Source organism: Corvus hawaiiensis, chromosome 2 (assembly GCF_020740725.1).
Source record: "Corvus hawaiiensis isolate bCorHaw1 chromosome 2, bCorHaw1.pri.cur, whole genome shotgun sequence".
NCBI lineage: Eukaryota > Metazoa > Chordata > Aves > Passeriformes > Corvidae > Corvus > Corvus hawaiiensis.
The window spans coordinates 118,336,326-118,440,982 of NC_063214.1; the positions used below are offsets into that span (position 1 = coordinate 118,336,326).

General features: G+C 43.2%; 3 protein-coding genes across 7 annotated transcripts; 1 reads left to right on the forward strand and 2 right to left on the reverse strand.

Moving 5' to 3' along the window:
- Nucleotides 1-2,444: 2,444 nt before the first annotated feature.
- Nucleotides 2,445-43,764, reverse strand: PKNOX1 (PBX/knotted 1 homeobox 1). 5 transcript variants are annotated; one of them, XM_048290302.1, is made up of 13 exons: nt 38,358-42,238; nt 36,601-36,676; nt 32,905-32,986; nt 26,259-26,360; nt 24,058-24,185; nt 22,744-22,915; nt 15,112-15,282; nt 13,662-13,761; nt 12,721-12,818; nt 10,590-10,718; nt 9,520-9,596; nt 7,837-8,009; nt 2,445-6,909 (listed from the first exon to the last, which is right to left on the reverse strand). In XM_048290302.1, exons 4-13 carry the CDS (start codon nt 26,307-26,309, stop codon nt 6,698-6,700), a joined length of 1,311 nt encoding a protein of 436 aa, XP_048146259.1. In that variant the 5' UTR covers nt 26,310-26,360; nt 32,905-32,986; nt 36,601-36,676; nt 38,358-42,238; the 3' UTR covers nt 2,445-6,697. The 5 variants fall into 5 exon arrangements, with proteins under 5 accessions (XP_048146259.1, XP_048146232.1, XP_048146251.1 ...); XM_048290275.1 differs by lacking the exons at nt 36,601-36,676; nt 38,358-42,238 and adding an exon at nt 43,679-43,764; XM_048290294.1 differs by lacking the exon at nt 36,601-36,676.
- Nucleotides 43,765-60,935: 17,171 nt separating this feature from the next.
- On the reverse strand, nt 60,936-69,375 carry NDUFV3 (NADH:ubiquinone oxidoreductase subunit V3). The gene is made up of 4 exons (XM_048290325.1): nt 69,277-69,375; nt 69,111-69,177; nt 64,951-65,907; nt 60,936-61,223 (listed from the first exon to the last, which is right to left on the reverse strand). The coding sequence occupies exons 1-4, from the start codon at nt 69,328-69,330 to the stop codon at nt 61,066-61,068; spliced, it is 1,236 nt and encodes a 411-aa protein (XP_048146282.1). The 5' UTR covers nt 69,331-69,375; the 3' UTR covers nt 60,936-61,065.
- Nucleotides 69,376-69,812: 437 nt separating this feature from the next.
- WDR4 (WD repeat domain 4) lies at nt 69,813-91,966 on the forward strand. The gene is made up of 11 exons (XM_048290338.1): nt 69,813-69,934; nt 71,468-71,530; nt 72,252-72,398; nt 76,923-77,079; nt 77,640-77,752; nt 79,811-79,871; nt 80,893-80,991; nt 85,921-85,985; nt 86,640-86,823; nt 87,719-87,788; nt 90,836-91,966. Exons 1-11 carry the CDS (start codon nt 69,813-69,815, stop codon nt 91,015-91,017), a joined length of 1,263 nt encoding a protein of 420 aa, XP_048146295.1. The 3' UTR covers nt 91,018-91,966.
- The last annotated feature ends 12,691 nt before the right edge of the window (nt 91,967-104,657 follow it).

Sequence of the window (104,657 nt, forward strand, 5' to 3'; positions counted from 1 at the left end):
AGAGCCCGACCCCCCCGGCTGCCCCCTCCTGTCAGGGACTTGTGCAGAGCCACAAGGTCCCCCCTGAGCCTCCTTTGCTCCAGCCTGAGCCCCTTTCCCAGCTCCCTCAGCCGCTCCTGGGGCTCCAGCCCCTTCCCAGCTCCCTTCCCTGCCCTGGACACGCTCCAGCCCCTCCAGGGCTCTCCTGCAGGAGCCAGAACTGGACACAGCTCTCAAGGTGTGGCCTCTCAGTGCCCAGCTCAGAGGGACAATCACTACCCAGTACGATCTGCATATTTCTTCATGACTACTAAAAACCTAACTTGAAAAATTCTTGGATCTTAGGAAAAAATTATCTAAATTAAGTTTTATTGCCACTGTCACATTTAGTATATGCATCAGTTTGTATTTAGGATTCAGGATCAACTTAACAAAAAATGTGCAAGGAATAATTTTCAGGAGTAGGTCCAAGGACCTCAGCTCCTGCCTTGTGCCAGTGGTGACACCAAAGTCCAGCAGAGAAGGTTTTCCCTGATTCCTTCACAAGGCCTGGATCACAGCTCAGTTGCATCAGGAAGGCAAACTAAGCTTCACCTGCAAAGGTCACATCGCTTTCAGATTTTAGGAGGGTATCTAAATGGTGATTTTTTCATTTTGTGTTTTAAATACATGACAGATGTAATCCCACATGCCTCACACACTCTGAACTTGCATGGATTTATATATGGATAAATAAGTAAATACCTAATATGTGTCCCAGCCTTATTGTTAGGGGTTTTTTTGCAGAATCCTCATTTCACACTGTGTGTATAGTTTATTTTTCCTTGTTTTAGCCTTGAGGATATTGCTCTGGATTTTACAAAGAGAGTCATTTAGGAATAGCCCTAAGTTGCAGACTAAAGGACTTTGTAAACTGGTGCTCCACAAAAGCAAACCAGCTCACCAGTTATTTACAACTCATCTTCTGATTCCTGTAATGGCTTCTTGAAGAGAGGATTTATGTCTCAGGGAAATTTGAAACCATCCAACTAAAAATATTCTATATGGGACCTAATTCAGGTGATATAATCATATAATCACAGAATGGTTTGGGTTGGAATGGACCTTAAAGATCATCCAATTCCAACATCCCCTGCCATGGGCAGGGACACCTTCCACCAGCCCAGGTTGCTCCAAGCCCCATCCAACCTGGCCTTGGACTCTTCCACAGATGGAGCATCCATAACCTCTCTGGTCACCCTGTGCCAGGGCCTCACCACTGTCACAGGGAAGAATTTTTTCTAATATCCAGTCTTACCCTACACTCTCTCAGTTTGAAGCCATTCCCAACAAGTTAACTTCCCAACAAGTTAAGCCATGGGATTTGCAGAGAGGAAGTGTTTTCAGTAAGTCACTACCATATATGCTTGGAACCATTACTGGAAGTTTGATGTCCATGCCATTTTAATTAATAATTTTGAAACAACAACAACAAAAACCCCCACCCAAAGTCACAAGCATTATGGACTATTTACCTGCTAATTTTTTCTTTCATCGAAGCTGCTCCTGCCTTACAAAAGTGTAATAAAAATCCCCACACTGGTAAGAACTAGTAAACATTTTTCTTCATTTGCATAAACAAGAAACCCCAAACAAATACAAAGGCCAAGGACTTTCCCTGGCCAAGAACTGGTTAAGTAGTTTAGTACTATGCTTAAGATTTCCTGAAAATGTATTTGTCTTTCAGCCAAACAATACTGTTAAAGCAATGCAAATGCTTTGCTTCCAAAATGTGCTTTTTCTGTTCACAGAGAGCAGCAGTGTAAAATTAAATCATCCATGAAGCATATTCTCATTTTTAATTTTATCCCTTGATAGATCAGTTGCTTCAAAATCCCTTAACAACCAAGGAAAGAAAAGTTACAGGGTTCACATTTTAAAGACTGTCGACTGTACAGACCCAGTGCTGCTAATCCATGGGCACATCGTGGGCCTCTTCCATCACGACCTGAAACACTGGGTTCTATTCACACCAACTGTGAATCTTCATGGGTGTCTACAAGGTTGGAAAGGCCTTTCCCTGCCTTCTCACACCATGCTTTTCTCTGGCAAAACCAACTGTGACCACTCAGCAGGTCCTGAAGAACTAAGTCACAGAAAAGGAATGGATTTTATATTTCCAGGTGACAGGAATGAACAAATCTCCTGATTTGGGCAATCACCGAAAAGCACATCAGTGCCAATTTCACTGCACTTTGCACTGGACCATCAGGTTACTGTAGGACTTGAAAATTAAACAACCCAGAAGGTCTTTGAAGGAGTTTAGCACGCCAAGGGCAGGGGAGGGAGGGAAGGAATCCACGCTGAGTTTGAGTCTGGCACAATGAACCTGCTTTTGGCCTCAGCTCCAGAGTGAAGAGTGAAGTGCGTCCAGCTGATGGTTGGATGGTTTGCACACCACAATTAAACGTGCATGTTCATGGATATGCTGTTTTCAGGAGGTGGTGAGAGTTTGAATTTATTATTAGGAAACCAAAACATTTCACTTAATTGTTTAACATGCGAGATTTTCATGAGGGAACGAAGGTTAGTTACATTTCCAACAGGATTTCAAAACTACATTTTGCCTATTCAACTCTAAGCCAAATGTGAGGCTAAAATGTTGAAGAGACTAATCAAAGGAACAGAAGTCAGAAAGACAATAACAATACAGTACCTAAAAATGGGTAATTCACACATTTTTGACATTTGTGTCTTGCATAGACAAATACTTATTCATTTTTTTTCTCCCAAGACGACTCAGCTTCAGAAAATAAAATGTTAAATCAACTTTAATTACAATTAAATGCATGTGTTCCAATTTTTCAAAACACCAGGGTGTTCTGGATTTTTGTTTGTTTAAGTGCAACTCTCATCCCTTGGAAAGGCTTTGTTTCATCCTGTGGGCTGCCAAGTTCCTAAAGTCAGGAAGGTGAACTGATTCTTCCAGAAACAATTCCATGTATTATTTCACAGATTTCACAGAACACTCTGAGTTGGAAGGGACCCACAAGGAGTCCAACTCTCCAGTGAATGGCCCACAAGGGGATCAAAGCTGTGCCCTCAGTGTCGCTGGCATTGTGCTCTGACCATCTGAGCCAATCTCAAGCCAGGAGCAGGGGTTTGAGCCACGTGTGCTCCTACTCCACTCGAATTTCCATACACCTAAAGCCACTTTGGAAGCACAGGAACTGGGAACTACAATTCCTCACTGTGGGTCTGCCTTCTGGCCAAATTTTGAACATCAAAAAAAAAATTTGTTGTACCCCAGGTCAACATGAAATCCTGCCCTGCCAAGCCCTTCATCCATAGCCAGGTTTCCACTGGAAGAAGACCCAGATATGCAGGCAAGGTAGAGCTGGAGGGCTCCCCAAAAGGTTCCTGACAGAGATCAGGTACCAGAAAAAGGTAAATGCAACCTGATATGGATCCATATGGAGCTACCCTGAGGTCAGCAGGACTCCTCTGTGACACAATATCCAGAAGTAGAAAAGTTTCTGCAGAGCCAGAGTTGATTCTGAGTATTTTCCAACATGATTTTTTCTTTGTAACAGTCATTCAGAAACTTATCTGGATTGTTTTGGAATTGATTTCCTGAATTGCAATGCTTCCAAAGTTTAAAAAAAAAAACAACAGAAAATTGCCTTGCCTGTTCCAGGAATATTGAAAAAATTGGACTGAGAACCCTGTTTTGGGTTAGATTGAAAAAAAAGAAATTAAAAGTTTCAATAATTGTATTTGCAGAAGAATCACATTGATTCAAAAAACAAATTAGTTCTATTGCATATGAATATTACTTTAATTGGGGGCAGGGAGGGAATAATACATGGACTTGAAGTTAGGTCCCCTATAAAGACTTTTTAACTCATGTAAACATGTACCTTTCCTGAATGGTGAAGCTTTGCTGAAAGCAGCAATCTTTCTTACACAAGAAAAAAAAAAAAATGAAGGACTCTACTTGTTTTTTCTTCTTTTAAATCATGAAAAGAACAAGCACTTCCCTGCAGTTCACACCCACTACAGATTTCTCACTAAATTGAAAGAAAAGGTTTGCATTTCATATGTTAAGCAATACTTTTATAATGGTGAAGGCTTTTCAGTATTAGGAATTCACATCCCTATATTTTTTTTTATGTTTCTAATCTGACAGTGAAGCTATTCCATATTCCCCTTTCGTAGTAAACTCTGTCAACTTCAGTCTCCAGGTATTGATAAAGTAGCTGAAGACAAGGTCACAAATGTTTTGAAAGAATAAAACTTCTGCTGCATGTGAGGTGGGGGGAATAATAATTTTTTAAAAAAAAGCTAACTAGAAAATGGCTTCTTTCTGAAAAATAAACTTTCAGAAGTTTGCAAACCCTGAGGCCTGGTTGTCCAATTGAGTTTCCAATAAAACCCCCAAACAAACCAACAAATACAACCTGCTACAGAATGGAAACTGTGGGGGTGATGAAGCACTCTGGGAGTTAAAAACAATTAAAAACAAAAATACAGAATCTGTATTTAAAAACAAAAATACTCAGAAACTCTGAGTTCCAGTAATCCAAGCTATCTTTTGTAGGGGCAGTAGGCTGAATGTTTCCAAAGGAGCAGGATTTGTACATGGCTTGTCTTTTGAAGTGTTTTGGGATCAAACTGGATTTGACAACAGTCTTTGAGAAAGTTATGCTATGTCAAAGCCTTCCTAATTAAACCTTTCATTATTCATTTCCTGTGCTGTTTAACAAACATGGCTCATTAGTGGCAAAGCAGAGAAGTCAGAAGAAAACAAATTCTTTAGAAATCACCAGTCTCATTACAGCACTTGAACTAAGGAAGATGCTCAGCCAGGTGTTTCAGCAGAAACACCTCTTGTGTTGAGTAAAAACCATTAAAAAAAAATATCTACCAGTCACTGAAACTCCTGTTATTCTCCATGTATGGATGGCAATGCCACTGACATTTCTTCCTGAAGTTTTTCTTCCTACCACCTCAACCTTGCCTTGGAAGACAATCTGCCACGACCAGCTTTACATTCCATCATCCTCCTGAAATCAAGGGGACCTAAGCACGTGCCTGAGTGTTCTGAGAAGCAGAAATTAAGTATTCAATTCAATATTTGCATCTGCCAAAGGGCTTTGTTCAAATACAGTGTCTAAAGAGTCTAAAAGCTACCACCTTTCTCCCTGTCATGTTAGAAACACACCCAGACTTGGTCTAAATCAGAGGGAAGTCCTGGCACTGTGACAAATGGACAGGGACAAACGAGGGTGTTGATCATACCATGAGGCTCTCGAGTCTCTTATTCGTACTCAACAACGGGAAATACAAAGTTCCAAAAGCAAGTGTTCATGGATAGACAATCACAGACTTCAAACTTTGGGAAAATAAAAGAAATGAACTGTTACCACAACAAAAAAAACACCCCCAAAACCAAACCAAAACCCAGCTGTTTTAATCACCAGCTCTTCGTTTTTTAAATGACACACAAGGATTTCCTACTCTAACAAAGCCTGCTGTATATTCTGGTAGTAAACTTCAGATCCGAAGAAATTTTATATAAATCCATGTTATATTTTTCTTTTTGTATTAGGGGAAGATATTTCAAATGGAATAAAATAGCAGAATTCATGACTGTATAGTAGGCAACTTTTCATTTTTTTAGAGTCAGTTGTACAAACTATAAATGGTTAAATTTCTCTAATAATTGGAAAAGTTGTGGGTATTTGAACTTACTTACCTGAATACTCATTTAGCAAATATTTTCAGATACAAGTCTAGATACAGAGTTATGCAATTTGAATATTAGTTTACACATAATATAAATCAATGTTTGACAATATCAAAATCCCATCAAACAGTGGGCCCTTCTTATGCTATTATCAAATATAGTATATCACTGTGGGATAGCTGAGAATCATAGAATGCTACTGTAGGCTTGTTTATTAAATTGGGTCAATTTTCAGACCTTCCAAATAGGAATACTAAACATTTATTTTTCCCCTCTGGAAATTCTTTTTTTTTTTTTTTTTTCCTCCTGCTTAATACAGTTGTCATCCCAATTTCTAGTGAATTTATAAAAATATTTTTTTTATCCAATAACCCCAGCAAGGTAAAAATAGGAGTTTTTATAGCAAATGATAAACAGGCTCACGGACTATGAGAGAAACTAAACTTATTTAAACTGCCATACATTCTCTACTGAATCACACATCAACAGTTTCTTTTTATGTGTGTTGCTGTCCACCTCAGACTAGCAGTTTTTAAGGTGCAGAAGCATCTTTCAAATATATGCATCTAACTCAATAATCAAGTTCCACACACTAGTGTCACATGCTTTAAATTTACATCACCTGCCCATCAAAAGCTGTGTTAAATAACAGCACTAATTGAAACTGCATAATTCATCAGAAACTGCAGCACTTCCAATTCAGAGAACAAAGGGGTGCTTACGTGGTTCTTTATATTACTAGATATAATTTTCTGAAATAAGGAAAGGAAAAGAAACAAACAAAAAAACCCCACATTTGAAAGAAGTTGCTGCACCTGCAAAAACACTCTTTAAGCTTACTATGAAATACAAAAAAGTGCACCCTTCTATATCTACATATAAAACATATTAGAAATAAAACTTGTGTAAAATGTTTGCTGTGCAAACTATAAAAAGTCAGTCAGTCAGTCCATTCTTTTTCCTAAGTGTTTTTCTCCACACTCTTGCTTCCTACTGCAGAGAATCGCTGTTATCCAAGACCAGCCCACTGATATTTGTTGTCGAGAGGTCTCCTCCGTCATCCTCACCGCTGTCCACAGACTCATCCTCGCTCTGGCCTGCCATCATCACCTGCTGCACAGCCAGGGTAGCACCATCGGATGACAAGGACTGCAGACTGTCTACATTCATGTTGACTGGAGCTGTGATGGTCACGACAGCACCTGCAGAAGCACAGTCACAGCACTTCAGCGCCTTCCTTGCCTTCTACTTATACGTAACAGAGCTTGTTTCTAATCAACAGGAAGGAAACTTAAGGAACTACATTAAAATAGAAGTTCTATAGGTTGTCAAATACTTAAATATCAGGAAATGCCAGAATTAGGTTGGTCAGGAATCTTAAACTTTGTGTTGTGAATCTTAAATCTGTGTTTACAGCAATTCCCCAATGAAGTCATCACAAGGCCATTTCTGCAAAGCATTCCAGCTTAATTCATTGCAGAAAAATTGGAGTTTTCATAGAGATTCAAGGTGACTTAAATGGATAAAGCTGTTGTCAGATCCAGCAGAGGCTGAGGGAGAAGTTGTTACAAATTGGAAAGAATAAAGCACCAGGCAGCAGGACAGAAAGGATGATCCTGAGATTAAAGCAGTTCTTTATCTTTCTTAAATTAAATCTTTTTGTTTGATCTGACGCTGAGGAAATAACTTCAGTCGAAGTCTTTGGAGGCTCTATGACATTTTTCTGCCTCTCATTGTTTGGTTTGAACCACGTGAGGCAGATGTGGAACTGCAGATGCTCAGCCATGAAGCTGAAGCTGCTCATCCAACAGGACACTCCTGACCTGTGCACACACACTCTGAAAGAATTTAGCTGTACATCACAGTTGTGCACCCTTTGTTCTGTCATTTCGTAACTTTTGAAACAAAAGCAACGGTTTCTCAACATAAATTCCAATACAATGTGCTTCCTTAAACCACAGAAAATTGTTACAGGAAAAGTGACACATTTCTGCTATGTTTCCCCAGATTAAAACCACATTTATACTGAAATATCCAGAAGTTCCCCTCCCCCCAGAGGCATCAAACCCTCCATTTCCCTGTCAGAGAGGAATTAACTTTATTATCCATGTTTAGGCAGCTCTCCTCACCGTCTGACATCGTGAGCTCGTTCGATTGCTGCTGAGCAACTCCTGAGGCAATGGAGTCAGGCCAGAACCTCTGGACTGGTCGGTTCTGGGCTGTTTTCTTCTTTGTTTTTGGAGTTTCAGAACAACTGGAATCCAGCATTGGCTGAAGAATTCGCCTTCTAGCATTGATAAACCTAAATACAATTGAGGGCAAGGTAAACTTAGGACCTTGGGTGCAAATTCCCTCTATCACACACTCACAAAGTATGCAGCAGGGAAAAAAGCCCTAGGAATATAAAATCTATCAGCTGGGGTTCACATTCTTTTTAAAGTGTAGAACCACTCCTAGAACACCAGCATCCTTTGATTTTGGTAAACTAGCTAAGAAAGCACTTCTGTCATTTTGCAGCTAACAGCATTTTTTTCCCCCACCTCAGAAGGAAAAATTCTCCAGACAGCACAACAGCTGTACACTTCAGGGTCTCATTAAAAACTAAGCACCAGAAACCTTGCTGACAGCCCATCTCAGAAAGCTGATACTCCTCTCATTAGGGTTCACCTAAAATCTAGCCCCTGCCCAACCTGGCTTGTTTGGTCTGGTTTCATTTACCCCCTTAAGCTTCTGTATTACTTATTTTACAGGCTCCTTGGCTTTCCAAGGGCTGGCTCCTGATCCAGGAGACAACAGCAAACACATTTTTTCAGATCTGTCCTGATTCCTTTCAGTTCTCTGATTTTCACTTGCTTACTTCAGAGTGCTAATTGCTGCCCTTCCCCTTTCTGCTGGTGAAAATACTTAAACTGAATCAACTTCAACACAGTGAGCTGTGGCAAGGAGCTGGGTCTGAGGATATCACCCCTAAATCTCACAAAACATATCCAGGACCCACCTTTACCTGCAATGGGAGGAAATCAGGTGCAGCTGGTAGGTTCCTAAGCTGAAAAGACAGCAGTCAGAGCACAGAGCTACATGACCACATGTCACACAGGCATAGCCACCCTGTTCCACTTTTGGAACCAGTGTTCTGTCACTATCTTGACTATTTCCCCCCTGGACCCCTCCACAGCCTCACACCCAGAGTCATCTTTGAAATCTGAGGCAGATCCCTGCGGGACTTTGCTGCAGCAATTTTAGGAACCGATGCCACAAGGTGAATAGGACACATGTCAGCACCTTCCCTCCTCTCTTCTGCAGGGCAGGTGTCTTATCTTACACCTCCAGGGAAGATAGGACATGACAAAACATGCTGAACCATGAACTGGTGTAGTTGAGGAACTGCCTCTCCATTCAGACATCACTGCTCAGGAAGGCATCCTTTGATACAAGAGCAGAATCTGTTAACAGTAACTTCTTAAACACCTGCAGCCATCAGGCCACTAAATGCCTTTTTACTTCAATTTCTTTACTTGCAGAAGAGACATGAGAGTACTTCCATCTCTCTCAGCACTAGAACAGAACACAATTCCTTAATGCTGCAATGTTTTCTGGAATCCTTATATAATTTAAATGGCATGAGTATTATTGTACCTTATAAAAATAAAATGCTTGTGTGCCAGGGCATAACTCTTGAATTTCTATACATATTTTGCAACATATGTAGAATATGTAAGTTCAACTCCAGATGTCCAAGTTCTATTCCTCACTATTTCTAAGCTAAGCACGTGGAGACAAGGACAGATATTAAGTAAGGGCTTTGCTCTTACCAATTGTTAACCTGGAGTAGTGTCAGATTTGTTTGTGCTGCAATCTGCTTCTTCTCATCCTCTGTTGGATACGGATGCTAAAGAGGCCAAAAAAGCAAACAAAAAAGGCATAAGCTTGTTTTTCACCTCCTCATCAAAAATCAGAACTGCTTTATTACATCTGATTAAAGATGGTGGATTAAGGCCATCTGACTCATTAAAACACAAACCTTAGAAACCCCACAAACTTTTATAGACAAAAATAATTTAACAAAGAGTGCTTTGCTACACAAAAACTGATTCTATCCTCGAGAGAGTCTATGGCACCATGTGTAATTCAGAAGGAAAAGCTTCTCATGGCTGACAGTCTTTATTAAAGAGCGTGATCCCTGGGCAGCACAGCATGTGAGCAGCTCTGATTAGTTCTGCTGGCCAGGGCAGTGTCATATGAGAGAACTGAGGAGCACTCTGGAGTTAAATAAAGCTGCTCTGAACTGAGCAGATGAGCATGGGAAGTAACACAAGAAGTGCACACGCAATTTCCCTGGATCAGTTCTCTGCTGCAAAACAGTTGTAAAAGGCAAAATAGCAATCAACTAAACATTGTAATAGCTTGAGACCCATTTATCCTTTCAAAGTATTCCTGCAAAGGAAAGACAGCTGAAAGCACAAGCAGATAGTGACATGCTTGGTACACATCAGAAGGATTGGAAAGGAGATAAAGACAGAAAATTTGAAATTTTCCTCTGTCAAAAATACTGCTAAAACATCACAAAATACAGGTGGAATTTCTTTTCCTTGCGCCATGAACCAGGGTGCAGAGAGCGTTAAGTTCCCAACACAGTGAAATGAAGAAAGGCTCCTTGTAACTGTATTTATTGAGACCATGAAGTACAAACATAACATATTTATTAAAATATTAATAAGAGTCAGCTAGCATTAGACTGTGGAACTACTCCAAATGACTCCAGGGAAAACTGAACTGAGATTCCATAACTGACAACAGAATAACTTCACCTTGTTTATGAAGCAAAATCATAAGAGACCACATGAAAGAGCTACATAAAAAACTGACCATGCTCAGTCCTTACCCCTATGTGCTGAAAGAGCCAAGATCTCATCACATTTGTAGCGTGCTTGGGAAGAACTCCTCTCTTATTTTTGGATGAGCCATCATCTTGATGCAAGATGCCTAGATCTTGGTTTAATTGCAACTGGAGCTGCACATGTAATTTGAGAAGAATTAAGGCAGTTAACATAGTAATGGCAGTTCTGTATCAATGAATGAACAACTCATTTATAGAAGGAACAAAGAGAAATTAGGCTCGAATATCTTGAATATACTCACTGTGTGCAAACACAAACAACTATGGAAGCTGTAAAATATTACTGATTTAAGACTTAAATGGAGGACAAAGTAAAATTAATTATTATGCTGGAGTTGCAAACAAACATGCTAAAGGTCCTGCTAAATAAATGCATTAAATTCTCAAAGAGCATTAAGATCTATATAGTAGAACCTATAATTCACTTCACAAAACTCATACTACTTCCTAAATACTCAGATTTCTTTCTCTTTGTTTTTCACTTCCTATGGATTCATCAAATCATTTGCACATTGGTTATCTGAACATTTGGGAATACATTCTTAAATGCTTATATTGAAATAGAAAGAAACATAATATAAATTGCATGTAAGATTCTATTTAAGACAATTGCAACTGAAATAATTTTAAATCAGGTTTTCCAGACAAACTGAAGCAATTTCTTAAGCCAATCAATATGTAGGAAATGAGTTTTAAACAAGGTTTAGGCTATCAAATTACTACAAATATATATTTGGAGCACATTTTAATTTCCAAATTAATGTCTTACATTCTAAATAAACTGCTTGCCTATGGAGGCTTTATAATGAACTTTCAATAGCTTTTCCACAGTATTTTTCCCTACCTCCACAGCATTCTAAAACACTGAAAAAGAAGATATTGAAGAAGAATCTTCTGCAGGTGACCTTTGCATAGGTGGGTTTCGAGACTCCTACTAACATCAAGAGTAGTCACAGATGTACACAGAAGGTCAAGTCCTTTTTTTATTTATAGGCTAGAGGCATTATTTTCCTCTATTTTTTTTTTTCATAAAAGCTAAAAATCCCCATTTTTTTCAAAATCCCTTCAGTCCAGGAGAGTAATTTCACATATTTCTTTCTGAAAGGTGTGTGAGGACATAGCTGTCTGTATTCCAGGGGAGAACATGGGTGAGTACAGATATGCTCCTGCCAATTAAAAGAACACTCTGTGCACACTTTTTTGGTTGGAAGGACAGAATAAGGAAAAAGAGAAGCCAGTGAGTCAGTGATTACCAACAGATTTTATGCTGTGGAGATGGGAGCTCCTCATTCGCATTTTTAATGAAATCCAGATTCCAGGAAGATTTGATTTACCACTTCCAGAGAAAGCTAGCAAGGTTTTCTGTACCAGAAGATGGTCTAGTTTTCATGTTTCTTTAGTTGTTTCTTTGATCTCTTCAGATCCAACTCTTTAGAGCCTCCCTCAAAAGAGTGCTGGTCCTTATATTTTAGGGTATAAGGAACAAAAATTAAAGATCTCCCAAAGTCTTAACTGAGTATTTTGGAAGTTTTATAGAAAAATGTTTCTCAAAATAGATAAACTCTGAAATACATACAGTTTCACAGTACTAGTGGTTGCCTTTGTGATAAAAACCCAAATTTCTCACAACAGCAGTGTGGCACCTTAATGCAATACATTAAATCTATCTATAGATTCTATCTAAATAAATTAAATCTATCTATATAAACATAGTTCAATGATTAGAAGAGTTTTACATTGAAAAAGTGTTCATTTAATTCAGAGGGTTTTTTGGTTTGTGTTGGTGGGGGGATTTTGTTTGTTGGGTTTTTTTGTTTGTTGGGTTTAGGGAGGAGATTTTTTTTAATTTTAGTTTGGGTTTTTTTTTCATTCCATGTCCCTACACTCTTCTGGCACCAGTAAAGGAAGACAATTAACAGGTAGGAACTCTGATGACCTGTTGCGGCAAGGGGGACCTTGTGACATATTATACAGCCTGTAACTCCCACAGCAGTGGCCTCACTAATTTACCGTTAATTACTCGTTCTGCCAGTGTGTCAAACTTAAACCAAAACTCTAAAAGCACTGAGATGTATTTCCACCCAGAACACCATTCTGTGGAGCCCATGAAACAAACCTGCGAGTTCTGGATCCGAATAGTCCCAGGTGACAGTGCCTGTGTCACCACTTGTCCTTGTGGAGTGACCACAGTGACTGGCTGATACACTGTCCCCCCTTGAAGCAAAACAGAAACACAGATTATGGGGAAGAAAAAGCCCTTCAAGTATTATTCTCTTTAAACACACCAGCATCCGAGACTTTTGATATTATGTCAATTATTCTCTTCTAGTCAGCATGCAAGATGTGCTCTTTGCTACACTACAATTTTCTTCCATCCACAAAAAACTGTATGAAATTTGATTTTATTTCCCTGTATTTTAGGCATTCCAAATCTATTTTGAAAGGAAAATGCCATGATTATCAGGCTATAAAGCAGTTCATCACGTTGTTTTAACTGAGTTAGGTCTTCAGCCAACAAGGGTCACAACACCAAAATCACACCTATGTGTGGCCAGTGCTTAGGGCAGGCAGCTGGGTTTGATTTAAAACCTTGCTGAGAAGTAAGATAAAACATTTCAGCTCAAATGTCATTTCCATATAACAAGGACAGCAAGGATGTCACAGACTTGCAGGTGTGGTTCCAAACTCCAGGGAGCATGAGGCAGCCAACAAGTGCAATGGTTTAGGCAATGCATGTTTTTGTCAAATAGAATTACTCTTTTTAAAGGGGAAAAAAAAAAAAAGGAAAACACCACAGTCTGTGGAATGTCTTTTAACAAATGCAGTGTTGCACAGAAAGATCTCTTAATATTACATATGTAACTGCCACTCCCATAGGCATACTTGCTATACACATGAATTAAATAAACATTCATAAACCAGTAAAGCACTTGACTGTATTACAACAACTTTTCAGGTATTAAAACACATTTATAAAAGTATTTGTGTAGTTTTTGTAACAACTATAAAAGAAACCCAGATGAAGAGCAAGGTGCCAGTTGTTTTTGCGTGTCATACCTGCTACTGTTGCCATAGTTACATTTCCCTGCTGCAATGCTGATGCTGGCACCATGATCCCTTGGGGACTGAGTGTGCCTGCAATGGCACTTGGAATTTGCTAGAAAAATAAAACAATTAGTTGCTTACATTTTTAAAACTTTTCTTTTAAATGTAAGGAGATCAAGTATGCTTGTGTATTTTTATAATTTGTATTATGTATTTTTGGCTCTAAAATACATTTGGAGTTTACCTTCAAAGAGAAAGATACCTCATTATCTACATTAACTTCCTCATTATCAGTAACCATTACCTTTGAAAACCCTCACAAGAAGCAACTGTTAGAAAAGATGCAAAACTATCTTGAGAAATTTTAGTTCTAGGTCTATAAAGAATAAGAGAAACAGTTTCCAAAGGCAAGAGGGAAAAAGGACAAATGAAATGACCCTTGATGCTCTTATTACAAGCATCAAAGCTTTAGAATTTTAGTTATTACCTTAATTCCTTCAATTTCAACATAATGCATTAAATATTCAATGTTTTATTCTGCTCAAGATAGCTCTTACTCAACTCTGAACATTTAACTCTTACATATTTCCTTAGTATGTATGAATAATCTGTTTTCATTGCAAATGCAAAATAGGTCCCTCTTTTCTCTACAGAAAACTGTAAGAGATATACAGAAAAACCCTTTTAAAAGCTGTTTTTGCCTGATTTTAGAATCTCCTTTCCACACTTCCAGACACCAAAACCTAAATAAGGAGTCCAGAAAGTGAAGTTTAAAAGTCATTGGGGCTTTTTTTAATACGGAGCATCAGACACATGAGTAATTCAGAGAAGGGCCATGCCCTAAGACTCGGGATCCAGGGGGTACTGGGGTGGCAGGGCTCATTCTGACAGCAAAAACCATTAACTGCTGATAATTAACTGTGGTCCATTTAATACAGAAAATGCAATATTGTAAATTTAATCCGTCAGACTTTGTCTATTTATTCCAGAATATAGGTTGTGTATAAAATGTATCAGTCATCTCAATAGTTTAATGAAGGAGGCAGACTAAGGAGGCCTTAACAAGGAAAATTTTTCTTCTTTGTTTATTCTGTTTCCTAACCTCCTTCCAACAAAATAGCAAATCCAGGCTGTTCTGAATATCTCCTCTTGCTGAACTGAGAGAAAATCATGAAAGGAAGACAGACAATAAAAAAATGACTCTGTGCTCTGGCACATTTCAACAAATTTGTCCATCAGGCAGTGGCACACAGGTGTGCACAAAAAGAACCCCCAGAAAACTAAGAAACAACAAAAAAAAAAACCCAAACAAAAACCCAACTCTTTGTATTATTAGTAACTGATTTGAGAAAATACAGGAAACTGCAGAACCTCTGTTTGCAAACTGGCAGCAATACAAGTGTAGCTATAGGTTCCTAAGGAAATCTAAGCAAAAATCCACTGAACAGTACTTGAAACACACCTGAGATTGCACAGGTGAATAAGGACTTCCAGGCTCTCCACTTAGTAGAGTTTCACTGTTCATTTTTGTCTTCAGGCAGGCAATGTAACGACTACAGAAATCCTTGCAGAGTTCATTAACCTTTTCTAGCTCGAGCAGATGGATACGTAGAACTTGGATTGCTTTAACCATCTGAGGGAGAGAAAAAAAATTAGAACCAAAAAAACTGTTCGTTAAAAAAGAAATATTTAGTGTGAGATTTAAGCAAACACTACTTTCCAGTAACATCCAGATCACCCAATTAAAGCAGAGGTACTAATTGCTAGGTCCTGGAATGTGAAAGGAACACAAGTAAACTGCCACACAGGGAAAACAAAACAGGCAACAAAGTGATCTTTGTCACATGTGACACATCAGGAAGACAGAGCAGTTCAGGTGTCACAGGGCACAGGATGAGCCTGGACGTTCATGTGGTCTTTAACCCCCTCGTACAACTCTGGGTCACAGACCACACAAGACTGGAAGTGATGGAAAGCAATCCCATCCACACAAATTATCTGGAAAGCAGGGATGGGACAGGCTTGGCCAGCAGCAGTTCTCTTGAGATCTATAAATCAGAACTACCAGGTTCAGCTGCATGTTACACCCTGACACAAGGAAACCAGAAAAGTACAGATGAGTTTGACATACAGTGAGAAAGAAGACTCTCCTGTGATTAAGCATAAATTTGTCACACAGATTGTTAGGGAGGATGAAAGCTTTTATTTTTCCATAAAATTAGAATTAAGAGGTCCCAAATTTAGTCACACTGTTCACCAAAGCTTAAAGTAATCAAACAGTTCTTCAGTGCTACAGCTTTTAAGTTCCTCTGTGATTGTATGTGAAAGATGAACAACTCTCAGGTAAAATCTTGTAAGAACTTCCAGGTGAGGAGACTGATTCTGAAATACAAAACATTAAATACAAAGCACTAAACCAAATTTAAAACCCCCCCATGTTTAAATGGAAATCCAAGTACAGGAGATATGTGTGTGAGGAGAATACTTGCCATGCTTCGTGTGAGAAAAACACTGTAAGCCCGGATAACCAATGGCATTACATACTGCATAAAAATAGCTTAGATGATTGTAAGGGTCATGGCAGAACATCAGAAGCTAAAACCAAATCCAGATGGTCTAAAAGCAGTAGGAAATCCAGGACATTCAAATATGTACACAACACACCAGCAAAGTAATTATTTTTTATACAACATGCCACCCCCAACATTTCTGTGCTGTGCTGGATCTCTGAGATAAATATCCTTCAGTTTTATGAAACTGAACAATTGTCATTTTGAAGCATAGTGCAGAGCTTGACTTTACAATTATTTGGAAAAACCTGTCCTATACAAGGGGTTATTTACCTGGGCAGACCATTGAACCCAGTGAACAGAAATGATACCTTCCAAACTAAGCTACCCATTACTTCCAATTCAAGAAGCCAACTGGGAGCTGAAGATGCCTTTGCTGAAGTCACCCAAAGGAGATCAAGGCAGGAAAACTTTTGGGCGTGGTCCCCTCTCCACCACAACACTTTATCTTTCACTGAGACACATCTTTTCCTTGTTTTTTCAGCAGAAGATACTCCAGTTCTAGGACACCCACTCAGTGTAGACTATTGTGTGTTAAAACAAACAAGATGAAAAAAAATTAAGAAATTAAGTGATTAAAAAGAAAAAAAAAAAAGGAAATTGTGCTTCTTCTCAGGGCCAGAAAGGAAAAAAACTCCCATACATCTTTCAAAAAAGAGCTGCAGAAAAACCTGAGCTGTAGATTTGAGGGAGTTGATCCAAATGAATATCTGGTAACTCTTTTGACCTATGACACTGAAAGCCTTTGAAACACTAATAGCAATGACCCAGCACTGAGACACAAACCAGAGATCTAACCCAGCCCAGGTTGCTGTTTAAACAGTGCTTAAGCACCTTTAAACACAGCAAAGTTAAAGCATGCAAATTTAAATAAATTTTAACATTAAACAAAGCTCATCTGTGTTTCAAGAAATTCTGTCTCTGTTTCAGAGACAAAAGAGCTTGAAATAGAAAATTCTTCATGTGTGACAATCAACAAATTGCACATAATATTAGTGAATGCTTTAAACATTCAGTTAAAACTGAGGTAACAAAATATGCTTTTGGACACATAATATTTGACCAGGCTAGAGATTAGTTTATTTTTGCTTAGTCAAAAGAGTTGGGGTTTCTTAAACATTAGCCATATATGTATTATTTATTTATCAGCATGTACTTGGAGGAAAAATGGAAGTCCTTTCTTCAGCTTAGACTCAGTTTAAAATTGATGGTTGGTACTTGAGATGAAAATTGAATTAAAGTCAAAATTAACCACAAACCCAGAGTCAGTAACACTACCCAGGTTTCTGCAGAGCTCCTCTCCATCACACTACTCCTGCAGGAAGCTGTGCTACTGCGGTTAGGAGGAAAGCAAAACTTTGTAAATATGCCATGCCTGTCACCAGGACTTATTGACTCATTTACAGCTACATTAACCGTGGCCATATGGCTGCTGCTCTCTTGCAGCATGGGTGAACCGAACTTAATGTTAGCAGAAGTTCACTTTTTCCTTAAAACTACAAAAATCAAGAACTCCTGATAAAATCACCCATGCTGGACAAAAGTGAGACAAAGAAATGTTTTCAGACAGGCCACAGCAGCAGTAATATTTCATTATTCAGTGCTGCTGCATAGAATATGCCACGGAATAATGTATTTTTATAACCAAATTGATTTAGTCTTTTCAGCTGTCTAAATACACCTGGAGTATAATTTCAGAGAAATGCACAAAGATGAAGTAACCGTGAGATTTGTGTATATTCACAGAATCCTAGAATGGTTTGGGTTGGACAGGACCTTAAAGATCATCCTGTTCCAACCCCTGCCATGGGCAAGGACACCTTCCACTAGTGTTGCAATTGTTTTAAGTAAAGATAATGGTAAACTACTGAGCAGAGAAAGAAAAGTTACTGAAAAACTTCCAGTTCTTGCTATCCAGAGCCTATTCATATATAAGTATGTCTCCAAATTTAAGAAATGGTATCTTTAACCCTAAATATGCTTCAGATTGTGGCTGTGTCCTGCCTTCAGTGCCTCAAGCCCGTGGTGCAAAGGCACAGACACAGCGTGCACTGCCTTGGTCATGATCCCCAGCTCACCTTTGCTGATGTGAAACACAGAGTCACAGTTTTTTATGGATTTCAGACCACACAGCAACTACATATGTGGGCAACATACACGAAAGAATCTCCATATACTGACACATAATCTTCTCATGCAAACAACTCTTTCCATTTTCAAAAAGCCCAATTAAAAGATGTACATTCACAGCTCACCTACCTCCCTGACCCAAATCCTCCTGGGACAACTTAGATTTTCAGGGGAAGAACACAAACTCTGTGTTTGTGCTTCTTTTGCTTTCGTTTGTTTTGCTTTGATAACCTCTCTCCTCTATTTTGAGTCCCCAGCTATGAGACATAGATAGAAAAGGTATAGCTAGACGTTTATGGGACAGTTCTGCAAATTAAACAGCAAAAGCACTATTCAGAAAGGCTTGTTCAGTCAATATTCAAATGACATCAGCTGACTCCACCACTACAATTCTTCCTGACACAACTAAAAATTCAATAGAATTGAGAAGAGGGTACTGAACCAAAAATCCTTACCCCAAATGAAACAAAAAACTCGGGGGTCTTCAAAAAAGGCAGTTTCCTGTTCAACTACAGAAGGCAGAGTATATTTAACAGTCCTTTTTTTGTATTGTGTCTAGACTTGACAAAGCCATAATGTGGGGAAATTTAAAAAATCCACGCATATGTGGGAAAAGTTTACTCTGAACAGAAGCAACACCAGAAGCAGGAACCACCCTGAGGCAATGTGGTATTTCTGCAGCGTCTGGGTTAGCAGTGAGCAACAAAAAAGTGTAAAGCAATGAATGTCTTAAAACATAAAATAATCTGTGAAAGGTCTAAAAAAACTCTCTGCAAGCACTCATGCTGAACAACTTCTCAGACATGGAGGAATCTGTGTATGTCCTATGCACAAAAGGAGACTAATGGAGAACAAAGAGCAGCTGGTGCCTTTTCAATCCAGGATCTGTTTTATCTGTGAAAATGAGGCAGAGATAGCAAAGGGTAAGGGGCAAAGGGTGTGAAGCTCCGACAGATGACACTCCATGTCATGTGGATACAGCTGAGCACACTTCCAGAAAGCATGTGCACTTCAGAACCTCTGGCAGCAATACAGACCACCAAAATCTGGTTATTGACAGCAAACACATGTCTTCTGACACTGATGCTTGATGTAAGGATTAAGGGGAATGTAAAGAACATTCCAAGACGGTATGGAGGAAGTTAGATCTCTAGGAAAGCACATTTCCAATGTAGTAAGAACATGAGCACAACCTTCAGCTTCCACTTCCTTCCCACAGGATTTGAAAACGGGAGCTCTGCAGCACAGAATCACAGGGTCATCCCAGAGCACATGGCACAGGATTGCACCCAGCCTTGGGAAAGACACTGCAGAAGTAAAAGGCCTGGTAACAACTCTCCTGGATTGACCACGACCCTTTGCCCTGCTGCTTCAAGATCACCAACTGATGCTTTTGGAGAGCTTAACTGGGAAGAACAGAACCTCTAGAACAGAATCCCTCCATGCAGATAGTAACAAGGGTTTGAAACCTGGCTTACAAGCCAGGCTTAGCAATATCCTTAAAGTTAAGTTTCAGGTGGATGCTACCTGCATTTCCCAGTGCTGAAATCCTTTTTAATACTAATGCAGGAAGCCACCAATTAATTCAGAATGGGAATTATAATACCAAAGTAACGAGATAATCTAGACCATAGCTTAGTAAGAGCTATACAAATTGGAGCAAGCATCCACTGCTCTTAATGAACTTCCTTTCTGGTCAAACTGATCTAATGCCTGTGACACCCAGATTAACATTCTATGGTTCTCTGGATGAACTCCAAACTCCTCTTGTGGAGTATTCAAGATGTTTCAAGTGAGTGAGTGCACAATGTGGAACATTGCCAGGACTGTAAGTGACTCTACAATCACTATCTATGACCCTTCATAATTTCTGTTATCTAGTTAATTAGCCCACAGGCAGCATGGAATTACATTCTGCTGTTTTGGAGCTGTCAGTTGAAGCTCTGTCACAGAAATTGCAGTCTGGTTGAGTTCTACTTCCCAAAGAGGTAAAAGGAAAAAAAATGAAGCAGCTGACCAATTTCCTTAGTGTAGCAGGCCTGTGACTCTCAGATAGGACTTGAATTTGGCTCTTTGGAAAGTTGTGATGCTCAATTCATCTCAGTTTAGCTCTGGCTCCAAGTTGATCCTACTGAGCGAGCATTTACACCTTATTTGTTTGACTCTGCTCCACCCTCTAGCCCAGTCTAATTATCAGTTTTAACAGCTTCTCCTTTCAGATGAACGGCTGAATTAACATTGGAGTTAAAAAGGGAAGGACAGCAAGAGCAGAAGATGTAACAAAGCTGCACAATAGTGTTTCTCTCTACTAAAGAGAGACTTTTTATCGCTATAAAAAAAAATGTATGTGACAGAAGGCAGAAAAAATTGCCCATCTACAGTCTCCCCTGAGGCAAGCACCAGTATTTCAAGCAGAAAAAGAGACTGAAAGCCATGCTAGCCACTTCACAACCTGACAGAAACTTGTGCTCCCTGCCCCAGACAAAACGAAGAGCCTGTAGGAACTCAGCTGTTCAGAGCTCCCAGCCTCCAGGACAGGCAGAGGACACGCTGCACTCAGGTTTCACTTGGTATCCAGTAGCAGAAAGTCACAGCTAACAATACGGCCACAGGACAGGAGTTCAATGCCAAAGACTTTTGATTTTGCAACGTGGTTCCACTTTAAGCTGCTACTGACCTCAGCAGCCATGGAATCCAGGACATAAACAAATACCTCCTCACCCACCTCAAGCAAAACCAGCCAGGTTTGTGCAGCCCATCGGCAAAGGGAAAGGCCACATAAACCAAGAGACTTTGTCACTAAAACCACAAACAGGTCAACGACAGGAAGGACTATCTGAACACACCAAGCCCAACTACAACCAAAGCAAGCTGGATCTGAGAGAATGTTTATGCATGACCAAAAGCAAGGGAACAGGCCAAGGCAAGCAGGATCTTTGGGAAACCAATCTTTGGAGGCTCACGGAAACCACAGAATAGCTGAGGTTGGAAGGGGGACCTCTGGAGATTGTTTCATCCAACCCTCCTGCTCAGAGCAAGGTCAGCTAGGGCAGGTTCCTCAGGGCCATGTCCAGCTGAGTTTGACTGTGTCCAAGGATGGAGATTCCACAACTCTCTGGGCAGTATTCAGTCACCCTCACAGTAAAAAGCTTTAATGGAACTTCCTGTGTATCAATTTATGCCCATTTCCTATTGCCCTTTTACTGGGCACCACTGGGAAGAGTCAGTCTGTCTTTTTATTCCCCTGTTAGTACTTGGCATTTCCCTTTGCTGAATTCCAGGAGATTCCCATTCTTCTGCTTCTCCAAAAGCAACGAAGTACCTCTGAACAGTGGCAGAGCCACTTGTGGGTCAGCTCCTCCTCCCAGTTCTACAACACCTGCAAACTTGCTGAGGGTTCATTCTGCCCCATCACCCCAGTCACTAATGGAGATGTTAAACAGCTCTGCTTCCACAACCAGTCCCTGGAGAACAGCACTTCTGAGTAGCCCTCAACTGGACTTCATGCTGCTGACCAGAATCCCTTGAGCCCAGGGGTTCACCCAGTTTTCAGTCCATCTCACTGCTCATTTATCCTGTCCATGTCTTACCAGTCTGTCTATGAGAACATTGTAAGAGACATCCAAAGTCAAGATAAAGCACAACCACTGCTCTTTCCTCACCCACTGAGCCACAGCTACTACATTCCAACTACTAGATTTCAGCTGTGCTTCTGAAAGGAAACTGTGATTAGAGAGAGACAGGAAAACAGTGTTTTTGTGTTGAATTCAGAGAGTTACAAATTAAGAAAATAACCTGAGGCTTAGCAAGTCAGCAGACCTGCTTCATGCAGAACAGAACTAACTCTCATTTTTGAGTAAAATATTGAAGGCAAGTATATTCGAAATGGGGATATCAAAGGAAGGACTTTCAAAAAGCCTAAAAGAGTCAATGACATGAAAGAAAAAAATTGTATATGTTAAAGACTTTCTAAGCTCATCTTATAACAACTCTCACCTTAACTAAGTGAACCATGATTTAAATAAAATTGGAAAAAAATTTACATCAATTACATGTTTTCGATAAATATGTTAAACACCCAACACTCTAAAATCAATTTGCAGAGTCAATCTGGCTATGGAAAGGATTTGTTTCTTTTTGTCTCCAATACATTCATGTCAGCCAGCTGAGAATAGGAAACAACTGTGAAGAGCCTGGTGTAAATTTACAGATAAAAGGGAAAAGGGCGTCAGAAGAAATTGAAAAAAATATTTTTAAACATTAATATAAGGAAGAATCTCTCACAGGCAGAAAAATATGAGGAGAAACTATGAGAACCAGTTGAGATCAGAAATTAGGAAGAAGCTGCAAATGTGATGATTGTTTCAGAAATGAAACAAACAGCTAATACTTACCAAATTATCCGTTTCTGGATCTTCACAGAAAAAAGGTTTTCCTTCTTTCTCCTGCTTCCTTACAAAGTTTTCGATATCTACATCAAAGCTGGCAGAAGTTGTGCCTTCTGAGCCTTGTGTAGATTGTTCACATTTTTCAAATAATAGTGCTAACAAGGGAAATAGTGGGTGCCTAGAAAAAAAAAGTTTAAATACATGAATAAGTATTTTCACTTATGTGAAAATTAAGACATCTAGCTCAGAAAAGCTCACAGTTACTCATGGGTGTGACAAGTTCTGGAAGAGACTGCATATAACACCACTGGCTAGAGCAAAATAAGATAGGAGTTTATTTTCATTTTGATTTACCACACTCCAGAGGCAAATACAGCAGTAAAATACATATATATTTAATTAAAGAGAACAATCAAAAGCAAAAAAGCTCTGACTGTTTAATTCACTGTAATTGAGTGGCATTGAGATAGATTAATACAGTGCACTAGAAACGAGATTTAGGACTTACAAACAGGATGAATGCAGATTTAAATGAAGCCTGCTAAAATTCATTTATTCTTTAATGTAAGCCATACTTATACATCATGAAATAACTTTAAAAAATTGAGGAGAGTATTCAGGCTGAGCTCAGAAGGCTCCTGTGAAATCATGCTCTGAGGAGAAGATGATGTAGTTAGCACAAGTCTGTAAATGAATGGATACATCCTCCTGCCTCAGGTTGGGAATTTTTGGTGTTTTGTTTGGCTTCTTCCCTTTTTTTTCCCCCTTTAACCTGAAAACCAGTAATAATTCTGTCTTTATAAAGTAGTTAAAGTGAAAGAACACCCAACCCCATCAAACCAGAGCAAACTGCTTAGCACAGCACTTAACACTGAAAAGTCTCAAATTAGTGTGTTCATACATCAATATTTAATCCATTTTGAGCTAATTACTGGGGAATAGATTGTTATCCCTAAAGAAAAAAGGAGTAAAGATTGACCTAATTACAATAAAAGTAAAAACTTGTATTAAAGATAAAAGCTACAATATGACAAATAGTGACCACAGTTTAAAGTCTAAGTAGCTTGCTAAATTTTGCAGCCACCCTTGGAATACCATTTAAAACTCTGCTGAAATTGAAGAATCCCACCACCTCAGGAGGTTTTTCCTTGGCTGATGACTGACAGTGAAGACTTTTTGATCTCCTCCTTTCCCTACAAACTACAGAGACAGCCAAGAGATTACCTGATTTTAAGCTACTTATTATTTCTTTATTAAAAAAAATAAATCCTCTACCCTATCCTTTACCCTTCAAAACACAGAACATGAGTCCATCACTACCTGTAAATGGCCTGCTTGTCTGCATCCATTGGAGTCTGAGATTCTACAGGGGCAGGACTCACCCCTTCGGCATCAGTTTCAGAGCAGTTGGGATCTTGTTCAGTTTTTAACTCTGTTACCACTTGCATCTGTAGAAAAAAGGGTAAGTTCTAAGTAAATCTGTAGCCCTGACGTAAAATAAGGGTACTGTGTTCTAAGGGAAGAGCAGTGCAAAGGGCTCCTAAATTGCCAGAAGGTTGGTGTGACTTGGCAGTGACTCAAGAAGTTGTAGCAGTAACAAAACCCATCTTTTAATCCCTGACACTTTTTGATGGATAAAGGTCACTTGAAGTTTTAGCATTTGGCTTTAAAATGGGAATGACAGATATTAGCAAATTGTTAAAGCATTTTGTTTCTGCAGTGGCTGTTTTTGGAACAGCCTATAGTACACTGCTCCAAGAAGTTTATGGGAATGTCTGCATAAAAATCCTTTAGGATGAAATCAATGTAAAGAAATTTATCCTCTTAAGTTTTCTTTCTTATTTCTTACTGTGCCTTGTATCAGGATACTGAGGAAAAGGATCTTCTTGGGTTTTCCGCCCATTAAAATGCACATTTTCTTAAAAAGATCTGAAATATTCTGTGTCCCTCAAGTCCTTCAATTATAGAAGCATAATCTCCCATGACCTTTAGCACTCCATTTTACATACTGTAATGACCAAGTATTTTAGGACTATCAAACTACATGAAAACAGCAGTAACTCCTTCTACACATCCATTTACTACACATTTATACCATGGAAAAGCGACACAGAGCCACAGCTTCACCTGACCACCTCCTAAATTGCATTAGGAGGCTGGGTATACCTTTGGGGTGCTTTGAAGGTGCTGAAAGTGGTTTTTCCATCACCTCCAGCTAAACACCTTTTGGACTAAAGGTCTTACAGGAACCCGAACTGTGAAAGTCACAGTTTCCACCCCTCAGCCTAAACTCTGGTTTTCTCCCGTTTGAGCATCTGCACAAAGACATGAAACCACTGCAATCTTTTCTCTTACTTCTCTTTTATCTCAAGTAGAGGACAGATGCTGTTCTAGGTATCTCCAGGCAGCCAGAACTGACAGCTGCAGAGAGGAGGGCCTCCTGAAACTATTAGAGAACCTGACTTTAACAGAATTTAATTTATTTGCACACAACAGGAACAGAAAATTTTTTACTATTCTGAACACAATCTGGAAGAACCAAAAGGTTTGTGCTGTATTACCTGTTGGGGCCAAGCAACCTCCTAGCAAAGTCAGAAACTGAGAAAATCCAGCATCTCTCACCCAACAGAGCAGCCTGCCTTGCAAAGAGCTCCCTCAGCAAGCAAAAATGATTTTCAAGCCAGAATGCTTGCAAAAAAAAGAAGATGCAACTAATGGACTCATTTCTTGGCTAATGACAGGAAGGAGGAGCAAATTAGGGGATGACTCAGACAAGTGATTATAAATGTTGGCCATACATCTGCAGAGTTCTGTTAGGGTTCTATCTCCCTAGGAGGAGGAAAAAGCTCACTTAAAACTTCAAGTTTTTTTCTGTGGGCCATTTCCAAACTAGAAAAACAGCAGGCACCCAAATTACCTGTCTACCTTGGACACTTAGAGCTTGAAATATGCAACAAACAGGAAGAAAAAGCTCTCTCCCAGTCTGTTATTTAGAAAAATACATATTTGACTTTCACTGCCACAGGATGGTATGTATTTGCTGGGGGAATAAAGTCAAATATGTAAGGTAGGTAAGAGGAGAGAGAGAAATCACAATTGCAAGAAAAGAAAGAAACAATACAACTAAAAATCAAAAATCTGACTGCGTTCAGATTAACATTTTATAAGAGATGTGGAAGGCTGCTGGTTTTCTTCTGACTGTTCCCTGTTGTTGCCATCTGCTGACAGAAGTACTTGTATTTATTGCTCAGGGCTGACACAGAGTAACAGAAAAATGGGTCTTCAGAGTACAGGTCACCTCATGACTTGTCTCCAGTTAACAGCATTTTAATTTGGCAATTTAAAGTGTACAAATGCACAGCCTGTTGTACAAAAAAAGAAACATCATGACCAGACATAACACGAGTATCTTTCATTATTCCAGCTTAAACAATGCCAAAGCAGGCACTAAGGACAAAGTCACTATTTTTTTTCTTCCTCCTAACTGTATTTAGCTCCTAGAGAAATGAAAACACACCTACCTGTTGTCCATCTTGATAGTTGTCTATACTTAATGTCTGTGTTGCCATCATGGTTATTAAGACATTAATTATGTCAAATCATCATAAGTGTGAACAAATACTCTTTAAAGAAAAAAAAAATAATCAGTTACAGAAGTGGCCACTTAGAATCCAGTTCTAAACGATGAAGAAAAAATAAAGGTAAAATTTAAGACTTATGCACACCTCTCGGAGAGTTTATTGGTAACAATGGCCATGTGCACATTCAAACAACAAAAAATTCCGTTTGGAACTATAACAGGTTTCATTAGCAGAAAGTTCATAGCATATTTTTATATTTTAAAGTAAAAATTTTAATAAGAGGCTGAGGTTCTTTTACACTCACAAACTTCAAGTAAACTTTAGCACTTATTTCTGCACTACTTAACGGACATTCTAAGATAAAACATGAAATCTAGAAACAGGCAGGGTTATGTTTCTGTGTTTTGAAAAGGCTACCAACCCACTGAGCATTGCTGAAATAATAATAGTTAAAAATGATGAACCAAATGCAAAGTGTTAAGGAATACCCTGTTCACTTATGAGTGCGAATCCCATATTCTAAAGTAGGACCTGAAACTACTTTCAGAGACCCAAGGCTCAAATCACTTCTGACACCAGGAATTTGCCATCCAAGCCATTTAGGGTTCAACAAAGAATGGGACAATATCTAACAATATCTTAGATAATAACAATATCTAAATAATTTTAAGCAATTGGGCCCACGTGATTATAAAGTTTCAAAAGCGACAGAAGAATTCAGAAGTCTCAATTTCAGAGACACTTGATACTTTGGGAAATACTAATTACAACAGGATTTAAACACAAGTATGTGTTATGCATCATGTTATTCCCTCTAGGCATTAGCTGGAGTTTGATGCCCAGATGAGTTAAACATTTTTAAGTTAAGACACACAGTAATTAAAAAAAAATAAATTAGCAAAGCACCACCATCAGATAGTGTGCACCCATCAAATTACTACTTCACATTTAATTTTCTTGTCAGATTTGCAGCCATTACAACTGAAATCACATAGCTCATTAAGCTATTACCAGTAACTATTAACAGAGAAGTCAATTTTCCTTGACACATAGGAGTCCTAATGTTTAACTACTATTAAAAAAAAATCCATATTAAAAAAGAAGTCACAGCTTATGTCTTGAAAAAGATTACATCCAGATAGTAATTCCAGGTTTTCTGCTCTTTTCCACTTATGTCAGTATTGAAAAAACTAAGTTTTAAAATTTTCACCAGTTTAAGATCTGAAACAGAGTAATTTTTTTTTTTTGTAATGTGTTCCATCACTACAAATTTTTCAATTATTTTTAAGTCCTTCCCTTACTATTCTACACTACTACTGCATATGACCATTTTTAAGAGCAGTTTTTACATTTCTGGATATCTTCCCCTACAGATTATAATAGTCTCAAGTGAGTGTTTCATTTTGGAAACACAGGACAAATTTCAAGGTTCCCTTCTTTGATAACAGTTTCAGGCACAGAGACAAACCAAACTCCTCAGGAGAAACCTCAAAAAGCCTTACTTTGCATCAAATTCACTCACTGTAATTCCTACGTATGAGTGCAGTGTTTAAAATCTTTTTTTAAACAGCTTCAAAGACCAGAGAAGTTCACCAGGATGATGTAAGCATGGCTTCCTCTACGAACTAGGTTATATCTGTTTTTACAGAACATCAGTATTCTTTCTTTGAAACTCCAAAAACGTTAACTGATTCCTCCACGAAAGTTAAAAATACAAAGGGAACAACATAAGTGCACTCACTGGTACAAGTACTTCAGATTTAAAAATCTTTTTTACAGTTATGAATCACTTAGTGTTAAAAGTTAAATCAGCATTAGCCACAATAAGTGAGATACCTCTCAAAATACTTTAAGGGAACACATTCTAAAACATGAGCCCTGTAAGCATTTGCCTTATGTTTAAACATTTATTTTCTTTCATAAATGGCAGCTGACAGCCAGGGCAAGTGTCTGTCTCTATTGATAGACTGAACAGGCACATAGAAAATGCTGCTTTTCTTCCTTCTCAAAAGACTTATATTTAATTTATGACTGTGACATCCAAAGCATGGACCAGACTATCTTCAAAATAAAAGCAGAATAGTTGAAAACGATCAACAAAGAAAGAGCAAACACTATTTAATGATTATTTCAAAGCTGAGTAAGTTCCACACAAAACACTGCTAAAGAAAGAAACTGGCTGTGGGGGAAAGATGAAATTCTTAGGCAAAAATGAGAAAATAAAAAGTAAAACAGTTGTAGAAGAAGAAGAAGAAGGTCTTAGAGTTCACAGGGATGTGAGATCATGTTAGTGGCATGAAGAAAAACCTGGAGAGGGAGGCCAGAGAGATAATACATGTAAACTAGTAAAGACAGTAGGACATGGCAAGAATTTCTGGAGAACAAGACAAGCTGGACCAACCCCTCCTTCCAAATTTCCATAAGGAAGAGATGTTCCACATCTGGAAGGCCCTCAGGCCACACAAAAGAAGAAAGGAGGTACACAGCTTTGAGCTAGATCCATAGATTATTTCATCTAGAAGGACTTTTGCCCTATTTTATCCCAGGGGAATGACTGAGAGGATTCTACATGGGTATATCCTTTATTTCCCACAAGAGCTTCCCCTCTGACTTATAATTACAGTAGAAAAAGATTAAGCTATTAGGCAAGATAGGAACTGATGAGATTTAGTGAAGACAACCACCACAAATCAAGAAGAACAAATTGAGCTAATCACACACTTCAGTTGAGGGAATTAACTGAGGAATTACTTCGGTTCACTAAAAAGAAACATTTCCTCAGTACTCAGTAGAGGCAAGAAACAAACTGTGTTAAACTTTACAAAAAGTAACTGAAAAGGTATTTACAGATTTAGCTGTTACAACTTCATTTGGGATGCAGCACCCAGGGCTCGTTAGCAGGCACAGCCTCAGCAGATGCTCAGGCTGCAGACAGCGATGGAGCTCCTATCGCTCCCAGATGTTTATCACTGCCACCCTGCCACAGCTAATTACTTCCACAGCTCCACCATCGAGCTCTCACAACACATGGATGGTTTCTGATCCTTTTTACATCTAGTCAGCCGGGCTAGTTCAGGCCTCTCCCTGTTAAAGGTGGCTATGATGGAAAGCAGCTGACTCGGTCTGAAGTGGTTGCGGTGCACTCATACAACCCCTGCTCTTGGCTGACCTACTCGTGTGGTAATTTCTGGCTGATGTGCGTTGATTCTCGGCTCACAGCAGGACCATCTCTAACCAGCACACTGTGCCTTAGGACAGAGAATTTGGTTATCTGAGGTGAACCCAAGAATATATGACTTGAGAATAACTTAGCTTTCAAATGCCAATTATTCTCTGTGAAAGAAATTGAGAGTAGAGGGAAAACTGCGTTTGTGTTATATTCAAAGACTTACAAATAGCAAAAATAACCTGAGGGTGAGTCTGCCAGTCTGCTTCACACAGAACAGAACTAACTCTCATTCTATTTATTTTGAAAGCAAAGCATGTGGAAAACCCAAGGAAAAACTTAAGGTCATGTAACTGGAAGCTGATGCATGAACTGCAATCAGAAACTCCACTGGACACCTGTGGTGAAAGGGAATTCATAAAAGCATTGTGGTCTACAAAGCAAAGGGGAAAAAAAGGGAAGCCTTTAATAAATTGAGGTATGAAGGGAAAACATAAAGCAGAAAGGAAGCTAAATGAGCAGGGGTAATCATAATTAGAAATGTGGAGACTTTGTGCAAGTTGAGTGTGTAAGAGGAGAGATTAAAGGTGAGCTGAAACATATACACAAAGTGATCACTTGACATACATCACTCCTCACTTGTTCCACTTACTCCTTTATAATTAAGGGCACAGGGACCACCCAGTAACATTAACAGAAGGTGCAAGTGAGCTGGTGTGTTGGGGTCCCTCCCCTGCCGTGTAGCCCTGGGAGAGGGGCCCTGAGGGCACAGACACGGGGCTTCCCTGTCCCTGCTCAGCCTCGTTCCCATTGGTTGGTTTGTGTTTCCTGCGCGGGCAGAAGGACCCTTGGTCCCGTGACTGGAACAGTCCCTGGGCAGAGCTCCGGCCATGCGGCTGGAGAAATAAACATCTCTCTGAAACAGCTAGCAAGAATCTGTCTGTCCATATATATTTCCTTTCCACGGGACTCCTGGTTTGATATATGCGTGTTGCAGGATCCCCACTGCAACAAATGGTGGAGATTTGTGAGCAGAACGATCCCCGATCCCTAAGCGACTGATTTGTGTGAGTAAACCCTGGAAACTTTGGATTCCTCTTCTTGGTTTTGCTTTGCTATTCCATATCTAAACTATGGAGGAACCGTGGGAAGACTCTTGGCTCTCAGAGCCGCATATGGACATTTATCTTAAACTTAAAATGATTCTTGAACAACGATTTGTAAATTTTAGCTTGATTCAAGCTCAAAAAGAACTGAAACACTTCCTGGCATGGTTGTTTAAGAACTTTTTCTATGTTTCTTGGGATTTAATTCTTACCAAGGGCTTTTGGAAAACCGTTTGGACACAGTTAATACTGGAGTCAAAATATATGCCGATGGAAGAATATTTTCGTGAATATTATTTAGTTACCGAGACTGTTGAGCAATGTCAGCTGTGTCCTGGCGAAGGGAAGCGTGGCGCAGGGACCGTGCGGCCCAGGCCACGTGCACCGAGCGCTCTGAGAGCAGCAGCGAGGCAGTTCCCGCGCGCGGGCGGAGCCACGCGAGCCGCAGTGTCGGTGGCGGAGCGAGGAGCGGCGGGACCCGGCGGTGCCTGCCCGGTCCTGTGCAGCGCGTGGTGGAGCGAGCCCCGTGAACGCCCGACCGAGAGGGGCGGCACGCGGGCGGCGGCTGGCGGCGATGGCGGTGGAACGGAGCCGCGCCCGGCCGAGACGCGCGCTGGAGCGGGGCGCGGGGGAGTCGTCGCTCGGGGGCCCGGCCGAGACGTGGGTGCAGCGCCCGACAGCGGCAGCGAAGCTGCGACCAGAGGAGGCGACGCACGGAGAACTGAGCGGCGTGGCCCGGCCCGGCCCGCGCAGCCCCGAACGCGACCCCGGGAAGAGCGCGCAGGCACCAGCAGCCCCGAGAATTCCAACACGGGAGCGACCGAAGGAGAGAGCAAAGACGCAGCGAGACAGAAAACAGCAGCCACTCGAAAAAAGGAAAAGATCATAGCAACTAAGACCTTAGGGATAGTAAAATGGTATAATGTTAAGCAAAATTATGGTTTTATAACAAGGTATGACAACCAGCAAGACATATTCGTGCATAGAACTGCTATTAAAAAGAATAACCCTGAAAAATGCATCCCAAGCTTGGGAGATGGAGAAGTGGTGGAATTTAATATTGTACTAGGGAGAAAAGGGTTACAAGCATCGCAGGTCACTGGGCCTGATGGTGTTCCTGTAAAAGGCAGTATATATGCAAAAAATCGTAGTCATGTTAGACAGTATCTCCATTGTAAACCCCCCCTACAGTTTCCCTTTCCTAATCCCACCTTTCCCTTTTACTCTATGTCCTATTACCCCCAGCGTATTCCCAATCCGTTTTTTCATCCATGGTTTCCCTCACAAAACCATGCTTTTGCCAATTGTTTCCCCAAAAATCCCTTTCCAATGCCGAGTGGGGGATGAAAAGGGGGAGGGAAGAAGTTAAACCCTCTCCTGCCTCAGTTTCCCCAAAAGCATGCTCAGAGAATTCTGTCTCCCTTCTGTCAGCCCTAAGATGTTCCAGAGAATCTGTTTGGACATTTAAAGACTCAGGAGGGTGGCTTGTTTTGTTTTGAAACTGTTCTTGTTATGTTTATCCAGTTGTTTTCATTCTCCTTTTATTAAAATAAAACGGGTGAGGTGTTGGGGTCCCTCCCCTGCCGTGTAGCCCTGGGAGAGGGGCCCTGAGGGCACAGACACGGGGTTTCCTGTCCCTGCTCAGCCTCGTTCCCATTGGTTGGTTTGTGTTCCCTGCGCGGGCAGAAGGACCCTTGGTCCCGTGACTGGAACAGTTCCTGGGCAGAGCTCCGGCCATGCGGCTGGAGAAATAAACATCTCTCTGAAACAGCTATCAAGAATCTGTCTGTCCTTATATATTTCCTTTCCACGGGACTCCTGGTTTGATATATGCGTGTTGCAGGCTCCCCACTGCAACACTGGTGGAGATCAGTGGTATCATTTTTAACATATACAAGCTACAACAGATGTTTGTAACAGATATAAATAGTTACGCTTCAGGCTAGGAACTAACCACCAACCCTCTCAGGGTTGTGAGCGAACTGCCCAACAGACTTGTTAACAAGTAATCATGCCTTCTAATTTTCCCTCATACATGTTTCTTTGAAGTCCTTCAGAGAGAAATGCATGACTGGCAGATTTCGGCATGGCTCTTTGTTCATTCTTATTTAACTTTAGTCCTGGCACTTGCTATATAACATTAGATCCTTACATTCACACACCAAGTTAAAAAGAAACAAACATCAATTCTCTCTGACACATGAAAAGCATCTAGAACTGGCTTCCTTTTCAACACAATACATGATGATAGTTGTTTCCAGGGCACGCTGTTTTCTAAAGGAGATAAAATATTGGCTGTGAGAAAGCTGCTCACCCCTTTCCTTCAATGAGTTGAAGAAGACATTATCTTGTTCCAGCAGAGAGATCCCACTGATGTACAATGTGAAGACAGAAACCTAAAAACCAACAGAGAAATAGTCAGAAGAAAACAACACCACAGAACACACATTCTAAGACTGACTATGATTTTTAAAAAATTGTTTTATTATGTCGTTCCCTCATCAAGTTTAAATGAACAGACAGGAATTTTTTTTGCACACTTTGCAAATTTTTGCATTGTTAATAATCTCTAATCACACCCAATATCCCACGCTTGAACTTCTTATCCCATTATTTGATCTTTCTCTCATCTTATTCCATTCATTCTCTACATTCACCTTTGTCTCTGCTGACACCTCTAACAGAAGGCTCCATTTGGATAATAACTCACTCACTGTTCAACCTTCATATTTTACTCTCTGGCTCAGTGTCTGTCTGCCAAGACTAGACAAGACACATCCCAAAAATAAAACTACAAAATGCAAATAGGAATAACTCGCCACTGTTGTGAAAATTAAGCATGAAATCAAGAAAGGTGAGAGATTCTTTTTTCCCCATTTAAATCTCCTTCATCATCATTTAAAAACAATCCATGGTAAAATCAAAGCATGATGCTAGAAATGGGCCATTGTTAGGATCCTGTGTTCTGTGAAGACAGGTTCTGCTACAGGATTATTTGGCAATTTTAAAAAGCTTTCCAAAAATTACCACTTAAAATTACTTTAATTATATTTAATAGCACCCACTTGGTACATTGAAGCTACTTTTAAAAGTAGTAAGGATTGCAAAAGCAGAGTAGCAAAGATTGTGAAAACGTACTTAGAAAACACAACTGCTGAAAAGCATTAAAAAACCATCTCAGGGGAAGTTCCAGACACTAAGGTTGCACAGAGGCCAACAGAAATTATATGATGGCTAAAACACAGCTGAAATCTTGAATCAGACTGCTTCTCACACAGACAAAGTTCACAATAAGAACTGGAGAGAAGTAACTCCAACATTTTTGAAAGCAAGATGAAATTGGTCTTTGGATTTGAGAACCAATTTATGCACGTGTTGTTTTTCAAAAAGTGATGGTTTTCAGACAAGTTCACAGAAAAACAAAATGTGAAGGGCCACTCAATCTAGATGCCATCTCTGGTTCATGAAACCTGGTTCTAAACAGAGCAGGGAAGATATTTGAGAAGTTTTAAGGCAGTTTAAATTTCAGCCATTGGTTAGAGATTGAACACTGAGCAAGAAGGAGTTTCAGTCCGAAGTGATACACCTGGTCTTGAAGGCTCAAGGAGCAGATGGCACATTAAAAGTTCTTACCACTTTTCCTTAAACTGTCAAAGATCTATGTCTTCAGAAAATGGGCTTCTCTCATTTTTGCAGCTTCTTAATTCTGTTCTGAGGACAGTGTAGTAACCCTCTTAATCCCTTCTTGGCATGCCATGCATTTTGGTACTCATTCTCCCTTCAGTTTACTGGGCTATTTTTCAAATAAAAGACTTCTCACTATTCATGGCATCTTCAGAACGGAGGTCACTGCCAGATTAATTGGGATAGATAAATAGATAAACTATCCATTCCTTGTCTCTGGTCAGACATAAGGAGGACTATTGCAAATCAGAAAATCCTGCTCCTCCATTCTGAAAACAACTGCAGCCAAGAACCGATGGTGCCACTGCTGCCAGAGCTGGTCAGTCAAAAATATTCAATGTTTCAAGAAGTAGCCCTTACCTCCAAAGCCTTCAGCTGAAACTCTGGAAATAACAAGTTTCTAAACAGTTTATGAGATAACGAGGGCAGGAGCAAAGAGGTACTAAAGAAATGCAGGCCCAGCTGAAAGATGCTGCAGAGGGAAGGATGTCGCTGAGAAGGAACTAGAGGATATTGCAGTGATATTTCCCTCTTCCAAGAGACACTGGACAACATTTAATACTGCTGTCTACCCTAAAACTTATCAGCAAGAGAGATCTGAGCTTGCAGATCATGTCTTCTTGCACATCTCAGTGGGGGCAAGAAGAGGGAGTAGATACACCTGTTCAAGGGTGGAGACAACACCAAGGCACTCTGGGGTCTTAACCTGGACTTGCTCTTGTCAATTTTTGTTTTCCTTTTATTCCTCTTGCAGACAAGCTTTAAAGTAATGCCATCATAATAAAAATACCTAACCATGAAACCAAAATGAAGGGCAACTTTGTCTCTCAGAAAGTGAATCACCACTGAGGTTTTTACTACGAAGTAAAATAGGAACTTGTTCATTCAAGTGTCCAAGAACCCTCGTTTGAGTCATCCTCTCATTCTGCACTTCAGCTCGCTGGAAGCAAAGACCTGTGCGTACATTCACGTGTACAAATATGAGCAGACACTAAGATCAATGTATTTTTCTAGGTTCAAATAATGACAGTAATAATTGATTCCAACAATGAAGCAGTAAGCAGAGCACCCATGCCAGGACTCATTCCACCGTTGCTTCGGTGGTTATCCAGCTCCAACGACCTGCCCACGCAGAGTCATTCAGCGGAATTAAGACAAATCAATGTGAAGTTGATGCAGACAAGTTTATGATAGCTGTGCTCAGTGAGGATGTTCTCCTCATTCAGCACCAAGGTGGCTTCCATTTCCTCTATTTCATGTACTTATAAAGTTGAGTCATTATTTAGAATATTATACTTTGAAGAAAGACAATGTTCCTGCTCAGGAACATAACACCAGCCTCAGGGAGTTCCATCACAGAGATACAGCCACTCAGTTACTCTACAACAGCTATGCTGTCAATTGCCCTGGGAGTCAAGCCCTAAAAAGCCACAAAACCAATTTTTGGCTGCAGTAAAATGAGATTTATTTTGTGTCACTTTGTTCCCTTTATTGTTTGGTGGTGCAATAGAATTATTTATATGTTAATCTTGATGAATATGAGATTACATTAAAAAGAGGAATGAAAATTATACTTTAGGAAACTGAAAATTAAAAATCAATTAAAATCCACAACTAAAGTTGAATTTCTTCAGAAATACAGGCTACACTCCAAGCTACCATCATGTAGGATTGCATGTAGGATTTTGAACATACATACTATGCAGCAATGACTTTATTCAGCAAGATGTCTCCAACAGTGGACCTACAGCTTTGTTGTCCCATTAATCTTTCACAGCATCCTCTTTATGTATCCCTCCATTTCAGATCTTAACAAGCCATACGAAGTATTCATATCACAGACCACCTTCCAAGCACCACCACACATTGTCACACAGCATGACCAACAACAAACCACCTCATTAAAAGATCTGTGTTCCTTTAGCAACTGACGCTTTGTTTAAACTCTGCTTTTGGTACATTTAATTCTGTAAATTCTCCTATTTGCAAGTACCAAATACCAAAAAATATTATAAAAAATGTGCCAGTTTATAAGCTAAAATTGCATATGCAGTTAACTGATAAAATTAATATTAAGGATGCACAGATCATAGGAATTCCTCCAGGCACAACAACAGAAGTAAAATTGAGGGGATCTGGGTCTTGTGAAGAACTCCAGCTTCTAATTCTGCACACATCCTTGGTGTGTGCACCAGTGTATTTCTTGGGAAAGGTGCATAATCATGGGTCACACTCCCAATTCACGTCATCACCAATTTACTACAATCATCCTTAACAAGGATGAGAAAGATGAGGAATTCTACCTAACCCAGTCATAAAACGTCACCTCAATATGCCAGGTATCCTGCCCAAGGTAGCTCTTGGAATTCTGGAAGGAAATCCTCAGGTTGCTCTCCTACTTCCTGCAAAATAGAATCCTCATTCTTCTGACTCTAGAAAGGTCCTCAAATTCAAGGAACTTCCTGCAGCATCTCATTTCTCCTACCCAATTCACACAGCAATTTGACCCTGCTTTATTAGCCCCATAAAGTAATAGTGAGGAATTTAGGGGACTAAACAGCAATTTTGGCAAGAGAAAAACAAAACTTGGGGGAAAGAAAACCTCCCTCTTTAATTATTCTAAGACTCCTGAGGGGTTAGGGTATGAGGGAGCAAAAATATTTCCCATCACTCCCTCATCCACTGCCAATATTCACATAATAAATGCAGATTCCTTTTTTCTGTATTTTCAATACTACAAACTGAAGGACTTTTTATGGGTGCAGCATGAGAATCCTCACACACACATCATGAATCCTCACACATATTTTTTTGTTAAAGGACAGAGAATGATTTTTTTTTGCTGTCAGTTTTTATGTGCTGTCATAACGTGTTGGACCCAAAAACCAGGAAGATGGTGTCACATCTGCCTTGCTGCTCTCGTGGCAAGAGGGTGGCATTGGAAAGACTACAAACACCCCTTACAGACCAGCACTTCCACAGCTGGAACTGATTCTGTACAACTTTCCTACTTACTGATATTTAATTACTTTTTCAAACACAATTTCATTTTAAAAAATTAAAAAATCAATAAACAGAAAAAAAGGTGAGAACTCCACCACCCTCCCCATTTCCCTGGCATTCCCCACATGGATAATCAGGGTTGCTTATGTCCTAGACACAACTCCATCCCTTTGCCACTGAAGCCTTTGGAATATCCACACAAGCACATCCCGAATCTCTTACTTTTGGAGACACTCATAGAACCATATCCTTCCAGACAAATTAAACAAAAGCAACAGGAAATCCTATTTTCATCATGATTTGCATCAGCACCCAATAAACTATGACTGAAATGAATCTTGTTTTGTGTTTATGCTTTGTGGTTTCATAAAGAAGACACAGAATAACCACCAGTCTCTCTGCCTTTATTGCTATTGAATACTTTACAATGTGAGCAGTTTGTGTAAGCATATGTTATGTTTTCCAACATTTTTATTATAAAACCATAAAAGTTTCCAATAATTCTATGAAGGGCTGAATTCCTGATGCTATTGAAGTACAGTTGAAGGGTGAGGAGGAGTTTTATTAAAATAATAACTAATTTAAAATGGACTTTGGATGTCGAATGGGTAAGAAAATGCCCTCTACACATTTTTGGCATTTAAACAATTCATCAAGATCAAGATGTTCCCTTATCAATTACTTCATTTTTATGTCTTTTACAATTTCTGGAATAACAACCCCATTAATGAATCAAGAGTTAACTTGGATTAGCCAAAAAACCTGAAAGTGACACAAAATCCTGGTCCTGCAACTCTGTGTCAAATCCAGTTCCAATCCATCACTACCTTTCCCAGAATCCTCCCTGGTTTGACTCTAACACTGGGTCAAACCTGAATTAACTTTGTTTTCCTACTAAGTGTAGGCCTTAAAATGAACTGTCATTTTGTTTTACAAAATGATGATTAAATAAAAACTCTTCCTTTCCTGCTTGACTCTTGCTTCCCACCTCTCCCAAACACAAGTCTCTATCCCTCCAGGAGTTGTGACTGCTGCCTAAGTGTTCTGGGGTAAAGAAAGACTATTTAGGATTAAACTTACCCATCACCTACTGCTGTGAGCTGCATCATGCTGAACTACTTGGTCCAGGTGATGACTGCACAGTCAGGTGACATGCAAGGACCAACAGACAGGAAGATACTCATGTCACATGGAATATTCAGATAATTTAGTTAATAAATATTTGCCCAGAAACATATATAAGCCTTGTTTTCCAAGAGCTCATGGTCTGTTGAAGTTTCTCAAGGAACAGCCATATGCTCCATGTGAATGCTTATGCTCCTTTCCCCTCTGCAACACTAAAATCCACAACTCAACTGCTGATATGCTCTTAAATAAGAAGAATCCCCCCCTTCTTTTAAATTAAGACATTTACCTTCTCTTAGAGTCATTTTCAAGATGCTGATTCATTTTAAAGTTGGCAGACTAACCCTGCTCAAACATATTCATCATGGCAAATTTCAGCAGGACTAACAACTAAACTACATAAACCCCTCAAAATAATAATAAAGATAACCAGGTAATCTTCTTTCTGATATTGCTGCTAATATGGCCTAGAATGCAGAAAACTGGGCTAGAACACCGAAATTAAGCGATCACAAACTAACCCAGAAGTTCTTTAGTTACAAAAACGTACAACACAGCACACACATTTTCATTCCCCCGTTCTCTAGGCACGTTAAACATGTATAAAGCTGCAATTTCTGTTCTCTAATTGCCTCTGTTTCCTTGGAATATAAAAGGCTTGGACTTTATTTTTCAGTAAATATGATAATATCCTTTTCCCTTTGCTTTGTTTGCTATGTAAGTCGTAAAAAACCAAGCAGGATGTGAAGTATAGCCACACTTCCTAGCTTCTTCTGCCCTCAAGAAAAAACACAGGCAATTCCAAAAGCTCACCAATAAGATATATTGGAATTTGGAGGTTTAAAAGAAATGGATCCCTATTTCAGTAACCAGAAGTCAGCTGCCATATTCTACTTTTTTGCCTGAATTTCCCATCAGCTGCAGAAGAGAGAGCTGCAGATCTCTGGGCACAGCAGGGTAAGGGACAGTCAGTGATTATCACACTCAACTCCCATTTTCAAAAATCACCTTTTGACTCTCTGTGTACTTAAATGGCCCTCAGGTTTAATAGCAAATACCTCTTTTGTACACCTAGGTACTCAAAAATGAGAACACCATGGCCTGGAGCAGCTGCCACATCAAACCCCAAACAATGTGTTCCTGTGAAGGATAGGAACCAACCATGCGAGAACAAGACCTAAGTTTTAATTCCCTTTCTAACACCAACTTTTGCCTCTCAGTGCCATACATGACGTGGTATCCCCTTGCTGCTGGCAGGGGAACCAAGTTACTGCCCCTCACCGACTTCATAAAAATGTGTCACAGCTCCATAACAACAAAATTGGCATTTCCAGATCCGTGGTGCCATTATTTCACTTTCTACCCCACCCCCAGTTCCACCTCATGAGTCCCGTGTTCCACAGGTCTGGTATGAAACCGCCTCAGTGAACAAAGTGAAGAACCCGCTACAGGTGTGAATATTTTAGTGTTCAGTTCCCTTGGGGAGATCTAGAATGGGCTGGGTACAAGATTTTGGCAACATCTGGCACCAAGTAAGCAAATGAAAGAACTCCATCAGCAGCTTTTTCTCCTTGCTCTTGGCATCCTCTTGCTTAGAAGAGCAGTAAGTTGTTTTACATTTTGTACAGCACTGAGCTGTGGCAAAATAAATCCCTCTGAGACTTCTCATTTTTAAACCTATAGACTCTTTGAACAAGTGAGACTGAAGTAACCAGCTGCTGCTGCTGCAAGAGAGAGAGAGAGAAGTAACATTTGCAACATTTTTAATTTCACACAAAAAATTGCATTTGGTCTTACTTACACCAAAATAAAAATACTAATCTGCTTTACTGTAAGCTTTCACAGATGTGCCAGTTTTGCAGAGGCAACATTTGGCTCCCAGACCACGACATAATATTCTGAAATACAATTTGGACTGCTTCATTCAGGACATTAACATGGCCATTAAAACAGGCAGTTCCACTGCCACAGTGGTGGTTCTGTGATCGTTCACCCTCGGCCACTAATACACGGCTTAATTTCACCAAAGAGTTACTCTTTTCCAGGAAATTGAACTGCTCCTGAACACTTCTAAACTTGCTGTGGTAGCAATCAGAATTATCAGGGCTTTATTAGAGCACTGCATTTACAACACAGAAAAATACAGTTGGAAAGCAAAATTCTGAAGAAGAAATTACAGCTTGTAGAAGACTATCCATTTTATAAGACTAAAGCATTTAAAATAAATTTAAATTTATATTTCATTCATTCTAAACTCCTTTCAGTCCTATCATGGAAGACTGCAGGGACTTAGCTTTAAAATGTTATTTTTATTTAACCCAGATATTCCAAATTGTATTAAGAGTACAAATCAAGGCTATAAATTACTTAATCCCAGCTTGACTTTTTACATGCCAAAGTGAAATTTCCAAATACAAAATAAAATCTCCACCAACCCTAAAAACAACAACAATGGACTCAAAATGTGAAGAATTCTTGGGTTTTCTATCAGCACATGGGAAATGGTAACAAGAAAAATTTCAGCCCAGCAATACACACAAGCACAGATTAAAAAAAAAAAAATGCATGGCCCAAACCCACTGAGGAGACCAATGAGAAATGATCTGAGCCTCCAAAATCCCAGTGCAGCACAACAGTTCCTACACTTCTCATCTTCACCCTGTGACTGAAGCACACTGAGCTCTGCCTTTCACCACTGAACTGGAGATTATGTAAAGAAAACACAGTGAAACCTACACTGAAGTTTTCCTGGGGATACCTTAATTATGAGATAACAGGAAAATATGTCAAGCAGTGACAGTCAAGAGTAAAAATATACTGTACAGTTTACAAAATAAACTGAAGATAGAACATATATGAAAAAAATAATTAGAATTATTTTGAATAGACTATGTGAATTGTTTGGGGGATTTTTTTTCCCCCAGAAATGTTTGAAAACTTGAATGCAATGATTCTATATGTGGCTACACACAGACTCGGAAAAGGATAAATCTGCAATTTTATGTGACAGAAAACGCACTCAAAACCACTTGCTGTTCTAGACAGTGTAGCAATGACACTGTCTGGAAATACATGTAAGGATGGATTTCTGATACAATCACAACAATTTGTGTCCCCGTTCAGTGTAATCCATAAAACTCACACATACAGCTAACAGGGACTGACCAGGACGCCATCCAGCTGCAGAAGCCATCTCACTTCAACCACACATACAAATATAGCTAAAGGGATATAACCCCATAGCACAGGCGGGCCATAAACAGATGACATCCCATAGAGGACAGGGAACAACCTGAGTGTACTCACAGTAGGGAGAACAGCAAGATCTGTGGCTATCCTAAGCCATAGCTGCTACAATTCTCCTCATCAAACAATCTACAGTGAAACTTTGTGCAAGAGCACACTTGAGAATGAAATTAGAAACTAACTATATGTGCACGTTTTTTGTAAAAGCTAAGAAAGGATTTTTTTAGTTTAAAAAAAAAATAAATGAGATATTTAGCATACTTTGAAAGTGACCTACACCTTCTTGCTATCCTCCACAGGATCTTAGCCCAAGTGTTTTCCACCATCCAGAACATAATGCCCATGTTCCCTGTTCCTGGGATCTGTTTAATGGAATGCACACAACCTATTCCAAAGAGGGGTAAGGACAAAAATGAATCTTGCCTGGGCAGCTCTCAAGTGCATGTCTTAAAAAAGCAAAAAGCCTACAAACCAGCAATTCATTCACTTTGAAGGGTTTCATACCAGTGTCTCGTACTAGGAAGAAAATATTTACTGTGAGACTGGTGAGGCCGTGGCACAGGTTGCCCAGAGAAGCTGTGACTGCCCCTGGATCCCTGGAAGTGTCCAAGGCCAGGCTGGATGGGGCTTGGAGCAACCTGGGATAGTGGAAGGTGTCCCTGACTATGGCATGGGGTTGGAACAAGATGACTTGAAGGTCCCTTCCAACCCAAACCACTCTGGGATTCTTCCTCCCTAAACCACACCAGTCATTTACTCAGACAAAACTGCAAAAAGGGACCAAAAACTTCAGCAGCAGCAGATTAAAAAAATAAATTAATATTGTGACCTGTCTCTAAAATTACACTACATATGACCATTTAAGACTACGGAAAATATTTAATAAATTATTTTTAAAAATAGCAATAAGCTATACAGAGAATTATCACGAATGTGTTAACTACTTATAATGTTATATTGTTAATTGACAGACTCCAGCGTGGTGGGAATGAAGGAAAGCCATGGACTGCTCCATGAGACCTGGGACATGTGGCTCATTGAGGCAATACTTGGGGATAAAACCAGCGCTTGATTTATTATTGTTTACACACATCCCCAGCAGGGCCTCTGGGCAGTGTCAAGTCTCAGCTCCTAATTGCGCCCGCGTAAACACCCGGGAACCCTCGGCCTGGCTATCGGGAAGGTGTCTGCTCACAACCGAGCCGGGAGACCACGGGGTCACACCGAAAAGAAGATACAAACGAGGGAGAAACCCAAAGCGGCTCTGCGCACACTGCCCCGACCGGGCTCCGCTTTCTATGAACGCCGAGGCGGGCGTGGGGAAACATCCCCTAAACCGGGGCAGCGGCCGGGGGGCATCTCCGCATCCCCTTCCTGCTGTCCCCCCGGGGCAGGGCAGGTGTGGAGGGGGACAGGGATCACAGCACGGCGAGAGGGAGAGCGGGATGCAGCTGCCGCGGAGGTCCGAGCCCCCGGTCCGGTGCAGGGGCCGCGGAGGCGGCGAGGGGCGGCGGCGGAGCTCCCGGAGCGCCCCCCGTTTCCCCCCCGCCTCCGAGGAGCGGCCAGCACAGCGCTGCCCCTTTAAGCATCGCGTCGCCTCCTCTCCCTTCCTCCCTCCCCCCCCCCCCCCCATCCCATAGCCCCCATCTCCTTCCTCCTCCTCCTCCTCTTCCTCCTCCTCCGCGCGGACCCGCGCGCGCTCCCGCGTCCCCTCCCCGCGCGCGCCCCCGCCGGGACACAACGGGCGCACGGCGGCCGTTCCAGAACCTTCCTCGCTTCGCTCCCCCCCCCCCCCCACCCCTCCCCGCTTTTCCCCTCCTTCCCCTCCCCGCGCCCGCCACCGCCCCTTAAACCCCCCGGTCCGTGCGAGCGGCGGCGGAGCGCGGGTGCCCCTTTCTCCCCTGGCCGCCGCCGCCCCGCTCGCCCCTTCCCCAGCCGCTCTCCCGCTTCCCCGGTGCGGCCGTGCCCGGGCGGCGGGCGCGCCGTGATGGACGGCGGGGCTGGAGCGGGGTTTGAGTGACAGCGCTTACCTCGGGTGCCAATCTTCGTCACACTGACAAGCGGCTGCAGCAATCGGGACCCGCACCGCCGCCGCGCGCGTCACCGCGCGCCGCCGCGCCCGGCCAATCGCCGCCCGCGCCGCCCCCGACGCCACGGCGCGCCTCATCAATATTCATCGCCGGAGGGCGGGGCTTGGGCGCACCGCCCCTCCGCATTGGGGCCGCCGGTCTCGTCCTCATGAATATGGATGAGGGGGCGGGGAAGCCGGGCGGGCGAGGCCACGCCCCTCGCCGTGTGTGAGGCGGGGGGATGAAACCACTGCTGGGGGTGGGGGGAGGAGGGAGGTACCAAGTGGCTCCGGCGTGAGGGGAGAGGCGGGGGCTGCTATGGCGGTTTCCTGCAGCGTTCCTTCGGCCGGCGCTCGCTGCTCGCCCTGGGGTCGCCTCAGGGCGCGGCTCCCCGGGCTTGGGGGAGTCCCTTGGCTCGTTGTTGGGGCTACGAGTCCCCGCGTCTTGTAGGATGCCCCCGGGAGCCGCCTGGCGCGGGCGGGGGTCGCCCCGGGGAGCCCCGGCTGCGGGAGCTGCGATGGAGGCTCCCCACAGGCTTTCCCAGGAACTTCTCCTGCGGCCTGCGAGGGGTGAAGCTGCCCGGCCGATCCTTGTGACCCTTCCAGCCCCGAACCTGCGCCCGCCTGTTCTCCCCAAACCCCCAAACTGCGGGATTTGAGTGAGGGCGGACCTTCGCTATCCCTCAGGGCCTTGCCTAGGGATCAGGTGCTGCTCAGGACCCTGCCCATGGATCAGGTCTTGCTCGGGTCCTGCCATGCCCTGAAATAAGGATGCTGACCACACATGGGGTTTTTTGTACTGAAACTCCACTTGGGAGGAAGCAGCGCTGTCACAGCTCTTTCCCCCATGAGTTACCACTGTTAAATATTCCCCCTTTTCCCAAACCATTCCTATATAAGGGGCAGGAAAGTGTCAGGAATGTGATTTCAGATGGGTGTCCTGTGACTTGGCCGTTTGGCTGTTGGGATATTTAAAAAGTGTCTCTGCTGAGCAAAAGGTCTGGAATGCCTTTGAGTCATGCATGTCACAGGTGATCAATCTGTCGTCTCCACCTTGTTCCTCCTTCTCTAAAAGACTTCTAAAAGATCACCCCGCAACCCCTCGCTGGCTTTGAGAGCAGAGGTTTGCAAGGGGAGGAAGAAGGTGACACATAAAAAGCAAATCTCATTTTAGGAAGCTCAGTTTAAACCCAAAGCAGATTTACTTTCAGGTCTTGTAGTCCCTCTGCAAAAGCTGCCACTGGGATTCTATTTGATTATCCTGTACCCAGTAAACTGGGAATACCCTACATTTTTTCATGGTCCATGCCACTCTTCCAGTAGCAAGTCAGCTGTTTTTTTGTTTGTTTTTATATAACACTTTCCTGGCCAGGCCACTTTAAAAAGAGCTGGCTAATAGTTTGGCAATAGAAACAGCTACTTAAATGTTCCTGCAAGCCAGGTCTGCCCTCCGTCCTCTGCGCGTCACTGCTGTGTCAAGACCCTGCTCAGCCAACAAAGTTGCTTCAGGAATCTTGTCACCCTGTGCACACTGCCACCATTTGTCCACTGACAAAACAGTTGCTCCATGCCCTCGCCAGACCGCCTGGAGCCTTCACAGGAGTTCCTTTTCCAGCCATTTTTCCCTGCACAGTGAGAACCATGTGGACATCGCGCTTGTGAGCAGAGAGGGAACTTGTACACCAAGCAGAGAGGGTGGGAGTGGAACTGAGCTGTGCTAATCCAGAGCACTCAGATGGGTACATCACAGCTCAGTGTTAATGGGAATGATTTATTTAAACAAGATTAGGGAAAAAAACCCCCAACCAACTCTTAGTTTGTCTCATTCACAAGAGCCTCTTTCTCTGTTTCCGCTCCTGTGCTGTGCAACAACACCTCTCATACAGTTCCTGTGGCCAGGTTGGCTGCTTCTACCACAAGTTTCAGCTCTCATTATCCCTGACACATTCATTAGTGACACATTCACTAAACAGTGCTTAAAATTAACTCGTTCCCATGCCCAGACCTGCCTCTTCTTCAAATTTGATTCTCCCTGCAACCCCTTTGTTCTCCTTCTGCCTCGCCTGCACTTCTTTGAATGAGAGTTCAATGATTTCTTCTGAGAATGTACAGATTAAATTAAAACTAATTTAGTTTCTGTGTAATCTCTCCTCTCAGTGATCTTCAAAGCCTTTCTTGATGGCTTTCCCAACTTGAATTTTCATTTCTCCTCCTTCTTCCCTTTGCTTTTCCTTCCTTTCCTAACTGCTACTTTCTATTCCCGAGCTCCCCCCTCACACACAACAGGTGTAGAAATTCCTCATCTACTGTTTCCCCCTCACCCCAGTAATCCCGTATTTTGGTCGCCTTTGTAGTTAAAGTTACTCCGTCTTTTACTCTCCTCAGCCTCTTACTCTTTTTGTGATTTCAGTTGATGTTTTAACTCCCTTGATCTTAAAGCTTGTGACCAGAATGAAGAAAGCCTGGTTCCCCACACATCTGTGCCTCGTTGTTTGTTAGCTTTAAGGTGTAAGGCGAAAGTTTTAACTGAAATCTCTTCCAAAGTTATGATTTATTTAAGGTTTCTCTTTAGTCAGTGGATGCCGTTGCCCAAAAGTTCCTGCTGCAGATTTTCCATGATTTGGGGAGAATGTGATACATCCTCCCTGTTCCACAACTTATTTTCATGAAAGTCACAGGAACTAAATAATTGTGTCAGCTTTAATCCTATTGGGGGTAAGACACTAGATTAAAACATTATTAAATGACGTGGGTACACCCTCAGATGTACCTCTACCTACATGACATGACTGTATAAACCTCATTCCCACAAGAAAATAACCTAAAAATCATTCTTGATCAAACTCGTGACTTCCAGCTCACTGAAAGCTCTGATCCCACTCACTGTCAAGAGGTCCCTGCTTTTCAGTTTGTCTTCAGTCATCGCTGATACAGCTTCTGCAGGCTTAATTTTTAAATCTTAAGCTTAATTTTTAAAACATCACAGCTGAAATGGCTCCAGGAGATGAAGATTTAAGAAAAGCTCTAAAAATTACAGGACCATTGAGAGAAGCTGGCAACTTGGAAAACAGGAGCAGCAGGGGAAAAGAATGAAGAAGTAACTGAGATGAGTGATCCAAAGGCAAACAACAAAAAATACCAACAAAACGAAACAGAAAGAGAAAGGACAGACGCCTTTTCTTTCTGTTTCTAATTGTCCAAACAAGGAGCGTTGTCCCTCATCAGATCTGCAAAAGAACAAGGATCCAATCCATAGGATGGAAGACAGAACTCCCGAGGAAATTCTCCATACTACAAATCTTAAAAGGATTCTTACACAGCTGATGAGGTTTTATGCTCTGAGCCCCCATTGGTATGGGTGCACTCACTTCAATGCAGTGGCGAGAGGGCTGCTTGTCTTTCTAAAAGAGCAAAAGCCACATGGCAGGGTGAGCGAAATGCCATTTTAATATTTTGTAATAGCAAATGACAAGTACATAAAAATGGGGTTTGGCAATATTCAGGCAAATAATAGAACACTCAGATTCTCTAACTTCTGCTACCTTCTTCACATTGTACGTATTAAATACACTTACTAAGTATAGCTCATTCCTTAAAGCATGCCCAGATAAGTTTCTGGGGTCAGGACCTTACTCAACTACTCAGAACAGTCCCTAGTATATAAGAGCACCCCTCACAGCTGGCACAAATAATTGCACACACTAAACTATTGAGGTCCTGCCTCATCAAATGAGAAAAGCACTTTCCCAAATCTCTTCTCTGGAATACACTTTCAGTATCAATTTAGGCACAATAGATTGTGTAAGCGTATTGGAGGGCAAAACTCTATCCTACATACAGCTGCTAAAGGAATTAGGCTTACTCTGACATCCTTCAGCAATTACCACATTATGAATATTACAACTGTGTGCTAAACATAACATTCATCTGCATTTAACCTGTTCAGATCACTTCTTGCGCCTCTTGACTCTGTACGTGGCAACTCTTTCATAATTAAGCTTTCAAAGGCAACATTTACATGGAGGTGAAGGGATGGGCTTCCATGCAGGTGGCAGTAATCTCTACTCCTAACTTGTGGCATAAAGCCAGTAATTGCAGTGATAAGACTGGAATAATCTAAAGAGAACAGGGTTTCCCCCAGATTTCCATAAAAATCAGGTGAGTTTTTAAGTGCTGATCTCCTGACAATAGGAGGCCTCTGCAGAAAACCAGTTTCTCCTTTCATCACTCCAAGGGAATAAAAAGGATGTAGGAAGACATGTCAACAACTTAGATGTCCTCTGGCTGTTTGGAGAGCATTCCCAAGAGCAGGCTTGGTGTGCCCTGTTTGCAGGCACAGCACATTCACAACTGCAGCCACAACTTTATGTGGCATAGGAGGAGCCTGGAAAAAATGTGTGATTTACTTTATAGTGGATACAGCTTTTAAGATTTTAAAGCTGAAATTAATGAGTTAACTCAGTCTAAATAAATGCTAAGCTTTGCTTGAACTAGATCATGGAGATCTGCGTAACTCGGCTGGGAACACTCCCTCTGGAGAAATTAAGAGCTCGTGTCCCACAGCAGGACTTGGGCTCAGACCAAGAGCTGGCACTGCAGTGCAGCACTACTGCAAGGAGTTTCTGTGCAGGGATCAGGATGCCATCCTTTGAATCAGCTGTTATTGGCTTATGTTTTTCCACCCTCTCTCTTCAGTAGAAAAATCAACCTACTTAAAGCCTCCTTAAACAAAAGGAAAAATTAGAAATGTCTTATTCAATATTTCTCCTCATGTTAAATCAAATTTGAATTTTCCAGAGCTGTACATTAGCTGAATCACTGGCTGCACGCTACTCACTCCATCTGTTTATATGGTTGAGTCACTGCATTACCAGTATTTTAACACGTTACTTGGAAAGAATTGGAAAGATCTGGAGGACAAACTCCCAGAGCTCTGTAAGATAATGTTCCCTTCTCTGTGTTCTGTAGCACCATACTCTACTCATTGCTCCCTTTCTGCTACAAGAAAGATGTTAATTGGAACAAACTGCTATTTTAGGAGTAAAAGCACAGCTTCCACCTAAAAGCTGAAGATCAAGCTGTGATGCAGAAATCCACTGTCACCTCCCTATGTGCCGAGTCTTGCCCTGGGAACTGTGCAAGGAGTTCCGTGGTGATGGAACAAACATCTTTCACAACCCAACTTTTTGTTGTATCTTTTTTCCACTTGAGATACAACAACATATACAGGTTACCTTCTGAGGGCAAACTGTCTGCTTTTAACGGTGCCGAAAGCTGAGAGTATCTTAGTGTTCCAAGGTTCTTCAAAAGTGTGCTGTATGTAAAAAGAAATTTTTATTTACCTCTGTGTAGAAGGTGGGGAGGGTGGAAGGGGGCAAAAAACAGGTTTGAAAAACAGAGTCACAAGGACAGAGGTGGAATTGCTGATACACATTTTGTGAAAAATATAAAAAGAGAGTATTTTGTATGAATCTCACCATGGAGGACTATGAATGCATTCATGTTATTCTGGGAGTTGAGAAGCAGAAAGTGAAACCAACTGAAATAAAAGAAAACCAGTGAGACTAGTTTTGCTTTTCAGACCAGGGGTTAGATCCAACTCTCAGAGAAGTCGGTGGAACAATTCCCACCAGCTTGAGCAGGATTTGGATTCAGCAAAGTGAAATGCAGAAAAAATAACCAGGAAGCACTAATGAAAGGTTCTCAAACACTGGTCTACAGAGCACTTTCTTCAGTCCGTAGAGACCTGACTTCCCTCTCCATTACTCATTTACTTCCAGCTGCTTTTATGGGTTTTGGAGCATTATGGGTTTTGGAGCTGCATTTTGGAGTCCTGAAGGACTGCGAGGTGTTGGTAACCAGGAATGAGAATGGCTGGCCAGCAGAGCTGGCACTTTTGGAGATAGAAGAGGAAGGAATTCAACTGCTGAGCAAATAGGGAAGGAATAAAGAAAGGACTATCTGAAGGAGCAGAAGGACATTAAGCTGAAAGGATTAGGTGGCCTTCAGTGAGGATTAGGTGCTTTGCTGCCTAACGCAACTGTCTAGCCAGGTACCTAAGCTCCCAGCACAAAGCAAAAGCGAAGCTGAACCCCACACAGGCGTCTGTGCTGAGCTGAAAGCAAATAGGAAATGCCAAGGGCAGAAGCCTTCCACAAACATCCCCCTTCTTGTCTCTGCCAAGGTGGGATTTGTGGAAACTACCACACACCTCTACCCTGGGTGAAGGTAGACAAGCCCGTCTCTGATGGTCCACACTGCAGCACTTGCACCACCTCCTCCAGGCCCACATCCACACGGACATCCCAGAGCTGACACACATTCCTACCACCACATCTGGCTGAAGCCTAGATCCTTGGAGCAGCCAGGCCTCTGGACCAGGCTCTGGATCAGCTGATGGGTTACGCTTGGGGCAGCATTCCCATCAATGCTGTCAGGCTCTTCCTCAACATGAGGGGCTGCTGTCATCCGAGTACAAGGACACCACATCCATTTAGGTTGGAAAAGACCTCCAAGATCATCAAGTTCCACCTTTACAGATCTCTTTCTTGTCAACCAGAGCAAAGTACTGAGTGCCATGTTTAGAGGTTTCTTGAACACCTCCAGGGATGAGGACTCCACCACCTCCCTGGGCAGCCCCTTGCAATACTTGACAAACCTTTCCATAAAGAAATACTTCCTGATGTCCAACCTGAACCTCCCCTGGCACAGCTTGCACCTTTCTCAATCAGAAGTTGCAATCAGACCATCATATTCAATGGCCACTGGCAGACTTCTCCTCCATTAATTCCTTTATTCCCATATTTGAACAGACTGCAATTCTATAATGTCCTTTTGCCTGCCAATAAGTCTCTCACGGAATTAGAATACCCAAGTCAGCCTTTCCTCACAAGAAAGAGGAGATCTAAGAGACTTTCTAGACAGTTTTTCTAAGATTTACTGATAAGAAAACATTCTAGGAAAGAAAGGCTGTGTCAACACCTTGCAGAGCAGTAAGGTACAGAGATCCCCATACTGGCTGTGCATGAAATAGCTTTGGATCTGGAAGCAGCAGAAGAAATACCAGCCTCATGCTGTGCCCAGGTTAGCTGGTGGGCTGGGAGGCAAATTGGCTTGAGACTGAATGCTCTGCTAGCAAGGCAGCACCGCTTCTGGGATCCAGGCTTGTATCCCTGCCAAGCTCTGCTTCTTCCTCTGAGGAAGACTGGCCCATTCAGCCCTGGGCTGGGGCTGGGCAGCACAGAGATGCTTTGTGCATGACATTCTCCCAAAGCCCTGCAGTGCCTGCAGCTACAGACCCACCTCCTCCATGGACCACCAAACTGGGCAGTGACTTTTCAGCTCTTTTCAGTCCACAACATCCTGTTTATTTCCCAGAGCAGGTGCAGATTCCAAGGGAGAGGCTTAAGCCTCCTCCCATAGAAGGGGTGCCTGAAACCCCACAGACCACACAGCCCATACCATCCCTGTAGGGCCTCGTGTGTCAGGGACCGTGCCCATCCAGCACTGGGATGCTTCCTCATCACACACAATATTTATTCATTGACCAGCACAGACAACATGGGAACAATGCTCTGTAGGGGGATGTTTAGGTTCAATATCAGGAAAAAGCTTTTCACTCAGAGAGTGGTTGTGCACTGGAACAGGCTTCTCAGGGCAGTGGTCACAGCCCCAAGCCTGACAGAGCTCAAGAAGCCTTTGGACAATGCTTTCAGGACATGGTGGGATTCTTGGGGTCCCAGCTCACAGCTCCAGGCAACAGCCAATGCAGCCCTGGAGAAGAGAGCTGTTAGCAAGTCATTCCCTTATACTCATGTAAGGAATAAGTCACATCAGTAAGACTTGTCTTTTTTACACCTAGTAAGTTAAGTTCATGTAGACTGCATCTCTTCTCTAATAATCTGTATCTTTTCATAGAAACAAAGAGTCCCAGAATGGTTTGGGTTGGAAGGGACCTTAAAGATCCTCTTGTTCCACTCCCCTGCCATGGGCAGGGACACCTTCCACTATCCCAGGTTGCTCCAAACGCCATCCAGCCTGGCCTTGGACACTTTCAGGGATGGGGCAGCCACAGCTTCTCTGGGGAATCTGTGCCAGGGCCTCGCCACCCTCACAGTAAAGAATTTCTTCCTAATATCCGATCTAAACCTACTGTCTGTCAGTTTGAAGCCATTCCCCCTTGTCCTGTCATTCCAGGACCTTGTAAATAGTCCCTCTCCAGCTCTCTTGTAGGTGTCCTTCAGGTACTGGAAAGCCACAGTTAGGTCACCCAACATATTTTAAAAGCTTTACTGTCATAAATACAGCATTGATCAGGGTCAGACAGAACACACTGGAATCAGCATAGACCTTTCAAAAAGTGCCAGAAATAATACTGCTTCTGGCTTTGTAGCTGTTCATAGAGCAGGACCAGCACTGCAGTCCATTTCATGACTAAACCTTGCTCTCCATAAGTAGTTTAAAGCAACAGAAAAGGCAGAGATGAAATCCACTCTTCATCGAGAGGTGACTCTTGCTCTGCTCCCTCCCCATTTCAGGGATTTACAGTTCAGCTGCCTCCAGGGTTTGTTTCCCTCAATTCTACTTTCTGACAACTATCACCAAACCCAGTCAGAATTGTGCTTTTGTTTTGCATTGCCTTCTCCAACTCTCTTCTAAAAATGGTCATGCTTTTGCTTTTCTAGTCACACAGGAATCAAAAAGCTGTTTCAAACCCAGCGTGTTTGTCTCAGCACAACATCCCACGGATAAAACGTGTGCCTACTTTGCATGTCAATCTTCATTATTTTCTTTACTTCAATCAGACACAGGAAAACAATCATGAGACACTCAGCAGATTATTTTTTTCCTCAGTACTTTTTCAGGATGCTGGCATTCCTTTGGCTGCCAAGGAAGATATTCCCTGGCTCCACAGTGTCCATAGGCAGCAAGCAGCCGAGCTCCCATGCTGCACTGTGTGCGACAGACTGCGTTTGCATGGTGAGATTCAATCCTGTCTGCTTTTAGGGACATTCTTTCTTTTTGAAAACTTGGGAACAAAGTTTTACATTATCAAAGGTTTTGTGTTTTGTGTTTTTTCCCCCAATTAGTGTAACACAAGCTCCATGTAGCCAGAATCTGTGGTGACTATAAATTCCAGCTGCTTCCCTGGTAAGCGCAGTGGTAGGACGCTACTGAGGCAGTTAAACATGGAAAAATGGAAGCTTTCAGAACCTCCATTTTCCTGTCATACCTAGAGCCAGCCTTGCCCCTTTTTCATACTCCCGTTCCGTTTTGTATCACCACCTCCACTGCTGACAGTCCTCTTTTCAATGGGAATATCACAGCTGCAGCCACTGCCAGAATCTCTTGGCAAAGGAGCTGCTCTCTGAGTCAGAGCCTAATGCCATTACAAGGTCTGCAACAGCTGCAGCAGTCAGACATCTGCAAGTCATTTGAACATTTTGTGATGAATAAAAACTATCCATTACATAGACCTATACATTATATATTTAACCCTAATACTTATTCAGTTACACTAACAATAACCTTTTCCCTCTGCATGCTGTAAACTTCTTTGGCTTCAGCACATGTTAACAGAGATACTCAGAGCTCCAGTCTGGTGGAGCAGTCCCTGTGTACATATTATCTAACTTTTCTACCTATTTAACCATGAAATGATGGAAAGAAAGAAAGAAAGTGAATGCAAAGCTATAAAACTCATACCATGCATAAGGAAACCATTTTTATGTAATTACATGAGACTGCATACAAACGGAGGATACAAAACAATGAGAAATGCAGAGGAAGAATGAGAACATGGACTCAAAATGTATAGGGAAGAGATCTGATTATGATATGCACAGATCTCAGACCCATCCAGATGTCTCCAGCCAGCATCCTGATCCTCAACACTGCAGCCAAGCCATTTGAAATCTAAAAAATCAGAATACCAAAGACAGGGGAGCAAGGCTTATGGAAAAAGAAACTGGAGTTGCAAGTAGTTAAAATCCTTTAAAATAGTAATGACAATAAAGAAACATAAATGTGGTTTCATGAAGGAAATATATCCACAGCCACAAATTATGAAGTCAGCCCTCCAGGACATTACATTCCTCATGCAACCTGCTGAGCCCGCTCCACATAAATAGGTGTAAAATACACTCACCGGCTGGGTGACTTCAGGGATGGAGCCCCATATGTGATTCCCTGCCACTGAGTCCTCTACATATGTACACTTTACAACACTAAATGCAAACTGGGCAAGACATACCTCTCCCTGAGTTTCACCAGTTTTAGTGTTTTAAAGAGACAATGCAAAAGTCTGACGTGACAGGAATTACCATAAACTTTCCATGAGATTTATCCAGAGCCATAATTTTCCTAGCAATACATATGCATGTCAATATGATTTGTTCATTTGTATCATTTGCAAACTCTTTGGATTCTCAGAAACACCCCTACTGCTTCCCATTCTCTTTTACTCTGTATTTCACATGGCAGTTTGGTGCCTATCATAACACCAGCATTGCTTTGGAAGCACAATGTCAATTAACTTCCACTTTGACACCAAGTTAAATGTGTGGATTAATAAACTGGAGAACAGTGTAGGTTTAAGTAAGAATCAGCCATTAGAATTGCCTTACAGTTAGAAAAGTGACTTTTAGGAAATGTTTTCTTGAGTTGATCTCCTTCCTCTGTGCAGTCAGAGGCCAAACTGTTTATTTTACTGGCAATCCATCTTTATTGCTTGTGTTGGCTTTAATGTTTCCATTCAGACAATCCACACATTAAATATGAGAAAGGCCTAATATCCTAAAATCCTAATAAGTTTACAAACCATTCATTTAAAGGGGATTCAAAGGGAGTCCAGCAGAGTTCTTTTTTTTTAAGGGTCAGAAAAACAGGACATTTCAAGGATAAAAACCCACTTTGCCTCTGACAGATGGGACACTTTACTCGACGTGACCAAATCCCCGCCATGAATTTGTGGAGCACCTACCCTCCCACAAAATAAAAAAAAAAAAGGAAAAGAAAGGGAAAATCATGGCCCTTCTGATGGCAAAGATAACTCACCCAGCGTGACGTGACGCAATGATGCCTTTCTAAGTCAGCAGCCAGCCAGCTGTCTCCCTGCTGCTGCTCCTGCTTTTCCCATGCTCTGGAGGAGAGGAGCTGGAGCAGCCAGGCCACTTGTACAGCCGCTGTCAAGTCAAAGGGCAAGAGCAAAGCTTAGAATAAACACGTTGTTTTCACCCTCTCGCTTGAAGTGCTGCCAAATCTCTTAACATTAGCACGCATAAATCGGTGAGGATCACGGAGCCCGAGGCCCGAGCAGCAGCTGGAATCTTGTAGCTGTTACCTGGAATCTTAACGTCCGAAAAAACAGCTTCCCCATTCCTCGAGGCTACGTGGAAAATCTCAAAAAACACAATCATAAAAGTGCAGCCAACACCAAGGAAAAGAACCCCCAATTATTTCTTTCTTCAGTTCTCTTTTTTTATAGTCATCTCAAATTTGCAGCGATAGAAGCAGAGGGGGGAGGAATGGGGTGTCCTTTTGGAGATCTTTAAAGATGCTGGTTTCCCAAGACTGTGCAGAAGAAAGCAGCCATTGATTCTGGGGATAAATCCTGAAGTTATTCAGAGGGGAGGAAGACTGTGAAGATAAGCAGCTCTGGGCCCAGCAGTAAAAACCAAACAGCAGGAGTTGAGCAGCTGGAGGAAGGATAGACTGGTCGATTTTTCTCAGTCCAATGGTGACCTTCAAGAGGCAGGAGTGGGGCAGAGTAGTGAAGTTCCTTCCCTGAACTCCAAAATACAACAGCTTTGAAATGATTCTTCAGCAAGGACTTGAGAGAAAAAGCTCCTTCTCCACATCCAGCCGCCAAGAGAAAAGGAGTTGAAAAACACCGATTTCTTATGGCTAATGGGAGGGTGATATAGAAGATGGAGTCCATTGACTGGTGTCCAGAGACAACAACCTGGTATGAATTCCAGCACCATTCCACTTCCCAGCAGCTGGATTTCTCACCAGGGTGGATTGCTGGTTTTGGACACCTCCCCATTTTTTCCTGTCTGTTAACAGCCTTCCACTAGTAAGTATTTGGAACAGTTGTAAAGCTTTTTTTTGTATCTCAACGGTCTTGCCATTGCCTGAATGCAGTTTCAAAATTGCTGGCATTTCTGCCCAGCCTATCTGAAGTGTATTTTTGTCACGCTGTTAATAAGCACTGCATCTCGTGGGAGAACCTCAGCTAGCTCGGAGCTCTTAAACGATGTGCGCCCCCAAGACAGAAGTTGTAAGAAAAAGTCTTTCCCATTTTTTACTAGTTTTTATTCTGGGTTGCTCGCTAAATAGATGTGATGGACAAAGAGAAAGTTGGGACCACTAACTCCTCATCTATAAAGCAAGGATGAGAACCTAAGGAATTATGCAGCTTGCCGGGCAGCCAGAGGTCTCACAAATGATTCAGTCCAACACCTGAGTCATAAGGACCATCCTTGCTCTCAGTTCCTACATTTCCCTTCTGTATTCTATATTCTGAGTTTCTTTCCAGCTCCCCTCACATTTCTCCCAATCCTCAAACTACAGGATGCAGCTCACTTTTAGGAATACCCCAGGGGAGTTTGGGAAACCTCCATACAGTTTACAATGGCCTTGTCTGGCATGATTTTAAACTAAATAAAAAAAGCATGGGAGGTGCCTTTTGGAAAAGGAGCACCTGGAAATGAGCAATGGAAGCATGGAGGGGTGGTGCTCTCAAATCCCTTTCCAAGCCTCCAGGGAAGAGTAACTCTTGCTCCCTTCTTTGAGACACGACCACGAGCCCTTTGTGTAGCTCAAGGTGTGTTGTGGCTTGCACATTCCCTCTCCCCTGCCAGAAAAATGCTGTCACACATTTTGGAAACCAAGTGTACCCTCATGGACAAATGGAATAGCAAGAGCACCTCACTATCATGGACAGACGTGATACAGGAACAGAAAATGAAGCAAAATCTCAACCAACAGAAAAAGAGAAAGCATAAATAATCTACATTAGCTCATTTTTTTACAATACTGCTGTAGGAACTGTCTGTTTGGGAAGGAGCATTGCTATTTGAACCACATTTCAGACTGGAGTGACAAAAACAACCCCACTAAGAATTTTAGGCATTGATTTTAACTCAGACACATGGCACGGGCTCTGTGAGTGTTAGAAGTTCAAATGCATATAGGCTGTATTCTGTGACGCGACAGATTTACAGAAACATGTTCCTGTCAATCTGTTTTGCAGTTAAAAGTTTGTAAAGAGGGCAAGAGAGACCAAAATAAATTTTGAGATTTGACCCACTGACTCCACACACTGAGCCAAATTTTTGGGATATTTCATTATAAACACATTTACTTAAACTTATGTCCCTAACTATGCATTAATACAGTCTTTTCTGCCCCTAAACTGCCACATACCCAAGACTTCCAGAGGTGGGTATGAATTTCCAGGTATAATTGAATGTGTGTAGGCAAAAATAAAAAAAGGAGAGCTCAGAAATATTTGTAGATTGTATTAAGAGTGATCCTGAGCTGAACAAGCTGAACACTAAGGATAATATCTAAGCACTGAAACCATAGACTCATAGAAGAAAGTATTTACAATTCCATTAAACAGAACCACATGAGAGGAGAAGGATGATTTGGAAACTCGGTGGGATATTTTGTTTAAAATCCTAAGAGTTTAATTAATATTACGCAGAGATTAGAGGAGTTTCTCTAAAAGGATAAAATAAAAACAAAACAAGTGAAACTACAGCCCAAAACCACCCTGGTTATGGAGTCAATCACTTGGGTGTTACAGAAGTAACCTGGTCTGAAGGGGACAATAAGGGGGACATTATTGCTACCTTCCACTACCTCCTTGGAGGGTACAGAAAGGACAAAGCCAGGCTTGTCAGAAGAGTCACACAAGGATCACCGTCAGGAAACAAAGAATTCCAATTAGACAACAGGTAAAGCTTTTTTGTTTGTCTTTTAAAACACAAGGGTGTCCAAATGCTGGAGAAGATGACCAGAGAGCCTGTAGGATCTCCATCCTTGAGTATATTCAGAACTCAACTGGACAAGGTCCAGGGCAACCTGATCTAATTGCACCTGCTGCAGAGCAGAGGACTGATCTCAGGACTTCCCTTCCACGGTCAGTTTGCACAATTCTGATGTTATGATGCTACACAGGATACTGGGAGTATGTTTTCTGCTCACTCACTGCACACCAGCCATTGACTGGACCCACCAGGAATTCAAACTGTTTGGAAGAGAAGCATTGCACGATAATGGCATCTCTTGTGGTGAGAGAAAGGAGCTGGGGCAGGTTTTTAGGGCTTACTGGATGTGTTCTGATCGTTGAACACTGGGGATGTACTGTGAAAGATCTGTCAGTGCACTCAGTTAATCTCATTTCCCAAATTTGAAAGAAAACTTGAAGAGATCCTTAATAGATTTCAGTTCTTATCATGACTGGAGGCCACAGGAAGCACCAGAAGGACCAAAAAAGTCTTGAACTTGTAATACCTAAGGTGATCACCACAAGCTCTGTTTGCAGTACCACTTCTGTACCTTGGATTAGTGGGTTTCCAGTGGCTGTCCAGAACCTTCTGGGCTCAAAATTAGAGATCTACGTGTGAGAAAATTTTGAAAAGCAATTTTCTTAGCAGTTTGCTACACTTTAAAAAAAAAATACATAAAGTTTAAAAACCATTCCCTTTGACAAAGAAAGTGGTTGCTTCATCTTTTCAGTGAGAGGTTAATTAATTCCACTTTCCAGATCTTCTTGTACTCCCCCAGTAATGCAATTTGCATTGAAAACCCCACTTCTGAAGTCTATGCTGGATTTGAACAGCTGGTTTTCACAGTAACTAAGCTGAGACTTAATTTCTTTCACATTTGAGGTTTTCCAGGAATTATGTTAGTATCCTGGATTATACATTCTTCCAAACAAGGTCCCTGACTTACCTGGCAAGTACCTAGCACAGCAAGACAAAGTTACTAACGTTACAGAATTTGAGTATATCGTGTTGCATCCTGCTTGAAATTTAAATGTTAGCATATGACTCAAACACAGCAACATCTGGTAGTAGCCAAGGACAAAAAAATGAAGCCTTTTTCATTGAGATCCAGGAAAACACCACAGTGGGAAGAAGTCTTGGTGCCTTCCTTGCATTATCTGCCCTTTCCAGAGCAGACTGGTTCACTGAGCAGGGCAAACCTAAGCCTGGCACAAGAGTTTTGAAGTTATTTGACTTCCAGCTTCATTTCAGAGGTGTGGAAGGCTCACCAGAAGACACCAAGGCAGAATTACATGGATAGAAAAGGCATCCACCACTAATTTTTGCTGTGATCATGAAACAAGGGTAGCAAAACGCCCATCCCAGGACCAGATTAGAACCTTAGTTAGAAATGCAGCTGACCAGAGGGTGGGAGTTGACTGAAAGCAAGACACATTTCTACCTCAACCCACTCCTCCTGGGCTGATTCAGTCCCTGTTTAGAACACCAGCCCTCCTGAGAAATAAAAAGGGCACGAGGTGAGCCAGTCTGACTCCCAGCAGCCACCAGTGACAGCTACTGTGGGTAAGCTGAGTAAATACACATTTCACTTTTACTGCTTAGAGTCTGACAATTTGCAGCCTCCTTCTGTAATCACAGAGCAGCTCAGAGCACAGTTCAGCACCAGTGCAGCTCTTGAGCTGTGAGGCTCAGGTTACTCCGTGGAGTCTCAGGTAATAACAAATCACAGCAGCTTTACTGGGGCCCTCCTGTGGGCCCTTCATAAAGGAAGACCCCGATTCTTTCATGTTTTTAATGTTAGCAGCAAATTTCTCTCCCTTTTACAAGTACAGTGTACATGGGACCATTGGTGTCTCTGAGTGACTTTCTGCTCTTTATTCCTCAGCACGTGGATTTATACATTAACAGATTTCTAAATTTCAGTTGGAGTCACCAACATGCTCTTTATTTTTTACAGGACAATAAAATTGCTTGCCAGGGGTTTCTGACTTAAAATTCTACACAGCGAATTGATGTAGGCCTCTTGATCCTTCTTACCACATTTTTGCCAAGCTAGAGTATAAAATATCTGCTCTACTAATTGCACCCAGGGATTCACATCCAATATCCAGATAGACTCCTAAAGCTGACTCTGTTTTCCCTTTGATCTTTCCTGGTCTGTTGCTTGAAAGAATACAGACAGGTGATGGAAAATGCTGGAGTTATTGCAAGAACTGCTTAAAGGCCAATTAACTCCAAAAAGCCCCAAAATGAACAAGAAGCCAAAATGGAACTAAACCCACAACAGCTGGCGGCCATCAAGGCCATTTTCCCAGAAGGCAGAAGACTGTTACTAATAGGATGGAAGTACAGAATTTACTGAGACCAACTGTAACTGCTGATAACGTGTATTGAGAAGTGCCTCATGGCTCACATTTTCTGCAGAGCAAGACTGAGGATGGACAGCAATTTTAACTTTTAGTGGGGGGAAAAAAGAAGTGGGAAATGAAACATACTCCCAGCAATTAGTACCAGGAGCTGGTTTTACCCTTATGATATTTTCATCACATTTAAAAATAACATTCAAATGTTTCTATCCATTGAAATAGGTTTTTGTCCTCAGAGTTTAATCAACACAGTAAAGCCCATTAGGAAGTGCCCGCCGAGATTCTCTTACATTTAAAATTATTTCAATTACTGCAGAACCTGGATGCTGGAGCCCCCCAACAGATGATTAAATAAAGTTGTATGTTCTGTTCTCCCTTTACAAGAGCAGAGGTTTTGAGATGTTTCAATCACATTACATAAACCTGCATTCCTCCACTAACACAAAACATTCACTCTTGCCACAGGAGACAAATACTTCTTGTGCTGCTCCCAGCCAATGATTTTAACTCCCAAATCCAGAATAAACAGAACCTCTTCAGAGCTGGGAACATGTTTGTGTGCAAGGAGCACAACCCACTACAGTACAGTGACACCACCACCAAATTAAACCATGGCTCATACTCCACAGGCAGTTGAATCCCGAGGGATTCTTTGACATGGTCCTGCAAGAATGATCAGTATCAAAAGTTGGGAGACACTGAAAAGTGAGGACTTTTTTACACTATCACCAAATAATATATATGGAGAGGTAGAAAATATATTTTTATTCAGTGATGATTCATTTGCAGCTCGCTCATAAAAGCCAAGAAGTGAGGGACCCCAAGAGCCAGGAAGGACTGTTCAAAAGCCCAAGTTATTATGCCTTTATTATTTATTATCTGATTTAAATTATACAGATGAAGCAACAGTGCTAAATAGAACAATTCATCATCTTGCCTGGGTGTTTGTTATAAATGTGGTTCTTTCAGTGCCTTGGTGATGGTCTTCCAGAGGATGGCTGAGGCTGCCTGTACTTTGAGAGGACAGTGATATAATCATGAAAGGTGTAAGTGTGATATTCGTGGTGCTGCAGGTTCTTGTAGGTGGAATTGTCAAACTCCTCTTGAGCAGGTGCTGTGGTCTCTGTGAAAACAAACAGTAACTGGTGACTATGAGGATGCTACACCAGAGGACAATGTTTTTAAGCACTGAGTCAGCCTTCATAAACTGTCAGATCCCTCATCCAGTCAACATTTGAAAGAGAAAAGTCAGCAACTACAACAAAAGGAGAAGTTTCCTAAGCCCAGATGGTGCCTTGTCTGGCCCTGAAGCAGCGCATTACTGTGCAGTGGGGAACAGGGATCAGTACAAGGCATCTCATACAGTGCAGGTTTTAAACCCAAACTACCACCTAATGCTGGGGGTGCACAGGGCAGAACATTCCATTTATCTTTGCAAGACATATGTCTGCATTTCCTGGCTTTCTCATAGCTGCCTTGGTTTTCATTCCAGCCAGAACAGTAGGTGACATTCTTAGCAAACCAGGAGGGGCAAAGGAGCAGTACAAATGATGTATCATCCTGTCAGACCATGAGATACAGCTATTAGAGCTACTTTACAGATTGAATTTTTGCCATGGGGAGAAGTGATGGAATTAGCAAGATCCCCACAATTTAATTTCAAATGTGGTGATACCAAGCAGTAATATATCAAGAGGCTTTGATGCAAATTTCTTTTTTTTGTAAATATAATCTTCTAAACTTTGTATTAGCTCTACTCCAAAAAGAATAACCCAATAAAGTTATTTAGAACTCTTTACTTCATGTTAAACCCAACATTAATTCTTATGCTTTTAGAATATTATGCAAACCTAGGCAGTGTAATTTACATAAAAGGTTCCCATTACAGGCTGATTTTACAACAAAGGAAATGGCAAGAAATAGAACTTTACTCCTAATATTAATTTATTCTTGTATACCCAGAGTTTTAACAATAGAAGAAGACACACAATGTAGTGAAAAGCTTTGTCATATAAGTTTGTATGTGGTGGTTCAGGTTAGACTGTATTAAGCCCTTTTTGTAATAGGTGCACCTACAATAAAAACACAAGAACTGCAACACCAGGATTTCCCTTTACTTATGACATAATGACTGCAGTGTGAAGCTATCAGATTAAGAGAAATATCCGTAGCATTTAGCAAGGCTTGCTTATAAACCTCAAGGTAGTAAGTCATGGTTTCAGCAAAACAGGACAGGAAATATCCCTGTGCCTACTGCTCCGTTCCTCCTGACACAGCTCATAGGAAACAACACTACAGAAAGAAGAGCCAGATGATGCTCTTTGCTCCCAAGAGCCCCAAGAACAGCCAAGTGGAGGCAAGAGTACACTCAACCTGCAAGAGACAGTTGTTTCAAATTTGGAGACAGATGTGCAAGAAGGAAAGCAGATGGAGACTCATTTTTCCTGCCCAAATACACTGCACTTGGCTTCTCGAAGGAAAAATTTATTCCTGACTTCATCCTGCCCGCCCTTCATCCTTCGTCTCTGCTTTGTCTCTTAAAGAGCAAGCATTTCATGGGATGTTCTTCCAAAATGAATCACAGGCCTATTTCTGAGTTAGCAGCTACAACTTTGCTCCTCAGTCAGCAGTTCAAGTCAGCAGGTTTTGCTGACTGCTCTACAAAGGGATGATATCACCTGAACATCCAGGTTTGTACTGAGAAAAATTCCTTTTACATCTTCTGTGTGGCTGCTGCAGAATTTGCAGACAAAAGGGCACGGGGCAGGACAGAAGTAGGAATTACAGGTGGTACAGGCAGCTCTGAATGTCAAACAAGGAAAAGCAGTGGCTGTTCTCAAAGAAGGAAGAGAGAACAAGATACATCTGGAGACACCAGACAAAAATAATGTTTGAGCATCTAGAACTCCACTGTGGATGAATGGTGAGAAAAGCATCATCTGTAGATAAAAAAATAGCCCATCCCAAATTTTTCTTATTTTTTAAAGAAAGCTTATGCTGTTGACTGCAAGAAGAAACAAGCAAATCAAAATTATCACTTGCAAACAGTGGTGCATTTTGTTATTTGAAGTGCAGAATCATTTAGGATGGAAAAGACCTCCAAGATCATCGAGTCCACCCTTGGCTGATCACCACCTTGTCAAGTGGACCACAGCACAGAGTGCCACTTCCAGTCATTTGAGTTGCCATCAGGGAAGAAGGCAAGGAAACAGACGAAATTATGAGCCAACCAACTCCTCAAACAGAAGGCAGGTCTTTTACTCAGCACCATCTCCTGGAAGCTGACATACTAATGCAACTGTTTTGTCACTTAACCTGGTCAGACACTTCAGAGTCACAGAATGGTTGAGGTTGGAAGACACCTCTGTAGGTCAGCTGGTCCAACCCCAAATGATCAGGCAGGGTCAGCTACAGCAGGAGGCCCAGGACCCTGTCCAGACAGCTTTTGAGTGTCTCCAAGGATGGAGACCCCACCACCTCTCTGTGCAACCTGTGCAGTGCTCCATCACTCACAGTAAAAAAAAAGAGTTCACTGATGTTGAGGCAAAACCCTGTGTTTCAGTTTGTACCCACTGCTTCTTGTCCCATCACTGTGTACCACTAAAAAGCATTACCTCTGTCTTCTCTGCACTCTCCTTCTGCTTATTTCCACACATTGATGATGTTCTGTCTGAACCTTCTCTTTTCTGGGCTGAACAGTCCCAGCTCTCTCAGCCTTTCTTCACAGGATACTCCAGTCCCTCCATCATTTCAGTGGCACTTTGCTGGACGCTGTCCAGCAGCCCCACATCTCCCTTGCACTGGGGAGCCCCAAACTGAAGACTGCACCCTGGGTGCACCTCACCAGGGGAGGAACTGCAGCTCCCTCAGCCTGCTCCTCCAAAGTAACCCTCAGTGGCCTTTGCTTCGAGGGCACATTGCTGGCTCATGTTCCATTTGCTGTTCCCTTGGCCCCCAGGGCCTTTCCTGAAGGATGATATCCAAGCATGCTGCTTTTACTTCCAAGCAGGCAAATTCTTTAATTCAGAGTAGCAATGAGAAGAGGGGTCTCAAGAATGGCAGATTTATACTGCCTAAGATGAAAGGCAGAATCATGACAGATCAGGCCAGAGGGACATCTGCTACCGAGATACACAAAATGAGATCAGCAGGCAATTAAGAGGATGGCAGTAAATAAGAAGGGGAAGTCAGATAGGGAAGCACAGCCAAGGAGATGATTACATGATGCATGATGGTCTTCCCTGAAAACACCACTGTCTCCTCCACAGCTCACTACAAAACTGACTCACTACTTCCACACGAGTTACTTGCAACCTTCCAGTCTCAGAATCAACACCACCTGTTTCTGGCATTGCACTATGAATTCTCAAAGTCTACTGAAATCTGAAACACTGATAGACTGAAAAAAACCCATCAAAACCCCAAAAAATCCAAAACAAAACCAGAAAGAGAGCAGGGTTTAAGCAACAATGAGATGGCATCAAATTTGACTCATGAGAATGGCAGCTACCAAATCCTTCCGAGAAAAGAGAAGAATGAAAACAAGTGTTGTCATATAAAACCCATGATTTTGCTCACAGTGGAAGCAATCTTGTTTCCATTTTATAAGTAACTGCTTTATGAAACTATAAATACAGAGAAATGAAACCGCTTCCTTTCACAGCATAGCTGGAGACTGAGTATTACTGACAGCTTAGAACAATTAGCAACGAACAACAATTTATCTTCCAGAGAGTCACTGCCACTCTGTCAGCTTTAGTACAAAGATCAGAGAAGATGTGGAAACCCTTTAAAAAAGTCAAACCCTAGCCCAGATGAATCAATAAAGTTCAAACAATTTAAAGTTGTACCCTCTATCGTGCTGCTTTCTCCAGCCTGGACTCCTGATTCCTGCGTGGTCTCCTCCTTTGCCATGGTGCCCATCACCAACGCTGTGCTTCCAGAAGTCTCTTCCACTTTAGGAGCAGTAACTTCTTTTGCTTCCAACTCCTGTGCCTCCTTCACCTTTTCCTTCTCTCCTCTGGATACCAGTTTTTGCTTTTTGTCTTCCTGAGTCACTGCTGAGGCTTTCAGTTGAATAGCTGCTACCTGCGTTCCAATGGCCTTTTCCTCCACAGGATCAGATTTACGAGTGACATTGGTCAGATCCAGACTTTTCACCACGTGTGGTTCTAAGACTGACTTCTGCTCTTTTGGAGTGGATTTTACTTTGGGGTCTCTTGCTTTGGATTTTGATGTTTCCTGGCTGACTGATGTTTTAGAGAATTTGACCTGCTTTACAGGAGACACATTAATTTCTGGTTTGCGTGGCAGCTTCTTAATTCCATATTCTTTGACGGATTTCTGGGACAATTTCTCTTTTGCCAGCATTGATGCCTTTACTGCTATGTTCTCAGAAAAGATGGGATTTCGCCTGGGAAACTCAACTTTCGTTTTAATGGGAACTTCTGAATCATCAATATTTTCATCTTCAGAATCTGAGCTAGAATCTGACTCTGAGCTGGATGAAGATGAAGTTTGTTCCTCAACTAACTCTTTCCTAAGGCCTCCTCCTCTTGCAGGTGTAGTGAGGTTTTCCTCCTCATGGGAGGAAACAACTCCTCGCTGAGGAAATGCAACCACAGTTTTTCTTGACATGGACATCCTCGTGTCTTCAGCAGGTTTTGCAGCTTCCTTGAGGCTGGTACTAGATATGCTCTCCCCTTTGTCTGCAGACAGCAGGAGAGAGCTAGAAGACAACATTTTACGAAATTCAACTGGTGCCTTCCTGGCAAGCAGCTTGGTGCTTCCCTGTGGTGCCACTACATCTAGGAAACGGCATAAAGAGGATTATCATCATTGTATCTGACATTGCTGTTACTGATCTCAGTCACACAGTTTTAACTTTCAGAGATAATCTGGTACAAAAATACATTGAAGGAATTATAATGCTAAACACAGGCATTGCAAAGCAATAAGTTTTAAGACTTTTTAAGTTAAAGGAACTGGAGTTCTAGTAGCATGTAACAGTTTTTGCTGCTGCAATGCCAAAACTCAAGAGATAAATCCTTACGTTCCTCGCTTTGCCAGACTCCTCCAAGAGCTGGTTTTCCCTGTGCTTCAACTCTGCATCACTGGAAACGGTTTGCAGATGCTTCCCTATCTCAGGTGAGCATTAGGATGGCTCGTTAGCCAAGCTCTTCAAATGCTGCTGCAGAGACAACGCTTGTCTGTGAACAAGCCAGCGAAGCAGACAAAGTAAAGAGACACAGCCACAGCTGCTTGCAAGAGTTATCCTGGAAGCAGAAGGGAGGGATGACTCCCAAAAGGCAAAGCAGCGGAGTAAGAGATACCTGAAGCCATCCATGAAGGTATTACTTGTTCATTTGCCCAGTGGCCTCTGCCAGCTGAGGTGTGCCTCCACAGCCCAACACTATTTCCCCAAGACCTCATCTCCCACAGTCTTCACTTCCTATTTCTGGTTTGAGACCTCTTTGTTAAAGAAGTCTTAGAAGATCTCCTGATGCTTCATGTTTGTTTCTGTCTCTGTTTTTTCTCCTCGTGGATACCTGCATTAAGCTAAACTCTCCAGACAAGGAACGAACAGTTGAAGGAGAAGGTAGCAATTTTCAGGTCCTTTCAGAGAGTACGTAATACCCCGTGGATGCTTATTATCATCCTCAAGAGGCTGAGCAACAGCAAATACTGTTGTGGTTAGAAAAAAACAGGAGGTCAAGGATGGGGAGCACATTAAGAAGATTTACCATGGCTGAAACTGGCTATAGCAAAGCCAACTCCATTACAAATTGCACCACTTCCAACCAGCAGCAAAATTCACCAGATTTCCAGCCCATTAGGCAGATTTATCTGCAGAATTTGGAAATCCAGACCTACTGTGTAAGACTATAAACTAAACGCAGTTTTCCCCTCACTAGTCTTTTACAGTAATACCCTGTATGATGAAAACACCACAGAAGAGACAAGCACATGAAAATAAAAGCAAAGTACTTTAGAAAGAAATGCAGAGTTTTTATCATAACAAAATACAATGAAAAGAAGTATTGAGTTTACAGGTAGTATTTTGAGTAATTTCAAGCACATACTTCTCTCTGCCAGATGGAAGGTGCAGGATGGGAAGGAAGGGCAGGGGAAGGCAGGAGGATGGGCAGCCACCTTTGGAAGAGGTCTGACTCCCTGACCCAGCCACACAGCAGCCTGGAGAGACTAACACACGAGGAAGCATCACTCAGGATGGAAGAGTTCTTCAGAGAAGCATAAAGGAGGTCAAACTAACACAAGAATGGCCAAAGGGAGGACAGGCAAGGGAAAGCTGAGCAAAACCTGAAGAAGTATTAATGCTACGACACCCTAAGAAACCAAGAAAGCAAGTAAAATTCAACTTGACCATTAGTTACTGGAATAGTACTTTAAACAGTTAAGTTTGGATAAGTGGAAAAGACAGACTTTATGATTAAAAGCTGAAACACCCAATATGACTGATACACTTTAATTAGGGTATTTCAAACTTTGCACCAGCTAATCTGTACCTGCATCACTTTGCTCAAAGAACACCACATCCGTATCAGTCACAGGAGTATCATTCCCAGATGTGTTCTCCCTGATGCTTGGAACATCAGCATCATTCCCAGAATGTGTTTAAAACTTGTTCACACTCAGGTGACAGGCAGAAATTACAGGTCTATTTCCCATCACTGACTCTGTATGTAAACATGACTATTTTATCAAAGCAAGGAAAATTGCACATCCTGTTCCAGCCAGAATCTGGCAAAGGCAGCTGCATCCTATACATCTTAATTAACCTGGAGTGTTTGCAGGGGAAGCAGCTGGCTGGGAGAGCTGGCCTAAGAGGTCTCCTGACACAAATCAGAGCTGCAGGACAGTGAATCCAGAAACTGATACTAAAGTACATCTCAAATATACTTAACGCAAAAAAAAAAATTGTAATAAAAAGCAATTTGCTGTTCAATTAATCTATGCAGTGAAGGCTTTCTTAATGGAACAGCCAGGCTTTTATTTGCTTTGGCATTTAGGAAGGTGGCAGAAGTCTGCATTCAACTACACTTTCAGTGATCTTTTCAACAGCAGTCAACAAGTCTGATCACTCCTACATGTGGTTCCATGGTGCTTTCCTGTTCCAGCACCTGGATCTCTAATTTGGGACAGGAAACCTCACTGAACCACTGAGCCTCCATTTATACAAACAAGGCATCAGTGTTTGAAATCTGTATTCCTGCTCTGACTTTGGTCAGGGACAAAACGGTTTCAAATGCTCCTCAATGTGGGATGGAGGGCAGCACCCAAAACAAGGTTCAGGCTTGCAAACCTGTGGGGCAAGAAGCATTATAACCAAATTTAACCCAGGAAGGACATGGCAGCTTCTTACACTGTTGTCTGGAGCTGCTATTTGGGATATTTGGACCTTGGAAGTCTTTCTCTAAATCTTTCTAATTTTTAATCCTGGTAACACAAACATTTTGAAGGACAAGGGCAATCATCTAAAGTTAAAAACTAGGTTTTACACCTCCTAAAAACACTTCCAGGGATGGGGCATCCACAGCTTCTCCGGGCAAGCTGTGCCAGGGCCTCACCACCCTCACAGTAAACAATTTTTTCCTGCTATCTAATCTAACCCTATTTTCTTTCAGTTTTAAGCCATTCCCCTTCGTACACGCTGAACAGTCTGACACCGTCCCATCCAGCCTGGCCTTGAGTATTAAAGTGAAGGTAAACAGGGAAGAAGTGGCAAGCTTATAAATATGCAACTACATACGTGTGTGTCTATGTATATGGCCTATAAATATATTCCACGCAGCCAGGCCTTTACTTTTACTTTTATTACTACACGGTACATTTTACCAGAAACCCTCGTTTACATGGCGATGACCTTTCAGTCCTTGGTTTTTCCCAGCTTATGCAGCGCCTCTTCCGAGGCGTGACCCTCCTCCAGCTTTCCTCACCCCTTCCTTTTATTGACACCCCGGTACCTCTCACTATCTAACCACCCTCTTACTCTTTGGCGGCGCCGTCCCGGTGCCCACCGGCTTCGTGCAGAGCCCCCGCGCCTCCAGCAGCAACACCTGCAGGGTACAACGTAACACGAGTTAAGAAAGCGGGAGGGAATGCCGACAGCTGAGGGAGTTAGGAGGTACGGGAATCGCCCCGAGCAGCCCCTTTACCTCGCGGGTCACGCCCCGCCCGCCGCCCCTCAGCAGCGCCGCCGCCGCCGCCATCTTGCCCGGAGCCCTCACGGCGCCCCCGGTGGGCGGTGCCGGCGCGGGGCGGTGTCAGCGCGGGGCGGTGTCGGGGCGGTGCCAGCGCGGTGTCAGCGCGGGGCGGTGTCGGGGCGGTGCCGGCGCGGGGCGGTGTCGGTGTCAGCGCGGGGCGGTGTCGGTGCCGGCGCGGGGCGGTGTCGGTGCCGGCGCGGGGCGGTGTCGGTGTCAGCGCGGGGCGGTGTCGGTGCCGGCGCGGGGCGGTGTCGGTGTCAGCGCGGGGCGGTGTCGGCGCGGGGCGGTGTCGGTGTCAGCGCGGGGCGGTGTCGGTGTCAGCGCGGGGCGGTGTCGGTGCCGGCGCGGGGCGGTGTCGGTGCCGGCGCGGGGCGGTGTCGGTGTCAGCGCGGGGCGGTGTCAGCGCGGGGCGGTGCCAGCGCGGGGCCGGCGCGGGGCGGGGCCGGCGCGGGGCGGTGACGCAGCACCGCACGTGGCGGCGCGGGCGCATGGCGGGCGGCGATGGCGGCGGGCGCAGCCCCGGGGCCCGGCCGGCGCTGGCGCTGCGCGGGGCCATGGCGGTGGCGAGCGGCGGGGGGCGGCTGCTGGCGGCGCGGCCCGGGCAGGACGGGTCAGTGCGGGGCGTGCGGGGCCGGGGCTCTGCGGGGTGCGGTGGGGCCTGGTGGGGCAGAGCGGCGGAGGCCGCCCGGTGCCCCCTGAGGGCCCCCCGTGTGTGCAGGGCTGGGAGATGCTGGGGCGGTGCAGGAGCCGCTGGCCCTGCTGCGGTTCGTGCCTTTCCGTGCTCCTTGTCAGCGTTTTCTCTTATCGAAACATCACTTTAAAACTTTCCAGCCTTGGTGGTTTTCTGTCATGGTTGTCCTCCCCCAGTTGGAGGTCACTGCTGTGTGAACGACTGTATATAACATACAGATTATATATATATATATATATATATATGTCTGTTACACATGCGTATATATGTACATAACGTATAGATGACATGTGTATCTATATAAAGAGTATGTATCTATATGTAACACGCATATGTAACATGTGTAGGTATAGCACATATATAGCATGTATATGTATAATATGTACAAAAATTATGCATAGGTGTATTATATATTACAATATATATTGTGTTGTTTTATATATACTTGCATACATATGTATATACAGGCATGATGACAGTCTATTTTATGTCTGTAAGGAAGGTGCATAAAGGTATCTGTAAGACAGGGGCCAAGAGGATGGTGCCCGACTCTTTTCAGTGGTGCCCAGTGACAGGATGGGGAGCAATGGCTGTAAAATAAAACACAAGAAGTTCCACCTCAACATCAGGAGGAACTTTACGTGTAGGGTGGCAGAGCACTGGAACAGCTGCCCGGGAAGCTCATGGAGTCTCCCTCTCTGGAGATATTCCAGACCCACCTGGACGTGTTCCTGTGTCACTGCTCCAGGTGACCCTGCCTTGGCAGGGGGATGGACTGGATGGTCACCAGAGGTCACTCCAACCCGAATGATTCCAAGATTCCATGTGGTATCTGAAGGGAGGTGTCAGAGCATGGACCAGGCTCTCCTTGGTGGTGCCCAGCAATGGGACAGGAGGCAAGGGGCAGGAACTGACGGTCAGGAAGTTCCACCTGAACATGAGGAAGAATTTCTTTCCTCAGCAGTGACTGAGCACTGGGACAGATGGCCCAGAGAGGCTGTGGAGTCTCCCTCTCTGGAGATATTCCAGAACTGTCTGGACACAATCCTGTGCCATGTGCTCTGGGATGGCCCTGCTGGAGCAGGGAGGTGGGAGCAGATGACCCACTGTGGGCCCTTTCAATCTGACCCATCCTGTGATTCTGTGACTGAGTAAATGCTACTGACAGATCTGTTGAGTCTGACAGAAGTAAAATATATGCAAACTGCAGCGTTACTTCACCAGCAGAGGAGGATTTTCTTTTTGACATGTGCATACTGTCCAAAATTAAAAATTTCTGCTGCCTCTGTAGCACTTTGGGAGCCCACCTGGGCAGAGGTGTCTCCTCAAGATGGGGGCAGTTGTGCAAATAACTTTGAAATAAGAGCATGTTACAAAATAGTTGCCTCTCCTCATAGTGAACCTCCTGGTTATTCTAGTCCCAGTAATTTCAGGCTTATTTTTTCCTTGCAGTGATGAGAGTCTCTTCGTGTACAACTGCAGCAGCACAGAGAAGCAGCCCTTAGGAGAGAAAGGGTGAGAAAATCTGCTCTTTTCCTGGAGGGTGCATCTCCTGAGCCTGTGTGGCAGTGAAGGCAGTAAAAGAAAGCTACAGGATAACTCCCTGAGCAGGTGAAGGGTTGGTTTTGCTAACTCTGATGGATATATATATATATATATATATATCTATTTTTTTGTTTCTATTTCATCCAAGGTTTCATTCCACTGTTCACCTTTTTCTTAGAGAAACACGAGTGGCAAAATCAACAGTTCTCTCTCTTGTCAGTCAAGACATTTATGGAAATGTCCTGTGTCTTCTATTAGATATCTAAGGCTGAAAAAAAGCCCACAAAACAGTTACATAAGTTCTCCAGATCTGTTCTCTGAGTCATAAGAGTTCAAAACACACACAGAAAAAAGTATTTTTCTTAGTTTAAATCTAACAACTGGACATTGTTTTACTTGTAGCCAAACAGGAAACATTTTACTGTTTTCCCCCAAATATATATCAAGATGTGCTAGCTCAAATTTTTGTTTTCTAAACAGGTTGTGATGCAGGCTTAGACCTTAAATCAGTTTCCTTTGTCTTGGCTTACTTCTTTGCATTAATGTCCGTGTTGGCTCAACGTTTTAAGCAGAAATAAAGGTGTTTCAAGTTTTACTTTGTTCCTTGTGCTCCTGGTAGTTTGGGAACAACCTCCTCAAGGATTTTAGTAGCTATCAGGTTGTGAACTGTTGTTCCCGTTCTCTCTAATAGGCAGGATGGAAAAGGGACAGATAAAGGAAGTGATGACATCCTGGCTTTTGCCTTCTCCCCATCAGGAGATTACTTTGCCTTGACAGATGACAACAAACGCCTGATTCTGTTCCGTACAAAGCCTTCCTGGGAATGTGTTAGTGTCAGGTAAGGTAGCAGGATGGTGCGTGTTGTTATGGAGTTATGGCTGATGGATTTAGAGTCCTAAAATGGGAGTATTTGAAATGTTCATATTTGTTATTGCTTGCTTTGTTTTTTTTTTAAATTCCCTCGCTCAAACAAATTTAATGTTTTTGGGAATTCGGAGTATTTGTCAAGAATTGATGTGTGGTCTTCCCCATACCGAGAATGGGAGTGCAGATGTTTATATCACTGGCCAAGGAAGGATAATCTCTTTCCGTATACCAAACCCAGTGTTTGTGTCTTTAAGAACTAAAACTTTACCCACTCCTGGTGAAGACTGGCATTGGGCCTGTAAGAGTGATGCTGAGCAGCTCAGTGAGTGCATTCTTTGTTCCTTCTGATTTGGAAGAGAAGGTGTTCTGGGGAGTTTGTGAACTTCTACAAAAGCACATCTTTCGAGATGCTGCAGCTGCTTTTCTTCAGTACGTTCCTCTTGAGGAAACAGCCTGTAGCTGTCCACCAGAGGTCCCCCAGTTCCAAGTTTTCTGCTGCTGCTTGTGACAATTCTCTGTAGAAAAACCAGGACCATGAAGGGCTTCTTGGGAAAGTACCTGAGCATGTAACATCTCTGCTTCTGGTGGTCTCTGACAAATCTGAGACCCTGGCTGCAAAACAAAATCAAGTGTCTGTGCTTGGCTCTGTGTGTAGGGTACAGGATGGACCTTTGGCGTTAAACAGTGTTGTAGTGAGGAAGTGGTCAGGGCATGAAGATGTGCCAGGGAAGGTTTAGGTTGGATATCAGGAAAAGGTTCTTCCCCCAGAGAGTGGTTGTTGGGGTCCCTCCCCCGCCGTGTAGTCCTGGGAGAGGGGCCCTGAGGGCACAGACACGGGGCTTCCCTGCCCCTGCTCAGCCTCGTTCCCATTGGTTGGTTTGTGTTCCCTGCGCGGGCAGAAGGACCCTTGGTCCCGTGACTGGAACAGTTCCTGGGCAGAGCTCCGGCCATGCGGCTGGAGAAATAAACATCTCTGAAACAGCTATCAAGAATCTGTCTGTCCATATATATTTCCTTTCCACGGGACTCCTGGTTTGATATATGCGTGTTGCAGTATCCCCACTGCAACAAATGGTGGAGATTTGAGAGCAGAACGATCCCCGATCCCTAAGCGACTGATTTGTGTGAGTAAACCCTGGAAACTTTGGATTCCTCTTCTTGGTTTTGCTTTGCTATTCCGTATCTAAACTATGGAGGAACCGTGGGAAGACTCTTGGCTCTCAGAGCCGCATATGGACATTTATCTTAAAATGATTCTTGAACAACGATTTGTAAATTTTAGCTTGATTCAAGCTCAAAAAGAACTGAAACACTTCCTGGCATGGTTGTTTAAGAACTTTTTCTATGTTTCTTGGGATTTAATTCTTACCAAGGGCTTTTGGAAAACCGTTTGGACACAGTTAATACTGGAGTCAAAATATATGCCGATGGAAGAATATTTTCGTGAATATTATTTAGTTACCGAGACTGTTGAGCAATGTCAGCTGTGTCCTGGCGAAGGGAATCCTGGCGCAGGGACCGTGCGGCCCAGGCCACGTGCACCGAGCGCTCTGAGAGCAGCAGCGAGGCAGTTCCCGCGCGCGGGCGGAGCCACGCGAGCCGCAGTGTTGGAGGCGGAGCGAGGAGCGGCGGGACCCGGCGGTGCCTGCCCGGTCCTGTGCAGCGCGTGGTGGAGCGAGCCCCGTGAACGCCCGACCGAGAGAGGCGGCACGCGGGCGGCGGCGGGCGGCGATGGCGGTGGAACGGACCGCGCCCAGCCGAGACGCGCGCTGGAGCAGGGCGCGGGGGAGTCATCGCTCGGGGGCCCGGCCGAGACGTGGGTGCAGCGCCCGGCAGCGGCAGCGAAGCTGCGACCAGAGGAGGCGACGCACGGAGAACTGAGCGGCACGGCCCGGCCCGGCCCGCGCAGCCCCGAACGCGACCCCGGGAAGAGCGCGCAGGCACCAGCAGCTCCGAGAATTCCAACACGGGAGCGACCGAAGGAGAGAGCAAAGACGCAGCGAGACAGAAAACAGCAGCCACTCGGAAAAAGGAAAAGATCATAGCAACTAAGATCTTAGGGATAGTAAAATGGTATAATGTTAAGCAAAATTATGGTTTTATAACAAGGTGTGACAACCAGCAAGACATATTCGTGCATAGAACTGCTATTAAAAAGAATAACCCTGAAAAATGCATCCCAAGCTTGGGAGATGGAGAGGTGGTGGAATTTAATATTGTACTAGGGAGAAAAGGGTTACAAGCATCGCAGGTCACTGGGCCTGATAGTGTTCCTGTAAAAGGCAGTATATATGCAAAAAATCGTAGTCATGTTAGACAGTATCTCCATTGTAAGCCCCCCCTACAGTTTCCCTTTCCTAATCCCACCTTTCCCTTTTACCCTATGTCCTATTACCCCCAGTGTATTCCCAATCCGTTTTTTCACCCATGGTTTCCCTCACAAAACCATGCTTTTGCCAATTGTGTCCCCAAAAATCCCTTTCCAATGCCGAGTGGGGGATGAAAAGGGGGAGGGAAGAAGTTAAACCCTCTCCTGCCTCAGTTTCCCCACAAAGCATGCTCAGAGTTCTGTCTCCCTTCTGTCAGCCCTAAGATGTTCCACAGAATCTGTTTGGACATTTAAAGACTCAGGAGGGTGGCTTGTTTTGTTTTGAAACTGTTCTTGTTATGTTTATCCAGTTGTTTTCATTCTCCTTTTATTAAAATAAAACGGGTGAGGTGTTGGGGTCCCTCCCCTGCCTGTAGCCCTGGGAGAGGGGCCCTGAGGGCACAGACACGGGGCTACCCTGTGCCTGCTCAGCCTCGTTCCCATTGGTTGGTTTGTGTTCCCTGCGCGGGCAGAAGGACCCTTGGTCCCGTGACTGGAACAGTTCCTGGGCAGAGCCCCGGCCATGCGGCTGGAGAAATAAACATCTCTCTGAAACAGCTAGCAAGAATCTGTCTGTCCATATATATTTCCTTTCCACGGGACTCCTGGTTTGATATATGCGTGTTGCAGGATCCCCACTGCAACAAGTGGTCAGGCACTGAAGAGGCTCCCCAGGGAAGTGGTTACAGCCCCAAGGCTGCCAGAGCTCAAGAAGTGTTTGGACAACGCTCTTAGGCACAGGGTGGGATTGTTGGGGTGTCCTGTGCAGGGCCAGGAGTTGGGCTCAGTGATCCTTGTGGGTCCCTTCCAACTCAGGATGTTCTAGGACAAAACCAGAAATGCCAAATTTCTGTTCATTCTGTGTCCTGCCTTCCCTGCTGCCCTGCCTTGTGTGTCTTGCCTGTAACATGCCACTGGATCATTGGTGTTTTAGTTTCTGCTGAAAGTTTAACTAGGACCACAGCTGGATTTTTTGGGAATGTCATTACCTCATGTTGGGAAACTGGGAATACAGGTAAAAGGCTCTTTGCATGGATAACAGTGCCAAAGTTGAGCTTTGTGGCTTGTGTTGGTGTTTTGTGGCAAGGTATATAAAGGTCTCACACAGTGCTGGCCTTTGTAGTCAGCTCGTGTCAGACAAAGGGGAATCTTTGTGCTCAAGATCTTTTGAATCTTTGTGCTCAAGATCACAGGTGGTACAGTGAACTCAGAGCAAGACTTTCTGGTTGGCAAAGTAACCTATTTTGGAACTATGTTGCCTGTGATCTTGTTGTTGTGGTGTTCCTTTAAACAGCCACTGAGAAGTGTAAGAATTTCTGTCTTCCTACCTGAAGCACAGTGTATTGTCCTCTTGCCTCCAGATGGCCACTGAATTTCAGAGTAGGTGAATATAAATATCCATTCCCTATTATCCTTGGTGCCCACAGTCCTGTGCTAACACAGAGGACATGTTTTCTGGCATATGTGGTCCTTACGTTTATCTGGGTAGTTGAAAGAAAGCTGGTACCTGCTACACTGGCAGCTGGAACTTTGAGCTGATGGCAGATGATGAGGGAAACTCATCAAGTTCAGAGCTTTGTCTGGACAAGGAACCCGGAGCCTTTGTCTCTGTGACTTGGGATATGAGGAGAAAAGAGTTCCAAAGCTCACCAGGAAGGGCTTCCCTTTACAGTACAGAGTGACAGCTGGAGGAGTAGTTCATACACAGTGTTTCAAAGTGTTGCTGTGAAGGACTCCTATTAGGACAAATCCTACCTTGTCTTTTTTGCGTGTTTAACTCATATTTTTATTATGTAGAGTGCAAGGAAGTCTACCAGCCTTCATTAGAGTCCTGGCATGCTGCCTGGGTGAGGTGCTCAGCTGAGAAAGTACCAAGCAAATTGCAGTCATGCAGCTTTTAATGGTCTCCTGTTCCTCTCCCCACCCCAGGTGTTTGCTATTGCATAATTCACTCATTTACTAGACTCAAAAGTGCTGTTTCAGCCCTGTAATATTACTCTCATCATCGCTGCCCTTTCAGTAATGTTGCATCTGAGAACTTTTTGCCCAGCCTCTTGGTCTGTTTAACTTCTGGACTTGCTGAAGCTGCCATCCAGAGCAGTTCAAGCTGTGCCATTTGTCTTTCAGGTTTGTGACCAGGAGATGCACATCCCTGGTTATCACAGCTGCAGAGGATAAGATTTTTGTTGCAGACAAGTCTGGTGATGTCTATTCTTACTCAATAACAGAACCTCAAGCAGATGGAAAACTTGAGCTGGGTCATGTCTCTCTGCTATTGGATGTGGTAAGTGTCTGCCTCCATGTATTCACAAACCTGCATTCCTGCTTGTGCTTGGGTCTTTCATTGTTGCTCTTGTCCCACACTTGTGGTTTGCTAGGGGTTTTTTTAATTATGTAAATGAAATGTGCTCTAGATGTTTTCTTACTGAGTTTGTGTTGGCAGAGTTTGGTAAGGAAACAAGCTTACGAATGTTGAAAGTCTTCATGTTACAGTCTCAGAAGTCTTGGTGACAGAGTGGGAGTTCAGCCAGTCTGCCATGTCAGTTGAGCTCTTCAATGTGATGAGCTTCTTCTTAAGATGCAGGGGCTCTTCCACCTGTACTGTTGAGGGTCAGTGGCTTTCACTGGACCTGGAAGTCAGTGTTACTTGTCTTAGCGAGTGAGAAAGTTATTGTCACAAAGATTTTACACTTCCATTGTTACTGGAAAAGAGTGGCTTAGTGTTTGTACCTGCCTTTCAGGGTGAGGAGATACAGGTGGTTTACTGCTTATCTTTTTTATTTTCCTAGTTAAGAATTTCAAGCCTTGAACTGCTGGGCACTAAAACTCTCCCCTTCCCAACAGGCCCTGAGTCCCGATGACCGGTATATCCTAACTGCAGACAGAGATGAGAAGATCAGAGTCAGCTTGACAAAGGCTCCCTATAGTATTGTATCCTACTGCATGGGACACAGAGAGTGAGTGCCTTGTGTGCCAGAGCCATTGTGTGCAGCCATTCCCTGCACAGCCACCTTCCTCTACTCTGAGTGCATGAAATCATCTCCTCAAATCACCTTATAAACAACAGCTTGGTCTGTAATAGAATCCTGGAATGGTCTGGGTGGAAAGAGACCTTTAAAAGTCATCCAGTGCAGCTTCCTGCCCTGAGCAGGGACATCTTCAATAAGGGCAAGTTGCTCAGAGCTCTGTCCAAGCTGGCCTTGAATGTTTCCAGGGATTGGGCTCTACCACCTCTCTGGTCAGCCTGTGTTTCACCAACCTCATTGTAAAAAAATTTCTTCCTTGTATCTAGTCTGAGTCTACACTTAGTTTAAAGCCATTATCCTTTGTCCTGTTGCAACAGGCCCTCCTAAAAAAAATAAGTGTCTCCATCTCTTTTGTAAGACCTGTTTAGGTACTGGAAGGCTGCAGTAAGTTCTCCCCAGAGCCTTCTCTTCTCCAGGCTGAACAACTCCCAATTCTTTCAGCCTTTCCTCACAGCAGAGGTGCTCCTGCCCTCTGCTTGTGTTTGTGGCCTCCTCTGGACCTGCTTCAACAGGCCCATGTCCTTCCTATATGCAGGACTCCAGAGCTGGACACAGCACTCCTCTGGGAGTGTTCTCACCAGAGCAGAGGAGCAGAATCATCTCCCTCCAAATGCTGGTCACAAGAGGCTCCAGAAATTGTTAGCTCAGGATGGAACCTACCTTAGTCTTAGGAAGGGAAGTCTTAGGAACTGTCTTTTGAGATTTGAACATATGCTAATTAAATTAACATCATCTCCATGCAGAACTCAGACTTGGAGGTTCTGTGGTAATACAAAAAAACCTGGCTATATCAGCAGGATGGATAGAGCATTCCTGCTTGGGCACCAGACTGCAGTGTGCTGGAGACTGCAATATGAAATGTATTCAAGGAAGGGAACCTCCAAGAAGGATGGAGAGAGACTATTTACAAGAGTATGGAGTGACAGGACAAGGGGAAATGGCTTTGAACTGACAGAGAGTAGGTTTAGATTAGGTATTAGGAAAAAATTCTTTACTGTGAAGGTGTGAGGCAATGGCACAGGTTGCCCAGTGAAGTTGTGGATGCCTCATCCCTGGAAATATCCAAGGTGTTTGTTAGTAGTTGCAGAGTGAAAAGCAGTGTAACTTAATTGGAATATATTCAAAAATTCAATATTTAAGTTAGAAATGAATAAAAAAGGGTTACATAAAGCAGTAATTGTCTTGTTTCACAGTCATGGATTTTCTTCTTGCAGTGGGGCTCATGGTGATTCTTGCTGGATCTATTGTGCCTGCTTTGTCCTGGAAGTTTGTATTACAGTGACCAAATATCTTCCTTTTATTTTTTCAGTCTATGGCTTTAAAGTTATGCCTGTTTCCAAAGACCAGAGTGTCCCATTCAGGTCGTGTTCTGCTCAGGTCACTGTATTTTAGGTTAGTGAGCTCTGAGATAATAATGATCCCCAGAAGTTCAGGTCCTCATTACTCACCAAAGACAAAGCAGTATCACCAACTTCTGGAAAACAGAACTTCTGGCTGAATGTAGGCACTGGTAAACTGCCACATTAAAATTCTGTAAAGATTGCTTTTAAATGATCTCCAACTGTGGCTGGAGAGATGTGGCACTCTGGAGGCTGAGCCATCACTGTTGCATTTTAAAGGATCTGTTGATTCATGTTTTTAATGTGCATCATGAACTGAGAAAGGGGAACATGCTACCTGAGTAAATCTGTCTCCACTGGCACTTTTTGATCTAAATGACAATGTTCTCTGTTGGGAGGAAGTCAGTAGAATTACCTGAGTGCGGATGGGGAAATGTAGGTCTTCATTAAGTAGAAAGTCAATAGTTTGTGTAGTGCATATTTCCTAAGTACTGATGACATTTTTTTTCTTCCTCCTAATTATCTTGATGTGGAAAATCTGTTTGTTTATTCCAAGATTCTCTTTTAAAACTGCTGTTTTCTCTTACTGTGTATTTAAAGACCAGGGTGTCAAACAAGAGAGTTCAACTTTTGACTGCTTTTCCTTTAGGTTTGTAAGCAAAATACTTGTTATACCCAACTGTCCTGACTTGCTGTTGTCAGCTTCTGGGGTATGTATTGCAATTTCTTCAAAAAAGTGTTGTTTTTTTGTATGTTTGGGGTCTTTTATTATTATTTTTTCTAGTATTTTGGCCAATTTCCTTGGGATACTAGGAATAATCTCATGGTTTACAGGATGGCCTCCCTCCTCCTCCTTCCCTTTTTCTCTCTGCTTTCTTTTCAGTGTTCAGCCATTCTATTGTTGGATCACATAAAAACCTTTTACTGTGCTGATAGTAAAAGCCATCTTTGGGGATGGTGAAATTATCATTAACTCTTTCCTTGGAGCACAGATGTTATCTGCTTGGATGAGAACTGAAGAAATGAGTATTCCCTCCCTTCCCTCCCCAGTCCTTTTCTTGAACTGATGGCATCCTGCTGCCATACCACACCTGTACAGAGATGGAGTTGGCCTAAAAGAAGGGAAACAATATTCTTTGCTCCCCAGACTACCAAAACTGCACAGGAAACAAACAGTGTAAATCACAGTAACTCCTGGCATTTGGTTTCAGCTGCTGCTCTTGCTTCCCTAAGGCTCTTGTCCCTCTAATTATTTAAGCAGCTCTAGTGCTGCACATGGCTGTATTTCAGTCTTAGCAAATGTTCTTGGATGGCTTTGTTTTTCCAGAGAGGTGTTTAGCCTCTCTTCAGGAGGTTGCTAAATCAAATGAGAATTTGAGTGATAACAAGAGCAGGGGGCAGAGAAGGGCAGGCTGAAAGAATTGCCATTAGAATGCTGAGCACATGCATGACTGTGCTATTGGAGACAGGCTTGAAATGCCCTCCTCCAGCTACCCAATTTCCACTTCAAAAGGAGAATTAAAATTAGCATGATTGAATAATTTAGAATGCAGGGGGAAATTATGTTAATTAAAATGCTTTATCTGCACTTTGAGGTCTTAACTAAATGACTATTTAGCAGGTTCTGTGAGGAGCTCTTCAGGGAAACAGGGTTTAGCTGAAGGCCAGGAGTGGCCTCTCTTTGCCTGAGTGCTGGTAGTAATAGACTTGTTTCCACTTCCATCTGTCCAGGACTCCACCCTGAGACTTTGGGAGTATAAAAGTGGAGAAGAAATGCACTGCTGTCAGCTAAGTACGCTCTGTGGGCCTGAGGCAACCAAACCAGACCAGGTACGTCCATGTGTGCAGGTGCTTTTGCTGTGCTCCTGATCCTTGACACTGCCAGATGTGTTGGTTGCATTTTGTTAGAAGTGCTTCCCTTCTGTCAGTGGGTTTAGAATTCATGTGAGACCTAAAAACTGTTACAATAGTCTGGGATTTTGGGAAAGGAAGACAGTCCCTGAAATCCAGTCGTGTGTTTTGTGTGGACTTCTAAAATGTGCCAAGCAGTGACCAAAAGAAGCTGGTTCTAATTCTTCACAAATTCAAGTTCTGCACAGTGGACAAAGCCTTCACTTGAATTTTTTTTTCCAAAAACACGGGTGGTGTTGTTTCTTAGGCAGAAGACATCCTGTGACACTGGGAAGATCTAAACATTCACCCATTTTTTAAAATGCTCAGAATTTCAAGTGTTAAAGTTGCAATTTTTCTGAGCAAAAAGAAGCTGTGTAATATTTTTAACCAGTGACCTGCAGTGCTGCCCTGTGGAGTCAGAATGCTGGGCTTGTTATTTTAGGTTCTTTTGCAGCTGGACAGTGTCCAAAGTTAAAATGTGCGAGTCCTACATGAAAACTGAACACCCCAGGAGCCCTCCTGAACTTCCAGCCTGTACATCAGTGGTCTCACACAGATAAGTTCGGGGTGCTCCTGTGATTTGAGATGCTCACCTGATGTGAGCGGTCATTCTGGTAGTGCTTGGTCTCTGGTTTTGTTTTTTCCTTGTCATTTAATGTGACATAAGACCAGTTAGCAGTGAAATAGCACTTGAAATAGCACTGTCCTTGTCCCTGCTGTGTGCATGGAATTAAACCACCTACTCATCTGCTGGGTTACTTGAGTTCACCTCACCACCCATCCTGCTGCGTGTGATTTTTTTCATGTGAATCTCTAAAAACACTTCTTTCCCTGCAGGCCACAGCTGCCTCCCAGTTGTCAGGTGACTGGGAAGCCATGCATGGCTCTTGAGGCAAAGCCACTGTGGAATCCTTATCCAGGCAGAAATTGAATTGAAAACTTCTGCCTTCCCTCCTTTGTGTTGTGGTTTCGATAGTGGAAGTGTGCTTTGCTTCACCTCCCCACATTTGGGGAGCCACTTTCATCACAGACTTCCAGTTTAGACACTGGAAATCTTGGGTTGGCCTAGAGTTCCTGTTAGCAGGAATTCAGGGTAATATCCATATGGACAATTTAACCTGCTCCTTGAACTTGGAAGTCTTCTTGAAAGCACACCTGAGCCAGACACCTGTCAGAAGCTATTCGTGGGGTTTTTGACAACTGAAAAACAGGAGGCACAAAATTAAGTCACAAACCCATCTAACTGATATCCTCTGATATTCTGGGTACAGCAGGATTTGAGCATTTGTTTTAGAGGGAGTAATGGGTTTATTCTAAAATAATTTGCCTTCTAGATTTAGAGGATCACTGAGGACAAGTAAGCAACTAACTGAAGTGGGGATTCTGTGATTAATGTTAAAAATGCTGCTTGTTGCTTAGACTGGCTTAGCATTAGTAAGAGGGCTTGTGTGTAAATTAGCAGTGCCTGGTCTGTTACTGAACCCTAATTCCACTGATTACAAAGAAGTTTATCAAAAAACAGTATTAAACTATATAATGAACCTTGAATGTAGCATTGGATAAACTAGAAAATGTCAAAAAACTTGTTGCTGCAGGTAGGAACTGATCTAAGAAAACATCTTCAACTCTCTTAGAATGTTTTTGAATGTAGTTTAGTAATACTTGCCTTGTCTCCTAATAAAATCCCTTCCATCGGATACTCTTCATGCTGATGTAGTCTCAGGAGAATTTGGAGATGCCCTTTGCTTGAGGAGTCTCCATTTAGCTTCTTTACCTCAATGTGAGTAAGCAAAGACAGAAGGGGAAAGCCCACAAGCTGTGGGTTAATAAATAGAGCACAGCCATTAAATAATAAACCTTATTCCTGCAGTGCTTTGCAGTTCTTCCATCCAGTGCCACATGTGATGGTGTTGGAAGCCACAAGGTGGCCTGTTCTTTGAATCTGTGAAATGCTGGATGCTGCTCGCTCTCACAGGTGTTCTGCAGGGAAAAGGAGACTTTTGTTCTGCTGGCATCTCAGTGCTAGAAATGCCAGAGGTGACGTCTGGTGACATGTGTTTAGTCATGTTGTGCATCCAGGTGTGTCATAGATCATCTCCACAACCCAGAGTGACATTTGTGACAAGCAGAGTGTCTGCAAATGACTCTGCAGCCAAGGATCAGATAGGGATAAAAGTGCTTTTTCTTTTTTTTTTTCTATTGTTATATTTAATTTTTACCATCGATAACCAATGTGAATGCACTGGAGCTTGAAACACAGCTTGAAGCACAATGAGGATGGAATCATCAGTAATGGTGGGTCATGTGAGCACAAAAATGTGGGCTTATTTTGCTTGGCAGATGATGAATATGTGTCTGTTTGGGGACTGTAGGAGTGTTTTGAGCAGTGTAGCATTGGTTTCAGCTGATGGCTTGCAGATCCTCAGTTCATTTTCCCACTAGAATGGGAGTAATTCTCTAATTCCATAGTGCTATATAAATATTTTCCTGCTTCAGAGCTCTCACCTCATCTGATCTTCTTGACAGCAGAAGCTTGTTTAAAGTCCAGAACATGAATTGCACAACTCTACCCCAATGCACCAGTACATTAATTTTTTATAGGGTCACCTCACAGATGACATAAAAAGTTAATTTTAAGGTGTTGGCAGGCTGATAACAGTGTTGTATAAACACCGACTTAAGTTCAGAGAGCATCAAGTGAACATCTGTTTATCACAGAATGTTCTTGTAGCTCTTCCTTAATTGATTTCATAGCCTTGTCCTTGACCAAGAAAATGCTGTGGGTCTTGCATTCATTTTGCTGATTTTTTAACTTACCCACACATGGAAAAGAAAGAACTTGGAAAGAAGATGCATTTTTCTTTCTCTTTCCAGATGTGACTAAAACTTGGTTCAAATCAAAACAACCTGCTCCTCCCTCCTCCAGTGATGTTGGGGGAGAGCTGCTGTCTAATTCAAGTTCACAGAACCCTTTGTCTCTCTAACAGCACTTGGCTGTGTAGGTGGGCATTTCCCTGCATGTTTGTCAGGCAACAGGCAGAGAGGCAGAGCTTTGTTACTAGAAATCAATAGCACAGGTTTCAGCTTTTTTAATATATATGTATATATCTTGGCTTGTTCCTTTAAGTGTCTGAAGAACCCACTTGTGGCTTACAGTAAATAGGAGCTGTCAGTTCTACTCCAAAGCTGTGGTGTAAGCAGCTCCATCCTGCAGAACCTGCATTTAGACATATTAGCTACAGAGAACCTTTGTGGTTCAGCCTACTCACCCTACCTGGTATTTGGAACCATCTTTTATGTCTGTATGAAACAGGGGTCCTGGGTCCCAGTGCTAATAACTTTATATTTCTGCAGAGTAGCAGGAGATCAGTCCCATGTGTTCTCAGGAGCTTTGAATCATATCAGTCCTTTTGGTCATGTTTTTTATTAAGTGCTCCTTTTCTGTCCAAACAGGTGTTTGAGATGAGTGAAAAGTGTGGGCATGCTGTTCTTGCTTCCCCCTATGAAACCGTATCACACAGTTTTTCTCGTGTGCTGGAGAGGAAAAAAAAATGTTTTCAGCTCTGTTTATACCATGAATTAATTTTCTTTCCCACAGTTAGGTTTATCTCTTAGTAGTTGCATCATGTGCTGTTGACAAAATAGCTTCTGGTGTTAAACTTGCTGACTTGAATTTTTGGAAGCTGCACAGCTTGTTTTGCTTTCCTACATGGAGTGCAAAACTGTGAAACAAGCACCCTGACAGTGCCTATACATCAGCTGGTAGCTCCAAGGGTAAAATCCTTGGTTACTCCCAGATTCACCCTAACTTAGTGAACCAGAGGTTCTGGCCACTCACCAGTGTTGTGTTAGGGAAAGAGGTGGAGGTAAAAAAAAAAGAGTATTTGAGGAATCAGAATTCTGCCAGCAGAGTGTCAAAAAGATGTATTTTCCCTGCCCTAAAGGAAATAACTCCCTGCTTCTCTACTTGGAAGGTTTTAGTCATCAGCAGTGTTGGTGTTGTCTCTGCTTATAAAATACACTTGAGAACCAGCCTTTTGCTATTGCAGTTTTGCCTTTCACGTTATATAACAGATACTTTTGAAAAAGCACCCCAGGACATCATTTTGCAGTTTCTCTGTTCCTCCCAAGTTCTTCCCTACTCCAGGAGCCTCAAATCAGTTGTTTCGTATTTCAAGTAGAATGGTTTGTGCAGCAAAGATGCTGCTTCTCTCCCAGGTAAAACTGTTTAACTTCTAAATTAGGAGTGTGGTGCGGGGTTTTTTTGTTGTTGTGTTGGTTTTGTTGGAGTTTTTTAATGAGGGAAATGGCCTCAGGCAGTCTTTCCTTGTTGTTCAGAACACATTTTCTGTGCAGCAGGATGGCTTCACCCAGGCACAGGTTGAAACAGAGGCAGCACAGCAGGGATATTAGGGATATTAGCTATGCATCACTATCTTCGTTTTTTAACAAACAGAACAGCAGCTAATAGCTTGTGTTTGTAATATCTGAGCTGCTGGAGTGATATTCTGCCTGAGCAGGCTTAATGTCAAATGTTTTTGCCATTAGCATTGCAGGAGAAAATGTTTGAAGGTGGTGTATTTTCCTTCATCTGTTGGTTTGTCTGCTAATGGTAGTTCGCTCAAACCTTTACATTTGATCTCTGGACAGTGTGGAGGGGAAAAGTGTGGAAAACTTCATAGAACAGCAAAACTGGTACAAAAATAAACTTGACTGCAGTTTAAAGGTAATTATTTTGCTTAACTTACTGTAAATTAAGACACCTGCTAAATTTTAAAGGCTCTTAATGAAATGGAATGTGAATTTTCTGCCCATAAATGGTCTTAACTTAGAAGGATGGGTTTTTTTTTTTTCTATTCCTAATAGAAATATACCGTGTCAAGAATAACTTACTGCTGTCAAGGTGGTTATGTTGCCATTCTGTGTGACAGGTAAGAATAGATGGAATAATCCCTAAAATCATCACAGCTCCTGCAAAGGCAAGAGCATCTTTCCCTGCTGGCTGGCCTGGCTTTCCCTGAGCCTGCAGTACTTGGTACTGTGGGTCTCCAGATGTCCAGGAATGCCTGTGGCCTCACAGGGAGCCTCTGTGTCCTCTACTTGTTCTGAGTGCAGAGGGGAGTACAAGGGTTACTGTAATTTTGTACAGTTTGTGATGCCTTTCCCTCAGTGGAGGAAACATGAGGCTGGGAGGTACAAGAGCTAGGGGATGTTTTATTTTGGCTGGTGCTCAGCTGTATATTCCTTCAAGTGCAGCCCTGTAGGCCAATGTGCCACAATGCAACACTCCTCATATTGTAAGTCCTTAGTAATCCTTATGAAATTCCCTTTACTACCCTTTCTTTTAAAGAGAAGGCAGCACTGACTGCTTTTTCTTTCACATAACGCTTGAAAAGCCATTTGGCATGTTGGGTATTTACAGCTTCTGACTCAGGTCATGTAAGCAAACTGTATTTGAAGTGCTTATTCTAACCACTTTGCTTTGGCTCAGTTTGGAATTAGAGTGGGTGTCTGTAGTTTGCTGTACAAGTGATGGCTGTAGGTGGATTTGGTAATAATGGTAATTAAGTTTTTCCTCTCAAAAGTATTCCCACAGTCTACATCTTTCAGCTCGATGCCACTGCCCAGCAGCTGGTTTACAAACAGCAAGTCTCTCTGAAACACAGAGGTTGGGACATTGCATTTGAGGAAACAGGAGCTCTGTGGATTTTGCAGGAAGACAAGGAAGCTCCTCTTCTTTTGTACAGAGCATGTGATGGACAGTGGAAGGTACTTTTTTAATGCTGAAAAATCCTGAGTTATTTGGTGATGTCTTGAGGCCACAGCAGAAGTGGAGTTTGCTGTTCCATGAAAGCTAAAAGGCACCTTTCTCTCTGCCTTGAGATGGATAAAAGCCATAGATACACATCTCATTCTTCTCACCTGTGTATAATGCAAAGGTGTCAAGAGCTTGTTATGAACACCAGTCTGTTTGTTCTCAGCTAAAGCTGCCATCTGGCACAGCAGGATCAGAGTGCTTGTCAGCACTCAGTACTTTAAACCATTGCCTGAGCTTTCTGTGAGCTACACTTGATGATTTAAAAAAAAACCAAACCACAAACCAACAAAATCCCTTTGGGTTTGCTCAGGAATGCTTTCCACACAGCTTTCCTTGTGCCTGCCTCTGAGGGATCCTTTGCAGGACAAGGCATTTTGGGAGCTTAAGCGAGTTACTTCATTTTCACTGAGTACAGGGAATCAAATTTGGGGTATGTGCTATCAAGTTCTCTTTTATTGCCTATTAAACAACTGCAAACTCATCTGTTATCCTTGTAAGTCCCCAGCTAATTATGGTCTGGTTGTGAAGTGGTTTTAAATGAAACTTCTGAGTATGTTCTTTGACCTTAACGTGTTTCCTGGGATATTTCTTTTCCTCACAGATTAGTAAGTGGGAATCAATTCCTTTTTTGTTCAAATGGCAAAGCTTTCCTAGCAGAACTTGAGATCTCAGGCCGGGTTTCAAAAACAGCTCTTGAAAAAAGGAGCCTGGGAGAGATCATGGAGGTTTTACACTTGCTCTGTTTCACTGCACTCTTCTGAGAGCTGTTGCATTTTTCAGCATGCTGTGAAACACAAAATTGTCTATTAATCCCAAAATGATATGTAGCATTCCTTCTTTTCCCAGGCTGTAACTGATGACAGAGGATTACAGAAGATGTCAAAATATATTCAAGACAACTGGACAGTATTTGAAGGTGAGAAATTTGGCCTAAAGGTTATGGGAATGCAGATTTTACAGCTGAAGCATAAGATTTAGGAACAAGATTGGAGTTCAGGTCAGTTCAGCTGGCTATTGAAGTCACTCAATCTTTGTTTGCTCAGTTTCATCACACTGTCTGGTGTGGAAGTCAGTGCAGATAATGAAGTGTGTTTGGGGCACTGTTATCAAAGAACAATGTAGGTATTTAGAGCTGAATTGCAGCCTTATAACTTTGCCATAGCCACCTTATCACAGGGATGTATCCAAACACCCTCTGGCAGAGCTGCTGGAGTCTGTCTTGCTGCTGTGGTATCAGATACTGGTGTTTGTTGTCTTGTCTCCTGCCTGGGTGTGAGACTTTGTCACAGATGTAGTGGAAACAGGATGGAACAGCCATGGGAGGAGCAGCTCTGCTGTAAAGATGGGCTGCTTGGGTCCACCTTGGCAGGGCAGATGATGTGGAGCGTGGTGTGGCTGGAAGGTGTGAGCCTGGATGGGACAACAGATGACATTGGTTAGTGTCAGGGCTGGCTCATTTTGTTCTTGCTTCCTGCCCCACTCCCAGTCTCTTGTCAGAAAAATAATGCCTGGCTTACTTGTTCAGAAGCACCCTATGTTCCCAGGATTTTTTGTGTTTTAAAAAACACCCAGCTTTACTTAGAAGGTGAAATTAAAGCAGTGGTGGCTGCAGGGTAGAGAAGAGTTGTGGCATGTGCTAAAATCTGAATTATATATTGAAACTTCATTAATAGAAATTTCTCTCCTGTGCTTTGCTGGGAGACTGGGAATCTTCCTTAAAAAAATGTGTTACAGTTCTCACCAGTCTTCTGGTCTATTCATGGTGGCCATATGTAAAGATGAGAGCTGCAGAAATGTTCAGTCTGGTGTAAAGTCTCCTTAATATCTGGTATTGGGTGGTTTAGCATGTAGCTGTCATTAAGTTGGTCATTAAGTTGTAATTAAGGTGGTGCAGTCTTTGCAAGTCAGGTGCTCCTTTGGAAGGGAGATGTTTGCATGGAGATGTTGCAGCCTTGAGAGTTACAGCCAGGTGGATAATTAGGAGGATGAGGTCTGAGTGAAAATGAGCACAGAGGAGTAAAGAGAGCAGGCAGGGGGAGAGGTTCTGGGCATAATTAATCCGTGGAACAAACGAATGTGAAACGCAGTCACTGGCTCATCTGCAGCTGGGAAGGGAGCACAGCTCACGTGACAGGGTTCATTATTGTTAATTAGTAAGTGGAGGCTCACTTGATAAGCACTTATTCCAGTGCATAATGAGTGCTTCAAAGGTAGTTAGATTTTGTGAAACAAGTGATCATTACGTTGTTTGAATCCAGTCCTAATCCCTGCATATTGTCCTTTTATAGACTTTTCTCACCTGTTTGAGGTTTCTGTAGGATTTAAGATTCAATGGTCAATCTGGAAGTATCACAGAACCCTAGAATGGTTTGGGTTGAAAGGAACCTTAAAGACAATCCAATCCCAACCCCCTGCCATGGGCAGAGACACCTTCCACTAGTCCAGGTTGGTCAGAGCCCCATCCAACCTGGCCTTGGACACTTCCAGGGATGGGGCAGCCACAGCTTCTTTAGTAGCTCACCACCCTCTCAATAGTTTCTTCCAATACTGAGTCTAAACCTAGTCTCTTCCATTTTGAAGCCATTCTCCCCTGTACACATTGAACAGTTTGACATTGTGCTATAACTCATCCTAGAAAAATTAAAGAGGAAGATTTAGTGCAGACTGATGAAGGAAAGATGGATGTTCAAACCAGCAGCACCCAATTTCTCCCAGGGCCAAGGGCCAGTAAAACTCTTACTGAGTGCAACACTAAAAGTAAAAACCTATGCTTTGCTGAGCAAGGAAAAGCTGCATTTTATACCAAGAAACAGGGGGATGCTGTATGTGTTTCTGTGGAGTAGCACACTTAGCTTCAGAACCAAACCTTAGCAGGTGCTGGATTTCTCTTCATTTGTCCTTTAAAGATTGTGAGTTTTGTTCAGTGGGAAAAGTGGAGAATGGGAGATAATTGGCTTTGTCAAGTGCCATTCCAACAATTTTTTTAGAAATATGGCCTTAGCCAGCTGGTCTAATTTTGTGTTCCCTACATAAACAGTCTGATTGGGGATTTTTGGATAGCAGTTCCCTGCTAAGCTCATCTAAACCTCCAGCCTTGGAGGGGATGTGAGCAATACTACACTGAATTCACAGAACGTGTAACAAAGCCATTGGAGCAAATGCTTAGGAATCTCTGTGTGCTGTAGAACATGACTATTTGAAGTCTAAACCTTTGGCCTTCTTGTAAGTTAATACTTTAGGAGAAAAGCCAGCTAAGCACAGTTAGGTGGCAACTCCCTTTGTAGTGTTTGGGTCCCAGGGAACAACTCCAGTGGTTCAAAACCAGAAGCCCTGAAGTCTGCAAGTGTCCACTGTGTGAGGAGAGCTGTGTCCTCTCTTTGCTTCAATGTCAGGTGCTTGATTCTGTATGAACTTTTTAGCCTAAAAATGGAGGCTGTGCCTGGCTGGTGAATGCTGAACAGCTGCTTGCCAACACAAATCAGGCTTACACAGTGTAAATGTTGATATTTAATCACAGAGTGGTTTGGGTTGGAAGGGACATTAAAGATGATCTCATTCCACCCCCCTGCCATGGCCAGGGACACCTTCCACTATCCCAGGTTATTCAGAGCTCTGTCCAACCTGGCCTTGAACACTTCCAGGGATGGGGAGTCCACAGCCTCTCTGGGCAGCCTGTGCCAGGGCCTCACCACCCTCAAAGTGAAGAAATTTTTCCCAATTTTTAATCTAAATCTGCCCTCCTTCAGCTTAAGGCCATCCCCCCTTGTCCTGTCATTACATGCCTGGGTGAAAATCCTTGTCCAGCTCTCTTGAAGCCCCTTGAGGTACTTTGGAAGGCTGATACAGTGGATAGGACCACAGTAAATGAATTGGAATTCCACCATCTAAAATGACACTCCCGGAAGTAATTGATGAGACCTCTAATGGAATTAACACCTGTGTTCTTGCTTTGCCCACCTGCAGGTTCTGTTGGTGCAGAGAGCTACTACAGCAACCTCTACAAGGCCTCCTTTGATAACATGGACGAGTACCTGCAGAGGAAGGAGGAGAGGTTACAGCAGCAGAAAAAGAAAAGGCAGGATCCGCAGCGTGGTTCCAATGGACAGGCAAAGAAGAAGATGAAGACTGAAGAGCCATCACTATGACTGCTGTGAGCTTGTGACCTTTGCCTTGAGGAAAGAAAGTGATCCAACTGTGGACTTTTTACATATGAAATGAATTATGCAAAAGGACTGGTTTAAAATTTTATTCAGGTTTTCAGGCAGGCTGATGTGACAATATCATGTTTGCAGCAAATAATGCATTTACAACATACCTAAACTTTCCAGCAGAATACAGTGTTAGTTCAGTCCTGGGAATCTCTGATGCATGTTACATGAATATTGGAGATGGTGTTTTCCTTGAAACGGGATTTTCTTTTTGCCTGCTGTGTTCAGACTTTCTTCTTCAGGTGGAGACACACTGATTAAAGTGGATGCAACTTTATTTTTGATTACTTTTGGTTTGGGTTGTTTGGGGGGTTTTTTTAAACTTTTTAAAAGGTTTGTTAGTTAATGTAACTAAGTGTACCTGGGTATGGGGAGGGGAATGTAGAAAAAATTCTTGCTGGATATGAGATGTTTTAACTGAGACTTTCCCTTCTCTGTTTTTATCCTTTAACTTCCATTCATATGGTTGGGATTTTGCCTGGCTTCCAATCCATTATGTGTTACTTATGGGATATTTCTATAGGAAGAAGTGCAAAAGTTAATGTTGTTTACTGCAAAGTAAAAGTAAAATGTGCCAGTCAACTTTGTGTTACTGGAAGCTCCTTCCATTGCAATATGATTCTGCTGTGTCTGAAAATCATGTGAGAGCAGAATTTGGAGTGCATCCTGCTTTTTTCATGGAGAACTTTCCCATACTGTAATTATCCAAGAGACACATCTTCTTGAGAAGATGTCAGTAAGAGCCTTATGGGGCTACTTGTTGCTGCATCACAGGGCAGAAGATGTGTTCATCTGCCAGATGATATCATGTTCGTGTGGAATATCATGTCCTTCACAAAACCAGGTGTGGAAATCTGTACAGCTCATTAAAAGTACTCAGATTTAACCTGTGCACTGTGAGTGGTTCTCTCTGGAGTGTCTGGACACGTAGAACTTTTGCATTCAAATGCAGATGTGTGGCCCAGCTGCTTGGTTTGCTGACAGCTTCTACCCTCCCCTTCTCCCGTGAAGGATGCTGAATGTCAGTAATAGAGCTCAACAACAGGTAGGGAAATTTCCTGGTGGTTTCCCTAAATCCCATGGTGATGGGAAGCTGTGAGGGAAAACCCTGTAATTTCAGTCTTCTGAAGGAATGTGTGGGGTGAAAACCTTCCGGACTGTACCTGGAACAGTCAGTACAGTGGTACAACGCTAGTGATGAGCATTTTTCGTGGTCCTCAGGAAAGGATGAGAAGCTGCCACCTGAAGTGCTTTGATATTGGGTTGGAGTGGTGGCTTGGAGACTGAGGCACCTGTGGTGTGATGGTGGCCTTTAAAACTTTGTAATTCTTGTTGTGCTCATTTAATTGAAGAGGAGCTCTAGGGAAAGGAGTTGAGGAAGCACTTAAGGAAGCTCCAGCCTCAGAGTAGCTTTTATTTAGGAGTAGAGTTTGCTGGTGTGCAGATTCTGTAAAATACTACCAGAAACAGGCTTGTATTCAGACTCTGTGAACCAGACAGGACAGGAGGAAAAGGTTCTGAACTAGATGTTTTGCTAGCTGTGATAAAGAAATCATCCCATGATGAAGTTTGCAGATCCAATGCAAACTCCAACATTTTTGAACTAATTTGAATCTGCAGCAGGAGCCTGTACTGAATCATTTCTGCATGTCACCAGGTAGTACTGAGAAGGTGGTGTGAGCTCAAAGCAGGTTCTTTTTGTGTCATCAGAACATTATTTTAGCCAAGCTGCCTGGGCAAGTATTGCTCTGATGCTCTGACCTGGCCAGATTTGGGCATCTTGGAATTACAGAATGGTTTGGGTTGGAAGGGAATTTGAAGACCATCCAGTTCCAAGCCCTTCTGCTAAAAGCCCCATCCACCCTGGCCCTGAACGCCTCCAGGGATGAGGCATGAACACACTTCCAAGGATGCAGGAGGCTGTGGGTGTGCAGGGCTGATGGGGCAGGTCACCTGTGACACTCCTGCTCACCACAGAGGTTTTTACCCAACCCTACCTTCTCCTCAGCAACTTTGATGCTGAGTGGTAGGAGTCCATGTGCACAAAAACCCCATTTTCTCATTGAAGGAAAATCTGAGGAGGACACAGGTAACTGCCTTCAGTGCTTGGTTGCAGATCCTGTATGTCAATATTGTTAAACTTCTAAAGGGTCAGAGACTGCCATGGCAATTCCTATTCCTGGAGGATATTTTTCTTCAGCTTAGGAGAGATAGACCTTGACAGTGATCTCCACTGGCTGCAGGCACTCCTGTGATCCTCACCCTGCCTGCTGTCCTGGAAGAAACCCAAATTTTCTTCCAACACTTGAACTCGTGACAGATCGCGGTGCGTGGGAGTGACATGAGATGTGATATCTGGCAGATGGCTCAGGCCTTTTGGTTCTTCTTCCTGCAAGTTCTCCTTTCCTATTCCACTTCAAGTTTCCTTTTCTGCACACAGCAGTTCCTGAGCTTCAGTTGTGAGACCATGTGTGCCTGTGGATTGCTTTCAAGGGCTCTGTGCAAAGTGATCAGAGAAAGGAAGCTTTGCTGGAAGGTGTAAATCCTTCCTTTAGATGTTTTCCAGTCTGCCTTGTCTGACTGGAAAACACACACAAATCATTAAAAGGGAGGGGATACCACTGCTGCAGAGAGGGAAACAACACTCCTCTCCCTGGTATTTGAACTATTTTCTTCTAGTGGTTAAACCTGATGTCACTTGCTTGTGTTTCTTTTCTGAACTTGAACCAAGGCCTGTGTGTGTGCCTGGCAAAAGGGGGTGGGTCGGCAAGGGTGTAGTTTTACAGCAGGACTGGAAACCCTCAAACCATTCCAAGAATATTTGTAGGCCACATGAGTTCACCCCATGCTGCACTGGAGCTTTTTGTGGTGATTGTGCAACTCCCCTACTTCTCTGCTGAGCACTGACACTCCAAGGAGCTTTTAAAAATGCAGGTAGGGGAAAATGTGTTTCTTTTCCTCAGCATTTCAAACCAAAGCATATCCTTCCTATCCCTGTTGCTGGGATTTCACCAAAAGCCCCTTCAGCAGCACACAGTTGAACAGAGTGACCTTTTATCTGTCACAGCAGGAAGGAACCCTAATCAAATGCAGCCCAGAACTATGCTTTGGAACAGGCCTTGCATTTTTAACAAAACTTTGGAAGCAATCTTGTTCTATAAACGAAAATGTCTGTAAACAAAAATGTTCTATTCTTTAAAAAGAAAGACCCCAATACAATGTAGTTGCTTTATCTCCAGGCTAGTAAAAAATTGCTGCCAATTTCAGCACACTCCAAAATCTGCTTCAGCTTTCTTTGATGAGCTGTTTTGCTTTGATCTGAGGAGGAAACACCCTATGGGTTTAACTCTTACTGGTTGTCCCTGTTGCTGTCAGTCCTGGTGCCATGGTGTGAAAGGAGGACTCGGAGTGTGGTGAGGGAAAGCACAACGGGATTTGTCAATAATTGTGGATGCAGAGGCTGGAAAGAAAAGAGAATTGAATGTTGATTTTTAATGTATTTGCACAGGTTATCATCCACTACAGCACACCACTACTTCTTCCAAAGTTCTTTTTTTCCCCCTCTCCTTTTCTATTGATAGAGATAATTGGTGTGCTTGCACAGGCAGATGTGCCCATGGGCATGACCTGAACACCCAGCAGGGTGGCTGCCCCTCATTTCCTAACCAGCACTTACAGCCTTGACTTTGAACAGCTTTTGGAAAGTTTATTGCAGTCAGTGCCCACTGGAAATGGGAGTTGGGTGCTGTTGGTTGCTTAATTCAACTTTGAATTCAAACAGCTCTTTATAGCTGGGTGGAGGTATTAACTCCAGAGAATCAGCATGAAGCAAATACAGGTAGAAGCAAATAGGACTTGAACACAGTCATGGAGCCTCCCCCGCTTCTGTCAACAGCAAGGCCCAGTTCTCCATGGAAAAGCTTTGAACAGTTATTCACCTGTCTGAGATTTATCAGATTTACACCTACAGGCAGGATATAATATTTCTTCTTGTTGCCCATAGGGATAATAAGAAATTAGTAGTCTTATCTGGCATGGAAATTCTGATTTTGGACTGTCAGACGTAGTCATGTATATGTGTGTGTATATATATATATACACACATATTAAAAAAATATATGAATAATGTATATATATGTATAAAAATATATCTATGTAAGAAACCCCACACCAAACCAAAAAATCCCCAACTATTCATGGACCCAAGCTTCCTTCTAACACAAAGTAAGGAGATCCTTTCCCTGTGTTGTATCTTGCTGTTATATAACCCTTTGGCTTAAGCTTCACTTGCAGTGGGAAGAGAACCACACTGCATGTGGCCCTCACCTCCTCAACCTCCGTGTGAGAAAGAGACAACCTCAATCCTGTGAAAAGTCCAGGGAGCAGCACAGGTTGGCACTTTTGAGTTTTCCATGCCTTGTGTTAAAGAAAATACAGTATAAACAAGTAGCTGTTGCTGCTAATCCTTTCTGAAGTGACTGTTGGAGGGAGGCAGTTATGAAACAGAGTATTCAACACGAAAACACAATTAAGCTTCCATTTTTGGCATTCCATCTGTGCAGGTTTTCAGGCTTGCAGCTTGATTCACTGCCTTTACAGCTGTGCTGCAACCCACCAGCGTTTTGTGCTTTTAAATAAGAGCTGTGTTAGTGTATTTTCTCATCAGCATGTTGTCAAGATGGCAGCATCCCATATAAATTCTGGTTAGTTTTTTGCAGTGCTGGATGTCTTGGATTTCTCCATTGACTTTTCCCCTTTATCACTGCAGTATTTTACATAGCAGTGCTTCCTTTGCTTTCTAGTATTTCAAATTTTAATATTTCAAAGCTCAAGAAAGGCAGAATGTGACACACCAGCTATAACAAATTAAAAGCAACATTACTCTGATTTTTTTCCCTGTTTCCTGCCCTGTGGAAGACTTCATATTATTATCTACGTTCATTAGTTTTACCTGAAGTAATAAATCATCATTGCATCTAAAGCCAACAGTATTCAGCAAATAAACCAGCAATTTGAAAGTGAAAGCTTCTTATCTTCAAGGAAATTGTAGTAATTAGTCACTGTCTCTAAGATTTACATGTGCTGTGTTTCTGGAATACTTTACTGGGAAGTTCTCTTTTGTAAACAAGGCAGAACTGTTCTGTGTCAGGCAACTTCTAGGAAGAGCAGTATAAATCAGCTGGTACTTCTCAGCTTCCCTGAAATCTCTTATGGGAGTTTCTTTAGGGAGAAGAGCAGCTTTTACCTGCTCGTTTCAATACAGAGGCACAGGGACTTTGGTCATTACAATCATAAAATTGAATTTCAAGCCTTTTCCCTCTATTGCCACTGCCTTCATTAAAAGCCAAAGAAGCTCTCCAAAAACCCAAAGTGACCAAACAAAACCCCCCATCTAAAGCCACGTAAATAAGATTTCAAGATTTTTGTCAAAAGCAGTCATATCAAGTCAGGTTCTGTCCCTTCTCTCCTCTCCACGGTGCAGCCAGGAGGAATTTTCAGCCACTCCTTGTTTTCTTTCAGTTTTGTAACCCAGCACAATCTACAACAAAAAGAAAAAATAAAAAGAGGAACATCTCCCTGTTCCACCTTTGCAGCTGCAGAGAGCCCTGAGCACTCACAGCACTGGGTCAGGTGCAGCAGCTCCGTTGGGACGTGTCAGGCACCAGCACGGAAAAGCTGCTGCTGCACGTTCATTTCCTGTAAATAAGCAGTGGGTATATTCAGGAAGGCACTGGGAATGAGTTGACAAAATCAAAAAGCAAGAGGTTCTTTTCACCCTGTCAGCTTTTTGCTGTGCTTGCTGGGAAACCCAGCAGCGTTATCAAGGTAGCAAAGGGGAAATCTGTGTATGAATTGATGACAGCTGCTGCGGTTCTTAGGAGGTTCCCAGGTCACTTCTTGCCCTGTGGCCTCACATGTGGCTTTACTGGCACCACAGAGGCAGTGCCCTGCCTAGTTGCTTGCCTGCCCTGTGCCACCCTGCCCTGGCACCTGGCTTCTCCCACAGGGGCTGAGGGGTGCAGTCTGTGGCTGGGGTTCTTGCTGCATCCCATTTTGGGAACACACAGCACAGCAAGAGCCACTCTCTTCACTGGCTGGGTGTGGGAAGGGGGCTCCAGTGCCTGCTGAGGGATGTGTGAGCCATCAGAGCCCTACAGCCAGCTCTCCCTCTGGTCTGATGTGTCTTCTCTGCCCGATTCCCCTCACTGCATCCCACCTGTGCTCTGACACCATGCCTGGTGCTCCTGCCTCAGCCTGGCTTCTGACACCGTGTGTCACACTGACAGGAGTGACAAGTGCTAGGCTCTCTCCGCAGGTGTCACTGCCATGACTGCACCAAATGGTTCAGTGATGAGAAACAGAGAAGCTGCTCTCCTGACAGGGCTCCCCAGGAGCTGCAGCTGCCTCCTCATTCCCACACTCATCCTTCATCACTCCGTGAGAGATGCCACCTCTTTTTTCCACAGGCAGAGGCAGGTGCATGTACCCTGTGTGCATGGGGAGATACAGGGAAGGAATTCTTCCCTGTGAGGGTGCTGAGGCACTGGAACAGGTTGCCCAGAGAAGCTGTGGATGTCTCATCCCTGGAAGTGTCCAAGGCCAGGCTGGACAGGGCTTGGAGCAGCCTGGGATAGTGGAAGGTGTCCCTGCCCATGGCAGGGGGTTGGACCTGGATGGTCTTTAAGGTCCCTTCCAACCCAAACCATCTGGAATTCTTTTTTTAATATAGATCACATCAAAATTGCAAGAGCTGAAGAAAGGGTCAGGAAATGGCACTTCCTGGTGAGCAATGATCACGGCAGGAATGGCTGCCTTGATCCTTTATCCCTCAGTGGGAGATATTAGGGATGTGAAGGTATTTCACCACTCGGACATTCAGTCCTTTCTGCTGCCCTGGGGAACAGGGTGGCAGTGAGAGGGCTCCCTACCCACTGCCCCTGCTGATCAGCTTCCCTTGGTAACAGCAGGTCTGTGGGAGTGAGCCTGGCAAAGGCAAACACATGGAGACAGGAGAGCTGGCAGGCTGGGGGAGCTGCCTGTGCCTGAGAAAGAAGTGTGGCTGTGTCTCCAGCTCATTTTTGCCATATTTTTACAGGACTTTTTAAAAGGGCATGTACTGATAGGGCAAGGGATAATGGGTTTAAAGTGAAAGAGGGAGGGGTTAGTTTAGGTTTTAGGAAGAAATTCTTTACTGTGAGGCACTGTGAGGGTGGGGAGGCCCTGGCACAGGTTGCCCAGAGAAGCTGTGGCTGCCCCATCCCTGGAAGTGTCCAAATCCAGGCTGGATAGAATTTGGAGCAACCTGGTCTAGTGGAAGGTGTCCCTGCCCATGGTGGGGTTTTTAAAATGAGTTTTAAGATCCTTTCCGACTCAAACTGTTCTGTGATTCTGTGTTTTCCTGCCCTGGGCAGGGGGCAGGGGGGCAGGTAGTGTCACAGAGGCTGAGAGATGATCCCATGCTGGCCAGCTCTAAGCCATGGAGAACATTTGCAGAAGCAGATGCCAGAGAAGCCAGCCTGCCCTGGGGCTTTGCTGGCAGAGCTGCTGCTGCCCTGGAACCCCCCGTTGGCAGCACTCAGCTGTCAGAACCTGCACTGCTGCTGCCCACACCCACCTCACTCTGGGTGGGCTCCGTGTCGGACAGAGAAAACTCCTGTCCACCTGCAACACATCACACAGACCCAGCCCCGTCTGCTCTGGCTGAGCCAGGTCCTTCAAAGCCTCCAAACAAAAGGGGTTTAGCCCTAGTGAGCCCTGACCATCCATTTTTAGCCTTGATGGAAGGACAGCCAGCTCCTCTTGGAAAAGACACGGCTGCACCACCCCTGTGCTGGGCACTACTTTAACCAGCCCTTACCCAGGAGGTGATAAAGTGAGTGGGATCTGTGATGACATTCTGCCCTGCTCCCCAGGCAGCATTGGGCATTGATTTCCAGAGAAATCACATGTGGTGAGTCAAGCACATCCCCACGTAAAGGAAAAGCCTTTCCTGGGCAGGCAGAGGCATCTGGGTCTTGCCCCAGTGCTCTTTGCTTTGTGCCCATGAGTTCAATGGGCTCTTTGCACTCAGCTGGGCTGAGCAAGGTGTTCCCAACTCAGCTCATCCACTTCCAATAAAATGACTAGTTCATGAGGGAATCATATCTAAATTATCCTGGTTTAAATTCACCGGGGAGCTGAACACGCAGGGGAACGCAGAGATCTAAGGCAGGAAGGGAAACTCTGTCTGGATCCGAGGTTTCAGCCAAGCTCCTCTGGGAAGTGAGCAGATCCCCTCTGCAGAGTTTCCAAGCAGGATTCTGTCTGTCTGTAAAGGAGCTGCATAAGTTCCTGCACACCCTGCCATGGGTAGGAGTTGTGTAATCAGCAAATCATTCCTGAACTACAGCAGGAGAAACGAGCCGTGGCCATCACGAGCCAAGCAAGAAACTTCAGCTAAAAAATAGTGCAAATGGCTTTGCACTGGCAACTTCTTTCTGGAGGAGCATAATTAGTGTTTTACTGATTGGGTTCTGCGTCCCTGTGACTGTCCTGACTTGTCTCTCAGACCATCTTGGTGACCAGAGGTGGCACCAGCGCTGTGTTCACACAGGGGTTCACGAGCAGGACCTGCATGAGCAGTGAGGAGGGTGGGAGGAGGCGTTTGCTCTCCCTGCAGAACATTCAGCACCAGTGCTACCATCATCTACTGACTCATCCTAGGTCATGCAGTGCATCACTGGAATTCATTTATGTCCCATTTCGGGTTATGTGGTCAGCTCCTTGAGGCAGAAACTGTGCTTCACTAAACACCTGCAGACTGCCCAGTAATTTGGGACTACCACAGTATGAAGCCTTCTTCCAGAGAAAGTAACATGCAGGATTAGAAGTGGAAAGAAAATCAATGACATCTGCTCTAACTTCTCCTAGGAAAAGGAGACACCCATTCCCACCTTAACCTGACAGATATCTGTCTCCTGGTGGAACATGGCTGTCCCTGGAGAAAGATGGATGAATTTTAAACTGAGAAGCTCCCAGTGCAATGAGACAGTTTCAGGTACCCATGTGGGTAAGCACTGTGGAAGCGTTTTAGAGCTAGGCTGAAGAAGCAGTGGTTAGATTTGAGACATTAGGCTAAGATTTGAGGTCAAAGTTGCAACTTGAGCCAAACCCAATTTGGATGATTCACATCAGAGACCCTCACTAGCATCTGTGATCACTGTAAAATTGCCAACTGGTAAATCTCAGCTTGATATGGAGGAAGAAAATACTGGAACAGCTTCATGGCAGACTCAGTGCTGAGAGGGCAGGCATTGGGTCCATTTCTGGTGTTGTGGTTTTAGGGGCTTGTTTGTCTTTCTGGTGGCTGTGCCTGTGGGACCACTCAGGGCTGGATGGCTGATGCACATTTTTTATGGATTCATATTCCTGGCAGAGGTGTTTGAAGTGATCAGCGGCTTTTGATAGTTGCAAAATTTACTGCCAGCACCATATAATCACTGAGAAAAGTGGCTATTATCCTCCCCACCCCGCTAACTCGTTGAGGATAAAAAAATAATCTAAACATTTTGTGTAATTTTCTTCTTTGATCCTCCCTTGGCAATTCTTTAGAACAGTGGTTGTGCAGCTGGGAGTGGGGAGAGTGATGTGGGTGTCATGTGAAGGATTTCAGTGTGTTTTGTGAAGGGATAATGAAACAGCCCTCAAAGATGGGGTGTCCTTTCAAATGATTATTCCCCTTCACCTGTGTGAAGACAGACATCATTAATATTCTTCTGGGACTTTTTGAACAGTATGTACCAGGAGGAAATGTCAGGCTCTTATACATGTCCTTGTTATTATGCTGCCTTTCCCTACATGAGAATACATTTAGATGGGCTAAAAAGAGGTTCTTAATGGAGTAGAGTAGCTAATACTATAATTCTGAAAAAGTGAGATACTGGAGAAGATAAAAAGTTTCAGCTTTGGGCAGTGTGGGGCATGGCTGGAGCTGATGCCAGCTGATGAACCTGTATTTGGGCAGAAGGAGGTACAATCATGCCTGATTTAAACCCTGCAGCCGTCACGTGGCAGGAATACTCCTGTTCAGCCTCTTGCATCCATGAATCTCTAATTGGAATTTTGTCTAATGAGCCTGGTATGCAAATCTGTGTGCAAATGGAACTGCCAGACCTACCTTGTTAAAGGTTGTACTGCACCCTGAGAGACACACCAGCAGCACAGAGACATTTAACTGGTGTCCAGGTGAGCAGTGCCTTATCCTGGTACTTGGCAGCAGTGCCTGGAGCTTTGCTCCTGGTCAAGGCCAGCCCAGCCCTCAGTTTTATTCTTGGCACACAGGCCCAGGTAAGGGGTGTCAGTGTCCTGTGTCCCACTGGCTCAGCAGTGCCAGCCCCCGCCTCTGCTGCCCTGGGGGCTGCACCTTGGATGGACCCCCTGCAGCAGGAGGAACTTCAGTGCCCTTCCCGAGCCTAAAACAGAGTCCCAGAATGGTTTGGGTTGGACACCACCTTAAATATGAACTTGTTCCACTCCCTGCCATGGGCAGGGACACCTTCCACTATCCCATGTTTCTCCAAGCCCCGTCCAGCCTGGACTTGGACACTTCCAGGGATGGGGCAGCCACAGATTGATTCTCTGGAAAACCTGTGCCAGGGCCTCACCACCCTCACATAAAGAATTTCTTCCTAATATCCAATCTAAACCTACTCTTTCCTAGTTTGAAGCCACTTCCCTTTGTCCTGTCACTCTTTAAAGGGGCTGGCCTTGCTGGGAGCGCAGATTGGAGCATGAACTCTCCTTCCTGAAGATCAAAATGCTCCTGCTGTGCACCGAGAGAAATGGCAAAAGGATTTGGCTGCAGATGCTCCTCTAATGCCTACTGTGATTCCTCCTCCTCATCTGGGCAAGGAAGGAAGGAAGGAAGGAGGAGCCCCACAGCACAGAGCATCCGTGGCTGTGCTGCCAGTCCCTGCCAGTAAAAGTACAGCAGCAGCTGGGACAGCATGTGCCACATACCCAGAGCTAATCCAGGCACTTTTATCTGCCCTGCGTGACCTGCTGTGTTTACAGAGAAGTTCATTTTCCAGGCAATTCTTTGGAGGCACCAGCCTGCAGCTTCAGGAAGGCTGCACTGTGTAAATGCACGTTCAGAGGGTGCATTCTGGTATGACTCATGGTGGTGAAACAAACTTTTTGCTGAGCTCTGAAGAAGTCAGGGCTCAAAAAATAAAATTTAGAAACCTCAGGCAAACCCCATCTGGCAAACAGGCTTTGATTTTGACCCCACTGTATGGAGTAATAAATCCATCCATGAAGCACAGCACAGGACTCAGTTCTTTTTCGAAAGAATGTCCCAGGGGTTGTTACTCACTTTTACGGTCTGCAAACACCATTCTCCCTCTGCAAACTCTGAGCTCCTCCTGAAAGTCACGCCATCGAACCCCTCTCCATGTACAATGAGTCTTTCAGAGTGATTATTGTCTCTCTGGTTAAATGTTAACGACCGGGATGAGAAAAGACCTTTGTCCGAGAGATAAATTCGGAGGTGTTACAAGGTTGTTGCGCTGGAAATAATGGGCTTAATCTCAGTACTGAAAGTAGTAAACACTCTGAGTTAGCCTGCACAGTTCATGTTTGAAAGAAAGAGCTGTACCATACAAATAGGTACAAGCTTTTAATACTAATCGGCTTGTAACCTTTTCAATTTAATTTTATCTATTTTCATGCAAAAGATGCCTGGATCTGTAGAACACCTACATGAATTCACCATGTGAGTGTCTATAATTCAGTGCAGCTCAAAACTGTGGGTGCTGCTGAGTGTTCACCATTTTCTCCTCAGGAGAAACAGATAAATACATAACTAAAAATGTAGGCTTAGAAATGCAGTTTTTCTGCCTTTTGCATGTACTTGCCAGTGGATGCAGCTGGATGACCTGTCCTAGCTCAGTGTTTTATGAAGATTTTTATCACTGTGCAGCCATCAGGCAGCACCTGATGCTTCCTGCATGGGTGGAAAAGGCAGCCTGGAGCACAGGGCAATTAATAAGTCACCATGCAGGGTGAAGAAATGAAACAGCTGGTAGGATAAAATGAAAGACTGTAAATAAAGGGGAGATTCCTGTACTTTTTGCCCACTACAAGCCACGATCTCCCTGGCTCTGGGTGACGCAGCCTTGGCTCAACATCCCTAAAATGGGTGATGTGTCCTCTGCAGGAAAAGGAGCTGGGAAGAGTCACTGACTCTGGAGATCTGCCCTTGGCAACACACACAGCAGGCAAGAGGAGGAGGAGGATCAAAGTCTTGAGAGAGGGGAAGAAAAAATTACAGCCTGGAAGAAATGAAATTGCCCTTTATGACACGCACATTACCCCAGTGAACTTTCAGAAGTACATGGTGGTTTAGACTATGTTACCTGTTACCCCATAACCTTTAGGAACATATTTCTTCAGCTCTTCCCCACAATAAGGAATCACCTCCCTGCAGCCAGACCCTGCTGGCCAGTCCTGGAGACACCCTTTGTGTCCAGTTGCCCTGGACAGCACTGGGGAAGCACCAAATTCCCAGTGTGAGTGTGGTTTGGTGGGGGCTTAACCTGCTGCCTGCACAGCTCCCTGTACCTTACCCGTGTCTCTGCTGCTCACCACACTCCACAGGGTCCAAGGGCAGCAGGGATCCCAGCCATAACCATGAGTTTCCATGGCTGTTTCAAAGCCTGGCAAGGAAAAGTGGAGGAAAACACTTCTAATAGGCATGTGAGGGGTTTGGTTTTTAACAGAACTCTGCCTGAAATGAATATTTTTTTTTTTAAGGGAAATAGTAGCTCACACACATAAGCACTGCTCTGAATGCTCGTTTCATTTAGCTGGGCCTTGCTCAGTAAAGAAAATGAAATTTCCAGCTTTCAAGTTCATACTGGTTTTGGGTTTTTTTTTTTTTTTTGGTGGGGAAATTCACTCACCAAAAGGGAAATCATTCCACCTTCCTCGAGTGCTGGTCAGTGCCCCAAGCCTGTTGGTGTTTGAGATGTGTTTGGTCAATACCCTCAAGAACAAGCTGTAACTTTTGGCCAGCCCTGAGGTGGTAGCACGAGCACTGTGGGACAAATTGGCTTCCAGGGCTTACCCAGGGCAGCTGCTAACTGGGCATTCCAGAAGGCCTGGCTTGGGCAGACGAATTTGAGGATTTATGTTTTTGTGTTGATTTCTCATGCCATTTTCCAGCCTGGAGTGTGTCCCAGCTGTCCTGAGCCCAGAACACCATCAGTAGGCTGAGAACAAGCTTTTTTTTCCTCATAAAATGATACAGCAGCTCCAACTCCCTGTAAGTTTGGAGCTTTAGGGCAGAGGATCTGCCGGGTCTGCCAGCCAGGCTGTAACTGTGCTTCCACAGAGTTTGGAAAACAGAGATTTTTCCTCAGAGAATTTATAGCCAATGTTGGCTGTGACAACCCTGGTTTACACTTTCCAAACCCTCCTGGTTCTAAGTTTGTCTTGCAACAGAGCCAAGTGGTGTTACAAAAATGTCTGCAGATAGCTGCTTTATGTGTGTGCTTGTGCCTGAGTACACCTGTGATTCCTGATTACGTGCCAAAATA

Coding starts and splice junctions, on each gene's coding strand:
- WDR4 (XM_048290338.1), top strand. CDS start 69,813: ATGGCGGGCGGCGATGGCGGCGGGCGCAGCCCCGGGGCCCGGCCGGCG. Junction 69,935..71,467: donor GCGCGGCCCGGGCAGGACGG/GTCAGTGCGGGG, acceptor TTTTCCTTGCAG/TGATGAGAGTCTCTTCGTGT. Junction 86,824..87,718: donor CATGTGATGGACAGTGGAAG/GTACTTTTTTAA, acceptor TTCTTTTCCCAG/GCTGTAACTGATGACAGAGG.
- NDUFV3 (XM_048290325.1), bottom strand. CDS start 69,330: ATGGCGGCGGCGGCGGCGCTGCTGAGGGGCGGCGGGCGGGGCGTGACC. Junction 69,178..69,276: donor GGCGGGGCGTGACCCGCGAG/GTAAAGGGGCTG, acceptor TGTACCCTGCAG/GTGTTGCTGCTGGAGGCGCG. Junction 65,908..69,110: donor CGGGACGGCGCCGCCAAAGA/GTAAGAGGGTGG, acceptor GCCGTTTCCTAG/ATGTAGTGGCACCACAGGGA.
- PKNOX1 (XM_048290275.1), bottom strand. CDS start 26,309: ATGATGGCAACACAGACATTAAGTATAGACAACTATCAAGATGGACAA. Junction 10,719..12,720: donor TTCGGATCCAGAACTCGCAG/GTTTGTTTCATG, acceptor TTACATGTGCAG/CTCCAGTTGCAATTAAACCA. Junction 6,910..7,836: donor CGAGCTCACGATGTCAGACG/GTGAGGAGAGCT, acceptor GTGCTTCTGCAG/GTGCTGTCGTGACCATCACA.